This window comes from Scardinius erythrophthalmus (assembly GCF_964197995.2).
Source record: "Scardinius erythrophthalmus genome assembly, chromosome: 3".
Classification (NCBI taxonomy): Eukaryota; Metazoa; Chordata; class Actinopteri; order Cypriniformes; family Leuciscidae; genus Scardinius; species Scardinius erythrophthalmus.
In genome coordinates this window covers 29,157,979-29,302,157 of record NC_138223.1, presented here as the reverse complement: position 1 = coordinate 29,302,157, position 144,179 = coordinate 29,157,979, and the positions used below count along the sequence as shown (strand labels likewise).

Here is a 144,179-nt window from a genome sequence, read left to right as displayed (position 1 = left end):
CATTCCATTGTTATGATAAAAAGATTTATGTCCCACTCAAACACTCTGAAAATTATTTACTTAAGCCTTTGCTGGCTTGCTTAAACAATATTCAAATGTGGATGTCCACTAACTTTTTAAAGCTAAGTGAAAATAAAACTGAGATTATTATTTTTTGGCCCACCCGATGGTAGACATATATGCACCATCCTCAATTACATCACCTTTCATCTTTAGTAAACACTTGTGTTAAGAATCTGGGCACACTGCTTGACAGTGGTTTGAAATTTGACAAGCAAGTTAATTTAGATGTTCTTCCATCTTCGTCAGCTGTCCAAGATTTGTCCTCAAGCCTTTGAATTGGTGATTCATGTATTTTTATTCTCTCGTTTAGATTATTGCAACTCTTTGTATAATGGTATAAGGTCCACTACTTTGGCATGACTTCAGATTCTTCAGAATGTGCAGCGTTTATTGTCCCTAGATACATATAATAGCAAAGGGGACATCGTGCATTTGCTGTTGCAGGCCCTAAACTTTGGAACAGCTTGTCTATCCAGATTAGATCCGCACCATCCCTTCCTCTTTGCTCTGCTTAAAACCTATTTCTTTTCTCTGGCCTTTAAAGATCATTAGATGCTGATATAGTATACTCACATGCCTTTCATATATGATGTTTGTCTGCAATGTTTAAAAAAATAATAATTTTCCTATGTTTTGTTTTATGTTTTATGATTTAGTGTAAAGCACATTGACATTTTTGAGGGGCATGTGTTGAAACTGAAAAAGGGCACCTCCCTTTTTTTAATTTTATATTAAAGTCCAACTGAAATCAAAATTGACCCTATTTACTTTGTTAGCGCATATTACTAGTCTTGTGGTGAACAATTAATCCGTGCAAGTTAAAACACAGAAAAAAATTGTTTGCCATCGTAATCTTTAATCAGAGTCTGAAAAGTTACTTCCGGTCTGGAATGGCGTCCCTTCTCTGATGACGTAGGTTTTAGGACTTGGGTTGGGAAACGCTTAACCACTCCCCTCAAAACGTTAGTCTGTAAAGAGCGAGAGATGGAGAGGAGGAGCGCTAGAGTAAAACCCTGCCCTCTGTTTAATATTCCGTTTCACTGGGAAATACGTCACAGCACTGGAGAAAAGTCGTTTGCAACTTCCGGTTCACGTGGACTTTAAGATTATTCAGTAAACCAACATAAAAAGAAGAAATGGTCACATTCAATAACACAAAATAATAGTCTCAAAAGCTTTAGATTTATTCACTATTAATAAGAACCATAAGAATTATCAAGATAGTATAGATATACAGGGTTTCAGGGCTTCTAAAGCCCTAAAAAAAAAATATATATATTTTACTACATTTATATTAACAGCCTTGAATTAACCATAACTTAATAGCATTACCATAACATGATTAAATGTTAATAAATTAAGTGTATCAGCAATCATAAATCAAAGAAGAAATTTCTTAGAAATATAGGTGACGGGGATCACTCAGTCGCTTTGTGTAGGCTAACAGTGCCGGGGCGCACCGTGCTTATGAATTTCCGATGGTAAAAACAAATTATATGTTGTTGTATTAGGCTACTTATCAATATATTGTTAACATTTTTACAAAATTCTAATCAAAATGCAGTAAGGGGGTTTTTGACCAGCAAATGAGTGCAAATGTGCATTTTGTTCGTCATTAAAACGGCGCCGGCGGCATCATTACATTTTCATCAACAGGTTACAAACTAGTTTGTTGTAGCTTTATGGGCGCTCAGTTTTTCCTATTGTAAAATACATTTGGCCAAAATCTCATTTTATAAAACTTATTCAAACAACAAGATCTTTGTTTACCCTTGCAAAACTTCATTCAGCTGCTGTCTGCTGTGCGGCTGCTACGGACCTTCAGTTCATTCAATTAAGATAGAGGGGGCGGAGTTATCAGGTTTACTGACAGTTTGAGGATCGAACAAGATTTACACAAGCTCTTTTTAGGAACTTTCATTGGCTAAATATTTATATAAACAGGCAGACAGATGTAAAGGGTGACCAATAGCATGGATTTATTGAAGAAAAGAAAAAAACACCACCCCCACCACCACCTCCACAAAAAAAAAAGGGTACTTAGGAGTGTAAGGGCAAAAAGGGCATGTGCTCTGCACAGGTTGAGCCCAACCTGTGCACGTGCCTGCTTCTGTGCTTGGTTATGTTATTAAGAAAGACATTTGTAAATTTTAGTGAACAAGATACATTTATTTGATTTTATTATATATATATATATATATATATATATATATATATATATATATATATATATATATATATATATATATATATATATGCATGTCTATATCTCTATATATGTATCAGCTGTTAACATACTTTAGAATCAAGCAAGCATAATCTACAAATGAAGTAAAGGCAATATTTAAGTTTCTTCATCACTAGCCTTTATTTGAGACACAGAAAGTTGAGCTTCTCCTCACAGTCTCTGTTCTCCCATTGCTCTGTCTCAGTGTTTCGGGCTCCACAACGGTACGGCTCAGGTGGGCATGACGGCAGAGGGAGGTCGGTCTGAGTACTCCTCACATTCAACCAATACCAGTTTCCATTCAAAAAGCGCAGGCCTGTCCACACACTGTCTGTCTGGGTATTATTGGTCTCATTTTTAATCTGATTTTCTGGCCAATCAAAATGAAAAGAGGCCAGATCAGTGTAGTGAGTCCTGCAGAACTCCAGAGCTTCCTCCCATGTCTTAATCTCCTGCACCAGAATGAAATTCTCATAGCAGAAGAATGAAAAATTATGCGAACATGATGTTTTTTTCCAACGGACCTCATAAGCGAATGCACAAAATGAAGGATTTTCAAATAAGTATTCCATTGCTGAAGTATTGGTGTCCTCATACTTAAGTGACTTGCATGAGTTTTCCTGGCTGTTGATCCAACTAATAGGGTATGTTCCTCCAGCTGCCTCTTCAAGCATCTGAAGATCCTCATTTTTAGAGACTATAGACAGATTTTGATAAAACTCTTTGCAGTATGTCTGAGCAGAAGTGCAAGACATTGGAGTGGTCACATAAATGTGCACTTTAACTCCAATCCTACCTGTTGCCAGTCCATAAAGGACAAACAGGAAAAGCCCAGTGAGAGTCAACTTCATCTCTGCTGTAGTGTGCTGGTTTGGTTTAAGGATGGTTGAGCACTGAACAGTTTATCAACCTCACTGGACTGCTGACATGGAACATGCAAATCAAACAGCACAATCATCTATTTTGTTTATTTAAAAAAGTTGGGAAGGCAGCCTGAAAAAAAAAAAAAACTTTACATTTTTAAAGGAAATATGTTAAAGTCTTCATAGAAGCACGTCTATTTTATTATGGGTATATTTGTCAGGATATGTCAGCATAAATGACTTCAAGATTCACTTGCAAGTGCACAAACAGTTTATTAATGGAAAAACATGAAACCAGTAAAGCCAGAGTCGAAACGATGTTGGTGCCGATGAAGATCCTCAGTAGCGCAGGGACTACAATGGGCAAATGATGAAATGAATCCAAGGCAGAAGTCCAGTGAGAAGTATCCAAACACGGCTGGTAGAATTCACAAAACGGGCAGGAACTGAAGTGCAGGATACACGAGACACTGAAAAAAGAACAGGCTGTGAGCAAAACAACGATCAGACACGAAATGAACAAACACAGACCCAATATATAGCTAGGCTGATGAGCCATAGCTGAAGCCGATCATTAATCAGTGATCATGGCTACCCAGCAACAGGTGACAATACACACACACACACACACACACACACACACACACAACCACAACAGACAAGGAAGAATCTATAAAATCTATAAAATAAATTAATACATCTTATTTATTACAATAATTACCAAGCACAATACTTATAATTAAGCATATACAAAAGAGCAGTAAAACAAATTTCTTGTGAACTGTTGATAAATTTAATACATTTTTGTTACATGTTTAATGAACTGATTTAAATATGCACGTGACGTCACTGTCAGCTGGAGCGACTGCTGTAATGTATATTATCCTCTCATGCAATTCATGTTCATAGTGTCAATCTACATCGTCCAATACAGATTCAGTCATTCAAGGACATTGCAGCTTTGGCATTGCCCTGACTGACAAATTGTTTGTAAAACTGATGAAAATTATATCATAAAAACAGCAAACAAATGTAGTTGTTTTTCATCCATTTCATACAAAGAAATTCCACATCTTCAATCCTCAGGAAACAACCAGGAAAATTAACAAATTATTTATACTGTAAGTATGAAAGAACTAAGGGGTATTCTACTATTATGATATAACAATCTTACATTTGAGAGCAATTTAGCGAGAACATACACTGTGTACCTTTTTGTAATAATAGTGTACTGTATGCGTGATTTGGCCTGGCAGCCAATACAAGCAATATTTCACTTATGTGTGCGATCGCTTTTATCTTCACTGTCTGAAATGTCAAGTGAATTACAGAAAGCTTCAATCTCGATCCATAATTCTTCTCACTTTTCAGTTGTCCTCATGCTCTCAAGGCCCTTCATTGTAGATTCCATGACACCTGAGGCCTGAGATAGTGTTGTGTCTTTCTTTTGTAGTGCCTTGTGTGCAACATGGATCATACTAAAAACATGGTAAAACACCACAAGACACACACAGAACGTGGCCTTCTTGAGATGGTTTAAGAAACCGGATGCCTCAACAAACCTGCACTAAGGTGGAACAGAGAGCTTGGAAAGGGTGGAGGGCAGGGCTTTACAGCGGCTATGTTTTTCCATTGATACGCCCATCTCGTGTCGCTGAGTTCTGTCAGTTCAGCTTTAACTCTGAGCTCCTTTTGTTGCTTCTGGTATGCATGGTGTGTGTGTAACCGGTCTGCTGCCAACCGCTGTCACGATACTCTTTTCTCTGCGTTGTATTTAATAAGGACCAGGACACTGTTACTGCGGTTCATCACAATGACGATGTTTATTCACAGTCACACCCAACATGGGCTTTCACCAACTGTGGATCTGTGGATTACAGCAATAAAGTTGATAAACGTCGTGTGAGCATCTCATTATTGCATCACCTCTCCCCAGCATGTGCAATGCGAACTCAATGCAACAATTATGCTAACTACACATAACATTAACACAATATAGAAAATAAAACACAATAAAAGTGAAATACCTGTGGATTACAGCAATAAAGTTGATAAACGTCGTGTGAGCATCTCATTATTGCATCACCTGAATGATACAACACTAGTTTAGCTAATTAATGACTCAAAACCTAGCTAATACAGATCACAAAGCTCACACGATATATCTCCAAATTATTGATCCACACACACATATAACATACAACAGAACATACTAGACAGTCTCCGTACTGTTTACAAAGGATTAACAAATCGATTTACACACTTTACAAACTTAATTTGCTCACAAATCGAAGAGCTCTGCAAAACGCTTACCTCTCCCCAGCATGTGCAATGCGAACTAAAGAGAGAGGCGCGCGCGCACACTCAAAATGGCACCAATGCAGCAACAGAAAAACATGTCAAAATAAAAGTCTCTAATGTGAATAGCAGAAACAACATATATTGCTCAAAGAAAAACTAAAATAAATCAGTAATAAAACAAGGATTTTAGTGGAAAAGACAACAACAATACATTAAACTTAAATTGTACTTCTAACTCGTTACATTCACCCCTTCCAGATTTCACTAAAATCCGTACTGGATCCAAATCAAATAACAACTGGTACAGGTCTGCCAATGAAACATTCATTAGTTCAACTTGTCAGTTACCCACAAATAGGTCAAGAAAAACCCCAGGGTGATCAAACCTAAGTTTATCTTGGAACAATACGGTGCCTTGTACACCATAAAATGACCTGACCCTAGTGTTTCATATTTGGAATCAAAATGTGTCTTCGCATCATACAAAAATAAAACTCAACAAAATACTCTTTAAAACAAAGAAAGGAATGACCCAGTTCTCTTTTTCAGATTACTTCCTACACCTTGGAGGTAAAAGGGTTTCTGAGCCATCGACTCGATTAATCTGTTCACTTTCTTAACAACTCTACCTGCCCTTGTCCTAACACCCTGAACGTCAGTAACTGGAACTTGGGTATCAGTGTCAGTTTGAGTGTCAATCAGAACTTGTGGTTGTGTATGTGTATCTGTGTCACAGTCAATGTTAACATCAAGAGATGATGGACTGGATTCAGCTCCACTCTGAGAGAAATCTCTGCTCTTATTCTCTTCAATGTGCAACTGATCACTGGACTCCATTTCATTCGGACTGCAATGATCTGTTTCCACAGCTTCCTCATCATCAAAATCTGGAACTACAGAACTTTCAAAGTCTACGTTCACCCATCTCCTGGTTCTCTCCTCCAGATCTGTTGGTTCAAAGTCATCCGCACAAGACTCATTTCTGACGCTACGTGACTCACACTCTGAATCTTCCACAGAGGGCGGAAGGCTTTCCTCCTCATCAGGTGTTTCAACAGGTAGGAAACTAATGTCTAAAACCAGGTTCCTGTGCACAATCTTCACTTTCCCTTTCTCATCCTCTAGCTTGTAAATGTGCTTCTGCAGATTCCTATCTACTACAGTGTACACCACAGGGTCCCACTTATCCGCTAGTTTCTTCTTCCCTCTTTCTCCTTTATTCGCCACCAGCACACGATCCCCAATGTTCAGACACATCCCTCTGACTTTCTTGTTGTAACCTTTTGCCTGTTTCCTCTGCTCTTTTTCAGAATGTCGCTGCGCAATCTCAGCCGCCTCATGGAGGTATGACATCAACGACTTCAGGTAAGTACCATGATCGACAACCACAGGGTCATGTAGCACCTGTCTGAACATAACATCCACCGGCAGCCTTGGTACACGGCCAAACATAAGTTGGAATGGAGCAAACCCAGTTGTCTCATGGACCGTAGCGTTGTAAGCAAAAGTCAGCGTTTATATTTGCTCTGGCCATTTGTGCTTCTCTTTTAGAGGCAGGGTTCGGAGCATACTTCCCAAGGTCCGATTAAACCTCTCTACTCCTCCGTTTCCCATGGGGTGGTACGCGGTGGTGTGAGACTTTGCGACTCCTGATAGCTTCAGCAACTCCTTTAGAAGGGTACTCTCGAAGTTGGCTCCCTGGTCGGTGTGGATGCGACTCGGGAATCCGTACACACAGAATACACGATCCCACAGCTTCCTTGCAACTTGTTTGGCGCACTGATTCGCACAAGGGAAGGCATGAGCCAACTTCGTGAAATGGTCGGTCACAACGAGCACATCCACGGAGCGTTTCTTCCCATCCTCCGCAGACCAGAAGTCCAGGCATACCAGCTCCATGGGCATAGAGGTCTTAATACTTTCAAGAGGGGCCCTTGCAGATGGTTCGGGAGCCTTGGCTAGGATGCATCTTTGACAGCACTTGATGTATTCACACACATCGTTTCCCATTCCCGGCCAGAAGAAGCGTTGGCGGGCTAGATGAATGGTTCTTGCTTGCCCCTGATGACCCGCAAAATCATGTACACCCTTTAAAGCCTGCCCCTTGAGGCTAGAAGGTAAGACCAGCTGATACCGCTTCTGTTTACTGTGTGGATCTTGTGTGACTCTGTACAGTATTCCATCCTTGAGCTTTAATTTGTCCCACTGCCTGAAAAGAGATAGGGTTTTGGAACTCATGTTGGCCTTCTCTCGCCTCGATGGTTGACGCTTCAAGTTCACAAAGAACATCGCTCTTGAAATGACTGAATCAGCCTCTTGCATTTCGCGAATTTCATCCGCAGCAATCGTAGGAAGGGTGTCAATACCAGCTGGTATTAAATCTTGGTAAGACTGAATTAGCTGCACGGCTCTTGCTTGAGAAGTCTCTTCCCACTGATCATGTAAACTTAAACAGGCTTTGATAGTGGCACTGTCAGAAGGTAAGACAAGACGGGACTGGAGACAGATCTGTAAGTTCTGAGCTCCTTGACGAAACGCATCTCGAACTCCATCTCCATCAACCGCTTCAGCCTCCACAAGTAAATCATGATATCGTTCCTTCATTAGCCTGCTGCTCACGGTCTTGACAAAAGGGTCTCTACTCAGAGCATCCGCCACCACGTTTTTCTTCCCTGCTATATGCTTCAGTTCAAAGGTGTAAGATGCCAGTTTGGACACCCAACGTTGCTCACATGCAGCGAGTTTTGCCTTGGACATGACGTACGTGAGCGGATTGTTGTCTGTCCATACCGTGAATGTTTGACCTTTCAACCAATGGCTAAACTTCTCGCACACGCTCCATTTGAGTGTCAGAAACTCGAGCTTATGAACTTGATAGTTCCTCTGTGATTTGCTCAGAGTCTTGCTTGCAAACGCGATTGGACGAGCTCGCTCTTCACCCGCAGGCACTTGGGATAATACAGCTCCCAGTCCGTCCAGTGAGGCATCAATCGCCAGGATCAGAGGCAGAGTAAAGTCAGGGTGCGCTAAAACCACACTTTGAAGCAGACTCTCCTTGAGGCAAAATAATGCGCTATCACATTCTGAAGTCCAATCCGTGGGCTTGAGCTTCCTGTAAGTTCCCGCTTTAATGTCTCCCTTGATCCCTCTTTTCCTCCTCTGCCCAGCCGTAAGGGCAAAAAGCGGCCTTGCCAAAGTAGAACATCCAGGAATGAAATGTTGGTAATATAAGATCATCCCAAGAACTGATTTGATCCTCTGCACTGATGGAGTACATTTGTCATCTTCCATAAGATCTGCCTTAGACAGTTTCGAGATAACATCGACTTTGGCAGGATCTACTGAAACTCCATCCCTGTCTATAATGTGACCAAGGAATTTTACAGAGGTTCTCAGTAGGTGGCATTTCTTAGGGCTCAGCTTAAGATTGTACTGCCTCAGACGACTGAACACGATCTCCAGTCTTTCTAAAGCTTCCTGCTCATTCGGAGCGAACACCAACAGGTCGTCGAGATAACATAACAAGCTGCTGAAGTTCAAATCTCCGAAGATGCTTACCATCATCCGCATAAAGGAGGCTGGACTGTTGCATAGCCCTTGCGGCATCCTATTATACTCATGCAGCCCTACAGGAGTCGTGAACGCAGTGTATTTCTTGTCCTCTTCAGCCATGGGGATGTTATAAAACCCTGATGTCAGGTCCATGGTGCTGAAGAGTGTGTTTCCGCCCAGAGCAGCTAAGCAGTCAGACTGGTGTGGAAGTGGGTGTGCATCCTTTATCGTTCTTGCGTTTAACCATCTGAAGTCTGTGCATAGCCTCAGACTGCCATCCTTCTTCCACACTAGGACTAACGGAGAAGCATACTCACTAACAGACTTCCTAATTATCCCTTGTTCTTCCATCTGGGACAAAACCTGCCGCAACTTTTGGTAGTGTGCAGGCGGCACTCTACGATAAGGGAGTCTGAATGGACGCTCATCCATTAGCCGAATGCGATGAACAAAACCCTTTACTTCTCCACAGTCCAATGCATGCTTAGAAAACACGTCGTTGTATCTCTCCAGTAACTGTACTAACTTCTCCTTTGTCACATGGCTGACAGAAACAGAATGAATGTCAAGATCAACGAGACCAACATTTTCCAATCTCTGTTTGAAATCCTCTGATGATTTAGAGGAATACTGACTCTCCTCTGCAGACACTTCAGCTCGACTCAGCCCTTGGAAAAGTTCGAAATCTTCCATGGCAACACATGGGAACACGTCTGCTAATTTGCGATTCCTCTTAAGGGTGACTGGCTTATCAGAGAAGTTAGTGACTTTTACGGGGACCCAGCGATCACCCCATAATGGAGTGACAACTCGCCCAACCATAATGTCTCGTGACACAGACCTTGAGTTTGTAGGTTCTACTACAACTGTGCTCCCGGGTGACATCGGGACATTTTTTGGCAGCTTTCCCCAGACAAGATGTTCCTGCCTTGCTAAAAGAGTGACACACTGCTGTAGCTTGATTGTTCCCACCTTATCTGGTAGCTCAGAACCCTTCCACCGACACGTGTTGGCCATTACATCCAGGAACTGCTCACATCCTGCCATTGGCTCCACTCTATGATTAGAAACAAGTCTCCAAAAATCATTGCTACCTTTCATCCGATGCGCAAGGAATTTTATGACATTTGTACCAATGATCAGATCATCCCGCTGGCCGGGTACAACGAGAATAGGCACTAGGCAGCTCTCTCCATAAACTTTCAACTGGACCTCGTACATGCATTTTGGTCTTGTAACCTTGCCACCACATCCCACTAAGATGACTTCCTCCTGAAGTGGTGTGGGTGAAGGCAATACATTCTCACTTAACATCCTTTTTTCCACTTTGTCACTAAAAGTGCAGGCTATGGAGCCTGTATCAAGCATCCCCTTAATCGAAAACACATTATTAACACTGACTGGTGCGTAGAACAAATCGTCGAATGCCTCAACTACCTGGACATTTTGTGCGATCACCTTGGTCCCAGTGGGAGCCTGTGCACGTGCATTCTCATAAAACTGGTGAAGATCAACACTCTCTAGGGGTTCTTCACTTATGCTCACGCATCCCCCTTCCGAACGTGAGCCATCTAGTTTAAACCTGATGGACCCCGGAATGGTGATGGGCCGGGTCCGGACCTGTCACTTGTACAGTCCCTTTTACTGTGCCCAGGCTGGAAGCATGCAAAACACAGACGTTCTCGTCGACAATGTGTTACAGTAGAGTGATCGTGAGATTGGCATACTCTACAGAGCTTGCTTTGGGGCTGGCGAGATGGCATTTGAACATTTTGAGACAGCGCACGGTCAAGGAGATTAATCAGAGTTCTCATACAATTGTTGTCATCCTGTATAGTGTGTGCATTACTAACTTTGCTGCACTCACCCGGCTCTGTTGGAGAGCCAACATCCACTTCATCCTCATTGAACGTCTGAATGTGAGCGGTGACATGCCTTGTAGCAGGGTGACGCTTAGGCTTGGCTGACATCTGCTCTTTTAACTCCGTGTGGTACCTGTCAAGCTGTTCTTGGATTTCCTGTGCGGTCCATTTTTCTGGAGCTTTGAAACGGAAAACTGCAGCAAGAGTGGAATCTGGGCAGTACTTCACGAACATCATTGCAGCTTCTTGACATGGATCTTCCATTCGCCGCCCAAGTCTCTTTAAAGCTTCCTCCGCAAGATCCACTGCTTTGTTCAACCGCACCCAGTACTCGACAGGATCCTCTCCTACTAATGGAACAGTTCCATAGAAATCAGCCAAAGGCATACATGAATAATTAGCATCGCTAAAATGTTGTTTCAGGATGTCAATGATAACCTTCGGGTTCTCAACTGGGTTTAAAGTTGAATTACAGCGAAGAGTGACTTTGACGACATCTTTAGCTTTACCCATCAATCTGCTTAAAATCTCTTGATGTTGCTCTGCTAATGGTATTCCTCTCTTCCTCAGATATGTGTCCATCAGCTCCTCCCACTCACGCACACCAAACTTGTCTGATGCATCACCACGGTAGACTGGGGGCTCTTTTGCTTCACTTTGCATTACTAACTTCACTCCAGTCAAGTTAAGTGAAGGTATGTCTGAGAATGTCTTACTGGTACCTAACCCTGGTGTTTGTGCACTCTTATTCTCTCCTTCACCGTAACTAGCCTCTTTTTGAGATGCTAACATGGTCTGCCCCACTTGTTGAGCTATGTGTGCTATCAAACCTTGCCAATTTGGATCTGCTATGTCTGGAACAGCTAAGGGCACAGTATCATGATCAGTCACACGTGTGGAGCTTAATACACGGGGGGTTCTGTTCACCTTACTCTCTCTCACAATTGGAGTTTCACTAAAAAACTTCCCCCTCCCAAGACCTAAACCAGTCATTGTCTCATAAGCGTCAATTTCATCATCTTTTAAACTAAACGCCATGTTTACACTTGAAAATCAAATTTCAAATAAAATAAACAAATGAAAAATGTCAGAAAATGTGAGAAAAATAAATCACTTAAATGAGAGAATGCATTAAATCAATATTAGAAATCTCAAATGTCCATTTGTATTCTCACTGTTCTTTTATCAACAAAACTGAACCTCAATGCAGCGTCCCTCGGTGACCCAACTGACGTTGATCCTGAAGCAAATCTTCTGATCCGGGTCACGGCACCAATGTAACCGGTCTGCTGCCAACCGCTGTCACAATACTCTTTTCTCTGCGTTGTATTTAATAAGGACCAGGACACTGTTACTGCGGTTCATCACAATGACGATGTTTATTCACAGTCACACCCAACATGGGCTTTCACCAACTGTGGATCTGTGGATTACAGCAATAAAGTTGATAAACGTTGTGTGAGCATCTCATTATTGCATCACCTCTCCCCAGCATGTGCAATGCGAACTCAATGCAACAATTATGCTAACTACACATAACATTAACACAATATAGAAAATAAAACACAATAAAAGTGAAATACCTGTGGATTACAGCAATAAAGTTGATAAACGTCGTGTGAGCATCTCATTATTGCATCACCTGAATGATACAACACTAGTTTAGCTAATTAATGACTCAAAACCTAGCTAATACAGATCACAAAGCTCACACGATATATCTCCAAATTATTGATCCACACACACATATAACATACAACAGAACATACTAGACAGTCTCCGTACTGTTTACAAAGGATTAACAAATCGATTTACACACTTTACAAACTTAATTTGCTCACAAATCGAAGAGCTCTGCAAAACGCTTACCTCTCCCCAGCATGTGCAATGCGAACTAAAGAGAGAGGCGCGCGCGCACACTCAAAATGGCACCAATGCAGCAACAGAAAAACATGTCAAAATAAAAGTCTCTAATGTGAATAGCAGAAACAACATATATTGCTCAAAGAAAAACTAAAATAAATCAGTAATAAAACAAGGATTTTAGTGGAAAAGACAACAACAATACATTAAACTTAAATTGTACTTCTAACTCGTTACATGTGCCTGGTTGTGAGAAAAACGCATACAGACTCTCAAGGATGAGAAAAAACGTAGTTGCTGTAAGATAAATATAAATATATAAATATAAATAAAAAAATAAATATTTCCTTTATTTAGCTTTTCTGTGTACCTCCCTGTTATGAACAGCAGCTACGCTAATTATTTTCCATTTGCTTTTGTGTTTTATCTCAGGATGCCCAGAGAGTACGTCAGCTCCAGTTTTGATCCAGCCACTTATGAAGACTTCAGATGACTTCAGCTCCTGCGAGGACTTCAGATGACGCAAACTCTGCCACAAAAAAATAATCTCCAATATCACAAAACCCACGACATACAACAAAAACACAGCTCTGATCATAGCGCCCTTCATCCTTCATGCTGCATCCCAATTCGGTACTTATACTATGCCTTAAACGTATGTACTCTTTTTGTGAAGAAAAAGTACATACTTGCGGGTGTGGAGCAAAATAGGAGGCAAGCTTTGGGACATACTACTTTGTCGTAATTGCATCTTTGAACAGGCTGCTCTTTCATTAGTTACATGCATCCTGTCACTGTTTAAACTGCCCTGTCAATCATCTTATCAGATAAAATCGTACTCGGTTACCTAACGAAACCTCGGTTCTCTCTAGAAGAGGGAACAAGTTGTCACGGTTCATAAATTCATTGTTTCCTTCTTGTCTCGTGTAACTGTTGTTTTGTGTGTCCGGGTGTGTGAGAGTGGGCGTTACCACTCATTCCGGTAGATCAGCGATCCAGCTGATCTCATTCATCGCTCCAGCTGCAGCTCATTCACGCACCTTTAAAACCTCACCGCACTTTCCTCTCATTGTCAGATCGTTGTTTGATGTCTCCCGTGTGTGATCCTGTTCCCGTCGACGTTCCTGTTCGTGTTCCCGTTCCTTGTCTTGTTCACCTGGATTTCGTCTTCACTTGGGTCATCACGTCTGCATCACTTCACTTCACGGACACTTCGCTGACCATCCAGTCCCTGTGTCATCAGTTGCTCACCCACTACCGGACTTTCATTCCTCTCATCAATAAACAGAGTTTTTTACTTGCATCATTGCTTCTGTCTTTTGTGACCATGACAGAACGATCTGACCAAGCCATGGAAGCAGCAAGTAATCCATCATCACTCGAGACATTTGTCAATACCAGCATACAGCGAATGGATCATCAGGAAAAGAATCTCAACGACACAGCAAGAGCAGTTCAAGCGCTGGTGACACAGGTGTCCGAGCTCACCCAGCAACTACAACTCCTGCGAAGTCCCGCTGCGCCACCCACACCGGCTGTTCCCCCCACACCACCGGAGAATGCTTCCCAGTCAGAGCCGCGCCTTCCCGTACCTGAGTCTTATGCAGGTGAGCCTAATTTTTGCAGGGCATTTTTGACCCGCTGTTCGATGCATTTCTCACTGCAACCTAGGACCTTCTCCAGTGAATCGGCCAAGGTGGCATTTGTGCTCACGCTCTTGACTGGGAAGGCAGTACTTTGGGGAACGGCGGTGTAGGAGAATCAAGACCCATGCTGCACCTCGTTCCAGACACTCTCCGCCGAGATGAAGAGGGTCTTCGACCGTGCCAGCACCGGGAGAGAGGCGGCCCGCATTTTAGCGGAGCTCAAACAAGGAGAGAGGTCAGTCTCTGACTATTCTATTGAATTCAGGACTCTGGCGGTAGAGTGTCAATGGAACGAGGAGGCGCAGTGGGACATGTTCCTGCATGGGCTGGCTGACCGCATCCAGAAGGAGATCTACGCCCTGGACCTGCCCACGTCCCTCAATGGACTAATAGAACTGGCACTTCGAGTAGACACACGTCTATCCCGCGCCGAACGACGGAGGCTGCCCGGTCGACTGGCGGAAGGAGCCGAGTATCAATGGTCCAGCGGCGGGGATGCGGTCAGCCCCGTCTACGATCACGAGCCCATGCAGGTCGGGCGAGCTCGGCTTACTCGGGAGGAGAAGGAGAGGCGGAAATCCCAAGGGCTCTGCCTGTACTGCGGGGCATCAGGACATTTCGCTTTCGGCTGCCCAGTAAAAGGGCAGGCCCGGCAGTAATTATGAAGCTACTGTCGGGTGGGATCTCCGCCGAGAAGACCTCATCTACATCTACGCTCCTCCCAGTAAGACTAAGATGGTCAGCCCACGAGCACGACTGTCAAGCACTGGTGGATTCCGGGGCCGAAGGTAACTTTATGGACTACTCTTTTGCACACAGATTCCAAGTTCCCCTCCTACCACTCACTCGCAAGATTGAAGTTCACGCACTCAACGGCCAAGACCTACCAAACATTTCACTCACCACCAGACCTGTCACGCTCTTCACATCAGGCAACCATACTGAAACCCTGTCATTCTACATACTGGACTCCCCTCTCGCACCCATTGTCCTAGGTCATCCCTGGCTCATCAACCACAACCCCAAGATAGACTGGCAGCAGCGTATAGTGTTGGAATGGAGCACTAAGTGTCATGAGTCCTGTCTTGTCTCTGCTTGTCCGTCTGTTTCTGTCTCTGTGTTTCAGGAGGAGGCAGTGGATTTATCTAACGTGCCCGCGGAGTACCAGGACCTGAAGGAAGTGTTCAGTAAGTCTCGGGCAGCTTCTCTTCCTCGTCCCTATGACTGTGCAATAGATTTACTGCCAGGAAAATCTCCGCCTAAAGGCAAGTTATATTCGCTTTCTGTTCCAGAGGAGAAATAGAGAAATATAGATATATATATATAGGAGAAATATATTTCTGATTCTCTAGCAACGGGGTTCATCCGTCCTTCCTCTTCTCCAGCGGGGGCGGGGTTCTTTTTTGTGGGGAAGAAGGACGGATCTCTGCGACCTTGTATTGATTACCGGGGGCTGAACAGCATCACGGTAAAGAATACTTATCCTTTGCCGTTGATGTCTTCAGCCTTCGAGAGGTTACAGGGAGCGTCCGTCTTCACTAAATTGGACTTGCGCAATGCTTATCATTTGGTCCGCATCAGGAAGGGGGATGAGTGGAAGACTGCTTTTAACACCCCCAGGGGGCACTTTGAATACTTGATCATGCCTTTCGGTTTGTCCAACTCCCCAGCAGTCTTCCAAGCTCTCGTCAATGACGTGCTGCGAGATATGGTTGACCAGTTCATATATGTCTACCTGGATGACATATTGATTTTTTCATCTTCTCTCCAGGAACATGTGCAGCACTTCCGGCGAGTGCTTCAGAGGTTGCTGGAGAATGGGCTTTTTGTCAAGGCGGAGAAATGCGATTTTCATGCACAGTCTGTTTCTTTCCTAGGTTACATTGTGTCGTCTGAGGGAATACGGATGGATCCTGAGAAGGTTAAGGCTGTGGTAGAATGGCCAACTCCAGATTCCCGTAAGGCCCTACAGCAGTTTCTGGGGTTCGCCAATTTCTACCGGCGGTTTATTCGCAACTTCAGCCAACTAGCCTCGCCTCTGACTGCCTTGACCTCCCCCGGAACTACGTTCAGGTGGTCAGACGCAGCTGAGGCTGCGTTTGCCAAACTTAAGAGTCGCTTTGTTTCGGCTCCCATCCTGATTACCCCTGATCCATCACGTCAGTTCGTGGTGGAGGTTGATGCGTCAGAGGTGGGGGTAGGTGCAGTGATCTCTCAGCGTTCTCCCACAGACGATAGAATGCACCCATGCACGTTTTTGTCTCATCGTTTGTCCCCTGCCGAATGCAATTATGACATTGGTAACAGAGAATTGTTGGCGGTCAAGTTAGCGTTGGAAGAATGGCACCACTGGTTAGAAGGGTCGGGGGTACCTTTTATCGTCTGGACAGACCACAAGAATTTGGAATACATTAAGACTGCCAAAAGATTGAACTCCAGGCAGGCTCGGTGGGCACTTTTTTTTCGGACGTTTTGATTTTACACTCTCGTACCGCCCGGGTTCCAAGAACATCAAACCCGACTCTTTATCGTGCATTTTTGACCGTTCCGAACGCCTGTCTACTCCCGAGTGCATTTTACCTGAGAATCTATTTGTCTCCACACTCGTATGGGAGGTCGAATCGAAGGTCAAGAGAGCCTTAGAAGGGGTAACGCCCCCGGCCGGTTGCCCACCGAACCGCTTATTTGTACCGGAGGGATTACGGTCCGACGTTATTCAGTGGGGGCATTGTTCCAACGTGGCTTGTCATCCAGGAGTTAGTCGTACCAAATTTTTGGTCAAGCAACGATTCTGGTGGCCACTCATGGCTCATGACGTTCACAGTTTTGTTTTGGCTTGCTCTGTTTGTGCCACTGGTAAGACTTCCAATCAACCCCCAGATGGGTTACTCCAACCGCTGTCTGTCTCTTCGAGACCCTGGTCCCACATTTCACTAGATTTTGTCTCGAAGGCGGCCCATTTCATTCCCTTGCCCAAATTACCCTCAGCCAAGGAGACAGCGTTGACCGTCGTTAATCACGTCTTTCGCTTACATGGCCTCCCGACAGACGTGGTTTCCGACAGAGGACCCCAATTTGTGTCCAAATTTTGGCAAGAGTTTTGTAAATTATTGGGGGCGACTGTCAGTCTGTCCTCAGGGTTTCATCCCCAGAGCAATGGTCAAACTGAGAGAGCCAACCAAGATTTGGAGAGCAAGTTGCGATGTCTGGTTTCCAAGAATCCTTCCTCTTGAAGTCAGCAATTGTCTATGGTGGAGTACACACACAATACGTTGCCAGTGTCATCTACATCTCCGTTTGAGTGTAGTGCAGGTTACCAGCCACCAATTTTTCCTAGTCTGGAGTCCAAAGTCGCGGTCCTCTCCGCTCACGCCTTCGTCCAGAGGTGTCATCGCACTTGGACTAGAGCCCGCGAGACTCTACTCCAGGTGGGAGCGCGCACCAAGGCCAAAGCCGATCGCCACCGGTCTAGGCCTTCCGTATACGTTGCTGGTCAAAAAGTGTGGCTTTCTACCAAGAACATTCCTCTCCGCTCCGTTTCTAATAAACTTGCTCCTAAATTTATCGGCCCGTTCACTGTCACCAAGATCATTAGTCCGGTGGCAGTCCGCCTCAACCTCCCTCCAGTGTACAGGAGAATTCATCCCGTGTTTCATGTATCCAAAATTAAAACCCGTGTTTTATTCTCGAATTAATCCGCCAGCCCCGGTTCCCCCACCGCCGCGACTCGTAGACGGGGAACCTACATATTCGGTAAATCGTATTCTGGACACAAGGCGGAGGGGATGCGGAGTCCAGTACTTGGTGGACTGGGAAGGTTACGGTCCGGAGGAGAGAAGTTGGGTACCTGCCAGAGACATCCTGGATCACTCCCTTATTGATGATTACAATCGGCAGGTAAGGGAGTCTGGGGACGCCAGGAGGCGTTCCTAGGAGGGGGGGTACTGTCACGGTTCATAAATTCATTGTTTCCTTCTTGTCTCGTGTAACTGTTGTTTTGTGTGTCTGGGTGTGTGAGAGTGGGCGTTACCACTCATTCCGGTAGATCAGCGATCCAGCTGATCTCATTCATCGCTCCAGCTGCAGCTCATTCACGCACCTTTAAAACCTCACCGCACTTTCCTCTCATTGTCAGATCATTGTTTGATGTCTCCCGTTTGTGATCCTGTTCCCGTCGACGTTCCTGTTCGTGTTCCCGTTCCTGTTTCTTGTTCACCTGGATTTCGTCTTCACTTGGGTCATCACGTCTGCATCACTTCACTTCACGGACACTTCGTTGACCATCCAGTCCCTGTGTCATCAGTTGCTCACCCACTACCGGACTTTCATTCCTCTCATCAATAAACAGAGTTTTTTACTTGCATCATTGCTTCTGTCTTTTGTGACCATGACACAAGTATTGCGTAAGTTGCTTACGCTACGGGTAAAGTCATCTTTTCTCGAGATCTGAAGCCAAAAATTATCCTTAATTTTGTATTTATTGTCAACGCAGTGCGGCAGCCAGCAGACCATAGCAAGCTGTATAAGCGTGCTCATTGGCTGACCTGCGGCAACTGCAGCAGCCTATCGGTGAGCCCTGCGTGACGTCACTCCCAATGAGGGTGCTTCGCGCCCTTCACGCGTCACAGCCCGCCAGAATGGGTGTGGCTAGCGTGTATAAAGGAAGGGCTCACAGGCTGGAAATCTGGTTTTCATAGACTGAAGTGAATAAGCTCATGGCGCGACACGGCAGGTTACGCAATACTCGTTCCCTCTTCTAGAGAGAACCGAGGTTACGTTAGGTAACGGAGTACGTTCTCTTACGAGAGGTTCTCTCATATGGGTAAGTTGCTTGCGCTACGGGAACCCCTTGTCAATGCCGTGCGTGCCGAGCATCAATTGCATGAGTCCCAGGGGAGCCCGAGGAACACAACATGCAGGAACAGGCGGCCAGCAACACGGGCCAGCACATGTAATAAGCACTTCATAGGAATACAGAGCGGCTCTGCCGGTCTATGTATAACGTGTGGGGAAAGGCGGCCAGCAGCGCGGGCCAGCACAGTACATAAGCACATCATAGGGAGAATAAAGAGCGGCTCCGCCGGTCTATGTATAGAGAGTATCAACCCTTAGCGCAGCTGTGTGGAGAATAGGTGGCCAGCAACGCGGGCCAGCACAAGTGTACAGGCGCATAGCGGGAAAAATACAGAGCAGCTCCGCCGGTCTTTGTATAGAGAATCTCACCCCTTAGTGCAGCTCACCAGAAGAGCTAGCAGTACATGAGAGTAGTCTGCACATGAACAAATGGGCAGAACGTACGTATCACTCATACTGATAACAGTTTAGCCTGCAAGGCGGGAACTTGCAGGTTATAAAATCTCACGAATGGAGAGGGGGAGGCCTAGCCTGCCGCCATACAAATGTCGTGAATAGAAACCCCGCTGGACCAAGCCTAGAGTGGGCTCTAATGCCCATAGGGCACTGCAGGTGTTTGGACGCATAAGCTGCTCCGATAGCGTCCACTATCCATCTGGACAGGCTATGTTTCGAGGCAGCGAGACCTTTAGTGCGCCCACCAAACGAAACAAAGAGCTGCTCAGAAAGCCTGAAGGCGGCGGAGCGTGTTATGTAAGCTTTCAGCGCTCGACGGGGCATAGGAGGTTATCACTGTCCTCGCTATCGGGTGCTGGCTTTGGAGTCATTTGGTCCAAACTCGAGACATGTGGGGCTAACGGATAGCGCGTGTAGATCCCCCACACGTTTTACTGATGACAGAGCTATCAGAAAAACGGTTTTGAGCGAGATGTATTACAGATCCACGGATTCTAATGGTTCAAAGGGAAACGCTTTCAGGGCCTCTAGTACCAAAGAAAGATCCCACATAGGAACCGAAGGTGGCCGGGGGGGGTTCATCCTCCTGGCTCCTCTAAGGAAGCGGATGAAGAGCTCGTTCCTTCCTATCGCACGGCTGCGCGTCGTCTCCGCGAACGCTGCAATAGCCATGACTATACACTTTGAGCGTGGAAGGGGACCTGCCCTTGTCCAACAGCTCTTGTAGGAAGGAGAGCACCCACGAAACCCCACACGTGCATGGATCCAGGCTCTTAGTAGCGCACCATCTGGAGAACACTGGCCATTTAGACGCGTAGAGTCTTCTCGTAGAAGGAGCTCTAGACTGCGTGATCGTGTTCACGACCCCTTCTGGCAGATCAGCGGGTATCCGTTGATTACCCACGCATGCAGAGACCAGCTCTCTAGATGGGGATGCCAAATTGATCCACCGGCTTGAGAGAGAAGATCTCTCCTCACCGGGATCGGCCATAGGGCTATGTGCGACAGCCTCACCAGTTCTGGGAACCAGGTTTGGTTCTCCCATCGCAAGGCTATGAGGAGCACTGAGTGGCGCGTTTCCCTGATCTTCTTGATTACCTGTGGTAGCAGTGAGATCGGAGGGAAAGCATACAGCGGGCGGCTGGGCCAGGTTTGGGCCAGCACGTCCTCGCTCTTTGAGAGGAATCTCGGGCAATGAGCGGCATCTTTTGACGCCAAAAGGTCGACTTCCGCTCTGCCGAAAAAGTGCCACAGTGACTTGACTGTCTGAGGGTGCAGAGACCATTCTCCCAGGGGAATGTTGTCTCTGGACAGTCTGTCTGGGCCGACATTCATGTGGCCCGGTACGTGCGTGGCTCTCAGCGAGCGTAACAAGTGGTGAGCCCACACAAGAAGGCGTTCTGTCAGTTGCAGAGATTCCTGGATCTGACACCGCCCTGGTGGTTCACGTAGGACACAACGGACATGTTGTCCGAACGGACTAGAACATGGTGGCCCCGTATGTGTGGGAGGAAACGTTTGAGCGCGTTCTCGACCGCTATCATCTCCAAACAGTTTATATAGAGGCATTTCTCCTGGTCTGACCACAGGCGAAAAGAGCGCCCCAACCAAAGTTGGAGGCGTCCGTCGAGATAACTTTTTGGTGCGAGATGGCTCCCATTGTCACTCCCCGCTGGTACCAGTCGGCCGCTAACCAGGGTCTCAGTGCTGAAATGCAGCTCTGAGCCACTCTGATTCGTATGCCGCCGGACGCCCAGGCTCGGTGAGGCACTCGAGCGTTCAACCAGCGTTGCAGCGGGCGCATACGCAGTAGACCCAGCTGAAGTACTGCTGCAGCTGATGCTATACAGCCCAGCATCTTCTGAAATGTTTTAGAGGTGCGGCGCTGCACATCTGGAAAGACGCGGCCAGGCGTTGACCACGGCGCGCGCGCTGTGTCGACAGCCGAGCCGTCACTGCCACAGAGTCCAGTTCTAAACCCAGAAAAGAGGCTGACTGACTGGGCAGTAATGAGCTCTTGGTCCAGTAGACCGTGAGACCCAGGCTTTCCAGATGGCTGAGAAGCACTGTCCTGTGAGATAAGTTCCATCTCTGACTGCGCTAAAATCAGCCAGTCGTCCAAATAGTTCAAAATCCGCATACCCTGACTTCTCAGGGGAGTGAGAGCCGCGTCCATGCACTTCGTGAATGTACGGTGTGCTAAACACAAGCCGAACGGGAGGACGGTGTACTGATATACCTGACCGTCGAGGGTGAATCTCAAGAATGGCCTGTGACGGGGTATAATCTGGATCTGAAAGTATGCGTCTTTCAGATCGAGAGAAATAAACCAGTCCCTCGGGCGAATTTGCGCGAGGATTTGTCTGGTCGTGAGCATTTTGAACGGTCGCCTCATGAGAGCTTTGTTCAAATATCTCAGATCTAAGATAGGTCTGAGAGCTCCATCCTTCTTGGGCACGAGGAAGTAACGGCTGTAAAAGCCTGACTCGCTCAGAGCCACAGGGGGCAAACACATAAACTTTCAGTTATCGCGAGCATATAAGAGATCGTCAACATGTCTTGTGATGGCATCTGTTTGCAGGCGTGCATGTATTATAACAGGCTTGTTTACTGCAATATTAGTATTTCCAGCCGCCTGAACTTAGAGGAGACTGAGAAATGTGTGAGAATTGGAGGTTGGTCCGGCCTCGGCGGGACTAAAACACTCTTTCTTCCTCCTTTCGCCGGTGAGTGAGGCACGCGGGGTGCTGAACATTGCTCGTGACCGTCCGCTCTGACATCCCTTGAGAACGGCGCAGTTTGCGCGGCTCGGACAAAGGGAGAGAGAGCGGAAAGATGTTGTAATAGGCGAATAGCCAGAGAGCGTCATCATGTCTTGTGACAGCGTTTGTTTGTAGGCGTGCATGTATTATAACAGGCTCATTTACTGCAATATTGATATTTCCAGTCACCTGATTTTAGGAGGGGACTGAGAAATGTGTGAGTGACGCGCGCGAACGGGGCGGGGTAGCTTTCTTGTAATGTAAAGGAAGCTAGCCCGTGACCGTCCACTTCTGACATCCCTTGTGAGCGGCGCCGTTAGCGCGGCTCGAACAGAGGGCAGAGCGAGGAAGCTAGCTCAGACTGTCCGCTTCTGCCATCCCTTGTGAACGGCGCAGTTTGCGCGGCTCGAACAGAGTGAGAGAACGCGAGGAAGCTAGCTCAGACTGTCCGCTTCTAACATCCCTTGTGAGCGGCGCAGTTTGCGCGGCTCGAACAGAGGGAGAGAGAGAGTGGGGAGAGAGGTGCGAGGCATCGTAGGAAATTTCTCTTTTAGACAGAATGTGTGTCGCAGCGACGAACACACACAGCAGAAAAAGGATATGACGCCGGATAGCGTAGCAGGCACGGCAGGCTGAAGGCGGCAAAGACGTCTGGCTTCTCCAGGCGCTGTCCTAAGCTTGCTGGTCGCTGAATTCAACGGCGGCGGCGGCGGCTTCTCTCAGAGTCCAGCGTTGTGTAGAGCTTCACTGAAGTGATGAAAATCAGATTTCCAGCCTGTGAGCCCTTCCTTTATACACGCTAGCCACACCCATTCTGGCGGGCTGTGACGCGTGAAGGGCGCGAAGCGCCCTCACTGGGCGTGACGTCACGCAGGGCTCACCGATAGGCTGCTGCAGTTGCCGCAGGTCAGCCAATGAGCATGCTTATACAGCCTGCTATCTGCTGGCTGCCGCACTGCGTTGACAATAAATACAAAATTAAGGATAATTTTTGGCTTCAGAGCTCGAGAAAAGATGACTTTACCCGTAGTGTAAGCAACTTACGCAATATGAGAGAACCTCTTGTAAGAGAACCTCCACATTCAATTTATTTAAATTTCTTACTGTATTGGAGGGAAATGTAGTAGCATGTTGATCTGCCAGTCATGGGTCTTTCATCCGGAGACTCCTCGTGTGTTAAGGATGCATTTAAAGTTAAACTCTTTAAACACCGAATTTTCCGTTATTTGTGAGAAAGCGATTCCCCGTCAAACACGTAAGTTTCCATGTTTTCATTGTTATACTAGGGGGCGCTATGATGCATCTTATGAAAGAGTACTGAATCTCCTGATCAAAACACAAACAAGCGATCTCATATGTAATCATATGCATACGTAAAATAATGTGATCATCAACATTAAACAGCATATAAATCAATACTGCCAAATGTTACTGAATGAAATGTCGACCCAGGATGAGTTACAGGACTGTGCAAGCATTTGGGGTGATGACTTGATTTACTCCATCTATTTTTAGATTTAAAGATACATCTTTCTGAATCCCATCTAGACATTGTCAAATGTGACCTTTTCATCTTTTTGCTCAAAATGTTGCTTTTTTTAATGAAACTTACCTATATTTAAGTGATGATAAAAAAGAAAGCTTGAAGCTAGAATAAAATGTTTTTTTGTTTGTTTGTTTGTTTAAAAGCAGGGCTTATGTTCTTTCTTTTGATATATTGCATGTTTAGATATTCATTAAACAAAATATTCTAGGGGCCATGAAATTCTTGTGAAAATGATTAAATACGCTGTGATGATGCACATCCACCATGTTTTAAGGTCCTTGCACACTGAAGCCAAAATTTTCGTATCCGTCATTATGTGGCTCTAAACTGTCAAAACACCATTCAAACCCTTGTTACGGATACGAAAAACACAGAAAATTGAAACACAGAAAATTTTGATTTTTAAAGTTTCGGAGGCAGTGTACAAGTGTGATTGACATAACGTGAGGTCGTATTTATTTTTTTTACGTGCGAAAATTTCGGACGCGAATTTCGGACTCAGTGTGCAAGGGCCTTTACTCATGTTTTTTGTTCTAATCGAATCCGTGTCCAACGCGCAATGGGTTGTGGGCAATATTAGCCATTAGCGTGTGCACCGATCTGCACTTTGGATTCCAACCAGGAAAAAGTAGACCATCTGGGTATCTTTGGAATACTTATTTCAACATACTGCAATTTGGCGTACACTAATTCTATTTTTGGATACTATTTTGGACGGATAGTAATGTGAACTGGGACGTGGTATCAGTTGTTGACGTTGTTGAATGCCACGCTTTAACGATGTTGCTGTTGGCTGGCTTACAGAGTACACTGTAAAAACTAAAGGAGCCTCAAATATCCTGTCGGATACTCAAGGAACTTAAAAATGTAATTTAGGTGCCTCAAAGCTCTTTCTCCTATAGTAGGGTTACTGGAGGAGCATTGACAATATTTGAGGTTCTTGCTGGAACTTATGGGGTCCTTTAAGCACTTTGTATTTAGTTCAGAGGTTCTGGAGTCACCTTTTCATTACCATGAGTCCTCAAAGTGCTTTGGGGGAAAATAGAGGAACTTGAATGTGATAAAAGGGTTATTGGAAGATCTTTTAACATTTAAGTGGTTCCTGGAGGATCTCTTATGTTAAAGCCAGCTTCTGGAGGAACCCAGTGGTTCAGTGAGGCCAGAATGATATTATTATTATCCTATTATTACTTAAGTTTGATTCAGTATATATACCCAGGTGAAAAATACGTATAGGCTACTATTAAAAATGAACTTGAGTGTGTTTTTAGTAGGCCTTCAATACAAATATAACCTACTTTAATGCATTTTAATACATTTAACAGTAGCCTACGTCTTTTTCACCTGGGTAGCTTACATTTATTTAGTATAGGCCTATTTTATTGATTAATTTAAACCTTAAACAACAACACTAAATAATAATAATATTAATAAAAAAATTCATTAATTATTATTGAATAAATAATAGTAATAAAATAATATTTTTTACTTCTTCATAAATTATTATTTGAAGAAGAAGAACCAGGAGGATAAAGGTTTTATTCAGTCACGAAACTGCTGCTGTTCCTCTGCTGTCGTCGCTTCAGTGGTGCTCGCGCTGCTCGCGCGCAACAAAGCTCAAAAGTAACGGCTCTCTCCTCATCAAAGCCTGCCGCATCTTCCGCCGTTTGTTCGGCTCTCCGTTCCAAGGTTTGTAAACTCGCCAACGAAATATAAATACTCACTATTCAAACACACACATATATAAACTAAATTTATTATACATTACTACGTTTTTACAGTGTTTACCACTCGTTTATTGCTATGGTTTATTGAACAGTATCTGGTATGAAGGTTTTAGCTGCGATGCAAACTACGTTGATCTAATGAACAAATTGAAATTATTGACTTATTGTCTTAGATTGATTTAAAGTTAGTCATTCAATTCAACATATTCTGTACAACTGTGTCTTCAAATTGCTGATATAACTTACAGCCTAACTAATTTAGCTGATTCCTGCTGTCGTCATTGGCGTTTGTTATGAATAACAAAAGCAGATTAATATAGTTTGGTCTGTTTTTGTTTAGCCTAACTTTACTTACTACAGCCTACAGGTGCCCTCATTCTCTCAGATATCATTTTGAATCCATTTAGTGGTCAATAAATACTATGTTGTGAATAATCAGCTTTGTTATTTTGTTTCCCCAGAACAACCAGTACAATGTTTCAGTGGCAACATTGAATTACAGTAAGTACCTGCACCACATGCAAGTACTTTATTACTATGAACTTTCTCTGTGTGCAGTTGTATTGTTTGACTGTGTACTTGTGTTTTTTAATCAGTTATTCTCTGAAAATCTTCTTCCCTCATGCTCTCAAATCTCATTCATGTTACATTCATGTAATAACACTGGTTTGGAGCCAATAATGCTATGCATTTTTTATAGGCTATAGTACCTTAATCATATGCATTTGAATATAAGACATTTGAACCCTGAATTATAACTTTGGTCTTTTTCGACAAAAAAAGGAAAAAGCTATTAAATGGCTTCATAAGACTTACAACACAACCCATAACACATGAGTTGTGAATTCATTGATTATTTTTAGGATCTTTTCTGGGACATTTTTGGAGCTTAACCATTTTTATATAAATTGTTGCATTGAATTGAACTAGACAAGTGTACATAAGAATGGTTTCATGAATGATTTACACAATATTTTTCTGCTTGTGTTTCATGCAGTGAAAGTGAATGGTGACTGGGGTTGCATTATGCCTGAGATCTGCTTTTGGGTTCCACAGACAGAAAGTCAAACAGGTTTGGAACGTCACAAGGCTGAGGAAATTATTTGAATTTCACAACAATCACTTTAATAACCTTACTAACAGTAAATTTTGTATTTTGCAGGGATCTCGGTAAGCTGAAATACAAGTTTGAAGAAGAATAAAAATCCTCCTGTAGACCTGAAAATCACTGAAGTGCCTGGACCATCCACCAGAAAAGAGGAAAAACAAACGGAAAATGAAGCTGATGCACCTTTTCACTTTTCTCACTCGTTAAAGGGATACTCCACTTTAAAATGAAAATTCTGTCATCATATACTCACCCTCATGTTGTTTCAAACCTGTATGAATTTCTTTCTTCTGCTGAACAGAAAGGAAGATATTTAGAAGATTATCAGTAACCAGACAGTTTTTGGGTCCCATTGACTTCCATAGTATATTTTTTTCCTACTAAGGAAGTCAATGGGACCCAAAAACTGTCTGGTTACTGATAATCTTCTAAATATCTTCCTTTCTGTTCAGCAGAAGAAATAAATTCATACAGGTTTGAAACAACATGAGGGTGAGTATATGATGACAGAATTTTCATTTTAAAAGTGAACTACTCCTTTAAGTACCTCACATGTCCCTTGTGAAGATTTTATAATTGATTGCATTTTATGTTGCAGCGAGTAAAGGTGCGTCACATTTGTGAATTTCGTGAAATTACACAGGCAAAAAGGTCCATTGACCATTGTCAGCAGTGTAGCAATGTAATGTATGAAGCACCACACAAAATTGCTGAACAGTAGCGTCAGACTTAAGCGAACTGAAACACGTTTTAAAATTAAGTGTAGATGGACATTTTTAATAAGTCAATTTTAATTTTTTACATTGATTTATTACATGGAACATGTGTTTTCCATGCATTTTGTTGAGATGTCTCTTGTGTAGCCTATTGTATACACATGGTTGATTATTCATGTTACTTAGGCCTATGTATTATACAATTTTTTTGTGTGTATTCATTGATATTAATCTATTACTAGCTTTTTTCCCCAAGTGCATTGAAGTGTATGTATTAAAATGGATCTAAAATATGTAATAAACAATTCTTATTTTGTATTTGGTTCAGTTTGTTTATTATAAAAGAAGTTTATGGTAACCGTAGTAACATCATGAAATTAATTTAATACAAATAATAAAAAATAATAAAAAACTGAAATTTGGTTCCTGGAGGCACCCACAGTGGTTCCACACAGTGCTTCATATAAGAGTTCCTCAGGAAACCTGTGTGGTTCCTCAGAGAACCACCCCTTTTTAAAGGGTGCCTAGAGGATCTAAAGACGGTTCCGCCGGTGTGGCAAAGTGAAGAACCCCAAAAGGTTCCTCCAGGCACCTTTAATTTTTACAGTGTAGATGACTGCAAAGAAGAATTTGATGGGCGAAGGCCATGTGTATGCTGGTTGCGGGAGAATAACTCCCTCAAAATATAAATATAAATAAAAAAAAAATCTTGTTATGCACCTATTACACAAGAGCAACAAGTACAACAATAAAAAATAACAATGATTTACAGACACAAGCATCTGGAGCCTGAAAAAAGCTTTGCCTGCTGCTTTAACTGCTTCTTCTGATTGCATTTAGAGGGAAAATCTGCCCATAACTGCTGGTCTAGGATCAGTTTTCTCCATAATAATAGCATATTGGCTAAACAGATTTGGCAACCGATCCAGTGAGTAATTAGCATATCTATTGATTTCTTGAATTCAATGGCCAATCAGAGGTGTTTACGTTAGAATCCACTCACCACCCAAACGCTGGAGGTTTTGTTCAGTGCTGCTGGTTTCTGTTGAGTTCTGCATGCTTGTGAATCCTCTCATTATGACAAACAAAGTGTAGACATTATGCGAGATTCATTGTTCAGTCAGCTTTACTGATTATAACAGAGCTTTATGAGATCGAGATTAACTGTGACAGCTTTTTAGTGATTATAAAGGGAGCACTCTTTGCACGCTTTCTGCCATGCCAAATCACTCATGCAATAGCCTATACTTGCTTTTCTGTTAAAATTAACTGTGGTTTGTGAATGTAGATGCTTTAATAACAAAACAATATTGTGAGCGTTTATGCTGGGATGTGTAGGTTGTTGCAAGGCAGTCTAACTCTTTCATGGAAATGGAAATTTCATAGACATACTGAAAAAATCTATTTATACTCTTACCTGCAGGCCTTAATGGGCAGGAGCGGGACAAAACATGAATGTTACGGGTGGGAGCGGGAGAAGGTAACATATATTTTTGCGGGAACTTGATAGTATGGAAGTAAAATAATGACAAATGTTTTTGAAACAAAAAAGCTTGTTGAATTGCACTTGAAAAAATATGCATTGCATTAACCCTGCTTGCATTTTAATGCATTGTATTTTTAGGGCTTGAATTTTTATGGGCTGAAATTCAACATGTTGTATATTTAAGCTGTGAATATTTCAATTCAAAATATTTCACACATATTTTCATTAATAAAAATTCAATAATCCATATTCACCTTTCAGATTTCACTTCCAAAATATTCATTCTGTTTAAAAATTCAAACTATAATATTTGACAGGCAATTTTCGGTCCATTTTATTTCGCTTTACAAATTCACCTCCACAAATTCAGTGTTTAAAATTTGACAGAAAATTCAACATTTGACATCCGGGAACGGCAGGAATATCGGTAGATTGCCGATTGATAATCTACATAGCTGTTAGTGTACCTCACCAGCAGGGGGTACAAGTGGCTATTGACGAAGAAAACTATAGAGCAACGGGTAAGAGAGTCATTCATTCATAAAAAATGGATTTACAGAAATGGAGCAAGTGAATATGGAAATTTATATATAGAAAAGCTGATAAAGACACAAAAGCTGTGTTTACATTTAAGTCTTCACAGTTAGTTTGTAAGCAGCTTTCTCTACCGTGAACGTGATTATAATGTTATTCCCCGATGCTGATGTACAGATGCTGATGTACAGATCAAACGTTAAGTAGACATATATTTCTCTAAGTTGTTTATTTTTCTTGACTTTATATCTGTGCTGTGCTTATTATCCCAGATAATACATAATTTTGAAGGGATGGGGTTTCATTTTGTGAGTTCATACATTATATACCTTAGTGTTTTGATAAAGCACAAAAAATCCTAAATATTCTACAAACAAATGATTGGTAATTATAATGTCATTAAATTTAGTGGAATACCTGTATTTAGTGAACTTCTTTTTTTTTATATAACACAATCTTTTTCACTGTACTTCAGACATAGCTACTGAAGATGTTTGATAAGGTCTTGTGAGTTGAGCAGATGTTCCTTCAGCAATGTTCGAATTTACACTACAATGTGGTCACAAATTACTATCGCAATCAATGTGGTATAGGTGAAGGAATCACCAACAATATTTTGGACCCTGTTTGTATTTAGCTGTGTTGATGCCTTTGTACTCTATCTGAGAGCGTACATTTGATAAATGAAGCTTTATGAAGTTTATGATGTTGAATGTAAGGTACAAATCCACAGTAATATGAAGACATTTGAAATCAGAGATTACATTACCCCTGAAACATGGACATTTGGTACATGATCATCGGTTTGTCTCTTTGACATGCACATGCAAAACATTTTCTGTTCGCTGAGGTGGAGATATCAGTCGTTTAACCATTGTGTAACATGAGCATCACAGCAGTGACTTTACAGGTGCTTGTTTAGTCTTCGCATTCACATAAACTACAGTCTTTCCACTGATGATCCAAGGATTGCAGTAACTTTCTGGAGAAGCTTCTCAACAGTTGATGATTCTAAAATAACAATAATCCTTCAATGGGTTTGAGCTTTTTAAATTGAATATCCTGGTTAGAGGCTTTCTAATATTTCTATGTCTAAGATGTTAATGGTAATTTGTCTCAGTCTCTTCATGTCTGATCCAAATTAAATGTACTATTCTTCTAAGGAAAATCTGGTTTTCACATTTAAAAAAGTCCACTTACTAACTGATAGAATATATTATTAGAAGTTCCCATTACAAACATCACAGTAAATTACAGAGAAAATAAAATGGAACAATTTTCAAAACAAAATGTGTCATTAGATTAACAAAAATTATTGCAGCCACTTCATCTTGGTTTCATAACAATGCTGCTGTGTGCTGAGTTTTCTGCAAGAAAGACATTGTAAATTAGTTACCAACTTGCATTTTATTTGATTTGAATGCTCAGGTGTATTAAGACACTTTTATGTGCTTTTACATAATGTGCTTTGATTTTTGCACGTATTGCTTTAGAATCAAACATAATCTGAAATATTAATGTTTCTTCATCGCTTGCCTTTATTTCTTGAGACACAGAAAATTGAGCTTCTCCTCACAGTCTCTGTTCTCCCATTGCTCTGTCTTAGTGTTTCGGGCTCCACAACGGTACGGCTCAGGTGGGCATGGCGGCAGAGAGATCCCCTGAGCGTTCCTCATATTCAGCCAGTTCCAAGTTCCATGCAGAAAGCGCAGACCTGTCCACACACTGTCTGTCTGGGTATTATTGGTCTCATTCTTAATCTGATTTACTGGCCACTGAAAATTTAAATATGCCAGATCAGTGTAGTGAGTCCTGCAGAACTCCAGAGCTTCCTCCCATGTCTTATTCTCCTGCACCAGAATGAAATTCTCATAGCAGAAGAAAGGAATTTTATCCAAACATGATTTGTTTGTCCAAAGACTCTGATCAGCAAATGCACAAAATGAAGGATTTTCAAATAAGTATTCCATTGCTGAAGTATTGGTGTCCTCATACTTCAGTGACTTGCATGAGTTTTCCTGGCTGTTGATCCAACTAATAGGGTATGTTCCTCCAGCTGCCTCTTTAAGCATCTGAAGATCCTCATTGTCAGAGACTATAGACATGCCTTTATATGAGGTTTTGCAATGGTTCTGTGCAAAAGTGCAGTTCATTGCAGTGGTCACATAAATGTGCACTTTAACTCCAATCCTACCTGTTGCCAGTCCATAAAGGACAAACAGGAAAAGTCCAGTGAGAGTCAACTTCATCTCTGCTGCAGTGAGCTGGTTTGGTTTAAGGTTGGTTGAGCACTGAACAGTTTATCAACCTCACTGGACTGCTGACACAGAACATTCAAAATCTGCAGCATCATCTATTTTGTTTATTTAAAGAAGTTGGGAAGTCAGACATGTGGCATCCTGTAAAGACTTTTTTAATATTTTTAATACATTTTTTTTTTTAAATATTAGCTTTGGTACTATTTTCACATTGAAGGTTTATATTTTCAAAACACTCAACAATCCAAAACAATCCAAACTGATCAACAACCCAACTGATCACACTTGTAAAACTGCTAGCCAATCTTTCAAAACCTGATCTCATGCTTACATTAGATTACATATTTTCAGTCTGCATAACCATTGTTTAAAAACACAAAATAACTATGAAATAAGAACATTTGGATTAATCACTGAAAAACAACAGAATGATCTTTTTTTCAATGTATTTTTAACAATCAGTTCTTTCAGTAGAAAACAATGCAAGATACGTTTCAAATCACCCTTGTTGGTGAATTAAAGATGTTGCAGTGATACGAACTAGTTGTAATTTTGGAAATACATTTACTATTAATGTTTGTAATAGTATTCATTGTGTTAACTGTCACGTGTCAGTGTTTGAACTCTCAGTTTGTGTTTTGATTGATTCCTGTTTTCCTTTGTTCTTTTCCCGCCACTCCTTCGTTTCTATGGTTACTCTTGTTATCAGTTCCCTTTCGTGGTCACTATGAGTTACGTCGTGACACCGAATGGGGGTTTCGCTTAGAAAGCCTCTCACCTTCGAGAATTAGAAAACGAGCCAATGGCAATGAAATGCCGTGGGTCTGCGGAATTTGCATAGCGTAACTCCGCCCCACCACGGCAATCTTAATTTGATTGGAAAGAATAGGCTGGGAAGCTTTGTTAAACAGTGTCGGAAGATTACTGGTGTCAATCTTAATGATCTGAGCCAGGTCTACCAGATTAGGTGTATCCGGAGGGCAAATGCCATTCTGGCAGACCCTTATCACCCTCTACACACAGAGTTTCGGCTCTTGCCGTCAGGGAGAAGGTTTGCCTTCTCTAGAAAGGCAAAGTCAAACCGATACACAAGATAATTTGTACCATTAGCTGTTAAATACTTGAACCAGGTCTAAACATCGCAATTTGTAACTTTCCGGGATGATATCTATGGGTTAATTGTGTTATTTATTTTTTTCTTTTTTTGAACAACTTATTGTTCATTTTGTTGAATCTTTTACTGTATTTATGTGTTGGTTGTGCCAATGGCTGCTGTGGAACAAATTGCCCCTTGGGGATAATAAAGAAACATAACATAACATAACATAACATAACATAACATAACATAACCTCGTGGGAATATAAGGAAGTACGCCGGCAACATGCAGTTATGTTTTCGCTTCGGAGCCAAGAGCATTCTTCAGTCTACAAGCCATTCTGAGTTCATCTCTTCACTCTTCGAGACGAGCGACTCTCCAGGTGTTGGTGTGACGGTGATCTCCAGCGAGTTCACACTGCCTGCTGATCTGTGCAGTGATCTGCTAGTGAGTGTGTTTCTCCCTGGTTGCTTCGAGAGTCCCTGACCCAAAGCTCTTTGATGAGTTGCATGCTGCCACTGACCTCGCTCTCCGGGCGACAAAAGTGACTGCACGCTCCCTGGGCCAGGTGATGTCCACCAATGTTGTCCAGGAGCGACACATCTGGCTAAACCTTGCCGATATGAGGGAGGCCGAGCAAACCCGTTTCCTCGACACCCCCATATCCCAGACTGGTCTCTTCGGCAGCGCGGTCGAGGCAGAAGCCCAGAAGCAGACTGAGGCTATTAAGTACATTCTGCCCTGACGGCACGCTGCTGCCTCCAACCAGCCGTCGGCACAGAATCCTCAGCCTGCTCGCCACCGGGGGTGCCCTACCGCAGCTCCCACCCCTCCCGCACGGCCCCGGCAGCAGCCTTCACCCGGGCCGCGTCGTGGAGGAAGCCGCAGGAAGGCGCCCCAGCCCTCTCCGGCCCTGCTAAAAGCCAGGCTAAGCGGCGCCCCTGAGACGGGCTGCTCAGAGATGGCAGTCAGTTCTGTTCAGGAGATGGTAGTAGGGCCACTCCTTACCCTGGTGGAGGGCCGTGGGAGAATCTGTTATTCTCCACTCCCCGCTGCCCGCCTTGGGCACCGTGATGTGGGCACCCTGATGTGGTTAAAGAAAGAACTGACACTCCCATCTCTGAGCACACAGAGTTCTCGGATGACAGTGCGTGCCGCTCACGTGCCTCGCCACTCTCGTCCCCCTCTGTCGCCTGACCCCTGGCAGAGCAGGCCCCCGTGTAACGCTGGTCCTTCCCTGGCCTCCTCTGTCAGGACGCGGCAAATGACCGTGTCCCCACACCAGGTCGCTACGCCACCCACGTCCGGGTCGGTCATTCCGCTTCGCTGCCCCACCGAGGATATGTCTGTGGTTCCCATGCTACAGCAACACAGGGTTCGCATCCTGAATTATCTCGACGCCTGGCTGATCCTAGCTCGCCCTTGAGACCAGGTTTGCGAACACAGGGACCGAGTGCTCCGGCACCTAGCCCGTCTGGGCCTGGGGCATATGGCATCCGCTTCAGCTCTGGCTTCGCGATCGAGTCCTGAGGTGGGCATGGCAACACGGCACGCTCCTAGTACCATTTACTCCGACCTGCCGTCAGACCTTCACCCCGTGGTCGAACCTCAGCTTTCTACGGGCCGGAGTGCCTTTAGGAGTGCCCAACAGATGCCTTATGTCGAAACTTGCTCTCCCCCTCCTCCTATGGAGTCAGAAGCATAAGACAGCGCTCCTGGTTGCATTGGCCTCCATTAAGAGAGTAGGGGACCTGCAGGCATTTTCCGTTGACGAAGCATGCCTGGAATTCGGGCCGGCTTGCTCTCACGTGATCCTGAGACCCCGGCCTGGATATGTGACCAAGGTTCACACCACTCCCTTTCGAGATCAGGTGGTGAACCTGCATGCGCTGCCCTTGGAGGAGGCAGATCCAGCCTTGGCACTGCTCTGTCCAGTACGCGCCCTCCGTGCTTACATAGACAGAACGGAGTGTTTCAGGACCTCAGACCAGCTCTTTGTCTGTTATGGTGGGAAACTGAAGGCCCGAGAGGCCCTGATTTCCTCCAGCACTGTTGAAGTCAACGCCAGAGTTATGCCACCGGCAGCTTTCGCGATTGGCTTGTATTGGCCCCCTCTCATGTCATAAGTGTATTCTTAAGTCTCCTTTGTTTTTGGAAAATATATCGTCGTCTCTGTCTGCCTTCCTGCAACCACCCGTGACATTAACAAAAGGTGTGTTGAAGATACATGACCATGAGGTTTTGAGCTACCATTTTGTAAATGTTTTCACTGTTCATATGACTGAATCTATATACTGTAATTGAATTTTTTAGATGAAGGGTGTTACAGTAATTTGTCAGTTTCCACCAGGGCTTCTATTTACAGTATCACATGGCATACTGTAATGTAAAATGCTGTATTTGATTCCAACTGTTGATCCCCTGATCATTCTCATGGACAAAGTCATTAATTGTTTCCTCCCCCTTTCTCTTTTTTCTCCCTTGTTCTGCATGTTAACAAATTGCAAATGTTTTCTTTTAACAATTCATTATATTTGGTAAGAAAGAGATTATTAATTTAAGATCACAAAATTAATAAGACCACTACATTTAAATTCTACAGAATCTATGTATCGTATATGGAAATCTATAGAGTCATTGATTAACCATTTAGATCAGCTGGGTTAAATGATAGATAAATGCATTTAACTATGTGAGAAGTGATGCAAATGAAAGTTTGATAGTAATAGAATTATGAAAGGTAGTTTTTTTTTGTAAGTTTATAAAGATGAAACACATGTGTAGTGAAAAGCAAATAAAAACTAGAAAAGTGTTGTCATCTATATCTGTTTCTATTATTAATGGGTATATTAGCTACATTAAACCATCCACATATAAATTCCTCTTCTGGTTGGTCATATGCTGCCATGACAAAACATACTGATGCATAGATTAAATCACTAATGAAATGACAGTTTTTAGTAAAAAATAGCAGCTCCTTACTAGTTTATTTTTTGTAAATGTTTAAGTGTTTCTATAAATTATAAGCAATAGATACGTATATATGCATACTTTTGCTTATGGTTCATAGAAACACTTAAACAACATTTACTAAAATTCTAGTAAGGAGCTGCTATTTTTAGCTAAATCTATATATACACACATCTTTATATGCACACACATCACATGTATTAAAGCAAAATAAATACACAATTGATATTATTTAGGAGTCATTCAATTAGAACAACCTGGAGTAAATATGTTTGGAAAATGGGCCAATATTCATCTGAACAAAATGGTACGTTGGTTCTCATTACTTCACAATGTGTCTCTATAAAATATTAAAATGTTGGGATGGAATTTAATTGCTTTATACTTGAATCATTTAGTGAATATCAATTTCATTTCAATAACATTAAGTGTAAATTCAAACAAGGAACCAATCAGGAGATAACTTGGAGAAACGGAATAGTACAACAACTTTAACATAAACGTTAAACTCTCACGACAAACAATCCAGGGCAAGGCCTTGACCCGGGAGCTTGGCTCAATCACAATGTGGCCAGGGATAATGGACTCTTTCTCTTATTGGAACGGACTCTGGAATTTAACTGGAACAGACTCTGGAATTTCTCTCACTGGAACAGACTCTGGAATCTCACACACTGGAACAGGCACGGAATTTCTCTCACTGGAACGGACTCAGGACACGAGGATCAACAGGTGGCTAGCACCCACTCAACAAAGTCCAAAAAGGTCCCCTGAGGACCATCGATGGGCAGGCGTGCCTTTGTCTGCTCATTAAGGCTGGTGTGATAGAATACCTTTAATGAGCAGTCGGGAAATGGAGTCAAGCATGACAGTTGTAGAAAATTTGTCTGGTCCTCAAGGGTTCTTTTCTGTTGTTCCAGGCAGAACATGCACACCGCTGGTAAGTCCATTCTTCAGTTTTTGTTTGGATCCTGGATTCTGTCATGGTTGGGTGGCTGTAACAATGCGCAGGACAAAGGAGATACTCAAAATAGTATTTAATTGTAATTTCAAACAAGGAAACACACAGGAGATAACTTGGAGAAACTAAATAGTACAAACACTTCAACATAAATGTTAAACACTCACAACAAACAATCCAGGACAAGGAACAATGAAACTGGGGGTTTAAATAAAGAGGGCAAACAAAGGAGCTGATGAGTTAATTAACGAGGGACAGGTGAATTAGATCAACCAAGAAACACATGGGAAAACTGTGGGTCAAAGGAAAACAGGCAAAAAGAAACTGAATGCAATGAAATCAAAGACCAAACAGATCACGCCTAATACATTTTTAATGTAAATATGTTATTTATGCACACATGAAAAAAGGTAACAAAGCAGGTACATACACTGCATTTTAAACTGTATCAGTACACTTATACATACTACTATTTACTACAATAATTATAAAGCATACGATCCATAATGCAGAAAAAGAGGAATAAAACAAATATGTTACAAATTAAAATTCTGCATGGCTAAAATCCATACAGGCATGGGAAGCAGTTTAAATATTAAATTTGCTTAATGAATTGACAAATGTGACCCTGGACCACAAAACCAGTCACATAGGTAATTTTTTTTAAATTGAGATTTATACATCATATGAAAGCTGAATAATTAAGCTGTCCAGTGATGTATGGTGGATAGGATAATATTTGGCTGAGATACAACTATTTGAAAATCTGGAATCTGAGGTAGCAAAAAATTCTAAACATTGAGTCAGTAGCCTTCAAAGTTGTCCATTTCTGTTCGCGGTTGTGCTGCATTCACTCACAAAAATAAATGTATTATATATTTATGGTAGGAAATTTACAAAATATCTTTATGGAACATGATCTTAATAACTTAATGATTTTTGGCATAAAATAAAAATCTATAATTTTGACTAATACAATGTATTGTTAGCTATTGTTAGCCACAAATATACCCGTGCTACTTGTGACTGGTTTTGTGATCCAGGGTCAAAAATATATTTATATGCAAAAACACCATGAAAAATGGTTTTGTAATTTAACAAACTTTACACTAAATTCGTGATTACAAGTGTCAATGAACATCAAGTCCAATCCTGTGAATTTGAATTATTTGCATGCAGAATGAATGGGGAAATATAAAAAGACTGAGTTTTCATTGGATTATTTTCAAATATGCAAGTTCAGACTATGCAAAGATAAAACCACACTTAAAGAAAACACATTTCATTATAAAAGCAATTTCTCCTCCTCTCATGTTTATAAATGTTTTACACCAAATCACATGAAGGGGTAATATCTCTTCTGTGGCTGATATTGGTTGTTTGTAAAATATCAGTTGCTGTGAAAATGACACAACAAACAAATGTAGCTGTTGTTTGCATTGCTTTGGATCCATTTCTGCATGCAAAGAACCTCCACATGCATAATCCTCATTCAAATGAGAGAAATGCTGATTTGCCTTTGTCTATACATTTACATTTCTTATATGAACATGATGTCATCAGTTTGCACCTTAGATACACATTCAGTGCTGACTGACACTCAGACATATTACTCACTCAGACATATTGCACAATGATGAAAAAAAAGAAAAAGAAAAAAAATATTTTTAGTGTGGTCTACTATATATCACTTTTCACCATGCTATTATGCCCAGTTTTTGCCATGACTATAGAGTAGATTTTGTTCAGATTATTTTAACAAACTAAAATGTTACTCTCAGTTACTCTATATATGTTTGGCTTTCTTAAAATAAACAAAGCAGCTGCAGTATATGCTGTTGTATCAGAAATAAGTTGGATGATGTTGTTGTGGGATTTTGTAGGATTTGCATGTTCTGTGTCAGCAGCCCAGTGAGGTTGATAAACTGTTCAGTGCTCAACCATCCTTAAACCAAACCAGCTCACTGCAGCAGAGATGAAGTTGACTCTCACTGGACTTTTCCTGTTTGTCCTTTATGGACTGACTACAGGTTATAGAGTACACATTTATGTGTCCACTCCAATGGCCTGGAATTATGCTTATTCATACTATACTATATTGTACTGTGCTTATTCATAAGTACTATATCTGTCCATCATCACTAATAAGAAGGAACACCAGATGTTGGTAGAAGTAGCAGGAGGAAACATTTCTGAAGCTTGGAATCACATTACTTAAATATTATTATTTTTTTTCTATGATTAGTTATAATTACTGTGTATATGCTGAACGTCTTTTCCTCCGTTAAGACAACTTAAATTGAGGCTTGTACCTGTGAATTTGACTTGGGAAGATGTTTTTTAAATACTGTAGGTCAAAGTTCACAGACCTGCAGCGCAACAGCACAGTATAACTTAGACCTGATAAAAGATACTGTCGGTGATAACAGATAACAGATAACAGACGGTGCATGGACCAAAGACTGTGAGGAGATGTTCAAAAATAATCTGTAAGTATTAATAAGTCTTTATCAATAATATTCAGTCTGAAGTGATAACAAATATCACTTTCAGTGGTCTTTACATATGCATCAACAATTAAATGGTGATTTAAAATAAATGTAAGCCAACAAAGGATTGCAATATTTTTAAATATTTAGAAACAATTTACAAATTATTAAACTTGAATGCTTTTTTCTTCTGAGCAGAGTGCTTGATCCAACGACCACAATTACATTTAAGATAACTTGTTTAAAGGTCCCGTATTATGCCCCTTTTCACAAGATGTAAAATAAGTCTCTGATGTCCCCAGAGTGTGTATGTGAACTTTCAGCTCAAAATACCCAACAGATCATTTTTTACAGCATGTTTAAATGTCATTTTTTGGGCCTCAGAAAAACGCACTGTTTTAGTGTGTGCCCTTTAAATGCAAATGAGCTGCTGCTGGACGACACAGGGGGCGGAGCTTCATGAGCTCGCGCTCAGTCTCTCAGGACAATTTCATCTCACGAAATGATGATAATATCAGAAACTCTCTGTAACGGTGTTCATTTTGAGTCGGACAATAATGCCTACAGAGTCAGAGTGCTGTATAGAGATGGAACAGGTATAGTTTAGTAGTTTAATTACGGTTATTATAACGTATTTGTCATCTGCTTGTATGTATTCATTATTTATTAATAGCCTACAAGTCTGCTGTCTGAATGATGATCAAACATACTGATGAGTTTAATAAAGTTTATTGTACATCACACAAAAGATGAAGCGTCAGTTTTACTTCAGAAAATCACCGTAAGAGCTGAGTAAACAGTAAGTTATTAGAAGTGCGCAAGTACATAAACGAATGTCGTTAGAGTTGAGGGAGCATTCCTGTGGGCGGAGGTTAGTCAAAAAACGGTTTTAATGACGTCATTAAAGAAGGAAGTAAATGGACTGCATTTATATAGCGCTTTCACAAACCTATGGCCACCAAAGCGCTTTACATAGCCTCACATTCACCCATTCACACACCGACGGCGGTATCAGCCATGCAAGGCACCATCCAGCTCGTCGGGAGAAGCTGGGGTCAGGTGTCTTGCTCATGGACACCTCGACACTTGGTCAGGTAGAACCGGGGATTGAACCACCAACTTTTCGGTTTGTAGACAACCTACATGAACCACTGAGCCACTGCCGCCCCAAGTAGAGGGATGTAGTCCAAACGGGCCGTTCGATGTAGGCGACTTCTGTTAAATAAAATATCTCGCTTGGCATTGAACTTTGAGCTTTATAATTTTACAGATATTATTTATACTCTAACAACAACATTACACACTAACTAAAGTTTGAAACATGGGATCACGAAGAACGGGACCTTTAAAGTAGCCTGGTGTAATTCTTAATTTTGAGATATAACTTGTTCCTTGCACTTGATCATAAACATGCACATGGTAATGTTTAGATTAAGATACCGACAGTGTCATCTACAGTAAGCAAACAAGTAGGCTAAATATAAAACATATTTTCAACAGATTTATCTATTTGTAGCTAAAAGTTCCTGACTGAGAAGAGCAATGTTAATTTGTACATTACATTTTTAACATTTCAAGTTGAATAAATTAAACATTACCCCTAGTAAAAAAAAAAAAGAAAAAAAAAAAGAAAAAAAGAAACCTTAAAAATGTATTTCATATAGGCTACTAAGGATACTTCAAATCCATGAACATATTTATTGACATATCACAATTATAAGTAAACTTTATTTGGAGTATTTCATTATTGCACAAAGTTTTCTTAATTATTTAATTTCTTAATATTAAGCCTAAGATGTGTTTTCATATCATCATTATTAATAAGGATTGCATGATCTCTGTATAATATCAGTCTTTAAATGCAAGATATTTAAAGTGTACCTTAAGTATACTTGCAATAGTTCCACTTTAGCACAATCAAGTATACTTAAGTATAGCTTTAGTTGGACTCCATTACTTCTGTACAATTAAAGTGCATTTAGTGCAAAATTTGTTGTTCCAATTTAGCAGACTTTAAGTAGCCAATACCAGTTTAGTATTCCAAAAGTACAATTGCAGGGTAAGTACATAAAAATGTAATTGTATCTGTAGTATACTTGCCACAAAATAAATGCATTTCAAATACATGTTAGTATATTTATTCACTGGGACACTATATGGCTGCATCCAAAATCACATAGGCTACATCCCTATATAGTAGGCGAAAAACAGTATGTGATAAAATAAATATATCCAAATTCACAGCATTTATAAAAGAGTAGGCAAAAAGAACATAGATGACCTTCTTCCCCCGTAGATTCTGAAGTGTGCATGGTCACGTTACTATCCCATGAGGCCACGGGAGAGGATTTTTAATTTAAAAATTATCCAAAATAAAATTTTGAGCAAGTACATAACCAGCCAGTGTTCAAAACTATCTGCTTGCCTTAGCTCGATTCAAAATGGTAAGCTTGTAATAACGTTTTTAAATTCCAGTCGTACTGGTGGATTTCCGCGGGAAATTCGAGCATGTCTTTGCATCATTACGTCACATCACATAAAGAAGGTGTCTCGGCTAGTATGAGAAAACATCACCGACAGGGGTGGGTGTTGTGAGGTTTTGCGCTCGTGCACGGCTGCACGCGAAAACCTCACAACACCCACCCCTGTCGGTGATTGGTTGGAACACTATTTATTTTGGTTGAGTGGTTGGTTTTTGTGTGCAGATCTCAGAGCCTAGGCTGCCTGCAGAGACTCGTTTTTTTGACGGCATGCTTATGGGGCGGGCAGCTAGCGGATCGTTAGGAAAGATTAGATGATTGTGATCATTTATGTTTGGGCCTGAAATCGCTGATACAACCTTTAAACTTAGATTTTCTTAAAGGGAAATTTCACTTCTGGAAAGATGAATGTGTATTATGAATTGGGTCATTTATGAAGTAGAAATGTGAAATTATTTTAGAAGTTGGTGCCTTCTAGACTGAGAAAAGCCAGAAAATGTATTTTTGGCTCATGTGGATGAAAGACAACAACTCCCAGAATGCACTTCCTTCGCTGCCCTACGAGGCCACTCCCAAGCCATGCCTACCGGTTACAGCTGGAACCAGCTTCCAGAAGAGATTAGATGTGCTCCTATACAGTAGTCACATTCAAATCTAGACTCAAAACACATTATGTTTAGCTATGCATTTACTGAATGAGCACTGTGCCGCTGTTCGTCCGACTGTTTGTACTGTACTGTACTGTACTGTACTGTATTTTATTTTTCTAAACTGTTTTAATTATTCTTATTTCTTTTTATTATTTTAATTTCTTCTATGTAAAGCACTTTGAATTGCCATTGTGTATGAAATAAATAAACTTGCCTTGCCTTGCCTTATGCCCTAAAAGTTTGTACTCTTTTTGTGAAGAAAAAGTAAATACTTTTGAGTGTGTAGCAGAACAGTAGACAAGGTTTGGGACATACTATCACGTCATACAATTGCGTCTTAAACAGTTGCTCACTGTCACATCGTGTCACAGTAAACTGACCTGTCAATCATCTTGTCACAGTTAAAATCCTCCACATTTAATTTCATTTCAGTTCCTACCATATCAGAGAGAAATATAAAAGCTTGTTGATCTGCAGTCACGTGTCTTTCATGTGGAGACGCTCCTCATATTAATGCATAATTTATTAATGATGCATTTAAAAGTTATTGGATTCACCTGGCGACACGCGAAACTGCAACCAGAGTTGTGCACGCGGTTACGTGGAGTTTGCGTTGGGGTTTAGGATGAACTAGAAGCCGGTCTCTTTGAATCCATCTTCTACTTTTGCCAAAGTCGCTTGAGTTGTCTTCGCTGATGCGGATAATGGCGGCGAATACACAAACCTGCCAGACGTAGCCAGGTGAGCGTGAACGCGCATGACGTCATACCCAGTCGATTCCGTCCCGAATCCCTCTTATTTATTTTACTGTACAGGATTATAGAGGCAATCGCAGAGATCATAGAAGGGCTCATTCAGCCCATCAGGCAATTGTTTAAGCATGTATGGGTTAGAAAAACGGGTATTTTTAACATGAAACGTTGCATAATGCACCTTTAAAGGGAAAAATAAATAAATAATAAATCAACTCCACAGCTGATTCAAGTAATCAAGGGCTTAGCACGTTCCAGTTCAGCCCACCGCAGTTTCCGCCAGTGGTAGGCACTCGTGCACCGTAAGCAATGACGTACATCTGAGTGAACGAGACGGAGGGAAGTTAGCGAGTGAAGGGCATGACAATTTTGGACTGGAACGCAGCCATAGTGAGCACGGATCCACACTTCGAAAATCCACCGGAAATAGTAGACCATCTGGGGCCTTCTGGCACACTCTTTTCAACATACTATGCTTTGGGACACTCTTATTCTAATACTGTTTAGGATGGATAGTATGGAGACTGACACGCAGGGTCTGCCTTGCATTTTTTTTAGTTTTGCCAACTTATTTGGGTTTACAGTGTACTAATAGCACCTGAATAAACAGGCTGTCAAATGGAACAGTGAGGAAAGCATAACGTAAAACTTAAAACTTCTCTCATGTAAAACATTTGTCAAGTTAATAAATATGACTTATTTATTTTATTTTATTTTATTTTGATCATTTTGATTTTGATAACTGATCATTGCAGTGGAGCAGTTAATAATCATGGCAAAATAAAATTGGTCTGATGTAATGGCAAACATCATTCAAACTGCATTTCCTGACTAAATACAATCAATATTGCCATACCATTAAACAATATCAATGGAATGTGAGGTGTAATCCAATTCATGTCTAAACGTTCATCAAAGCCTTATTGTGTCTTCCGCCCCCTGGTGAGTGTTAGATCTTCTTACAGTACATGTCTGAGCTCATTTTTAGTCACTCCTCCCTTTCCTAAAAGACTGTGGAAGCAACACAGACTATATAAATAACAAAACTAAATAAATTAGGGTTGACAACAAAACTTTTGTTAAACTTATGTTATTATATTTAATGTGCATTTTTTATATAATATAGACTTCAGCGTTTCATTAATATATATGTGCAGTTTAAATGACAGTCAAATACACAATGCAAATCTCATAAATCTACTAATCCATCCGAAGGTAAAACAAAAACAAAGCATGAACAAAGAATGTGAACTTGGAAAATGCTTGTAAAACATGGAAATATGCAGGATATTCACATGAACAAACAGGCGTGCAACTAACCATAGCGACTTACCCTTAATACCAGAGGAGATAGTGACCTCTGGTGTTAACTTTGCTGTGATGGATGCCAAACAATGAGAAAAGTATGAAGGGCAGCAACTGCACAATAAAGAATTTCAGATAAAAGCGAGCAAGAGCCAGAAATTATTAGGCTTATGGGTTTAAGAACTCTCCAACCCGCCTTAATCTCAGATTAATCCATCTCTTGACAATTTAAGACTTAAATTACATACAGAGAAGATCAGAGGTTGTTGTAACACATTTTGTTTTAGTACCTGTATCTGCAATATATTTGAAATATAATATAGGCCTATTTTTTTTCATATAAAATTCTACTACTATTGAAAACATGAACATATTAAATTGAACTTAATTACATTTTTTAATAATTATTATGCCATTCCATATCACCCAGCTGCCTGTATGTCAACACGTTTAAACATATAGGAAACATTTAATAAAAAAAAAATAAAAAGCAAAAAAAAATAATAATAATATATATATATACATATATACATATATATATATATATATATATATATATATATATATATATATATATATATATATATATATATATACATATATATATATATATATATATATATATATATATATATACATATATATATACACATATATATATATATATATATTTTTTTTTTTATAAAATTCTACTACTATTGAAAACATGAACCTATTAAATTTATCTTAATTAAACTTTAAAATAATTATTATGCAATTCCATATCACCCACCGGCCTGTATTTCAACATGTTTAAACATATAGGAAACATTTCATTCAAAACAAATAAAAAGCAAATAAATAGGAAACAAATATGTAAATAGCCTACCTAAAACATATGCACACATTTTTTTTATTTTTTTTTTATTAGTGTTTTTGTGCAAAGCCACACTCAAATCTCTTCAATGGTCCTCTTCAATGCAGACCTATTAATCTTTGTATTCAGTGTTCTGTTAAGGAATACGCTATTATGGGCTATTGTGCTCAGAGTAAATAACATCCATGGTGCATCACTTTTATTTTATAAAGACACTTTTAAGTGCTTGGGTTGTCAACATGCATTAAAAGTCAGTTGAGAACAGTTCTCACATGATACTTTATCACTTGCCTTTATCTTTAAAAACAAAGAAAGTTGAGCTTCTCCTCACAGTCTCTGTTCTCCCATTGCGCATTCTGGCTGTTGTGGGCTCCACACCGGTACGGCTCACATGGACATGAGGGCAGACCGATGTTGGTCTCAACATTCTCCTTGCTCACCCAGAACCAATTTCCATCCAGGAAACGCAGGCCTGTCCACACACTCTCTGTCTGGGCATTACTCAGATTTGGTATCACCTTAGAATCCAAGTAGGCCAGATCAACGTAACGGAACCGACAGTACTCTAGAGCTTCCTCCCATGTCCTTTTCTCCTGCACCAAAATCAAGTTCTTAGAACAGAAAAAAGGATGCGTACTTGTACACAGCCAAGAAGGAAACCCACACAATGCAATCCATAAAGCTGGATTTCTTGATTCCTGATGATTCATTAATGTGCACGAGTTGTCAGTATTCTGAATCAGTGAACTGAACCAACTCTGTTTATAAGCTCCTCCAGCTGCCTTTTCTGCCATCTGGACGTCCTCCTCACCGGTAATTGTAGACAGGTCTGTATAATGTGTTTGACAATACGTTCGAGCTTCAGTGCAGCTCATTGGAGTGGTCACATGAATGTGCACTCTGACTGCACCTGTTGTTTGTCTATCAAGGACAAACAGAAAAAATATAGTGAGAAATAACTTCATCTCTGCTCTGCTCTGTTGTGTGCTGGTTTGGAGTTTAAGGATGGTTGGGTGCATTTTTTTTTTTTTTTAAATAGCTTTAAATGGGTGTTGACGTAGACATGCAAATCCTACAGACTCATCATCAAGGGGAGTTTATGCCCTGGCATCAGTGTGCAAATTATAAAAGCACTTTTACAGGGGTCAACGTTTTTGATGGATTTTTTTTGTGGTTTGATTTAGCTTACACAATCCAAGCCTTTAATTTCAGAATAACATACTGGTTATTTTTATATGTAAATAACATTCATAAAGTGTATTTGAAATAAATAAGGATCAATAAATAAATATTGATATTCTTGTGAAACATAAAAATGACATTTATTTATTATGATTTGACATGCACAACATGGACAGAAGCACACAGAGGAGCACTGTGTTGGAGGTTGGTTTTGTGTTGAAGAGCTGCTATTAGTTATGCACGTAATGTTCTCTCTCTTAAAATGTGAAGGAGTGTAAATGCCAAAATTATCATATACTGTGTGTGTCTAAAAGATTGAAGCCTGTCAGGTAAAAAACTAGATCTACTGGTGCAGTTCAGTCAATGCTATACCAACCATTATTTAGTAAATGGTTTAGTTAACTACATAGCATAAAAAACTAAGATGGTGTACACTGTAAAAAATTATTCTGTGGCTTAGTAAATATTACAGAAATTTTTAACTTTATTAACTTAATAAAATCTCTGTACATCGTTTACTTGATTGTTTGAGTTAAACATACCAAAATAATTGAGTAAAAATCCAACAGTTAATTTTATCTAAAATTTACAGATATATTTAAGTTTTTTTCAATAAAATTATTTAGTATTTGACTAACCAATTATTTCTTTATAATATACTTAATATATATGTGAAATTTCTATCAAAATATTTGAGAATATTGAATTAAACTGATCTGTTTCAAGAAACAAAAAAATTACTTAATTCAAATAATATTATTAATATATTTAACACGCTCTTAAAATTGAGTAAGTTTACTCAATTAAAACAATGCCCCCCCTCCCCCACCCTCTGACGTGACGAAAACTCGACGGTTGGAGTGAGCGTGGCTGTTTGAACTCTCCAGTCTCCAGAACAACAGCTCTCTTCTCAGCGTCGCAGATTTAGTGCATTTTCACTGTGAAATTCAGGTTGGTGTATGTTTTATTTTATCTATAAAATCATTACTGTGCTTTAAATCATATTTAATGCAAAACAACATAGCCTACAGAGGCGTAATTCGACACCTAAACGAGACGAGAGCCGCGTTTGTCTTTTTGCGTGATTGAAACGCTTTGCATAAACACATGACTGACTTTCATAATGATAATGAATATAATTATTATCATTTGGATGATAAAATGTCCTCAGAACTATCACTTTTTGTTTATTGGCAGGTTATGTCAGTCGCTCGCAGTATATTTCGGCTGTGCCTCAGACAGTGACTGTGAGTGAAATGCAAGACGGCGGTATGAAGTTCAAAGTTCACCCGCAGAGCGCGAGTCTGTCTCCGGCACGAGGACCAGCGCAGATTCGGTGGATATTGGATAACAGAGTGGTTGATTACACTTGAATTTGGCTACCTGAATGTTTAAATATTTCATTTTTACTTGTTAAATAAGTTTAAATGCAGGCAATATTGTATACATGAAAAAACAGTCTAAAATGTGCTGTATTGCTGTACTCATTGAAAATAAAGGCCAATGTAATGTATAATGGTGGTTGTCTGGAGTACTATTTTTACAAAGGTTTAGAGAAAATAAAAAAGTTAATATTACTCATTAATAAAAACAGTTAATATTACTCATAAATATTGTTTTTTTAATGTTTAAATGTTAAATTATTTCTACTCAATTTTATTTGTTAATGTACCAGATGCAGTTACTCAGATTTACTTAATTTTTTTACTTGCATTTACTCAATTCATACAGTATATTTCATTGATTTCACAGCTTTAAAATTTACTCAATTTTTTTGAGTGTAAAAATGTTTCACCAATAAAATTGAGTAAATAATAGTTAAACTTTTTACAGTGTAGTCTAAATAGTTTATGTTTGTGTATGCGCAAGGGAATCCATGTTCAAATCCTGATAAATTTGTTTATTTTAAAAAATGAAGTCAGATATACTGGAAGTTGACCCAAAAAATCTGATGTGACCTGTGCTAGACTCAAATAAGTAACCCTTGGAATGAGACAAGTAAAACACATACCACTGGCTTCACAGACAAGGGTTAAGTCTAGTCCCAGATTAAAATGCATGTTTGAGCTGTTTTAACTGAACGCAACTTGCACTGACATATCTTAAAATATATCAGGGCCATTATTTTGTCTCGAGATGCACACCAGTAATGTATTTTGCTAAGACAGCTGCTTACAGTACATGTTCTAATTATACTAAGCCCTGTCTTTGAAACCAGGCCTTAAAGCATTAGAGGATCTATTAATTGAAGGATCTTAATTAGATTGGATTAAAGAATGTAATGTAGATCATTTGTAAAGGCTTACAAACAACCATTAGGTTAAGCATGATTGGTAAGGTCAAGGTACATGCATTCAAATTTCATCTAATTTAAAATAAGATTTTGCATGAAGATGTAGAATTTCTTTGCACAGGAAAAAAATGCAAATGTTTTCAAGGGTGTATTCACATCCGTATCAAGATTGATGTTATCTCTCACTGCTGTTTCTATACTTCAATCTTCAGCTTGAAAGAAAAATAAAATCTTATCAGTATATTTTCTCATAATTTTTATTTGTTTATTTATATTTTTATCATTTGCATTAATCAAAGAGAAATCTTCTCATGATCAGTGTTCTGATTTTAAGCCGTAACCGCAGGTGCGTAAGGTTTATCGGTGGTTTTATTTTCCCTTTAAGAAGGGACAACAAGCAAGAAATTAATTTTAAGAAATTGAGGGAAACGACCATTGAGTAGACACAGATTGGTAGACAACATGGAATCAAAATCGACTCGAACATCAACGCATCAAACAAATGTAGTTGTTGTTTGCATTTGTTGTCCTTTATCGCATGCAAAGAAATGTGCATCCACAGTCCTCTTTCAAATGAGAGTAAATTAGATTTGCCTTTGTGTACGATGTCACCAGTTGAAATGAAATGATGAATCAAAAACATCAATCACACTTGAGAGGGTTACTTTCTCCAACAAACCCCATGGAATGGAATCATAAACTTTAATGAAAAGTTAAAAAATGTCAGGAGAACCCTGAACTATTAATCTTTATTAACAGCTCTTTCGGACTGATTCTGAGATATTAACTCACTCTGATCATGGCGCTCAGCAGGGTTTAAAAATGAATGAGGTCTGGGGTAGGGTGTTTAATAACATCTACAGTCGCAGCTTATTATACTACATTTAAACTTTAAAAGAGACTGACATGTAGGCTATATATTTGTGAAAGATGTTTTATTTAAGATAATGTTTTACAATTTACAGACATACACTCTGTTAATGAAAAATTCATCATTCTTGTTTTCCAATTTTAAACTTGTTGATTTCATTTAACTATGTGTAGTAGCATCTGACCATATACTTCTGTGAAGGTTTTCTAACAGCTGAAGAAGGGACAGGAAGACAGGGTAATAAAACAAACACCTGGGCACGAGAAAGAATCTTAGTCGAAGAATACAGGATGTCATATAGTAGGGTCCCAGGCCCCCTCCTGAGGAAAGCAGGAGGTCATTTAGATTGTAAATGAAGGCCTTTTGGCTTCTCAGGGACAAAGAACAGCATGACCTGCCCAGGGGGAGGGGGGGGGGGAGGGGAGGAGGGGGGGGGTAGAACCAGTCCATACTAGCTTGAGATATAAGATGTCTTTAAGGAAATTTACAGAAACTGGGAAAGGAGGAGTCAAGAATGTCAGAAACCTGTATAAAATGTCTCAGTTTTATTATGTCAGGAGGCTTTCTGTTTCACATCTGGGTGGCTGCGGTTGCGAAAAGATTCCTCAAAGAATAAAGCCTTTTCTTCTTTATTACAATTTTGCCTTTTGAGTGTTGTCTTACACCTGTGATGCTGTTTTTCCAAGTGAGATAAAAATTGCTATTACACACTCTATGTTCTGTCTTTATTGGGGGGGGGGGGGGCATTGTTAAATTAGACCTTATGTATTGCATCACAATTTGTTAATACTTCACAATAGGCTAGGTAATTTTATTTGTTTAATATTCATGCAACAATCCTTATTACTGTATTAGTTCCCCTTCGAGGGAACTCGCACTGCGTCGTCGTCGTGACGACACTTTGGGAACGCCCTCAGCGTAACGCATCTGAAGCATGAATGAAATCTGTCCAATCCTGATTGGTGCTGTGTCATGACGTAGTAGATGACGGCATAACCGGAAGATACAAAGGGACGCTGGCACAAACACACATTAGCTTTTTGCTCTTCAACTAAAGCGCTCTGTGTTTCTGTCAGTCTTATTTGGTGTTGTTTGTCCTTATATACAGTTCACAAGCATATTTATAAGCATGGCAAGCGAGCAGGTCAGAAGGTGTGTGTATCCGTGTCCGAGTTATCTTTCGGGCGCGGACACACACCCCTCATGTCACTCTGACTTCCTTAGTTTTGACTTCCTGTTGTCGATTGCGCATGCGTCGCGTCTGAACGCGTTGTTGTCTTTGGAGCTCTATCGATTTGATTTATAATTCTTGATTTTACTCTTTAAACTTACTTACAACAAACATTTTCTACTTTTCCTCACTGAGAAGCACTACTGCTCAAACCTCATAGTTACAACGCGGACTGTTGAGCAGACGTGTCTCAAGCCTGTTAGTGATTCTACGCTGGATACTCTTATAGGTTACTCCCGGGGATCACGGCTGAACGCGTCTTCTCAACACTCAGTTACAAACATTTTTCACCTATCGTGCGTCTACTCTACACCCGTACCACTTAAAAGACGGATTATATCTAAGACGCTTGTCAGAAATTAGTATTAATTGATAGCATCACTGGTAGTGTCGTTGCTAACTTACTGTCCATCTGTTAAAATGGCGAATATATCAGATGCAAGTAGTCTACCTTTTGGTGCAGGTGAGGACACATTTGAGCTGCACATTTGAGCTGCACATTTGAGCTGCACGCGGTACAGTCTGAGCTGGAAGCTGTTGAGAAACAGATCCACGACCTTTTAGTGAGACAGGCCGAGCTGAGAGACCGGCGTTTGGCTCTTGAAACATCACGCGCTGATGCTCACAAATCAGAGATTAATGTTACTAACCGGCTGACTCCGACCTCGTCTACTCCGTGCGTTACTCGGCATCGGTCCCGAGCGCCAAGGTCGCGATCAGCCATGGTCTCGTTCACTCCGGCTCCAACGCGCCACCACGAAGCCTGGATATTTCCGCAGCGGAAGACGCGAGTCAGGTCTAGACCAAGACCCTCTCCGACCCTCCCGGTTTTCGAGTTATCCACACAAAACCGCTTCTCCGCTCTTCGCGAAACAGAACGCGATGCTGTGATCATCGGTGATTCCATTGTTCGGCACGTCCATGCTACATCAGGTAAAAATAAGGTGCACAGTCACTGCTTTCCTGGTGCTCGTGTTTCTGAAATCGCTGCTCGCGTTCCCGAGATTCTGAACGATAACGAGCGCGTCGGAACTTTGGTATTGCACGCGGGAGTGAACGACATCAGGCTGCGCCAGACGGAAGTTCTGAAGAAAGACTTCAGGAATCTGATCGATACGGTACGCAGCACATCGCCTGATATAACGATCATTGTGTCAGGACCGCTTCCCACGTACCGTCTAGGACATGACAAGTTTAGTAGATTATTCGCGCTAAATGAATGGTTAACGTCATGGTGCAATGAGCAGAAACTGCTCTTTGTAAATAATTGGAATCTGTTTTGGGAGCGTCCTAGGCTATACCGTGCTGATGGCTTACACCCAAACAGATTCGGATCGGATCTTCTGTCAGATAACATCTCCAAAATGTTAAATACCTTTTGACTAGTAACCAAAAGTCCAAATCATAGTCTCTGCTGCACCAAATTAACTGATATAAATACTAGTGTAGAACATTGCATAGAAACTGTGTCTATTCCTCGTTTAGTGCGATCAAATAATAAATCTACTGCAGGATCTAGGAAAAATCTAATTGTTATTAAAACAGAAAATGTTGCTATTAGTAAACAAAAACAATTTCTAAAGCTAGGTCTTTTAAACATTAGATCACTCACACCTAAGGCAGTTATTGTAAATGAAATAGTCACAGATAATAGCATAGATGTACTTTGCCTTACTGAAACCTGGCTTAAACCAAATGATTATTTCGGTCTAAATGAGTCTACTCCATCAGGATACTCCTATAAGCACGAGCCCCGTCTGATTGGTCGTGGCGGCGGTATTGCAACTATCTATAGAGATATTCTCAATGTTACTCAGAAAACGGGTTATAAGTTTATTTCATTTGAAGTACTTGTACTAAATGTTACGCTCTTAGATGATAGAAAAACATCCCTATTATCTTTAGCCTTGGCTACCGTATATAGACCACCAGGGCCTTACGCTGATTTCCTAAAAGAATTTGCAAATTTTCTCTCAGATCTATTGGTCAATGTCGATAAAATATTAATTGTTGGAGATTTTAACATACACGTAGATAATCAAAATGATACGTTAGGGGCTGCGTTTATAGACTTATTAAACTCCTTTGGGGTTAAGCAAAACGTTACCGGACCAACTCATCGTTTTAATCATACACTCGATTTAATTATATCACATGGAACCGATCCAACCGATATAGATATCATTCCGCAAAGTGATGATGTAACTGACCATTACATGGTAACTTGCATATTACGTACCCCGGTAATATATCATGCTGCGCCGCGTTATCGATTAGGCAGAACAATCCTTCCATCCACCATAGATAATTTTTAAAATTGCTTATCGGATCTGTCTCAGCTGCTGCCTGAACCTAAACAAACAGATGAACTAGACGAACTAACCAGCACTATGAGCACCGTTCTCTCTGGAAAATGGGATATTGTTGCACCTATGAGACTAAAAAAGGTCAGAGAGAAAATTAAAGCACCATGGTACAACAATACTACTCGTGTTCTAAAGAGAGAAACCCGTAATTTAGAGCGTAAATGGAAACAAACTAATTTAGAGGTTTTTAGAATCGCTTGGAAAGACAGTACGTCACGCTATAAAAAGGCCCTAAAAGCGGCCAGGGCTGAGCATCTCCGCAAACTAATAGAAAATAACCAAAACAATCCTAGGTTCTTATTTAACACCGTGGCTAGACTAACAAATAAACAAGCGTCACCTGAACAAAATATTCCGTTACAGTTTAGTAGTAATGATTTCATGAATTTTTTCACTGAGAAAATAGAAAACATCAGATCCACAATTGTAAACGTTCAATCTTCAATCGCGCCTTATAATTCAGCCTCGATTATCACCCCGCAAGAACAATTACAGTGCTTTACAACTATAGAACAAAAAGAGTTAAATAAATTTATCATTTCCTCTAAAACAACAACATGTTTATTAGATCCCATACCAACTAAACTATTGAAAGAAGTGTTACCTATAGTGGAAGAGCCTCTCCTCAATATTATTAACTCGTCTTTATCTTTAGGTCATGTTCCAAGAACATTTAAATTGGCAGTTATAAAACCACTCATTAAGAAACCACAATTAGACCCAAATAACCTAGCAAATTATAGACCCATTTCAAATCTTCCTTTTATGTCCAAAATATTAGAAAAAGTTGTGTCTGCCCAACTGGGCTCTTTCTTGCAAGAAAATGACACCTATGAAAAGTTTCAGTCTGGGTTCAGGCCGCATCATAGCACTGAAACTGCGCTCGTTAAAATCACAAATGATTTACTCTTAGCTTCTGACCAAGGCTGTATCTCAATACTAGTTTTACTTGATCTTAGTGCTGCGTTCGATTCTATAGATCACACAATACTCTTAGATCGGCTACAAAACTATACCGGTGTTCAAGGACAAGCATTAAGCTGGTTCAGATCATACCTATCTGACCGCTACCATTTTGTCTATTTAAACGGAGAAAAATCGATCATAACTCCAGTAAACTATGGAGTGCCGCAAGGATCTGTGTTAGGCCCTCTATTATTCTCAATATATATGCTGCCACTTGGAAATATTATAAGGAAACATGGAATTAGTTTCCATTGTTATGCTGATGACACTCAACTATATATTTCATCACGGCCGGATGAAAACGCTAAATTATCCAAATTGACAGAGTGTGTTAAAGATATAAAAGATTGGATGACGCACAATTTTCTTTTATTAAATCCAGATAAGACAGAGGTAATACTTATCGGTTCAAAAAACCGCCCACAAAACCTCTCACAATACAACTTTAACATAGTAGGGTGTCCTGTTACTTTATCCTCTACAGTAAAAGACCTGGGTGTTATATTAGATTGTAACTTGTCTTTTGAAAATCATATTTCATATGTTACAAAAACAGCATTTTTTCACCTTAGAAATATTGCTAAATTACGTAACATGCTATCTGTCTCTGATGCAGAAAAGCTAGTTCATGCATTCATGACCTCGAGACTAGATTACTGTAATGCTTTATTAGCTGGTTGTCCTGCATCCTCAATAAACAAGCTACAGTTAGTCCAAAATGCCGCCGCTAGAGTTCTTACTAGATCAAGAAAGTTTGACCATATAACACCAATTTTATCATCACTACATTGGTTACCTATAAAGTTCCGTATTAATTACAAGGTATTGCTACTGACTTATAAAGCCTTAAAAGGGCTTAGCTCCAGTTTATTTAACGGATCTTCTATCGCCCTATAATCCATCGCGCTCTTTAAGATCACTAAATTCGAGGCTTCTGGTCATACCTAGGATATCCAGATCCACCAAAGGAGGGAGAGCATTTTCACATTTAGCACCGAAACTCTGGAATAGCCTTCCTGATACTGTTCGTTGCTCAGATTCGCTCTCCCAGTTTAAAACTAGATTAAAGACGCATCTCTTCAGCCAGGCATTCATATAATATTTTAATCTTACAGTTAAATCCGGTCTCTACTTCATAAACGCCAGAGGAGAACTGGCCCCCGACTGAGCCTGGGTTCTCCCAAGGTTTTTTTTTCTCCATTAGGTCACCTAATGGAGTTTTTCGGTTCCTTGCCACTGTTGCCTTTGGCTTGCTCAGTTGGGGATACTTAATTTGATTAATCGATTCAACAGTGCTATTGATCTGCATTACCAAACGTGGATGTTTTACACCAGAAACAAACACTGATGTACTATTTTATTTAATACTGTGAAGCTGCTTTGATACAATCTGTATTGTGAAAAGCGCTATATAAATAAAGTTGACTTGACTTGACACACCAGCTGTGTGTGCATTGTCTCTCCATTTGGACATGAGGACAATTGGACAAGAGGACAAGAGGACATTTGGACATTTGGACAAGAGGACAAGAGGACATTTGGACAAGAGGACAAGAGGACATTTGGACAAGAGGACATTTGGACAAGAAGACATTTGGACAAGAGGACAATTGGACATGAGGACAATTGGACATGAGGACAATTGGACAAGAGGACAAGAGGACATGAGGACAAGAGGACATGAGGACAAGAGGACAAGAGGACATGAGGACAATTTGATATGAGGACATGAGGACAATTGGACATGAGGACATGAGGACATTTGGACATGAGGACATGAGGACATTTGGACAAGAGGACAAGAGGACATTTGGACAAGAGGACATTTGGACAAGAGGACAAGAGGACATTTGGACAAGAGGACAATTGGAAAAGAGGACAAGAGGACAAGAGGACAATTGGTCAAGAGGACAATTTGACAATTTGACAAGAGGACATGAGGACAAGAGGACATGAGGACATGAGGACAATTGGACATGAGGACATGCAGCACGCTAGGGCGGCTCTCGAGGGAGCCGCTTGTAGCGAGTGTGAGAAGCTGCCGCTAAGGGTATTGCGCTCACGGCTCGCTGTGTTTGATCAGCACGGCCAGGCTCGCGAGCCTGCGGTTCTGGGCCGTGGGGCTCACTAATGGATTTATCAGCGGGACATGGGACTGCTACGGCATCTTCCCAGTCCTCTTCTGATGATTCAGACGTTCTCCCGCCCCGTGTGAAAGCCCGTGAAGCGGCTTCTTCCCGCGAGGCGGAGGACCTGGTGTTACGATTGTCTGACTCTGAGGAGTCAGATGATTTAGACATCGAGGCGGGTGATGTGGGGCTCGAGAGCACGCAAACGTCACCTCATGCACCCGCTCAAGAGGAGCTTGACACGCGCTGTGGCCAAGCTTAACATCGATTGGCCACAAGAGGAACCTCAAATCCAAGCGCAAATCTCAACCTCCACGCCGGGGTCTTCCATTTTTCCCTGACTTGCACAATGAGTTGTGCAAGTCATGGGACAAACCATACTCAGCCAGGCTCTCCAACCCCCCAGTACTTGACTTTGCTAATGTATTGGGGGCGGCTGAGTGTGGTTATGGGACAATGCCTTGGGTGGAGGAAGCTCTTGCGAGCTACCTTTCTCCCGAGGCCGCATCGTCCCTTAAGGGCCCGGTACTGCCCACTAAGCCGTGCCGCGATACATCAACGCTAGTGGGCAGGGCTTATATGGCGGCCGGGCGGGCTGGTGGTTGTCTGCACACCATGGCGGTGTTGCAGGCATACTAGGCCGACCTCCTCAAGGAGCTGGATGAGGGCCAGGGTCCCTCTCCAGAAGATATTTTGGAGCTCAGGAAGGCCACCGATTTGTCTCTCCGCATCACCAAGGAGACGGCCCGCGCCATTGGCCGCTCCATGGCTGGTTTGGTGTGTGTGGAGAGACATTTGTGGTTGAATTTGTCGGGGATGAAAGAGAGGGAAAAACATTTTCTCTTAGATTCCCCGATCTCGCCTTCTGGCCTTTTCGGCGGCGCGGTTGATACCGTCGTCGGGAGGTTTCAGGAGGTGAGAAAGCAGTCGGCGGCCTTCCAGCAATATCTTCCCCGTCGCTCCGGCTCCTCGAGAGCGATGTACGTCCCCGGGGACCAAAATCAGGGAGCAGACGTCCTGTCGAGGCAGGGGCTGAGGCCCGGGGAGTGGCGACTCCACCCAGAGGTGGTGGAAGCCATGTGCGTGAGATTTGGCCCAGTGGAAGTGGATCTTTTCGCGTCTCAAGAGACGTCCCACTGTCCACTGTGGTTCTCTCCCAGGCATCCAGCTCCGCTGGGGCTGGACGCCATGATGCAGACGTGGCCGAGGCTGCGTCTGTACGCATTTCCCCCGATCGCTCTGCTCCCGGGAGTCTTGGAGCGGGTCCGCCGGGAGGGGATCAGTCTACTTCTAGTAGCACCCCACTGGCCGACCCGGGTATGGTTCTCGGACATTGTAGCACTGCTGGACGGCCTCCCGTGGCAGGTCCCTCTGAGGAGGGATCTGCTGTCGCAGGCAGGGGGCACAATATTTCACCCCCGGCCAGAGCTGTGGAACCTCTGGGTCTGGCCCCTGAGGGGGCTCGGTACCTAGAGGCTGGCCTGTCAGCAGATGTTGTCGAGACCCTACTCAGCTCTAGGGCTCCTTCTACCAGGAGACTGTACAGCCTGAAGTGGAATGTGTTTTTTATTTGGAGAAGTCTTCTCAATGGAGGAAGTAAGACCAGTCGTTGGTGTGCTTTGGTTCACCCAAGAAAGGGCTGCCTGCATCTAAACAGACAATCAGCAATTGGATTGTCCAGGCTATAGCCACGGCTTATCAGGTGCGCAATTTGCCTTCACCTATGGCCGTGAGGGCTCATTCCACCAGGAGCATGGCCTCCTCGATGGTGCCTTGTGGATTTACCTTTTGACTTGGTGGATTATCTGTTTTTCTCTTGGAATTACTTTTGACGTTGTGGATTTATATTTTTGTCTGAAGAACTTTACTTTTTACATTATTAAAACACCGTCTCTAGTACTGCTGTGTCTGCCTCATCTCCTGGGTTCTGCTGACTGTTAGTGGCTCAGTTTGCTAAGAGACTGTTTCTCACACCGGAGATCCAAGTTCGTAACCAGGTACTGACAGAAACACAGAACCAAGATGAACCCAGAGGCAGCCAGTACCCAGGATCTTTTTGCCACGCTGTCCCACAACTAGGGGACTGTCCAACGCCACGAAGCTGCTCTGGCTCAGCAAGAGGCCTTGATGGTTAGACATTCTCAACTTCTGTCGGAGATGTTGACTTCCATAAAGCAGATATCTGATCGACTTCACCCGGCAACCGCTCCCGCCCCAGTGCCCGTGGCAGTTAACCCCCTGGCTGAACCTCGTCTTCCGCCTCCCCAACGGTTCTCAGGTGATCCGAGTGCTTGTAAGGGTTTCTTTACCCAATGTTCTCTCTCTTTTGAGCTGCAACCCTCATCTTTTCCCACCGACCGGTCCAAGATCGCATACATCATAACCCTGCTGTCGGAAAAAGCCCTGGCCTGGGCCACTGCTGTGTGGGATGCCCAAAGTCCCTGCTGTGCCAGCTAATCAGCCTTTACTGAGGAATTCAAGCGAGTGTTCCAAGGTCCTACCAGCGGCCCTGACTCAGCTAAACAACTCCTGACTCTCCGCCAAGGTCGGCGCAGTGTGATGGACTATGCCATCCAGTTCCGCACGGTGGCATCAGCGAGTGGATGGAACAACGAGGCGCTCATGGTGTGCTTTCTGAAAGGTCTCTCCAACACTATCCAAGACGAACTGGCCACTCGGGAACCACCGGACAATCTCGAGTCCCTGATCAAGTTGGCCTCGCGTATAGACCAGCGCCTGAGAGAGAGAGAACTCAACCGTAGACATCTCGCCCTAGCTCCTATTGGTCCCAGCTCCGAGTCCCCACCTCTATCCCCACTGGCTCCACCGGAACCCATGCAGATCGGACGCATCTCCCAGGCTGAAAGAGACCGCCGGATGAGGGAGCGATGCTGTCTATATTGCGGAAAACTGGGCGATTTCCGCTCTGCGTGTCCCGGGCTCCAGGGAAACGCAGTGTCCCGTGCAGGCCTGGGGGAACTGTAACGGGAAACATAACCTCCCCCCATCCGTCCAACTCCCGTCTGCTCATCCCAGTCACCCTTTCCTGGGACAACCACGAGCTACCCCTTCAAGCCTTGGTAGACTCTGGAGCCGCAGGAAACTTCTTGGATGGTATCTGGGCAAAGGAGAATGGCGTTCCCTCTGAACTTCTCTCGGACCCCATGAGGGTTAGTACGTTGGATGGAAGTCCTCTGGGATCTGGACTTGTCACTCGCGTCACTGCTTCCTTGCGACTTTCAGTTTCCCAACACCAGGAAGTGATAAACCTTCATCTGATCCCCTGTTCCGAGTTCCCTCTCGTCCTTGGCTACTCCTGGTTGCACACCCATAACCCTCACATCGACTGGTCCATGGGCAGTGTCAAGCAGTGGGGCCCTACGTGCCAAGCTACTTGCATCTTTCCGAGTTCCCCGGTTCTCCTCCCGAGTCTCTAGAGAATCCATCGACCTGTCCCGAGTTCCCGAGTGTTACCATGATCTCAAGCCGGTATTTAGCAAACAGAGGGCCACCACGCTACCACGCCATAGACCTTATGATTGCCCCATCGACCTGTTTCCGGGCACCTGCCCCCCCAGGGGTCGGATCTTTTCCCTATCTCCTCCCGAACGAGCTGCTATGGATACCTACATCAAGGACGCACTGGCAGCAGGCCTCATATGTCCATCCACCTCGCCCGCAGGAGCAGGTTTTTTCTTTGTGGCCAAAAAAGACGGTGGACTACGTCCATGCATCGACTACCGGGGACTCAATGCCATAACCGCCCGCAACCGCTACCCCCTACCCCTTATGGCCACAGCTTTTGAGCTGCTCCAGGAGGCAGCCATCTTCACTAAGCTTGACCTGCGGAACGCATACCATCTTGTGCGGATCAGACACGGTGACGAGTGGAAGACCGCTTTCAACACGCCTACTGGTCACTACGAATACATGGTGATGCCCTTCGGCCTGACCAACGCCCTGGCTGTGTTCCAAGTGCTCATAAACGATGTGCTTAGGGATATGCTTAACATCTTCGTGTTCGTTTACTTGGATGATATCCTCATCTTTTCGAGCTCCCTTCAAGAACACACTAAGCATGTAAGACAAGTACTCAAACGCCTCCTAGACAGCCATTTGTACGTTAAGCCGGAAAAATGTGAATTCCATTCCTCCCGAGTACAATTCCTGGGATTTGTAGTGGAACCCGGTCGTATCCAAATGGACTCCAGGAAGGTAAAGGCGGTAGCGGATTGGCCCACCCCTAAGTCTGTTAAGGAAGTTCAGCGTTTCCTGGGCTTCACAAACTTTTATCGCAAGTTCATCAAGAACTTCAGCTTGGTGGCAGCTCTTCTCTCAGCTTTAACCAAGGGTGGCAACGCAAGGTTTCTGTGGGGAAAAGAAGCTGAGACGGCCTTCCAAGGACTCAAGCAGCGCATCCTCTCTGCTCCCATCCTGACACTACCTACAGCTGATGAACCTTTTGTTGTGGAGGTAGACGCCTCAGAGGTTGGTGTTGGAGCTGTCCTGTCTCAGAGGGGTGAAGACAAGAAGCTCCACCATTGCGCCTTCTTCTCTCACCAGCTTACCCGGCTGAGAGAAATTACGATGTGGGGGATCGTGAACTCCTAGCGGTTAAGATGGCATTGGAGGAGTGGAGACACTGGCTCGAGGGGGCTTCTCAACCGTTTCAAGTGCTTACGGACCACAAAAATCTGGAGTATATCCAGCAGGCGAAACGGTTGAACTCCAGACAAGCTCGATGGTCTCTTTTTTTCAATCGATTTCAGTTTATCCTCACCTATCGGCCCGGGTCGAAGAATCTCAAACTGGACGCCTTGTCCCGAGTCTACGCTCCTACCATTTGAGAAGTTACTGACATGCCTGTCCTTCCTACTGCTAAGATCGTGGCCCCGATCTCGTGGCAAGTTGAGGACACTGTGAGACGAACTCAAGCTACCGAACCGGGTCCGAAAGGAGGTCCTGCCAATCGGTTGTTTGTCCCCAAGGCAGCGAGGTCCCAGGTTCTTCTGTGGGGACACTCCTCTCGTCTCACCTGTCACCCTGGCGAAGGTCGCACCTTGGAGTTTATCCAGCGAAAGTTCTGGTGGCCCACCATAAAAGAAGACGTTGGCACCTTTGTCAAGGCCTGCTCCATATGCTGCCAGGGCAAATCTTCTCACCTTCGCCCTCAAGGACTCCTTCACCCTTTATCTATTCCCCACCGTCCCTGGTCCCATATCTCTTTGGATTTTATTACTGGCCTTCCTCCGTCTCATGGTAATACTACCATCCTAGTCATCATCGACAGGTTTTCTAAGGCGGCCAGGTTCGCCCCCTTGACTAAGTTACCTTCTGCTAAGGAAACGGCTGAGCTGGTAATTAACCACGTGTTCCGAGTCTTCGGCATTCCCCAGGATATGGTTTCTGACAGAGGCCCCCAGTTCGCCTCAAGGTTTTGGAAGGCCTTCTGCCAGCTCATAGGGGCCACTGCCAGTCTATCTTCAGGGTACCACCCGGAGTCCGACGGCCAAACCGAGAGGATGAATCAAGAGCTGGAAACCGCCCTCAGATGAATGGTCTCCAACAATCCGTCCACATGGTCGTCCTTCATCGTTTGGGCCGAGTATGCGCTCAACACCTTGCGCTCCTCCTCCACTGGTATGTCCCTGCACGAGAGTCAGTTCAGCTATGCCCCCCCTTTGTTCCCTGACCAGGAGGCAGAAGTCGGAGTCCCTTTAGTCCTGAAGTTCATCAGACGCTGTCGGCTTACGTGGAGGAAGTCCCGTCTCAATCTTCTGCGTTCCTGCCGTACCAACGACAAGCCAAAAGACGTCGCCGTTCCGGCCCCACCCTGCGCCCAGGCCAGAGAGTCTGGCTCTCCACAAAAAACTTACCTCTACGGGTGGAGTCTCGCAAGCTGTCCCAGAAATACATCGGTCCCTTTAAGGTTGCCAGGAAAGTTAATCCCGTTATGTATCGCCTGCACTTACCCAGATCCCTTAAGATTAATCCTACGTTTCACATCTCCTTATTAAAACCTGTTGTTTTTTCTCCCCTTGTCCCGGCAGGCAGACCTCCCCCTCCGCCCTGTGTCATCGGAGGCCAGCCGGCTTATACCGTCCACCGGATACTGGACTCCCGCCGGGTGCAGCGGTCCTGGCAGTATCTGGTGGATTGGGAAGGCTATGGTCCCGAGGAACGCTCCTGGGTTCCTGCCAAAGACATTCTGGACCCTGACCTCATTCGACAATTCAGGGCCCTCCACCCCGAGAAAGCTAGTAGGAACGTCAGGAGCCGTTCCTAGAGGGGGGATTCTGTCAGCATTCGGCCGGGGTTTTCCGTTTTTGGCCACTAGAGGCCCCCATTGTGCTTTTTGTCTGATTCTTTTGTTTTCCCTTGTTTCCAGTAATCATTTGCACCTGTGCCTCGTTTCCCTTGTATGTATTTAAACCCTTAGTTTTCCTCAGTTCTTTGCTCCGTGTTTGTATGTTAGCACCCAGCCTTATGTGAAGCTGTGAACTTTTGTTGCTCCAGTTGGACACTCTTGTGGAACTCTGTTTTGGTACACGTTTACTTTTTGGATTCATTTTTGGATTTATTTTTTGAGACTTTTTCTGCTGTACCTACTTGCCTTGTGGATTTACCTTTTGACTTGGTGGATTATCTGTTTTTCTCTTGGAATTACTTTTGACGTTATGGATTTATATTTTTGTCTGAAGAACTTTACTTTTTACAAACACCGTCTCTAGTACTGCTGTGTCTGCCTCATCTCCTGGGTTCTGCTGACTGTTAGTGGCTCAGTTTGCTAAGAGACTGTTTCTCACACCGGAGACCCGAGTTCGTAACCAGGTCCTGACATTTTGTTCCTTTAACTTTTATAATACATTTCATAAATAATCACCCCATTCATTCATTTACTAAATGAATAAATATCTATATATTCCTATTATACAACATAAGATAAGGCATACAAGATAAGCTACAACTACTTTTATGATTAATCTTACACAATATACACAATATATCCCACCTTACCCTGCACATGACCTACACATACCAGGCTACTCTTCACATTCTATTGTCCCATAAAATGCTTGGGCCTCCGCTGGCATGTAGGCTAGCATTTTCATAAGGTCACGGTGCTTCTCCTTCTTGACGGGTAGAGGGTCCTCGTAAGCACGAGCATACGTGGTGGAGAACCAACTCTTTAGTTTTTTTACCTGTCACTTTCAACCACATCATGGATGTGATTAGGAAGCCAGGTGGACGCTTTAATGTTGCATCAGGGAGCTGCCTGAAGTCCGCACATTTCATCTCAATTACTTTAAATGGATGCTGCTGCCTGGCTCCATGGATCATCTCGGCGACATTGCTGGGGGTGTGGAGTGTGGACACCTTACGTCTCTTGTCCAGCGTGGCAAAGGAACGGTCACAGGGAAGGAAGGAGTGACCAGACACCATGAACTTCTGCTCTATCTGACTGAAGTACCCTCTAGATACGAGCAGGGCCATGAGGTTTAGGACTCGCCAGTTGTTGTTCTGCCCACAGCATCGGTCACTATAGATGATGAGCTTCCGTTCCTTTGCCTGGACGAGGGGAGCGATAGATGTTTCTGCCCACTTCAAAAGACAGCTTGCCACCTCGATGGAACCTCTGTAAGGGATGCTCTCATGCCAGAGGCACATTGTAGGAGGATCGTCAGTGCCCATCTCCTGGATACAGAGGGGATACAGAGGTTGTAGTTGGCCAGCTGCCGTTGATAGTGTCAGGTTTGGTGTGAACACTACCCCCTGCATGTCGATACAAATGACATGGCAGTCATCATTGGCTTTGGCCCACTCTGTGTCAGCCTGCAACTGGGTGTACGTTTTTTCAGCTTTCCGGTTGGTGAAGCTCACTCTCGGCTGTGATCTTCAACCTTTTTCCATCTGTTGTAGCAGCTGTTAATTTTGAGAACAGGGCGTCACATTTCGCACAAGTGTCACTTCTTGGCTGCTCAAAACTGAGGTTCTGCTGCTTGAAGAGGTCCCTATAGAGCCAGAACTTTGCAGTGGATATTGGATTGTTTTCCTTGTACAGGCGGAACATGCAGAGCAGGTTTAAATCAGCGCTCAGGTACTCCCTCTCCACATCTCCCTTGTAACGACTATGGCTCGATGGGTAAAAATGGACTTTTAATTTATATACTAATTAAAAGTGAAAACACTTTCTAAGTCCCACTGACTTGGCAGACTCTGTAACTGAATCCCTTTTACGACCCACTTCCCCCTTTCCACAGTGTGAGCTTCAAAGACATTACTGACATTCCGATCGCAACAGAAAACCCGCTCTGAATCACACACACACACCAAACCACTCTGAAACTCCTAAAATACAAGTTACACACACACGCATGAATCATTATCAAAATGTTTTTATGTAGTTTTCTTGTCTATGGGTTGTGATGGGATAAATTGAGATATTTATGCCCTTCTGCAGATGTAATGGACACGTGTGTTGATACATTTGAGATGTATCTGTTTCATTAACTGATATTAATGTCGGGTATGATATCCTACGGATCGTACTGAGCTTCTTTATACAGAAATATAAACTATATTCTGCACAAATGTTTATATTTCTAGACATAATGTGGTATTAAAGTTTTAATGCATTTTTCTGTGTACGATCAGAAGAGGCGTTCCTTCACAAACAATGAAACGCTCCCGCCTCAGAACCGAAAGATTCCATTGGGTCCCGTCATGAAACAGGGCGTTACCCCGCGCTGCTTTAAAAACCACAACACAAGCAGACGCCTCTCTCTCTCTCTGCTCTCACACGCTCTCACCCTCGTGACTCCGAACTCTGAACTCTGCACTCGGGAGAGGGGACAGGGCCTTCATCCAAACGAACCTCGGATGTAGAAATCCAGTCTCGTCCTGTAACCAAGTTTTCTCGCCCTTCCCGCACCGGGAAGAGACTTCCGTACCTCTCGGTAATGTTACGATCAGTAAGTTTTTAAGAACTTCACGCGAAACGCAAGCCTACAAATCGATGAGACACGGTCCAGCCAAGATCCGCACGTGGTCCCGAAGCCCAGCTTCACACAGACAAAGGAACAGAATCGCAAGTAACGTATCAAATGATCTCTCTCGAAGCGGCTTTCACAGTTGTCTCTTAAAAGGTTCTGTTTGTGAATTACCATACTTTCTCCCTCACTTTCTTCCTATTTTCATTCTGATCAAGTCATGTTTATGTTTGTTTGTTTAAACGTTCGTGTGTCTTGTGTAATTTTACGTACGTAGATTAGCCTATATTACTTCCTATATGCATATAATCCTTTGTGTGTCATTTTTGATTAAATAAATCTTTTATACTTTGACTGACTCTGTGTTACAATCCCACCAATGTAATTGTCAATGAAACTGCGATAAGATCTGGCTACTAGCTCTTTATTTTGATTCATAAACCCAGCAATTTGCATCCACGGCCAGGAGAGAATTTGTCTGAGGTTTGATAATATACATATTCCTTCTTAACTGGTATAATCAAAGTATTCGCTGGTCGAATGACTGATGAGAGACCAGTTATAGAATGAAATATTTTTGATAATTAGCAGGTAATGTAATAGCATATGTGAAATTTATGAATTATGACTATGAGTTATGATTTTAATATTTCCCCAAATTTGAATATTGCTCGAGCTAATATTTCATATATGACCTAATTACGATTGTTACCAATAAACCCTTACACCCTTCATCCGTGAGTAGTGGTTCGGTTGGCGTGGGAAGCTCCGGATATGCTCTCTTATCCCCTCTCTCACTGCAGGATGAATGCTATGAGGCCTAAAAAATAAACAACACAACTCATGAACAAGGGAAATATAATAAACTATGCTGGTCTGTTTTGCACAATTGCATTGTTTCTGTGACAATAAATGTATAATTCTAAACTTTCCTCTAAACTATAGGATTTTGTTTTTCACATACAGTCATTAAAGAGATACTTCAGGATTTAGCATTAAGCTTTGTATCAGTAGAAAACCAGTAGTATTTTCGAATTACCATGCTTTCCTCCCTCATATCCCCCTGAGATGAGAGATTTATGTATTTAATTTATTTAATTATTAAAGACATTTAAAGATGAATTTAGGCAAAATGAATGAAAAATCATAAACATTAACTAAAAATATGATTTAATGGATTCACTTTTGACCAATAGGGGGCGTAGTTGCAAAATTGATGTGATGTAGTCAGAGTCTGGTGAAAATGACAAACCTTAAGACCAGTGGCATTACAATAGGCAGATTTATTCAAAAGTTATTAGCATTTTTGGAAATTTTGTTATAACTTTTTTACCACAAGATGGCGCTGACCTGAGACTTTTTGAGTGCCTTAAAGGCAAGGTGCCGATGACTCATACCAAAGAGTATAGAAGTACCAAGAGGCGAAACTCAATAGAACGTTCCATTGCAACAAACGCACCCATGCACAGAGCTGCAGCTCCGCCATCTTGGACTGAACGCAACACAGCTGTCATAGAATTGAATGATACCGGTTCCAATTCAAAAGCGGTTAAGGGAACTAAATAGTAGTTTCTAGTTTTTAATATCTCTATAGGAGACATCTCAAGTCTCCGGGAAGTTCCGGGAGTCTCCCGCATATTGATAGCGGCTCCCTGATGCCCGCAAATTAGCTCAAATCTCCCGGAATCTAGAGCGAGCGAGCAAGAGCGCGCAGCTCCAAACCGTGTAGAGCACACGGCAGAAAGGGTGAGGGAGTGAGAGACCTTGCATGTGTGTGCTAGTGGAACAAAATGTGGAACACAACTTGTTCAGATTTTTTGCTTTCATTTTCTTGCAGTTATAGAGTAAAATATATTTTGTAATATATATATTTTATATAAAATATAAATAATTATATTTTTTAATTTGTGCATTTTAATAAACTCAAACTTATATAACTTTTTTTCTGTTTCACTTTCATAATTTATTTCACTTCAACAATAATCTGGCAAATGTCTTCTTTAAAACAAGATCAACCATAGGTCTATATTCCAAAGCATTCTTGAATTACAACCATTTAAGTTTGGATAGTGATTTTCATGTTTATGCGGAAAAAAAGGGGGGGGGGGGTGACAGTTAAAGGGTTAATTTAGTGATAACAATGAATTAATAAAGCGGTCATTTGCCAGGTTAGGTGTTCATATATCTCTGAAAATATGCGATTTAAAAAGCCCATTTCGAGTCTTGACTCAATTTCGACCAAATACATAATGTTAGCAAACTGTTACTACGGTTATGGGATAGCTTACATTAACGTTACAGCACCTGTTATCGTTGACGCTAGCTCACTTTAACGTTAATAAAAACATTTTTCTACTTTACCTCTCTGGATCTTTGAGGAATCTATGAAATGCTAGTTGATTGTTTGTACACTGGTAGTTGTTGCAGTTGATGGCAGAACACTGTTTTCTTTGTTTCCAATTATTTCCAGACATAATGTTAATGCTGTATACGGTAGTTGTGCTAACGGTAAAGTCGTTGGTTCAGTCCAAAATGGCGACAATGCGACAGCAGCGCCATCTAGCGATTGTTGTCAAAACTGCAACGGAGTTTTGCCTCTTGGTACTTCTATATGTCCTTCTATGTGTCCTCAGAGTGAGCCCATACATCTGTGTGTTAATTTTGGTGAAAATATCTCAATTTGCTTCAGAGTTATAGACATTTCTATGAAAAAAAACACGTAAAAAATGACTGACACCTGACTTTGATTGGATTTTACTACCCCTTACTATCAATATTTTCACATTTGGGCATTAGTTTTCAGCCAGCGACCTAAGTTTCCATTTTTCCTACGGTGGTTTTGTCTCGATCGGTCTAATGGTTTCGAAGATATTGGCAAAATTTGTTAAGCGTTAAATCACAATGCTACACAAACCGTAAGGCGAAACCTAGCATGTTTTGTATCGTTGGACTCGTCAAGGATTCAGGAACCTAATGAGATGATCCCGTGAAAATAAGGCAACCTCATCCAGAGTTATAAGCATTTGAAATGTATTTTTTTCGTGGTGATGACCCATACTGAATTTCATAACAATCCATTCAGAATACAGCATTTTAGCACATAATTCAAAATGGCCGACAGCCAAAATGGCCGATCTGGGAAAATTGGGTATCAGTCGACCCGGCATGACGCCCTGAATCTAACAAGACCACTTTTATGATTTTTGGACAAACCTTTCAAAAGTTATTTATAAGCAAAAAAAGCAATTTTTCGTATCTTCGGACCAGTACGTGGTGCTGTGCCAAAACGCAGCATGTAGCCTCAGGGCATGCTTGTGATGACATGTACCAAGTTTGGTCTGAATATAATAAAGCGTTGCGGAGATGCAGCCTTATGTCTGTTTTTGCAAGCGCTACGTAACGGTTTGACGAATAAACATGAATTCCATAAATTTTTTTTGGCATGGTCTGGAGATGATCTGGTTCAATTTTCGTGCAAATTGGACAAACCGTCTAGGACTAGTTCGAAAAAGAGAATTCAAAATGGCGGACAAATTTTCATAAACCAATATGCTAAATCAAAATGTGCTTATTGGAAACTAATCTATTTTCCAATAATAAACAGAAATCAGTAAACTAAAGAAAATGGCTAGAGATCTGCACTATATGCAGAAATTAGGCAATCTCAGGATTGTACACCGTGTACAGTTGGAACTTGTTAAATAACTTGTGTGTGCATCAGACCTAAATTGGGAAAAAAAATAAAGGATCTATGGTTCCTAAATCTGAAGAAATCAAAAACAAAGTCCATTTCTTTTTTTTCCCAACCGTACCTGCTGTAGAATCATATTGTGCCAAATACGGTCAAGGCCTAGACATTTGGGATGAACTGATGGAGGCTATAACTGCATCTGACACCAATTAGTAACATAAAGGTAAGTTGATTAATGAAAATGTGAATGAGTCGGTTACATGTACTCACTAAATGAGTGAATGGTATTTGTTTTATTTTTACAGTTGTACAATAATGAGCTGGTTTTTACTTGATCTATATTTTTATTTAAAACAGTTGTATAACTTTTTAGAGATGAACTTTTCCTAATGTGGTCTCTTAATCTTAATTGTTCAGTGAGATTCTGATGAACTTCGGGCTATTTAACTCTTACCGGTAGATGTTCTGCTATTGAATAGAACATTATCAGTTGTATAGGCCTATAGACCCTAATACTATTTTTGTAGATGATTGAATGATCTTTTAAGACATTTTAACATTTAAAAATTAGGGTCCCACTTTATATTAAGTGCCTTTAACTACTATGTACTATAACATTGAAAATAATAATTGGTTACAATGGACTTATTGTGTATACATGTTTTTACATTGTACTTATATTTAAAACAATACCTGCATGCAAATACAGCTGTAATTAACTTCTGTAATTACATTTGTAATTACACTGTTGACCCTTCCCTTACAACTTAACTCACCCTTAAAGCTATACACCAAAACCAGTCCCTAGCCATACCTGTCTCACAAATCAATAACAGCAAAAGTGTTTTACAATACAACATGAACACAATGTACTTATTTTTCAATGTAAGTACTTAGTACTTAAAGCCACTTAATAAAAAGTGGAACCCAAATTGGTTGGTTTGGCAACTACAATTTGAACAAAAGTACTTCTTATCTTTATGAACTGTGGAAAATATTAATACATAAATAGGTATTATTATTCACAATTTATTTAGTGGTCAAATAAATTAAATATTGCATGACATTTTTTTTTTTTAAAATGATTTATGATTTTTAACATGATTAAATGTTTTCTCTAGTTTTTGTGTTGTAATGTAAAAAGCAAAAAGTGCTCCAACTGTACCACGATATACCCTACTAAGGTTACGCAAGAATAAGTGAATGTTTTTTATGAGTGGACTTAAATGTGATTTAAGTTCAATCTGTGTCAGCAATGAGGAGATGCTGACATCTTCTGGAGATTTGACTGTACTGCAGCAATACAGAATTTATCTGCACCCAGCCTAGGGGAGTGGGGCTTGTTTGCAAGCCACCCTCCTACAACCCGTCGCTCGAGCCGTAGCTCAGCGAGCTAAGTGGAGCCTATTCTGGTGGCCCAGGTCCATATGATAGTTCTGCACTGCGGGGTCGGGCAGACAAAAAACAGTCTCATTGTGAGGTGAAAGACAGCCTAACCCTGCTCAAAAAAGACCCATTGTACCGGGGCGGCCTTATTGAAGGCCTGACCCAAGGTCTTTATCAATCATGCCTCTGCACCAACCTGCATTACTCTTCTCACCCCAGAATGCAGAAAGGGGGCGGGCCTTGGCCTAACCACAGCCTAAAGAGAAAGATTCTCATTTGGGGGGCTGCAAAAACGCTCAGCTTAAATGAAAACCCAAACAGAGCTAAAGGGAGTGATTTACTCAGAACAAGAAATGTCAGACGTGGGCCGGACATGAGATCTATCTGAAGCTCCAGCATCAGTCTACACTAAACAGAAATTTTTTTTTTTTGATGATCCATCACCGACGCTGTGTGAGTTTGTGCTGGATCACCTCACTCAGATTTGCGCTTCTTCTGTGACCTACTCCTCCACGGAGGCGGCGCACGAGACGCAACACTGCCTCTCTGACCCTGTCTACGGTCCTCGGACCGTGATGGGCCAGGCCCTCCCGTCTCTCTGGGTGCATGGATAAGGATCTCAGTAGCATACAGGTCCTAAATGCAGCTGAGCGCGCCTTTCCAACCACCTGAACTTGAACTTGAACTTTCCAACCACTACCTCCACGGAGGTGCTGAAAAGCTCAGAGGGAAAAAATGGAGAATCAAGGAGAAAGCCTTTCTCTTTTTCCCTGATGTCGGCCAGGTTCAACCACAAATGTCTATCCATGGCCATCATCACCGCCATCGACCGGCCGATCACGTGCTGAGCGTAGCTCAGCAACCGCCTCAGGGGACATCCCTGCCCCCTGGTCGAGATCCCCCAGCAGATCGGCCTGGTATGCCTGCAACACCGCCTTGGTGTGCAGGGCAGCACCGGCCTGACACACTGCCGTGTATGCTCTGCCATTCAAATGCGATGTTGCTTTCAACGGTCTGGATGGGGTTGAAGCTGTCGATGCCTGCCCAGACGCGAGATAGTTCGCAAACATGTTCACCAATCCCCTCAACATCGTAGGCCACCCCATTTACAGTTACAAAGATCACAGCAGTTACACCCTTCACCAAGGTCAAAGCCATGTCCTTGCTTCAGGTTGCAGTTTCTGATTGGCTAAGAAATAGATAAACATAGTAATTTTCTACACACACAGTATACAGATAGACGGAAGCATATCTCCATTGATTATGCAGCTGATACTCGGACCCTGAAGTTAGACATGTCGTGACCTTCCAGGTTGCAGATTTGGGTTGCTGGGCGCCAGCATGTCCAGAACAACAACTCAGTCAATCTCCAATAATGCCAGTGGTTCCTTAACCTGTAACCAAGAAGACTAACACACACACCGACACACAGCTTTTCCAAGGTTTTGGCCAGGCTCTAACTATAAACAGGAGAGTTTTCTTAAAACATCAAGATAATATGTTCTTTCTCTGAAGGAGAGCTACACTTTAGTCTAACTGGAAAGTAAGGCTTTAACAAAGAAATGGTCCCTTAAATTACTGGCTTCAATGACCCCTACAAGTTTTAACACGTTGAAGACCTTTCTCAAACACAAGTCCCTATTTCATTTCTGGAAGCCGGGAAAAATGAGCAAGCACTGTTACTACATTCAGATATCAAATACAGACATTAAAGAATACATGAAAAGAACATTTCAGTAATCACACTGGTAGCTTCTATAACAAAGTAAAATCTCCAGAGAAGTCATTCAACTCATTTGATATTTAGAAGGAAAAATATTGATTAATACCTTGATTATAATCACTCATTAGATATACATTGAAGCAGCAATGGATTCCAATCCACCCCCTTCAAATGGAAGGCTCACCTGAGCTGGTGGTTTATGGGCGGGGAGAAACCGATCATCAAAGCCTACCGCAAGTGATCTCTCCCCTAACGCGGTGCCATGGCAGCTGCAGCCTGCCTGCAGTGCGATCCATGACATCCACCAGCTCAAGTGGCAGAGTGGCTGAGAGGGTTCAGAATCTACCTGATTATCACCACCCTCATCAGCTATCTCCTGCTCATCCTGAAGAGCACTCGCTGCTGGACGAGGAGGAGAGTAATCCTCGACCTGCAGCTCACCCTCGTTAGCCGCCAAATCGTCTGAGAGGGTTATTCCCCTCTCAAGGTGATCGGTGAGCTCCATCTGGCAGCCGTATGATGCACATCGCCGCTCTGCCTCAGCACGAGCGGGACCTGAACCACGAGGTCCAGACGCTGAACCCTCTTCACTCGAGAAGAGGGTCAGACGAGAGCACCCTTGTATCCTTCCGGGTCGCACGTTGATGATGTCATCTGTCACCTGTCGAGCCTGAGGCGTTCCCCAATGCATCAGTCGACGCAGTGAGAGTTCCCTTTATTAAGGGAACAGAGAAGTGTTTCCTTTGAGTTTTCCATGTACAGACGACCCCATTGTCAAAATGATCCCCACTCACACGGATCCGCAAAAACGACTATTTTCTGAAATCGCTGTATTCTGCTGCCAGGCCGTTAGATTGCGATTAAAAGCACTATAGATTGAACACGTAATAGGCCTATGCATGTGCATCACTTCATCATTTTCAGAGATTCGCGTTTTTGTTGTTTACACAAAGACCGTTTTCAAAAACTTGCACTTTTGAAACTTGTTTTATTGAAAATGTTAAATTTAAAGTTGCTATTATGGTGGTTATGGTGATTAGGTTTTCCTTTACTTGGGCAGTTGACTTGTTACATTAATTATTTTTCAGCAATTAAATTAGTGATTAATTGTTGAAAGAGATTAACAAAGAAGCAGATTGATTGAAGTTGTCTACTACAGTGGTTCCCAAACCTGGACCTGGAGTTCTCCCCTGTTTAATCATCCTCTGGTTAGTTGTTGTTAGTGTAAATGTGTTTATTTTTAAACAATAAACTGCTTTTATTTGCAGTTGATTACAATAAGGCAGTTGTAGATCTGTTTCTGCTCATCTCATCTCTTCTCTTTTTTTCTCTTCTTGTTGTTCCTCTTTCTTTCAGTGATTCTGTTTGTTAACAGCAGGTGTTAACAAACAGGAGATATAGAGTGACAACTGATATTTATATGAATTTCATGTAAGTAGTCTGCTTTACTGATATAACAGTCTAATTGATTTACATCAAGCTATCAGAATTTAATCTGACTTTTTGGCTAAAATAACAAAATCTGTACCAAACTGTCTATTTTTGATCAGTATGAGCCTTTGAATAAAATTGAGATGTGATTTCCTCCACGAGTGTGAGCTCCATATTCTCACTAATCCTCTCTGCACACATTTATCAGGTTCGATAGTTTGGATGTTCATGAACTAACAATGAGTAATACATTTGTTACAGTATTTTTTTAACCTTTGTTAATGTTAGTCAATAAAAATACAGCTGTTCATTGTTTGTTCATGTTAGTTCACAGTGAATTAACTAATGTTAACGAATACAACCTTTGATTTTAATAACGTATTAGTAAATGCTGAAATTAATATTAACTAGATTAATAAATGCTGAATGTTCATTCTTAGTTCATGTCAAAGTAGTTAAAGGAGAACTCCGGTCAATTTTAACATTGAGCTCATTTTTTTGTACATTTGGAGTGCTGTCAATACAGAGAACAACAACAAAAATCGGTGTTGCCTACACCGTGTTATCCTCTTTTTAAAATTGGCACCCTGTTGACTTCAACGGGGCAAGTTTTAAACCTGCTTTTAGCCTCTTAACATCCTTGATGTGTCATTACAAGTGCACAGCCAATGTGAGTGATTCCTTCGGAGTGATCACGGGTGAATCTGACTGCAGTAGATGTGAAAGATATGTATAAAAATGATGTTATTTCAGCCAGCGCACATACCTGTATTTACTTCCTGTTTTCGGTCGAAGTCCATAGTAATCGATTGTCGAGTTCACGCATAGGTTTAGTTACCTCTGATCACGCGCTTGAACTCGACAATCAATTACTATGGACTTTGACTGAAAATAGGAAGTAAATACAGGTATGTGCGCTGGCTGAAATAACATTATTTTTATCCCTATCTTTCACATCTACTGCAGTCAGATTCACCCGTGATCACTCTGAAGGAATCACTCACAATGGCTGTGCACTTGTAATGACACCTTTAACTAATGAACCACCGTCTGTAGTTAATTTTCCACGGTTAGTTCATTAATACAAGTACATTTGTTACTTGGGTTAGGTACAGTTGAAACACTCATCTGTAATGCTGTAAATCTGTAAAGTAGCCTTTTCAACTAATTTCAAATGATACAATATCATTAAAGGGATACTTCACCTCTGGAAAGATGAATGTTTATTTAAAATGGGTTATTTATGTAGAAGAAATGTGAAATTATTTTTTAATTTGGAGCTTTTTAGACTGAGAAAAGCCAGAAAATTTATTTTTGGCTTATGTGGATGAAAGACAACAACTCCCAGAATGCTCTTGCTTCGCTGCCCTCCCAAGCCACGCCTACTTGTAAGAGAGCGCAGTAGTTAAACAACAAGTCTAGGCTACTAGACGATTTTTGCATCACCAGAGGATTTTTTCTAGACAAAAAAATACATAAATCTCTTGTCTCAGGGGGTTATGAGGGTGGAAAGCACGGTAATTTGAAAATACTACAGGTTTTCTACTCATACAAAGCTTAATGCTAAATCCTGAAGTATCCTAAGAATATCATTCTACAAAAAACAGCTCTTTATTTTATTCATGCTCTTTATTAAGTACAAACGATAATTTGCTAGAACATCTACAGTAAGAGGTAAGTAGTTCACAGGTCATCGGAAAAACACTAAACAATTAATATTAAGAGTTAAAATTAAGAATATTTAATCTCTAAAAACAACAATTATATATATATATATATATATATATATATATATAATTGTATAAATAAATTAATAAACTAAATAAAATATATAAACTTCATCTGTACAACCGTTAAAACATTTACTGTGTCAGTGAGTAACTTCACATACTCATTAATCAAATATTAAGTTAATATGTGTTGGCAGTTATGGCCTCTATCAGTGCAGGTGTGATGCGTTCTGTTATTTCATGTAGTGTACTCTGTCTACCCTATAATGTGCACAATTTCTTTAATAATTCTACAACCCCAAATCAGAAAAAGTTGGGACACAGTACAAATTGTGAATAAAAACAGAATGCAATGATGTGGAATTTTCAAATTTCAATATTTTATTCAAAATACAACTTAGATGACATATCAAATGTTTAAACTGAGAAAATTTATCATTTTAAGGGAAAAATAAGTTGATTTTAAATTTCATGGCATCAACACATCTCAAAAAAGTTGGGACAAGGCCATGTTTACCACTGTGTGGCATCCCCTCTTCTTTTTATAACAGTCTGCAAACGTCTGGGGACTGAGGAGACAAGTTGCTCAAGTTTAGGAATAGGAATGGTGTCCCATTCTTGTCTAATACAGGCTTCTAGTTGCTCAACTGTCTTAGGTCTTTGTTGCATCTTCCTCTTTATGATGCACCACATGTTTTCTATGGGTGAAAGATCTGGACTGCAGGCTGGCCATTTCAGTACCCGGATCCTTCTTCTACGCAGCCATGATATTGTAATTGATGCAATATGGTCTGGCATTGTCATGTTGGAAAATGCAAGGTCTTCCCTGAAAGAGACGACGTCTGGATGGGAGCATATGTTGTTCTAGAACTTGGATATACCTTTCAGCATTATCACGCGCTCTGTTTGCTCCCCTCTGGTAGCCTATATGATCGCATGACGCTATTTAATATTCGATCGGCTGTGTCCGATTGTTTATTTCGCGATCCCAGAGATGATTGGCATCTGCACTCGCATTATGTGCCAGTCGCATTGAGGAAAATGTGTTACTTGCCGGGATGTCTGTGCATGTGGAGGAAATGGCGAAGGAAGCGTGGGAAGCGTGCTGGAGTCCTTGAGAGATCGAAGAAGATCGGGAAGTTTCCAGTCATCGGACCAGCTTCTTCGATGGCGGAGGCCGTGGTCGTGAACCTGAGATGTTCATACATTGTGCCTGTCTTTCCGTCTTCGGCGTTGATGCCTCAGTCCTCACGGATGGTTCACGTAAGGCGACAGTCTGCAGATCGAGGAGTTAATCAACGGAATCTTCGCTCTTTACGTGACGGGAGTCCGGTAACATTCTGTGATTCCTCTCTGCAATCCTCCTCCGATACCACTCCCACTCCAGTAACAATGGCGTTGATTAACGCGAGATCTCTGGCAAATAAGACCTTTATTTTAAACGATCTTTTTCTTTCTTATGAAATTGATTTTTTATTTATTACTGAGACTTGGCTTAATGCTGGTGAAATGTCTTCTCTCTCTGAACTTTCTCCTCCTGGTTGTAGTTTTTTTAGTACCCCTAGGTCTGTTGGTCGTGGCGGGGGTCTTGCAGTTGTTTTTAAAGACAAGACTTTCACCTTCTGCGTCTTTTTGAACTTTTGAATCTCAGTTAATTACGCTGAATTCTTTTAAATCTGTGTTATGTGTTTTGATTTATAGACCCCCAAACTTTCATGGGGATTTTATTCAGGAGTTTTCAGATTTTTTTTCTGGTATTGTCCCTTCTTTTGACAATATTCTAATTTTGGGGGATTTTAATATCCATGTGTGCTGCCCTTCAAAGCCCCTGGTCAAAGAATTTTTAAATTTATTAGAGTCATTTGATTTTTTACAATGCGTTTCGGGTCCAACTCATGAACGTGGTCATACGCTTGACCTTGTATTATCTCGGGGTTTCTCTGTTGATAGCATAAAGATTGTTGATACTGTTTTTTCTGACCATAAGACTGTTATCTTAAATTCTAACTTTCCTTGTGGTGTGCCGGATAATATTGTTTCTGCCTCGGTTTCATCTCGCATACTCAATCCATGCACAGCTAGTAGTTTTTCAGCTGTTTTTAATGTCTCTCCTTTTTTTTCATTGATCGAGTCACACTCTCTCTGTATGGGTTTAGAAGAGTTGGTCGATCAGTTTAACTCTTCTTGTTTAGAGATTTTAGATGTTGTGGCTCCTGTCAAAGTCAGGGGGAAAAAAGTAAAATCGCAGCCCTGGTTAAACAGTACTACCCGTGCTCTTAGGCAGGAGTGTAGGAGAGCTGAACGCAAATGGGTTAAAGATAAATTACAAGTCTCTTATGAGATTTTGAAGAAACATTTGAACGAGTATCAAAGAGCTGTTAAATTGGCTAGATCAAATTATTTCTCTGTCATCATTTCCAGAAACTGTAATAATTCTAGAGTACTTTTCTCTACTGTAAATGCTGTTCTTCACCCTACTGTTACTCCTTCACTCACTCCTTCTGCTGACATGTGTGAAGAGCTCTTAAACTTTTTTATTGGTAAGGTTGATGGAATTAGATCTCAGATTTCATCTGTTGGCAATAATTTTATTGCTTCTGTTGACCTTCCGAACCAATTAACCAGTTTTATGCCTGTTTCTTTGCAGCAGCTTAATGATATTACTGCTCTTATGAAGCCCACCAGGTCTCCTGGTGATGTGCTCCCTTCTTCTCTGTTTAAGAAAGTACTTGATTCAATTGGCCCAAGTATTCTGTTTATTATGAATACTAGTTTGTCATCTGGTGTTGTTCCGGTTAGTTTTAAGCATGCGGTTATTCAGCCCCTTTAAAAAAAAAAAACGGCTTAGATCCCTTTGACTTGAGTAGTTATCGTCCGATTTCAAAATTGCCTTTTATTTCTAAGATATTAGAAAAAATTGTGAATGCACAGCTTAATGATTTTTTTAACGAGAAATAACATTTCCGATAGATTCCAGTCAGGTTTTAGAGCTGGCCATAGTACAGAATCTGCTCTTTTGAGGGTCTCTAATGATATCCTGCGAGGTGTTGACTCTGGAAACCGTGTTGTTTTGCTCTTGTTAGATCTTACAGCGGCATTCGATACAGTTGATCATAACATTCTCATTGATCGTCTTAGGGATCAGGTTGGTATTCAGGGCTTAGCCCTGAAATGGTTCTCTTCCTATTTGAAGAATAGGACTTTTTCAGTCAATTTGGGGAATTATTTTTCTTCCGTTGCACCTCTTGTGTGTGGGGTTGCACAGGGCTCTATACTGGGACCAATTTTATTTTCCCTTTATATGCTCCCTCTAGGTTTGATTTTTGAGAAATTTGGGATTCAGTATCATCTGTATGCGGATGATTCTCAAATTTATTTACCACTTAAACATGGACATAAATTTGCCATTCAGTCTCTTCAGGCATGTCTGGCCGAAGTTAAGTGTTGGCTTGCGAATAACTTTCTCCAATTAAATGAGGATAAGACCGAGATGATTTTATTTGGAAATAAGGGGTGTGTGGATGATGACTGCCTGGGGTTGTTTCCTGGGAAAAAAATGTCTAGCGTGAGGAACCTTGGTGTCATTTTTGACTCGGAGCTTAAATTTGACCGGCAAATCAATGCTGTCGTTAAGAATAGTTTCTTCCATCTTAGATCAATATCTAAATTGAAATCTATCCTTTCTTTTGACGATATGGAGAAGGTTGTTCATGCCTTTGTGTCATCCCGTTTGGATTATTGCAATGTGTTGTATTTGGGTGTGAGTCAGGCTTCTCTCTCCCGTTTGCAACTCGTTCAGAACTCAGCTGCTAGACTTTTAACCGGTACTAAGAAGAGAGAGCACATTACTCCAGTGTTAATTAAATTACATTGGTTACCTATACGCTACAGAATTCAATACAAAGCGTTGTTGTATGTTTTTAAGTCTCTGCATGGTATAGCGCCTGAGTATGTTACTGATTTAATCAGCCGCTGTCAATCCAGTAGATCTTTGCGCTCAAATGATCAATTGCTTCTCATGGTTCCGCGATCCCGTTTAAAATGTAAAGGTGATCAGGCATTCTCTGTTGCAGCTCCTAGGCTCTGGAATGACCTTCCTCTGTCTGTAAACCTTCACTGGGTGTTTTTCAGAGTGCGCTTAAAACTTATTTGTTTTCTTTAGCATTTGATAATGCTTTGTAAGTTGTGTGTCATTTGTTTGCATTGTTTTTATGCTTTTTATATCTTCTGTACAGCACTTTGGTTCCACTTGTGGTGTTGAAAGTGCTTTATAAATAAAGTTGAGTTGAGTTGAGTTGAGTTGAGCATTGATGGTGCCTTTCCAAATGTGTAAGCTGCCCATGCCACACGCACTCATGCAACCCCATAACCATCAGAGATGCATGAACTGAGCGCTGATAACAACTTGGGTTGTCCTTGTCCTCTTTAGTCTGGATGACATGGCGTCACAGTTTTCCAAAAAGAACTTCAAATTTTGATTCGTCTGACCACAGAACAGTTTTCTACTTTGCCACAGTCCATTTTTAATGAGCCTTGGCCCAGAGAAAACGCCTGCGCTTCTAGGTCCTGTTTAGATATGGCTTCTTTTTTGACCTATAGAGTTTTAGCCGGCAACGGCGAATGGCACGGTGGATTGTGTTCACCGACAGTGTTTTTTGGAAGTATTCCTGAGCCCATGTTGTGATTTCCATTACAGTAGCATTCCTGTATGTGATGCAGTGCCGTCTAAGGACCCGAAGATCACAGGCATCCAGTATGGTTTTCCGGCCTTGACCCTTACGCACAGAGATTGTTCCAGATTCTCTGAATCTTTGGATGATATTATGCACTGTAGATGATGATAACTTCAAACTCTTTGCAATTTTTCTCTGAGAAACTCCTTTCTGATATTGCTCCACTATTTTTCACCGCAGCATTGGGGGAATTGGTGATCCTCTGCCCATCTTGACTTCTGAGAGACACTGCCACTCTGAGGCTCTTTTTATACCCAATCATGTTGCCAATTGACCTAATAAGTTGCAAATTGGTCCTCCAGCTGTTCCTTATATTGTACATTTAACTTTTCCGGCCTCTTATTGCTACCTGTCCCAACTTTTTTGGAATGTTAAGCTCTCATGAAATCCAAAATGAGCCAATATTTGGCATGACATTTCAAAATGTCTCACTTTCAACATTTGATATGTTATCTATATTCTATTGCGAATAAAATATAAGTTTATGAGATTTGTAAATTATTCCATTCCTTTTTTACTCACAATTTGTACAGTGTCCCAACTTTTTCTGATTTGGGGTTGTAAAATCAAATACAATTATGTTGCATAAATGCAACATTGCTCTGGGATTTATTTATTTGTCGGTTTGTTTGTTTGTTTATTTTGTGTGTGTGTGTGTGTTGTGTGTGTGTGTGTGTGTGTGTGTGTGTGTGTGTGTGTGTGTGTGTGTGTGTGTGTGTGTGTGTGTGTGTGTGTGTGTGTGTGTCTGTGGGTGGGTGTGTGTGTGGGTGTAATAAAATGGCATGCAAATCATTATGCAGAAATAATGTAAAAATATCTTGTGCAAGAGTGACTTATAATAACACTGATGCACACTCTTCAAAACAAAGGAATGCTGGATCTGTATACTGTGCCAATTCCAGAAGTAACATAAGTCTGTGGTTTTGTTACTCAAAACACATATTAAACCCACTGCAGTGTTCCTTTCACAGCAAGGTGCAAATATATGTGCTTTTGCAATCCTCCCATTGAGGCAAATTAAAACAGTAAACGTTGGATGATGTTGAATAATGGTTTATCAAGTGAATGTCAGCCCTGTCATTTCCATCTTTTTTAAATCATGTTACAGTTGAATTAAACCTGTACAAACTTCAGGTGTGTTGTGACTGAAGATTTACATTCTCTTATCAGAATTCATAGCCCTTTCATACTTTCAGAATTCATAGTGTGTGTGTGTGTATATATATATATATATATATAATTTCAAATCAATTTGCAAACATCACACTCATTGTAAATCTGCAATGTAATGTAAATCTTTAGTTTCCTCATACTTTATGGACCTAATATTACATGTCTTATAATACACTGCAACCAGTTAGCTATGTTGTGCCATGAATATTCATTAAATTGCTGTGAAGGCAGCTGTTTTTAGTCAAGGGCTTAAACAGAAATGCATGTTTGGGGGCACCTATTAAACAAAACTGGATACCTTGCCAGTCCTCAGCTGGTCTAGCTGGTCTTCCAGCATAATCATTATTCCAATCGATCCAAAAGACTCTCAATCTTATGATGCACTGTACAGTGTTTAGCTAAGATTAAAGCCTGGTTGGCAAGCAATTTTCTTCATCTTAATACTAATAAGACTGAGCGTGTTGTCTTTGGACCCTATTCGTCCTCTAAGGAAATTAGGTTGGACTCTATGCCGATAAATGTTTCTGATCATGTCAAGAATTTGGGCGTTATCATGGATTCGGCTTTGGTTTTAAATAAACAGGTCACTAGTGTTGTTAAGGCTGTTTTTTATCAACTCAGAATTATTTCTAAGCTGAAACCAATTGTGACCCTGGATCACAAAAGCAGTCACAAGTTGCATGGGTATATTTGTGGCAATAGCCAACAATACATTGTATAGGTCAAAATTATCGATTTTTCTTTTATGCCAAAAATCATTAATTGAAGATCATGTTCCATCAAGATATTTTGTAAATTTCCTATTTACAAAATTCCTAGCTAATTTTCAAATAGTTGTATCTTGGCCAAATATTGTCCTATCATAACAAACCATACATCAATGGAAAGCTTATATATTCAGCTGTCAGATGATGTTTATCTCAATTTCTCAATTTAAAAAAATTGACACATATGAGTGTGACTAGTTTTGTGATCCAGGGTCAGTTCTCTCCTTTAATGACCTGGAGATGGTTATTCATGCATTTGTATCATCACGCATTGATTACTGTCATTCTTTAATTTTTCTTATCTCACAGGGTCAATTATCTCGTCTACAAATAGTGCAAAATGCTGCAGCCAGACTTTTGACTCGTACAAAGAAGAGAGAGAGAATAACACCAGTTTTGGTTTCTTTACACTTCTGGCTGGTAGTAAAATTAAGAAAGTTGAGTTTAATGTTTTGTTGATGGTTTTTAAAGTATATATATTGACAAAAATATATTGTTGACCTTTTGATACCTTATCAAAACACCAGAAATTTGAGATCTTCTAGTCAGATGATTCTACGTTCCTAAAACTAGATTAAAATCAACGGGTGATAGGGCTTTCTCTGTGGCAGCCCCACACTTATGGAACACTCTTCCAATGCTTTTAAGTCTAGAGAACTGATTGAGTGAACAGGTTTTAATTTTGTGTGCGTGACTGTATGTAATTGCTTTTGTTGTGTTGCTGGCAAGCACTTTGGTCAATGGCAGTTGTTTTAAATGTGCTATAGAAATAAAATTAGTATTGTATTATTGTATAATCAGTTGAAAAAGACCCCAAACCCCTTTAAAACAAGCCAAAAGACTAGCCTGAGCAGGCTGGGACGTTAACTACCCAGCCAAGAGGGAACGTTCTCAGAAATTTGGCTAATTTCTGGCAAAGTTCTCGCAAAGTTATGAACAAACATTCTTCCAGTAAGCTTAATAGATTGTTTGATAATAGTAGTCATCTGTCTTTAATAACATTATCTGACATTTAATAACATATTAAGTTAACATCTTTAATAACATATTGACATTTTTCTGAAACATTTTGGATGCTATTTAATGTCTTCTAAACGTTATTATTTTTTTTAATTATTATTATTATTGATAATAATACAGAGAACATTAAAAAGTAACTTTCCCAAATACAGAACATTCTCTGAATTCTTTCACACCAAGAAAAAAATGTTTAAAACATAAAAAAAACTGGGCATTTTAAATGTTCTAAAAACATGCAGACGTAACATTTTCATAACTTAACGGGAACTCTAGCAAAACATTCTTAGAACATATTTTTTTAAAAGCAGGGTAAGACCGTAAAACAGCATGAACTGGTTAAAGATGTAACTGGGGGGAAAAAAACAAGTCTTTCATGTGAGGTTTGAAGTGATGCTGCGGTTGTGTTCATTTGAAAGTGTTTTGAATGAATTCACATTTTAACTAGGTACTGGAGGATCAGTGGATATTAGCAAAGGAAACTCTGAAAGGTTTGTGCACTCCATGCAAGAACCACTAGAAATTATTCAGAGACATTCCTCTCCAAGCAATTCATCAAAGAAGAAATGGAAAACCTTTTTCTGTTTTTTCTCCTGATTATCCATGGTGGATCCTCAATAATCCCAAGAGTGCATATCCATGTGAGCGAAGAGAAAACCTGGAATGAAGCACAGTCTTATTGCAGGCAGAATTACATAGACCTTTCCACCGTCTCTAGCAATGAAGAAAACTTGCGTCTTCGAGACATGTTGGGAGGAAAACATGCTTGGATTGGGATGTACAGGAACAGTACAAACATGGACCAGTTTATATGGTCTGATGGGGACTTACAAACAAACTTCATTAATTGGAAGTCAGGTCAACCTGATAATAGAAACGGTGATCAAAACTGTGTAGAAGTTGATGGAACAGGATGGGCTGATTATGAGTGTTATAAAGTGTTGCCATTCTTTTGCTATTCAGTGACTTTGGAGAGAGATCAAAAGACATGGGAGGAAGCTATGGAGCACTGCAGAGATCACTACACTGAATTGGCCAGTCTGACCTCTAATCAGCAACTGCAACAGGCTGATAATAATCTAAGTGGAGAAACAAGTGTCTGGGTGGGTCTGCGCTTTGTCGCTGGACAATGGTACTGGTTGAACACAGAGCCTGTTGGGAACGACGTGTCACTGCCATGGTGCCCAGCTGTACCTTATGGTTGTGGAGCCCGCAATGTAGCGACTAAGATGTGGGAGAACAGAGACTGCAACGATAAGCTCAGCTTCCTATGTTCCTAGATTTGAGAATGAGTGACAGAGGTACACATACAATTTTTTTTTTATTAATGTATTAATGATAATTAATAATTATTAATTAATTATTCTTAATGATTATTTTTAATAATGTTCATTTATATTAAATTAATTAAATTATTAGTGCAATAAATGTAATATTATTCTGTTTTTGATAAATAATACAATTTAATATTATTCTGTCAATTATGTGCAAAGTAAACTTGACCCAAAATAGGATTTTACCTTCTTTCCAAATGTTTTGCACCAATGAATGTTGTTTCTTAAAGAAACAGTGTGAATTTACATGAGTTTCCTGAGTAAATACGAATATTATACTCTCTATCCTCTTTGTACAGTAGTGGCCAAAAGTTATTTCCGGCTTAGGAAAACTGACATCTTTACCCTTTATTCAAATATTATAAAGAAAATGTGTTAAAGAATTTGTAAGCGTTGTGCTTGGAGTCAGTTTTATTTGGGATAATGCAATGAAACATGCCAAATTGGGCAGACATAATTTTTGGCCAGGCTGCCAGAAAGAAATCATGAACACATGAAAAAACAATGAAATATTAATAACTGATTATGTTATATGCTTTTCCCTGTGAGCTTTTTTGTTTTTCTATGCACTTTTTTTGCCAAATAAAGTATTTTTGTTCTTCCCTCATATTTAAAATATTTGAAAAATAAAAAAATATTTTCCTCATATTTTGATGGTATAATCAATCTTGTATTATCATAAAAACTAAATTAATCTCCGGACACCACTTTTAGCCGATACTGTATTTTAGTGTAAAATGAGTTATGAATGCTTCAGATATTTTTTTTCTTTTTCTTTTACAGATTCCTAGGACTCTCCTGCATCCAGAAGATTCAGAATGTTTCTGTTGCAACACATTTTTATCTTACTGTAGAATTGATGTAATAACATTTTGTTTTTTCCAAGTCTCCATATGTCCCATAACTGTACTCTGAAAAAAATTTAAAATCTAAATAATTCAAATAAACAGTAGTGAAATACATAAATTAACACATTTTATTTTTTATTTATGTTTTAAAATTGTGGTACTTTTTCAAGAAAATACTATTTCAGTCTTTACACTTCAACATTTCATGTTTTATTCAATGTGTTATTTGCCATTTATTTGTAATTAACTGTGAAATTTACTAACAATTTCTGATTTTTTTCCCAATGCACCGTTGCCAGTTTAGAACTGCATGTGGAGAGTTCGTAGTTTCCTAATCAGTTTGACAATGTTCTGTTTTTAAAGATCTGCAATATAGCTTTAACATTTTAATATTTGATTTGAAAAATACATATACTTTACATGTTTCAAGGATAAAGATATTTGAATGATTTTACTGCTTTATTGCATTTTGTTTTAACTAAACATATACGGATAAAACCTTACTTTTAGTAAGGTCACAAACTGTCCCTCATCCTCAGTGCTATATTTGACCAACTACACAATTTTGTAAACCAAATACATTCATTTAGAATTCAGTATAAAGTAAAAATTTGTTTTCAGTACATATGTTTGGCCATACTATGTGTCATGCAAGGCAAAACGTATTTTACAAAATATCATCTCTCCTGACAACCAAATATTTAGTCCAAAATGTATTTATAGAGATATAACTGCCCGTAAAACCATTTGCGACTTGTCTGGGTACCCAGCCTCCTGGTAGTTTTATTTGCATCTTTCAAATGATTGTTGTGTTGTGTGAAACACATCAAAGCTCACAGTCCTCAGATTCTGTCATGAACGCTACCTCTGATTTTTTTTTTTTTTAATGGATGTCAATGGAGGAGAGGCTTCACTACACTGAATGAATCGACAGCCCATCGGCTAATATTAAATATGTTTGCTCTTAAACATTAGTTTTGGAATGATCTATTTTTAGAAAATGATGTTTTATAAGAGAAATCACAGACAATTGCGCAACAGGTATATGTTTCAGTTTACGGTACTTCTCATTCATTTCAATGAAATTCGCACACACAACTTTCACAACTCACACAACTCTGAATGAAATTCAGTGACGTCAAGGCTGTAATGTAATTGGTTATCAAGACACACCTGATCCAAGTTAGCCATTAAGTTTTTTCCAATGGTAGCACAATATTACAGTATATTCCTGCGATACCCGGAGGCTGCAGTTTCAGGACCACAGTTCTAGGACCAAAGTTTTTTATTAAACTAGTGTGTGAGGCTTTCGGTGTCAGCAGTCCCCTGCTCCTTTTTACAAAAAATACAGCAAAGTATATTTAACTCTACTTCTACAAGTACATGTGCTCGACTCGTGAATCGGATCTTTCCGAGTCTGATGTGTCCCACAAAATATGGCTAACTAATTGTACACATGTGCACTCAATCAAACACCCTCCCTTTCTTGAACAATAAGCCTCACCTACAGATTATCATTGAATGTTAGAGTATAAATAGATAGGAATTTTTTACTGAATTACTAAAGAATTACTGAATCTATTTAATAGGCCTATATATAAACATAATCAGCCATACATTATTTTGATGGTTCCCTTTAGACATTTTTTTTTTTGACTAAGTAAAAAGACCTACATCTACATTCACACCTACACACAGTACCAACTCATTTTAGTAGAGTACTTAATATCAGTTAACACCTTATTGTGCTGGTTCCCAAAGAGACATTCTACTGACTATAAGTAAATGTGCAAGTACATGTCAACTTATTCTATTAAACTGAACCCCTTATTATACTAACCCTATAACCCTACTCCTAAGAGTATACTAATAATCAACTAATACTCTAAAGAGTTAAATGACAGGTGCAATACTAGTCAATAGTTCTTATAAATATATATATATTTATATATATTTAAAATATGTATGTGTGTATATTAGGGCTGGGTATTGACACAAATTTCACAATTCGATTCGATTTCGATTCACAAGCTTGCAATTCGATTCGATTACGATTCGATTCGATTCAATATCGATTATTTTGGCTATCAGGTACAATACATTGCAAATTTTCTCAAGGAAAACAAATCTCTTAACTATTATTGTAACTGGGAGTCATTTGTAGCCTATAGGCTTCATTAGCCTACTATAATATTGAAGATAAAAATTAACTGATTTGTATACAAACACTTAAAATACACTTTTATTTATTTTTATAATAATAAAGTTATATGAAATTATATACCATTTTAAATGATGGCTGTCATAAAAAAACTTTCCAGACTTATTCAAACATGCATTAAATATTGAAGAACATTAAAAATTATAATGAATATATAATATGGTGCATATATGAAGAGTTCAAGTGCCATCTGAAATTTTCTTCTAGAATGATCATTTATATCAAGCTTAAATATTTAAGTTCGGTAATTTCACTTAAATGACAATTAATAGGTAATTTTCATTGCCATTTAAGTGAATTTACTGAACTTAAATATACAAGCTTGATATAAATGATCATTCTAGAAGAAAATTTCAGATGGCACTTAGAGGCTTTTGCATCTGAACTCTTCATATTTAACAAAATGCTCCTCTCTAGAGTTAACTTTTCTAGCTGACTAACGAGTTTATGGCACAGTCTATGGTTTATGGTCACTGGATATGGTTTTTCTGAGGTAAATGTTACATGACATGACATTGTTTACTAACCTCTTTGCACGGTTGAAACACTGATTGAGCGATTCCATGAGACATGATACGGACTTCGATAAGTTGTACTCTATCTTTTAACACACTTTCAGATGCTCATTCATGTTTATTTCGCGCTGTAACTGGTGTTATTAAGGCGGAAGAGAAGATCACGTGCGCTCCGCGCTGCTGCTTCTCTTGAGCTGCGCAAGAGCGATCTCACGTCACAGCGCCAAAACGCTTTATGTTTTTGAATTTCGTAAGAAAATGGACGTAATTTGAAATCTGAGACTTTGTTTCATATCAATAATAACAAAGCACAAAGATTATTGCGATTTATTGGATGGGATGCGCGCAACAATGATCCATTCATTCCTCGACTGAAAACAGGATGACTAATCGATTCTTGGGATTTAAGAATCGATATTGTTTCGTAAAAATGAGAATCGATTAAAATCGAGAAATCAATATTTTTTACCCAGCCCTAGTGTATATATAATATATGTGTGTGTGTATATATATGTGTATATTGTTGTGTTGGGTTCTTAAAGGTGAACTAAGTAACTTTTTTTACCTTAACTGAACAGCTTCGGAGTCATTGGAATGGTTATATTACTTATTTCGGGTTGAATGGTGGTCGTTTCGCACCCCCCTGGTGCCCGTGAGCGGAAAATACGCACTTGCAACTTTGAGCCGGCGGGCCGCCGGCCGCCGCGTCAGGAAGTCTCGCGTGATATCAGGTCTCGCGATGTAAACAATTGCTTTACAGCCAAAAGAAATCTGCTAAAATGCTGTCACGCTGTCCGAACCCGAATGAAGAAGACGTTTTAAAGAATGTCCCATCTGCTTTGATGTCGTTGATCTACTAGCCTCTGGTGTCTGAGAATCACCAACAAGTTTTTACAACAGTGTTGTCAAATATCTATTCCGAAGCTGTGGGGGGAGCTCTAGAGAGAAACCTGCGAGCAAAAAGCGAGAATACAGCGAAGAAATCCCGAAGCTACTGAGTGCTGCTATAAGATAATATAAAAGACGTACCTGGATAGATTCACATAAGCCGTTTCTCAATCTGCGTTCTTGTCTGTACTTGCGTTCTTGTGGACTTGTTAAACGTCATCAGTCGCTGCCCAAGTACCGTCCCAATACACAAGTTTGCATTTTGGCAAGAACGGTTAAAAATCCCGGAAGTGTTCTTGACACGGCCATTTTACCGAGGATGCATAGGTTGGTTACTTGTGTGAACTTGACGGCAGAAATATCCCAGCATTCATTTCGGCATTCGAGGAACGAGAGGTCAATACAGCAAGTCGTTTTTCTACAATTTCGTGCGCTATTTCATCACTAAATTCACTTCTGAGAACATTTGATGCGAGAAATCAACTGTGTAGATTTCAAATATTGGCATTTTTCGAAAATGCGCTCAAACGTTTTCGGAAGTGAGAATCTCCAGCGTAGGTTGCTTTATTGTTATGAATATACGTAGTGTACAGTTGTAGAGTAATCCCTTGAGCTGAGGGGTTGGCTTGGGCGATAAAGCCTGGCTGTTACCGTCAATAATTCTCGTTATGTTTGGGCACTGCAGACGGTGTCTGTGCGGGGGTATTATTGCGCAATACCAGCAAGAACACATTGTCTCAAACTGTCAGCAGCGTTCTGTGTGCTCGTCACCTTGTGAGTTCATTCTTCCAAGAACAACTAGCAAGAGCGTTCTCCCTAAGAACACAAGTCCGTTCTTTGCATTCTTGGTTTTGAGAAACACCCATAGTTTCCTTTATTATTCACTGGCAAACTACCAACCGCACAACCCTGTGATTGCCCTATACTCCCCCCTAGTGCCCTGGCAGTGTAACAATATTATAGATCACACCACATCTCCCTTTCTGAAAAGCAATAGACTGTGACCTATATAGTTATCACCAGATTGCATAAAACTCTTAAACTCACTTTTGTATCCTTGTGAAACATGGCTCAACTATAACACATTTCTTTACAGTACTTAATTAACACTCATCTTACCTGTAACCTATTAGTGAGACCGAATTACACTAAAGAATATGAACTCTTTAAGGCCTCTTTAAGCTACACATGAACACACAGTAGTCCCCCTAGACAGTTAACACAAAACAGGATTCAACTTCCTATTAAACTCTTATAACACTTAAATTACTAAACATCTCTGTTTAGCCCCCAATACATTTAGCATACTTTCTTTGCTTCTTTTTTTTCTATTTTCCTTTTTTTTCCCACAGATTCATTCTATCTGGCTTTGTGATAACCCTGCCAGATCTGGTTCTCACAGTTTGGGGAGTGTTCTTAGGCCCCTCTGAAGACACCTGTCCAGTGTCTGTCAAAGTATCCTGCAGGTCAACCCCTGCAGCATGCTCTTGTATGTTACTGCTGTTGTCTGCCGACATGGGCATGAGGTGGCGGCGATTCCTCCTTAAAGTGCCCTGTGGTCCACTGACCAGGTAAGATCTAGGTGTTTCATGTGCGGCTGTCACAGTACCTGTAGATCTTGTATCTGTGATCCACACTTGTTCTCCTGGTGACAGGTCAGAGAGATTTCTCACTCTGTGTCTGCGGTCGTAGTTGCTTGCATCCATCCATCTCTTCTCTCTTTCTTTGCACTGCACCATCCGAAGGTCTTGAATAGCTGGCTCCAACACCGCCGGGAAAGCTGGCACAGTGGTGCGCAGGCGGCGCCCCATAAGCAGCTGAGCTGGACTGAAGCCGTTGCTCAAAGGAGTGCTCCTGTAAGCCAGCAGCACACGGTAAGGGTCAGTTGCTTTCTTCAGCAGGTTTTTGATGGTTTGGACAGCACGCTCGGCCTCACCATTGCTTTGAGGGTATCTTGGGCTGCTCGTTACATGCTCAAATTCATACTCAGTAGCGAAGGCCGACATGTGAGCCCCCACAAACTGAGGCCCGTTGTCTGTGACTAGAATCTCCTGTATGCCGTGCCGGGCGAAAATCGACTTGAGGTGCATTACCACATCCACACTCCTTGTCGGGCTCAGCTGGGCAGTTTGGAAGGTATAAGAGGCTCGGTCACATTGGCACGTTCTTTAACGCACGCCGTGCATTTGAACACCAGCTCTCCTATCTGGCTGCTTAGCCCCGGCCACCACACAGATTGCTTGGCTCGTTCACGGCATTTGACTATTCCCTGGTGTCCTTCATGAATTTTCTCCAGCACTCTATTCCTCATTACTGAAGGGATAATTAGCCTAGTACCCCGCAATAACAGTTCATTGTAAGTGCTGAGAACAGCCCTTTCAGTCCAGTAGGGTCTTACTAGCACATCCAGTCTGCTGCGATCTGGCCAGCCCTCGATGCAGTACTTCATCACTTCAGCGCACACGCTGTCTGCACTCAGCTGTTTCCGCAGCTCGGACAGGTAAGCCTTGCTTGCTGGTAAGTGTTCCATTACAGAGTCCACATATATGTTTGTTTCCTCCATTAAGCCATCTCCATCAGTCACGCCATCCTTCAGCGGCGCCCGTGACAGTGTGTCTGCTGTAGTAAGGCTTTTCCCTGAGACGTGCATGATTGTGGACCTGTATCTTATGAGTCTCATCCTGAATCTTTGTATTCTAGGTGGGAGAGAATCCAGTGCTTGTCACCCCAGCAGGCTCACGAGGGGTTTGTGGTCTGTCTCCAGCTCAAAATGGAGACCGATGATGAAGTCACTGAATCTTTCGCATGCCCAAGTCAGGGCCAGTACTTCCTTCTCCACTTGAACATAGCGCTGCTCCGTGCTTGTGAGCGCCCTGGACGCATATGCCACCGGCGCCCAGGTCCCCTTGCATTTCTGCAGAAGTACACTGCCTAGCCCATATGACGAGGCATCGGCTGAGATTTTCAGTTCTTTGTTTGGATCATATAACTGCAGGACCGGAGTGGACGCTAATTCTTGCTTGAGGCTGGTGAATGCCTTCTGCTGTTCGGGCCCCCAATACCACTGGGTTTTTTTTTTGACAGCAGGTCTCTGAGAGCTTTGTCCTTTTCAGCCAAGTTGGGCACAAACTTGCCTAGTTGATTCACCATGCCCAGAAAGCTCCTGAGCTCGCTGATGTTGTGTGGCGGATCCATCTCTCGTACAGCACGTGTCTTTTCTGGATCTGGGCTTATCCCATATGCCGAGATGATATATCCGAGAAACTTCACCTTGGTTTTGCTAAACTCACACTTGGCTGTATTCAATGTGATGCCAGCCACCTGTGCCCTCTGCAGGACCGCATGCACCCGTGTGTCGTGCTCTGCCTGTGTGGAACCCCATATAAGGACATCGTCCATGTGGCAAACGACTCCTTCCAAGCCTTCTGTCACTTCCGTTATCATCCGGTTTTGAAAATGTTCTGGAGCGGAGGCAATACCAAATGGTAAGCGGTTGAAGAAGAAGCGCCCGAATGGGGTGAAAAAAGTGGTATAATGGGCACAGTCTTTTGATAATGGGATCTGCCAAAACCCCATGTTGGCGTCCAATTTTGTGAATATCTTTGCTCCAGACAGCATGCCTAGCGTCTGGTCCACAGACGGGAGGATAAACTTTTCCCTGCACACCGCGTTGTTGAGGGGAGAGAGGTCAACACAGATCCTCATTTCCTCCTTAGATTTCTTTGGTGCGACCACCATGCTAGAGCACCACTCTGTCAGCTGCTCAATTCGACTGATGACTCCTAGCTGCTCCATGCGCTGGAGTTCCTGCTTTACTTTTCCCATCAATGGCAGTGGGACACGACGAGGCACTTTCAAAGACACAGGCTTGGCATCTGGTCTGAGCTTAATTGTGTACTGCTGCTGTACTAAACCTAGCCCGCCACACAGCTTTGGATATTGTTGTTTTTACAGAGTCCAAGTCAATACTATCTACTCTGGCTACCAGTCTGAGGTTAACTGAGGCGGGTCTACTCAGCAGAGCTGTGTTCAAGTGTTTCACTACATAAATGTCCTCTGTGGTGCATTTATCACCACTTTTCAGTATTTCTCTGGCTACGCCCACTACAGAGAGAGGTACACGGCCTGGCCCAAACAGTGCTTTATTACCTGGGGTGAGGTTGTATGAGGTGCCACTGCATATCTGTCTGTACACCTGCTCCGGTATGACAGTAACGTCGGCACCTGTATCAATCTTGAACCTCACATTAGTAAGCCTTACTTGTAAGTCTACAGACCATGCATCTTCTCCTGCATCAATGGTTCCCAGGAATATGTCGCCATCTTCCAGGACAGCACTCACACTTTTGGTAGACTTGCACACTTTGCTATAATGCCCTCTCTTACCACAGTTGTGGCGGTCTGCATTCTTTGCTGGGCACTGGAACTTAGCATGCAGATTTCCACATTTAGGGCATGACTTATGCTCTGCTCCTGATTGTGCTTCATGCTTGTCTTTGTACTGTTTGGCTGGCTGTCTTTTATTTTTCCATGCTTGCTGTTTTGCTTTCCTAGTGTGTACTGCATCCACTGTAGTTTTAATAGCATGTGCAGCATCTCCTCTCAGATCTGTTTGTTGCCGTTTAATGTCCTCTGCTTGTCTGACCATATTAATGGCTTTTGCCAGATCCAGCCTGCTCTCCATCTGCATTTTCTGTGAAAGCACATTGTCTCTGATGCCTACTACGATCCTCTCCATCAACAGTTCATCACGCAGTGCCCCGTACTCACAATCTTCAGCCAGTGCATATAAAGCAGTTATAAACGAGTCTGCAGATTCGGACGGCCCCTGTGCTCGCTGGTTAAATTTAGCCCTTTGGTAAATCACGTTTTACTTCGGCACAAAAAAGTTTGTGAAGCCGTCCCTGACGGAGCTGTACACCAATTTCTGTTCGGCGGTTAAAGTCAACCCTTTTAATACGTAATCTGCCTCGTCTCCCATGCAATATATTAGCGTGTTTACCTGGTTAGCATCTGTTGACTTGTCCAGGTCGCTAGCCACTCTGAAACGCTCAAACCGTCTTACCCATTTTTCCCAGTCTTGTGGCTTTGAAAAGTTGAAGGATTCCGGCGGGTTTATTAAGAACGTTGCACATACTTTAGCAGGAGGCTGTGGAGGGTCGTTCTGTTCATGCCCGGCAGCTTGCTGTCCTCGTTGCGAGTGCGACATGCTTGCTAACCTTGCTTAACTTTAACTTCTCCACGTCTCTGTTTCCTTCCTCCTCTTCTCATATAATGTCCGCTATCCTTTCACTCACTGTAGCTCCACTTCTGACACCATGTTGTGTTGGGTTCTTAAGATAATAATAAAGACGTAGCTGGATAGATTCACATAGTTTCCTTTATTATTCACTGGCAAACTACCAACCGCACAACCCTGTGATTGCCCTATACTCCCCCCTAGTGCCCTGGCAGTGTAACAATATTATAGATCACACCACATGTATGTGTGTGTATATAAATGTGTATATGTGTATGTGTGTGTGTATATATACACACACACACACACACACAGAGAGACATGTATATGTATTTATATAAATGTATATACAGTATGTGTGTCTGTGTGTGTATGTAGGTCTATCTAGGGCGTAGAATTTAGTAGGGACGCTAGGGACGTGTCCCTACCAATATCCAGTGACACTGGTATGTCCATAGCAATAATTTCGATCAAAACTTCGATCAAAACCACAAGACACAACCAGACAACAGTGGTTATATATAAATATATAACCACTGTTGTCTGGTTGTGTCTTGTGGTTTTTATGTATTAGGCTTATTTTATTTAATCAGGAAACATCTTATTTAGATTAAAATCTCTTACAAGAGCTTTCTGAGAAAAATGCGCTATGCATGATACACAAACCGTTAATATATATCTGAGTCCCGCCTGCTTAACACACATCGCTAAACTGATTGGCTTTGTTTTTTCTATCTATCTTGTTGTGAGAGGCTCTGGTGTGAAGCGGCAATGCTCCTATAGGGACAAAATGTCACCACAAAGATGGCAATATCCGAAATACTTGTCCTTGTGGGGATTTATTTATTCATTTATTTATTTATTTATTTTTGGAAAACAGCTGAAAATGTAAAAATGCAGAAAGTTTTCTGTGATAGGCAGGGTTAGTGTTGGGGTATATAATATACCGTTTGTACAGTATAACACTACTTTTATACTGTATGATTTTATACTGTACTGTTTGTACAGTATAAAATCATTATGTATGTAAAAAGTCCCCATAAAACATAAAAACACAACATTGCTTGGTCTTGTTGAAATGAGAGGAATGTTTCATGAAGTTGAAACCCTTGTCATCCCAGTCTCATCAGCTGAGGCTGAAAGAAGTTCCAGTGATCTTAGGACACTGCAAACATGGCTCAGAACAATGGCACAAGTGACACTTGTTGACATGTCCAACAGGACAAACTGGACATTATTGATGTGAAACAAATATGCCAACAGTTAATTTCTGTAAGTTCACTTTTAAATGAAAATTCTGTCATCATTTACTCTCCCTCAAGTTGTTTCAAACCTGTATGCATTTCTTTCTTCTGCTGAACACAAAAGAAGATATTTTGAAGATATAAAAGAAGTTACTGACATTCTTCAAAATATCTTATTTTGTGTTCAGAAGAAGAAAGACATTCATACAGGTTTAAAACAACTTGAGGTTGAGTAAATGATGACAATTTTCATTTTTGGGTAAACTGTCCCTTTAATGACAGATGCAGCTCAGCTTCAGGGGATGTCCCCATCCCCACCAATTTCAAAATCAAACCTACGCCCTTGGGTCTATGTATGTAACAGAGGCAATAGTAAGCGCTGTGTTTGTAAATTTTTAGTTGTATTTGTAAATTTTTATTTGTATTTGTAAATTTTTATTTGTATTTGTAAATTTTAATTTGTATTTGTAAATAGCCTCCTTGTTTGCATGTCTGTCTTCCATGCTGAAGATCGTCATTTGAATCCTGCTCGGAGTGGGTAAAGTAGGAAACTTTTATTCATTGCAGTCTTTTCTGCTGTCATTTGCTTCTTGGTTCCATATGCTTTTCTTGATCCATTCCATTTTTTATAGGGAACAGATCATACAGAACACAATTTTGTGGTGTTTTATTTTTCTATTGTGGTGTTTTTCACATGTCTTGTAAGATTTGACTTGTGTGCTGTCTAGTTGTATGTTTGAGTTGTGTTTACTTTCCAGTTGTGTTTACTTTCCAGTTGTGTTTAATTTCCTGTTGTGTTTACTTTCCAGTTGTGTTTTTGCTCAGTGGGTAGCACTGTCACCTCACAGCAAGAAGGTCCCTGGTTCGAGTCCCGGCTGAGCCAGGAGTTTGCAGGTTCTCTTTGTGTCAATGAGGGTTTGTTCCAGTTTCCCCCAAAAAATCAAAAACATGCAGCATAGGTAAATGAACTGGCCAATCCATGCTGTTTCCCCTGTGGCCACTCCAGCAACTTCACGACCCTAGAAGGGATGAGCTTTGTAAAGAATAGATGGATGAAAAGAAGCAATGTTCCTGGGGGAATCTTTGGAGGATTTTTGTATAGAAAGTTTTATTTTTTTATGAAATAAAACAATCTTAAAACATTTTAAAAACTAGATGTTTTGACCATTCAACATTTAAAAATAAGGGTTTCATAACATTTTGAAAATTATAGAATGGGAATGTCCCTCTAACGTTCAAATAAACCAAGAAAAAAACATTCAGAAATAACGTTTTCATAGCTTAATGGTAATGTTAGCAAAACATTCTAAGAACATATTTTTGTTAGCTGGGACCATCAAAACAAAGGGTAATTAAAAAATCTTTATGCCTTCAAGCTTTTTGTATCTGCTTTATGGTATTTTATATTTATACATTTTATTGACAGATATAGTCAGATATGTAGTATTTTTTAATATAGCCTAAGTACAATGTAAAAACGTATGTACGCAATAAGTGCATTGTATCAAATTATTAATAGTAGTTAAGACACTTAAAGGGATAGTTCACTTTGAAAATAAATTTTGGTATGTTTTAGCTTACCTCAAGGGCATCCAAGATGTAGGTGTCTTTTTTTCCGCAGTAGTTTCAATTTGGATATTTTTAGGTCAAACCGTTCTTGTCTGTCAGTCATATAATGCAGGTTGAAGGTCGGGTATAGAAATATACACTAGATGTCGCTTGGCTACGGTTTCATTCCAATGAACTGCAGTAGCCAAGGCGACATCTATGTATATATCTATACCCGCCCGCGCCGTCAGATCATTTAGACGTGTGCTGTTTTCAAGAGATAACAACGATATAAATACTGTTCGTTTTCTCACACAAACCGCTCGTTTCGTGTCTTAGGCCATCAATGTGTACTTACGATGGGGAATTGTTTAATTTGGACGATGGGGAATTGTTTTAATTTGGACTCTGTGCTTGTGTTTTGATACAGTGACCATCGACCTGCATTATATGACTGACAGACAAGAACGGTTTGACCTAAAAATATCAAAATTGAAACTACTGCGGAAAAAAAGACACCTACATCTTGGATGCCCTTGAGGTAAGCTAAAACATATCAAAAAATAATTTCAAAGTGAACTATCCCTTTAATATAAAGCAGGACCAATACAGATGATAAAGACACTGTGGCTCTGAAACCTCAGATAGAGGTTCTGAGTGAACGAGGAATCAAAGATAAAGAGCAACCTCTGGTGGAGCTCAAAATACAAAACACCTGAGAGAAGCTTAACTTCCTCTACAGAAAATAAAGATAGTACTGAAGATACATATTTGCATGTCTTTTAAATAAGCTTAAATTGATGTGTCACTGAGCACTGGGAAGTGAACTTTGAAGGTATAGAAGATTTGCATGCTTCATGCAAGCACAAACTTGATAGACACATGACTCATCATCATCCTGACACAGCGTTGCGAAGACTAAGACAGCCTTTGGTCTCACGATTATCCTTTGTAAAATAGCTACAGAAAAAACAGATCTTCTTTGCCATTGCTAAAATCCAGGTAAGGAAAACAATAATCTATGGAAGTTGCTTGAGACCCAGGCCAGATTAACCAATTGGTGCAAAAAGATTAAATGGGCTCTGGGTATTTATTTGCATGTATTTAAAATTATTTTTCAGTTTTAAGTAGAATTTACATCGTACGCAGGAAATACTGTCCCTGAGAAAACATGTTTACATATTTTCCGATCTCCTTAATAGCCATACTTTATATCAAACAATTATGTGGTTTATTTTATATTGGGAGAAGAAGAAAGAAGAGTTAAGAGGTGATAGAAGTTTGGAAATATCTCATTTAATGTTTAAAAGCACTGAACAGTGAACGGAACCGCCCTGAACGGAACCATTCTCTTTTTGACATGGCAACAATAATAACAACACAGGAAAACACTGCATCTGAAACACCTTTTTAACACAAAGACAGTGTCATTCACATATCTGATTAATTATTTGGATGAATTATGATAAAGCAACCTGCATAGAGATCTTATACGAACAAGGGTCAGTCAGGAGAAGTGTAGCGAACATTTATGATATTAGTTTTTTCAGGTAAAAAATAAAAAATACCTTTTTTTACAGCTTATACTACAAACATTACACATTTTTCATTTAAAATAAAAGCACTTGTATCATCATCTCTCACAATGTGATAAAGACATTAATAAATTCTCATCTGATTTATTTAGCAATAGGCAATCCAATTGTTTCTAGAAATATTCCACTGGATTATACTTGAAATAATTTCTCTCATTTATAGAACAAACTTTTCTCTTCTTCACTTCCAGTCCCTATAAACATTCTTTACTGATAGTACTGAAAACCAACTGAATCTGTCAGTGTTTTTAAAGGTTTGAAGTACATCTGAGTGAAATCAAGAGTATAGCGTTAGTTCTGGCAGGTCACGTTAGTCAAGCTCGCATCAGCTGACAGCTGATCCACGTCTACCTATAGGAATACGACACCTATAACAGTATTATTAAATGAACCCCTTCAGTATTATCAGCAGCTATCGCGTTTCTCAGGAGCGAATTACCCTCCTCCATCCCCAGCTCCTCCTCTCACCCAGTCAGGATTTGGCAATCTGATTCCCCTTTGAATCAGACTCATTGCTCGAATTATGTTGTACATTACAATATTGACAATGATATCTGCAATACATTCTTGTTGGTTCTGTTCTGTTTACCCTAAGGGGGGCTATTGCTGCTCTCCCTGCTCTTATCCATGCTACCCTTACGAAAAAGAAGTTTATTCAAGTGTTCTATTAGTATACTTCTTTTAAACTAAAAATAAGAAAGTATACTTTCAGTCTACATTTTATATACTTCTCAGAAATATACTTTATGTACTTCTCAGAAATATACTTCAAATTGCACTTAAGTATACTTGACTTATACTGACAGAAACGTCTAAGTATATTTGGCCTATTGTTGATCGAGATATACTTAAAAGTATAATTAAGTATTCTAAGTATTCTTGGCTTGTACTTGTGTTTACTATTTTGATTGAGTAGCTTATTAAATACTTTTTAAAAACATAATATTACATAACGTCTTATAAACTAACATGTTCAGCTTTATCTAGTAACAAACTTTCGGGTGGAATAGCTTATAAAGTAAATTAAATAAGCATGGAAAATAAGTTTATTCAAGTGTTCTATTAGTATACTTTCAACTAAAAATAAGAAAGTATACTTTCAGTCTACATTTTATATACTTCTCAAAAATATACTTAATTACACTTAAGTGTACTTGAGTTATACTGAGAGAAAAGTCCAAGTATATTTGGCCTATACTTGTACTCAATCTTTTGATCGAGATATACTTAAAATTTTAATTATTCAAAGTATACTTGGCTTGTAGTTGTGTTAACTCTTTTGATCGAGTAGCCTATTAAATATACTTTTTTTTACATTGTTTTTCATATACAGTCTTATGAAACTTTGTTTGAAAATATTGATTAAAATGTTGATATAAAACATATGTTTTTAATTCTGCGTATCTGAATTTTTGTGTAGGCTAGTTCACTGGTAGTGTACATATTTACTTTAAACTTTTCCCCACCATTGACTGAATTTTCCAGCTATCCATGTTTTCACTGTTATACGGTAGGGGGCGCTATGACAGTTCTAGTACAGAATCTCTGGATCAAAACACAGGAGAAGAAGAAGGTGAAACATGTGATAGAAGATTGCTCACTCAAATGTAAAATAATGTGATCATCAAACATTAAACAGCTTGTAAATCAAAACTGCTTAATGTTTCCAAATGAAATGAAGCGTAGGCCTAACCCATGAAGAGAAAACGACTGTGAAGCTTTGGGAGTGTTGGACTCGATCTACTCCACCTGTGTTTTGATCATCGTTCTGGATCTGATCAAGGCGTAGTCTTTGACAAAAATGTGATTTTCTCAACTATTTTCTCAACATTTTAACAAAATGTTGCCTTTCTTTATGAAACTTAACGACATTCGAGTGTTGATAAAAAAGGATGCATGAAGCTAATAAAATGTTTTTAAAATTTTAAAGGTATTTTTCAAGTATGAAAAAATAACATTTGAACATAGTAGTATACTGTAGGCCTACTGCAACTGCAAAAATTGTATATAAATAGTAAACTATAAGTAAACTACTAGTTTAGTAAACATCATTAAACTAAAGTTCAGTTTAGTAAACAAAAAAAAGTTCAGTAAACTAAACATCATACTTATAGTTTACCATTTATATATTATTTTTACTCTTTTAGTGTACTCTCAGTAAACTTGTAGTATACAACTACTAAACTAGTAGTTTACTGAGAGTACACTAAAAGAAAACTTGTAGTATAAAACTACTAAACTAGTAGTTTACTGAGAGTACATTAAAAGAAAACTTGTAGTATAAAACTACTAAACTAGTAGTTTACTGAGAGTATACTTCAAAGTTGCTACAAGTGTTAAAATAGTATACTCATAAGTTCACTTGCAGTACAAATGAGAAACATAATTATGAACTAGTTGTGCACTTAAAGTTCACTACTGTTACACTTATAGTACACTTAAACATATACTTTTATATACTTCAAGTGGGCCAATTTAGTCCCAAGCAGTATTAAAGTAGTACACTTACAAGTTTACTAGTACATATTGACATTAGTATACTTACTACATAAAGTATACTTAAAAATATACTTGAACATTACTCAAGTATACTTCATAAAATGAACTTGAAGTATACTTTTTTTTCGTAAGGGTAGGCTGCATGGATGCGCAGGGAGTGCTTGCCCAGAACAGAACTATACCGGCAATCCAAACTGTATGATAATTGTCAATCATCTTTGACGATATTGGACCTGACAGAAACAGCTTCTCAAAAAAATAAAAAAAAAAATAAAAAGTAGGGCGGGACTTGATTTTGGGAATTGTTTGGATCTGGGCCTGTATGTATAAAATTTCTCAGAGATGCTAGAATAGTTTAAAACTTTGACTTAAGTGTCAAAACATTCTTAGTAAAAAGTAAGACTTGTCTAAGAGTAGGAGACGTTTATAAAGCTAAAAGCAACTTTCAGTAAAGTATAAGACTGATTCTTAAGTGCTGACTGCTGTGGCACTTAAGTGCTGCAAACTAATGGCGCTTTTCCACTGCATGATACGGCTCGGTTCGGCTCGATCTCGGCGCGGAACGGTTCGGCTCGCTTCGCTTTTCCACTGCGTGGTACGACTCGACTCGTTACGGCACGGTTCGGCTCGCTTTAGCTCGGTTGCTTTTCCACTGCAGTTAGTACCGCTTCAAAGTGGGTGGGACTGATCGTTATAGGCTATAGTTGCCGTCTCTACTGCCATGACATCATATTAAATGCAAATATTTCATTCCGTGTTTCCCCATCCACTCCTCGGCAACTGACGAGAGGAACGTCTGCACCTCGTCCACTGACCACGATTCAGCCATTTCTTTTTTTGAAGTTTATACTCTTTTTTTGAAGCAAATACTTTTAAAACAGGTTGGCTGTTGTCTACTTGCTATTTAAATCTAGCGGGTTAGTGTCTCGTGTTGTAAATGACGCTGGTAGAGATGATTCTGTCTGACCAATCAGTGATCTGCAGTGTTTTCATGTCACATTTTAGTATCGGTACAGTACGCTTGGAACCTCAACAGAGGTGGTACCATTTAAAGCGTGCCGAAACGAGCCGTACCATACCGTACCATGCAGTGGAAATGCGCCAAAGCGTGCCGTACCGAACCATGCAGTGGAAAAGCGCCTTTAGGACTACAATGACGTCAACCCAAAATGGCCGCCCTCAACTTCTGAATCAGACAATAGTGAGCCTCACAGCAGCATGTATGAATGCAATTATAAAATCATTTAATTAAGACACTAAAACATTCATTTTGATATTTACATTTATTTAAAAAAATGGATTTGCATTTGCCTATGCAAAATTATGACAAATTAGCATTGATGCTGTGGAATCCTTTTCTAATGATATATGTCTCATCATTTACAGTTGGACCGATGATGCAAACATGAGTTCCATCAATGGCTCCAACAACTCCAGGGAACCCCGAAATCCTCATAAAAGTGGCTTTCTTTTGCTGCAGGGTTTGAAGATCAGTTGGAAAGTCAATGAACTGCCATACAGTAGAGGCCAAAACTGTTGACCAGCCTATAGGAAAATTGACATCTTCACCGTTTATCCAAATTATTAAAAATGTGTTACCGATTTTCTAAGCATATTTTGTAGTTATGCTTTTAGTTAGTTGTTTTATTTGTGATAATGCAATGAAACATGCAAAATCATGCTAATAAATTATGAGCACATGCAAAAACAAGAGAGAAACAGTTACATTTTAATAACTGATTATGTTGTTGTCAATGCATTCTTTTTTCTGTGAGCTTTTTTGTTTTTCTAAAACCTAGTTTGTATTTTTTGCCAAATAATTTGGTCTGATGATAACCTTCAGTAAGTTTAATGTTTTGTTCTTCCTTCATATTGTAATATATACAGTATATTCCTAATATGTTGATGGTTTAAGCGAACTTGTTAGGCCGTTAAAAAATAGAATAAATTTTGTGCATCACTTTTGGCCACTGTATGTTTGGTGTGGTTAGTGTCACAATAGTGCTATTTAAGACCCTGCTTACTGTGAACTGATGAGCCCAAGTCGTCACCGGTGCACTGCAGCATTTTTCCATTTGCAAAAATTGTATTATTACTTTCATTTCTGCAGTCAGAGCATTGATTTGTAGAGTGGCAGAAGTTATTACATTTCTTACAAGGTCAGTTATAAGAAGAATACCTTAATGATCAAGCCTGTATTGTTTGTTTAACTCCCTGTAATCATATTATAAATATATAACATAATAAAACATATACATCAATACATTATATTTTTGTGTGTGTGTTCTTCTCCTCTCTGCTGCCATCTTGTTACTCCTAACTAGGAGGATACCTCTCTGGCACTCTTAAATCATTTAGGAGCTGAGACTTCTTGACACTTATAGGAAGCTTTATGAATCACACTTATTCGTAAGTCTAGGAATAAGAGCAAAAATGTGAAAATGAGAAGAACATTCTTAGAATTTTGACACACTTAATACAATTTTTTTACTTGATCTGGCTTTATTATAGCAACTGATATTGAAATAAATGGGATTGCTAACAAATAGCTTTACTGTTTGCATGTATTTAGACCTCCATGGAAAGAACAGTAAGCAAGTAGATCTAGTTTGTGCTGATGTTCAGTCATAATCCACAAGGAGGTGTCATTGAGTTCATTTGAACTCAATGTCTTTCTGTTCACTTTTTCTCTTCAACATTTGCATGAAGGTTTAACCAACCTGGACAAGGTTCACACAACCTGAAACCACTACAAACACACTAGATGAGGTTTGAAACTGTCAATGACGAAAGAAGGAAAACCAAGTACAAACAAGAGATACAGAGGCAGACACAAAGCCGACTCACAAACAGAAAGAAATGCTGGAAGAAACACAGGTGAAAAGCACTTATGATCCAAAGAGGAGAAGATACATGTTAAGAAGTACAAGAGAAGAGAAACAGAGATGGTTAGAGACGTCATAGAGGAACTTACATCTTAAAGCACACTTCCACTTCACTCTTGGTCTTTCCAATACACAGTCACACACGCACTCATGACAAACAATGTGCACAGCTCTCATTTTGGACATTAGTTTTTTAAACACGTTGTCAAAAACCTTCAATAATGGGCTACTGTGTCTTCCAGATCATCTGTAACCTTGCCGTTTCTCTCCTACTGCTATCGCTTAGTGTCAGCAGCACCACAAACGGTAAGTATTAAGATCTGCTCTATGATGTCCTATTAATGACTGAATCTGATGTCAGTATACATATTGTTAAATGTGATTTCTAGGGAACATTGTGGTATGTGTATGACAACAGTTGTGGTATGTGTATGGTTTTGTGAGTAAAGAACAGCTGCTATTTAACCTTTCACCTTACAATTATTTGACCTACTAGCTGTTTTTCTTTTCAGTGATACCAAACACATTTAATGTCATGCTTGGTATGTCTTGGTTCGGCTTATATGAGACAAACAACCATTGTGTCATTTAAAAGAATTTGATTAAAGAAATATATAATAATTTGATAGTCAATTGAATTCTGTTTTAAGGCCAATTCACACTGCACCGACGGGCACTGACCAACAGACTTGTTTGTTGGGTTTTGTCGGATCAGTGTATTACCCGTCAGCGTCTGTTGCAGTTGATCAGAGCTTCTTTTTTTCGATTGAACATGTTCAATCTCCTTTGTCAGGTCATGGGATGTCTGAGAAGTAGCGTTCCGTAATATGGTGATTGCTTGTCAGCGTCTTATTTGTCATAGTAGTAAAGAATCAGCAATGTTTTATCATAATTATAGTGCAATATCATGTAGTAATATTAAAATATATAACATAGTATAATATACAGTACAATATAATATGTTAATATTATATAGTAGCTGGCAAATATTTGGACTTGAATATTAGAATTTTAGTTATTTTAGATTTTTATACTTATATCTTACCTATCTTGAACAAAATCATTTGTTTTTCCAATTTCATCAAAATCCTTTGACTTAGTCTTTATACCAATATCAACAGGTAGAAGTAATGAATGAAACACAGTCTTCTTTAAAAATTTTTAGAGTTTATGCTCTGCATTAATCTTAGGGATCGGGGTCGGGTGCCTGGTTAAAGAATAGTTCATCTTATTCTAATTGATAGATGAAAAAAAAATAGATAAACTATAATTATTCAGAATTATTATGTATATAATTATATTATCGTTAATATTTATAAGCACACAAGGTTGAAAATTTGTCCTGCGAATCTGTCCCAGTAGTTTACACCAGTAAACATTTGGTAACACTTTAGAATACTGTTCCGTCACTAATGAATAACAACACATGAACAAATGAGGAATGCAACAATAACATTGTAGTAACTACTATTAACTAACAAGAAACGCTGATTAACTAATCAGTAAATAATAGCACTCAGCTGAATGTGGTAGTTCACTATTAGCTAATCAGTAACTAGCCTACTATTTTTTCATACCTCTATGAGGAATAATATCTACTATATACAGGTTCATAATTATTGTGAGTAATGCATGATGTATAATTAATTCTAGGGTGAAAATCACTGTATTTCACTAGTAGTGACTCAAGTATTACCAAGTCCTTCAAGAAAAGACTATTATTTGGAACAGTTTTCTAAAGTGAAAAAGTATGATAACTTCATAGTAATGACTGAAGTCATTGTCAAATTTGGAGGTTTTTGTAAGATTTTGGTTAGTAATAACTACATCCTTCTAATGGAATTACTAATTATTTGGAACAGTATTCTAAAGATAAGATCATGGTCACTCACTAGTGATGACTCAAGTGTTACCAAATCTGTCAGAAGTAATTACTGACCAAAACCTTACAAAAACCTTGTATGCTTGCAAAGACTTCAGTCAATATTAGAGTTATTATGCTTTTCGCTTTAAAATACTGTTCCGAATAATTAGTAATTCCTTCTGAAGGACTTGAGTCATTACTAGTGGGTTACCATTACCTCCACTTTATAATTAATTATACATTATGCATTATTCACTTTAAGTATGAACCAATATATATTAGTCCTCTGGGGGGTAAGAAAAAAAAATAGCAGTTGCCAATTAGCTAGTGAATTACCACATTCAACTGAGCACTATTGCTTGCTAACTCATTAATCAGAGTTCTTTTGTTTGTAGTTTACTCATTTGTTTCTGTGCAGTTATTCATTAATGATGGAACAGTATTCTAAAGTCTTACGAAGAACTCGTATGAAGTTTTAATTCATCTAAAACTCTGTATTGAACTCCCCGCCCATTTCCCCCTTTACTCTTGTAGGGTCTGAAGAGCTGCAATGTGTCCGAATGATCAGAGTGCCACGAAACACAGTGTTGAGAGCTCGTGTTATGACAGAGTCAAAGATAAACTGTACTTTAACTCAACAAGGATGTCACAGGAGCCCACAAGTCTCATGGTGCAAAATTTATGGAAATCACTGTAATGCTTTAAATCACTCAGATTACATAAAAACTGAGTGGAAGAATATGACAGAGGTTGAAGGGATGGCTTTCCTGATTTTCCTGAACATCTCAATGGAGGATGCAGGTTTATACAGATGTAAAGAAGGTGACAACTCTGTTGGCCATGCTATTAAAGTCACTGTTACAGGTAAGCAATGTTATTAGTAGAATGTAAACATTCAGTGGTAACACTTTATTTTGATGTTCCCATTTAAACATTCTGTTGACTATAAGTAAATTTACAACTTCATGTCAACTGTCTCTCATTAGAGTATTAGTAGACAGTCTGCTTAATATCTGCTAACTCTTTATTGTGATGGTCCTCCAACAGACATTCTAATGACTATAAGAAACTTTGCAACTACATGCCAACTTATTCGAACCCTGACCCTACCAGTCTACTAATACTCTACTAACACTCTGAGAGCTAGTAGACATTTAGGTGCAATGTTACTTATAGTCAACAGAATGGGCCCTATTTTAATGATCTGAAACGCTAGTATCAAACGCGAAACGCAAGTAACTTTTTTGGGCCGATCTTTGTTGGATAAATGACTCTTGCGCCCGACGCAAATCTAAAATGGGTTGGTCTGAAGTAGCTACATTACTCATAGGTGTGGTTTGGGTGTAACGTGAAATAAACCAATCAGAGCATCATCTCACATTCCCTTTAAGAGCAGGTGTGCTTGTTCCATGGCGGATTGCTATTATAACAGCGGATTTGCCAGGCGCGCGCCAGGAGCGGTTCACAGCCGAGGAGACTGACGTTCTATTCAGGGCCGTAAAAGACAGAGAAGTGACATCGTTTGAGGATGGGAGAAACCCACCCAAATTAGCTTCAGTTAAACAGGCGTATAATAGTTTTGGTAAATGTGTAAGCTAGATTTGTGTCTATTTTTTCACATCTTCATGGACACCACAATGATTTCTCTCATGTTAAATATATTTTTCCTTTTAATTATGTATGGTTTGCAAAAATGGCAACTGCTGTGTCTGTGTGTAGATGAGAGAAGCAAAGTGTATGCACGTTGTGTACACGCTACACTATGGCCAAGCATGCGCCCTTAAAATAGCATCTGAACGTGCCACTGAAAACACGCCACTGACTTTAGACTAGGTTTTTCCTGGTCAGTGGCGGAATTGTTTTCTGAAACTGCAAAATAGCACCAGGGAGCGTCTGTGCTGGAACACGCCTCATCTTTTTTGCTGAACCGCCCCCGGGAGTGCAAGTTCATTCCCTAATTTACCGTGTGGAGGGAAAAGTCCGCTGTGTGTCGGGTGCAAAATAGGAATGATGCGTCGGTGTACAAAGTCAATTGCGCTGGGTGCAAGATAGGGCCCAATGTGTTAAAGGACCATCAAAATATAGTGAAACCCATTTTGTTAAATATACTGTAAATATAATAAAAGTGTATTTTAAATGTTTTCAGTAAATAAGGAGGATGAGGTTTCACACAATCAAAACAACACAAGTAAGGGCATGACCATTACCACATATGATATTATGTTTGTCAATTAGTTTCTATTCTAATGGTTTTCTAAAGTCAAAGTGCATTAAAGTGCATGCCTGATAAGTACAGCAGGTATTAAATACTTAATGCCTACAATAGGTGATGTGAATACAACTCCGAATGATGATCTGCAGTGGCTTTGGCCATATGTGTACATATGCACTGGAATAGCGGGGCTGGTATTCATAGTTATGGCTGTTACATTACTTTTCATCAGATGCCAAGGTGAGTGGTTTGGGAATTTGCAATACGATCAGAAAATTTACAATAACCCGTTCCATTAGTTTTTGTGTCCATTGGCTGATTCTGATTCTGTATTTTCCATAGGGACAAATTCAAGAAGAAAAGATATGTCATATAAAAATCAGGTACCTTTTGTTTTCATTTTGGTCTGTAGAACTGTTTATTGTATCTACTGAAAATAAAGTTTTTAAATGCTCTGTTTTCACTTATACAGTACATGGAAACACAAAGAAGTGACCTGCCTCCTCCTCCTCCTCATCCCTATCACAACACCCGTCCCCCCTCAGACCAGACGACCTCTGCTTTATATCGTGTCTGTGAAACTCCGCCTGTCAGAGGAGCATCTCCAGCTGGAAGAGTTTCAGGTGGTAGACACAACACCGTTGGTACAGAAAGAGGAGAAGAAGAGAATGCTCTTGTGTATGCTTCTTTGAATCACCAGGCTTTGCCCAGAGTGCCAAAAAGAACAGCACGACAAGAACCAGAACCTTCAGAATATGCTGCAATCCGGGTCCGGTGATTCAATTAATCTTTTACTGAGACACTTTAAAAAAGAATACTGAGAAATGACCCAAGAAAAAGTATCACTCATTTGCTATTATGTATTAAGAAATGATTTTAAAAACTCTCTTTGAGGAGCAATAATCTGAGCTTGACATGTATGATGGCAACTGCAACTGCCTGCTGTTATCTCAAAGGTCTGGCATGCAGAGTTAGACGCGCTCCCGGGTCAACAAATTTTGTTGATCCTAGAACAACATTCCTGTCCGAAAATGTAATCCTAACTATATACGCTTAAATCTAGCACCTAGCATCTAGCATCAAATATAAATCTGCACTTGGTGAAATCAGGTTCTGCTGGATGTTGCACCTTGTGGCAGGAAATTTACCACACAGTAAAAGACAATGGTTTCTACACTGAACGATCCTGTTAATGTGCTATTTCATTAAATGTAAGAAGAGGTTTTGCCAAATGACTAAATGCCTGTTCACACCAAGACAATAAATATTTTAATTTGAATGCAGCTGTTAATGTGTCTGTTTAGAACGGCAGTCGCAATGTAAGTGTTTTTTGCTAGTTCCAGCACGACGCAGTTATCGTTTTAACGTCCTGCACCACGTTGTTTAAATAGCAAATTAATTTGCGCCCATTTGTGCGCCCATGAGCATGCTGGGCTGAAAACGAGGTGTGTTGGTTCTTTGCTATTTTGAGGCAAATGAAATAGACTGCGCTATTGACCAACTGAAACCTGGTCTAAAGTCAATGGTGCAGTATTTTTATTTATTTTTTTTATTTAAAGAGTGCGTTAGTAAAGTGTAAACGCCCGAAGTGCACTTACGCCGTGCGCTTTAGACCATGGACTTAGGTTGGTAAAATAGAACCCTAACATTTGCACGTCATCAATGGCCATCTGTCTGTTTTTCGAGCACCCATGGAAATGACTGAGCACTCACAGAAAAACACAAGATATTCTCATTTTAACCAATCAAATTGAGATTCAGGAACCCTCTCTGATTGGTGGAACTCACATCAGGTTATATTTAGCGTTATAACAACCTGATACAAAAGCTTGTGCTTCTGTTTTTGCACAATGATAAATTGCATTTTAAGTAGGCTAAATAATTCCAAAATCATCAGGTATATTAACGAGATAGTGACTCATGGAAAAATATGTGTTTTAGTTTGGTTGGTAATGTATTAGCAGTCCGCAGGCCTCTACTAGTGAGACATGAATAACCTTTGTGTAATTAATTCATCAAGGTCACCATCGCACAGAGAAAAAAACAGGACTCTTGAAAAACGAACACCATTAATTAATAACTAATGAGCATGTTAAAATTATTTGAATTTGGAAAGGGGAATTTGTTACATATGTGTATGTGCTTAGCCTAGTTATCATTTGATTCATGGAAACAGGTGCCTATGGCTTTAAGGCCCGTTCACACCAAGAATAATAACTGTAAAGTTAACTTTAACAATAACTATATTAGCACACACACTAATGTTCTGTTTATTATAAGTTCGACTAATTCATAGAATTTGGATTATTAAAAAAAAAAAAAATTCTGCATCAAAGTTGTCTGATTTGTCGAGTTTGTACGCAGAGTACAGAACTGAGAAGCCCACAAGAGCAAAAGCATGCAAAAACATTTCCTGTATGAGCAGGGGGGAGACTGCAACTTACCAGATATGATGGTGGGATTCTTTACCTCCCACAATGAAAAATAATACATACAGCCTACTTTTTTATTCACTAAAGGTCAAAGAGTTACATTCTGCCTTCTAATTATACTGTCCACCCACAATGAAGAAAAGTACTTCCTACTGTTAATGAATTAAAGGTCAATGAGTAACATACTCCTATCTATTTATACTGTACATACTGTGTGTGTGTGTGTGTGTGTGTGTGTGTGTGTGTGTGTGTGTGTGTGTGTGTGTGTGTGTGTGTGTGTGTGTGTGTGTGTTTGTATGAATGAGTAAATTAATCCAATAGTAAATTAAACCCATCAAGTTCAAAGCTTATTTGCAATTGTATAAATCAGTTTGCTGCTGTAACGTTGTGTTGGTGTGTCTAGACTGGTTTCACCTAAGACTGTGACTCATTCCTTTAAAGGGGACTTCCATTAAAAAAAGTTCCTTAAAGTTCCAACATTGTATTTACCTTGACATGATTCAGTTAGAGAGGTGTTTCTCTTGGAATAAGTACTAGATGTACAGTTTCAGAATGTATGAGCAAGACTCTCCTCTCATAGGGGAGTAAAAAAACGATGGAATAAATGTGAATATGTTTGTTGTACTGTTGCCTGTGAATCACTTTTCATTAAATAGACTGGTATAATCATTAAAAGTAATTCATCTGCAAACATATGAGGTTTTCTTCACTTTTCTGCACTGCCTTTTAACTGTTGTCAAAGTGATGTTTAGCAGATGTATGGAGATGAGTTCACTTAGCAGAGTAACCACAGGTGTAGTTCATCATATTAAAATATACAAACACTTTGTACTGGTTTGACAACCAAAAAAAAAAAAAACCCAATAAATCTGTTATTTTATAATTTAATAGAAATGTAACATTGCAACATGTCTGGCCTTTCCTGTGTTTTCATTGTGTTTTTAGTTCTGCCCTCTGTGACCTAGTTTTCCCTGTTGCTGATTAGTTAATTTGTCTCCACCTGTGTTCATTAATTATCTTGTTTGTCTCTGTTTATTTAAAGCCTCAGTTTTCTCCCAGTCGCTGTGAAAGTGTTTGGTTGTGTTTATTCTTTGTTGTTCTTCAAGTTTGCTATTAAATGTTACTCCAGTTAATTCTCCTTCGTTGTGTGCTTTGTTATATCAATCGAACCGTTACAAACATATGTATACACTGAGCAGCCATAACATTAAAACCACCTGCCTAATATCATGTGTTGAGGAACGGACTCCACAAGACCTCTGAATGTGTCCTGTGGTATCTGGAACCAAACACAAGAGAGGTCAATAAGTGATATAAAAATCAAATGCTTTTACTGAAAAAAAAAGTGGCAAACGTTTCGGTCACATGTGGCCTTTCTCAATGTAAGCTTGCATTGTTGCTCTGACCCAAATAGCCATCACTATTTGGATAACACTTTAAAATAAGGTTTCATAGTTAACATTAGTAAATTACTTTAAAGGAACACACCAACTTTTTGGGACTTCAGCTTATTTACTGTATCCTCCCGAGTTAGATAAGTCCATACATACCCTTTTCATCTCCATGCGTGCCATAACTCTGTCTAACGCACCCACCGCTAGCCTAGCTTAGCACAAAGACTGGAGGTAAATGGCTACAGCTAGCATACTGCTCCCAATAAGTGACAAAATAACGCCAACATTTCCTATTTACATGTTGTGATTTGTATAGTCACAGTGTGTACAAATAACAAGGCCACATGAGACACAGCCATATTCTAAACGTATACATACTGGGAACTATATTCTCAGAAGGCGAAGCACTGCTACTTGGGCGGAGTGATTTACTCCAACTCTCTGCTCAACACCACGGGGCTTCTCAGGTGCTGCGAGCAAATCACTCCGCTCAAGTAGCAGTGCTTCCCTTGTCAAAGTTACTCAAATCTTTTCGCTTTCCCATTTTTCTGGCTTCCAACACATGACATTAAGTTACTGACTGTTCACTTGCTGCCTAATATACCCCACCCGTTCGCATGTGTTATTGTAATGATATAATCAATGTTATTCACCTGTCAGTGGTTTTAATGTTGTAGCTGATCACTGTAAACACAGTGTGTGCGTATGTAGGGCCTATATAAAATAAGTAGCTCTTGTATTGTAAAATACATCCATAATACATCAATATACTACTTTCTGGGGTCACTGTATGCCTTTTCCAGTTCTGTTAACGATGGTCCATGAGAAAGCAGAAATCTTTTCTCAGTTCCCTGTAACAGGTTTTATTTCACACGACTTGGATTGTCCTGAGGATCTTTCACTAGCAAAAATGTATGTTTGCTTCTCTCTCTTCTGCTTTTCCAAATAACACTGCAACAGGTTATAGAGAATTGAGAATACAGCATGCATGACACCACCAACTAGTCTAAAGGTGATGATACACAGGGCAACTTTTTGAACAATGTTGCTGGGCAATGTTGCCATCAACGAGCAACCAGGTGAGACCCAGGGCCCACGACCGATCTAAATTATCCAGATAGAAATTTGTTGCCCATTCTCAATGGGAAAGTGCCCAAGCAACATCACTCGGCAACATTGCCCAGCAACATTACTCAAAAAGTACTTGGCTTAACTAATGACACATTGCTACTGCAGTACCATAATTTTGATTATGTGTTTGGGGTAGGGGCTACCACGAATGAACGAATCTGACTAAATTTTTTTTTTTTTTTTTTTTTGTGAACAGATTCAAAAGAATCGATTCACTGAGATGAATCAAAATTCTCACTTCTTGCACGCAACAGCAACACATAGACTATTCGCTTTACACAAAAATGGAAGCGAGCATTCAAAAGTGTGTTCTTCATTTAGTGTTGGCACACTTCTGATAAAAGCCTTTAGTCCTACTAGAATCAAACCAGTCTGATTTTTGCAGATCTAGATAACTCGATTGTAAAAGAGATAAGAGTAAAGATTTATAACAATATTTTAAAGGAAATAATTACATGTGCAACTACCTTTTGCATGACAAAATTTGCCTGAACAAAAGGCCTATGTGTAAAAAAAACATTGAATGTCACTGAAGACCAGGTGAAGTAACTGTGCGTTTTTTTATTTTTTTATTATTATTTACTTTGAGTGAGTGGGTGGATGAAAACAGTGCGTACCACTCACTCAAAATCAATTCATGTTTGTTTTTCAGGAAACAATGCAAACAAAACTCATATCATGTGACTAACAATGTCACACAGTTTGATTAAAGTGCATGCTTGCTTTATTATTCTACTTTATTCCAAACACATCAAAGAACATGGAGGTGTGAAAGTGAAGGGGATGACTCATTTTAGAATGACACAGGTGGGCTAAATGTTTAGGTGCACTTCTTCAGTTAAGAAGTTACAAACAGCACAAAGAGGAAGTTGATGTTACGTACAAAATTACACTGTATCAAAAGTGGCTAGCATCACAGAAATCACAACAATCTGTCACATTGCATTTGCACCATCTAACACACAGTTACAACAAAAGTCTCAAGAGGAATTATGGGTGCGTTTATAGCCCGGGTCTCTTCTCTGGTCCAACCACCACCAACAGCCATGCATGAAGAAAAGGAAACATCAGCAACAACAGAAAAATAAAACAACATTACATCATGGGCGGAACATTATTGACTTTTTAAAACGTTCCAGAATCCAGATAATACAAGTCTGCTTACATTTAGGTCTCTTTTAGGTCTATGATTGATTAGTTTGGCTAAGCAAAAATCTTTACTAAAATATTATTGCCATCCTTCTGTCTCAAAAGACAACGGAATCTGCATCTCTAGACATTTGTTGAGTTGAAGCGCCTACTGTAGTGCCCGATTCTTCTAAGATATTGCAACTTTTATATATTAAACATTCCATTTGCAAGATTTTTTACATATGTTTTCATAGCAAACAAATGGCTGATTCATTTATTCTGGTTAAATGTAAAGATAATTATTGATATATAATAATACAAGAGTAAAATAAATTATTCCTGTTTAAATTATTCACCCCCATGACTGAAAAATTTGCTTAACGTGGTGATTTAGACGTAAAATGAGTGACAGAATAAAATTACAAAAATAATGTTTTCCAAACACTCTTACTGCCTGGGACATTCATACACAGTATTTCATGTCTTAATATAATGGATAAAACATTAAGCTCAGTTTTAATGATGGAAGTCATTTTAGTTCACTTAATGTCAAATTAGCATTTTCGTCATGTTCCCGACTGCTATTTTCAAAAAAAAAAAAAAAAAATGGAAGTCTATGAAGAAATATTATAGGCCTTCTTCATATTTTTGAAGGAAAAGTTTCAAACAAAACATGTTTTTGTTGTTTTGAAAGCCCCCTAGAGGTTTTTCGGGAGACACGTAACATTCTATCCCCTTACCCTAAACCTACCTATCACAGAAAGGTTTTTGCATTTTTACATTTTCAAAAAACATCACATGTAGTGTGATTTATAAGTGGTTATCCTCGTGGGGACCAATGGCTATTTAGGTATTGTTTAGCATTGTTTTATCTTGCATTTGGTCTTGCTTCCTTCTATGTAACATCCACTTTCATGATCCAGTCAGTTGCTGATAAATAAAATGTCCTGTCCTACATCTTATCTTGTTGTTGGCATCACTCACAATTGGCTTTAAGTGATTTGTCACACCAAGTGAATGTACTTATTTGTAGATGCACTATATTGAAGTGATTTATGATATGGTGCCTTTAAACAATGATTTCCTGTTTCCAATAGCAACCAAAAAGACATCAGTCATGGTATAAGGTGAGTTTAGAAGGGCTTCTTGCAAAATACAGGAAGTGGTAACTCCTTAGACTTCCTGTGGTTCTGTACTTAAACAGGTCTATGTAAAACATACCTCACAATTGGCTTTGGTTGCACTAGATATTTTGCTATACTTTACACATACATATTATCATCTCATTAGTGTTTTCATACACAAATTTTACACATTAATTTTTGTATGTGCGCATATATGCTCAAATTTACAATATGGATGTTCTGGCATCATAAACAATATAAACGTATTTACATAAACAGCTACAGAAAATAAAAATCCTCACAAATCCTTTATGTTTTTGTTGTACTGTGTGTGTATATATAATTAAATATTGTTTTATTGCCTTTATCTTGTGTGTTTAAGCAATACAATCCGTGACAGAAGACCCCACCTAAAAACTTGTCTAGCAGCGAAAGTTTTGTTTTTTCCTGTGATTTTTGGACTTTTTGATGTTTTTTCTCTCACCATGGATCTCCCTGCAGTTCGCCTCCTGTGCCTTGAGCAGGGAGAACGCTCCCTCCAGGAACACTTAGAGGAGTTTCTCGAACTGGCCCATCAGACAACCTTCCCGGACAATTGCCTGTGCTCGTTCCTGAACGCCGGCCTGAACACCCTCAGCCACTCCAGCCGCCAAGTCATCACCATCCCATCACCATCAGTCACTCAGTTCCTCCAGCCTCTGAGTGCTCCGCTCTATCTGGACCTGTCGACCTGGCTCCTGTGTCTGCGCTCCTTCCTCCCTCAAATCCAGCATCGGACATTCAGCCTCGCCAGGCTCTATCGGACCATTGGCTCCACCTGTGTCGGACATTGACACGCCTTCGCTGTGGACTTGCTCCACCTCCGCCCTTGGTCACTCCAGCTCAACCTCAGCCCTCTGGACCCCCACCTCCATCTCGTGGGGTCGTCACTGCAGCTCATTCGTGGCCGCCTGGGTCTTCACTGTCACTTCATTTCCTCAGCTCTCTGCCTGCGCGTTGGGCTCCAACTCCATCACCATCACCGCCTTCGATCATCCCCATGCTGGCATATAGCATCATCCCCCCCATGGCTCTTCCCTCTAGCGACGCTGCGATGGTTCGCAGTCCTGGCTGTGGCCTGGGTCTCTTCCATCTGCTCGCCTCTGCTCAAGGCCATTCCCTGGATCACATCACCTGCACCACCCTGGACTTTCTGTTCGATCCCTCTCCCAGACTCTCGTCCTCCACCTGAGCCTCCTTCTCCATTCTCCTGCCGGCGTGAGGTCGCACCTTTCCAGGAGGGGGCGTAATGTCACTGTTTCACTCAGTTTGGACTTTGTTTTCATTAGCCAGTTTCTCCCTGTCTAGATTATTGTCATGGTCACTAATTTGATTCGTTATTCAGCTCAGGTGTGTCTGATTAATGTATACATTTGTATACATAATACATTTTTTTCTTTCTGTTATTCACTGTCGGGTCTTGTCTATGTTTGGATGTATTGTATGCTACTCTCATTGTGTGGATTTGCCTTTGGATTTTTTAAAGACTGCATTATTGCCTTCATCTTTGTGTTTGTACATTATCAATATGTTTATGTAGTTACAGTTTAATATTATATAGATATTGCTGTGTCCCTTACACCAGTGGTTCTCAACTCCAGTCCTCGGGACCCACTGCTCTGCACATTTTGTATGTCTCCCTTTTTTAACACACCTGAATCAGATCATCAGCTCGTCAGGAGAGACTCCATGAACTGATTTGAGTGTGTCAGATAAGAGAGACATACAAAATGTGCAGAGCAGCGGGTCCCGGATACTGGAGTTGAGAACCATTGCCGGCTTACACCATCCCTACCCTAAACTTTTTTTAATGCAGCTGTATAACAGAAACAGCAGGAATAGAGCTTCTACAGAGTGCAAACACCATAAATAACAATGACCATCGTACACTTGCCTACTTGTTACACATCTAGTTATGAACATAATCGGAACAGTATTTTCTATAGACAGAATGTGCTACTTGAAAGGTAATTTTAGAAACATGTCACAACATTTTTGATTGAGGTCTTGATAAGATTGATAGATTTGACAGATTTGTTTGACCTACTTGACAGAAGAATGATTTCCATTTGGATCATAATGATTTATGATACAAAAAAAGGGTTTTGTAGTCTAAATAATGTAAATGTACTAATGTAATTTTTTTAACAATCAGTCATTTTTGCTCAGTGAGTTGTAAAGTATATCATTGCACTCTGTGTGATCTATATGATGAAGAACTTAGGCCTTCATTAAACTTTAAATGTCATTAACTCAAGTTTTAATTCAAATCATAGTAATTGCAACAATCAGTCAACGCTGAATCTCAAGAATTTGTAATAATAGTATTCAAAATAGCGACTTGATGTGCTCATAACTTTTTCAAGGCAGAAAATGGTTTGAATCAACACGTCTTGAAAAGAACACTAGTACACTAAGTTTACTGACTGTGCTGGTGTTCATTCATTATCCACAAGGAGGTGTCACTGAGTTCATTTCAACTCACCATCTTTCTTTTTCTTCATCTTTTTTCTCTTCAACTTGTATTAAGGTTCAACCAACCTGGACACGGTTCACACAACCTGAAACCGTTACAAACACACTAGATGAGGTTTTAAACTTTTAATAATGAAATTACTAACTTTGTTAATGACAAAAGAAGGCAAACCAATAACAACCAAGAGACAGAGACCAGGGGCGGTTCTAGGGGTATGGGTTTTTTCGGTTCTATTCTCGGTTCTAGGTTGCAATGACCAACACAATGAACGTAATAACCGTTCATGAGCAACGATCACAGAGACAGTGTTTCAGAGATACCTGAGAAAAGATACAGGAAAAAGAAAATGTTTAATTTCAGTAATGTGCACATATAGTAAGAAATAACATGAATCTATCCAGTTGTCCAGTGTTACTTTTACAGTAGGCTATTAGATGTTTGTTTTTAAACAACTTGAAACAATCATGACAATACCCAATTGTCCTCTTCTGGCCAGGTGCGTAATTTGGGTGTGATCTTTGATGCTCAGTTGACTTTTAATTCTCATTTTAATAACATAACGAAAGTTGCTTTGTTCCATCTGAGGAACATTGCTTGTTTTAGACCCGTACTAAAAATGTACTTGAGTTTGTTTTTGGTACAATACAAATATAATATAATTGTAATTTTAATACATTTAACAGTATGTCTTTTTCACCTGGGTAGGCCTGATGCAGAGAGGCTTATCCAAGCCTTCATCATGTCAAAGCTTGATTATTGTAATTCTCTCTTTGTGGGTTTACCAGGAAATTCTATTAAGAGGTTGCAATATATACACAGAGGTGTAAAGTCAAGGTTCAGAAAGTAAATCCTCCTCAGTATTTTGTTTCATTCACCTGGATTTGCTAATTAGCACAATTTTTCAGCCAGGAGATAGAACTAATTAGTGAAATCAGCTCATGATCAAGTTCATGGGTGGAATAAACATGGCAGGACTTTTACTTTCTGAACCCTGGACTTTTACACCTCTGCAAAACTCTGCCGCACGTGTTTTGACTTATACATCTTCACGTCATCACATTACCCTCGTACTCCAGCAACTGCATTGGCTTCCAGTTCAGCCACGTATTGATTTTAAAATTCTGATTTTAACCTATAAAGCAGTACACGGGTTGGCTCCAGATTACATCTGTGACTTGGTTACTCCATCCATTCCCGATCGCTCTCTCCGCTCTGCTGGCTCTCTCTCTCTCTGTGTTCGCCTCGTTGTAAATTAAAAAACCATGGGGGGAAGGGTATTTACCTATAACACTCCTAAGTTATGGAACACATTACCTGCATCTATTAGGGATGCTGCTTCTGTGCATTGTTTTAAGAAACTTCTTAAGACACATCTTTTTAGTCAAGCTTTTAATTTATAATTTATTGCTGTGTATATTTTTGTATTTTTTTCTATGTTTGATTATTTTGTTCTGTACATGCTGTAGAGCTTTGAGTCTGAGAAAGGCACATTACAAATAAATGGATTATTATTATTATTATTATTATGACTATGCAAACTTTGCAAAGAGTCCGCTATCAGAGAACATATGTAGGTTACAATATAACGTAAAATAAATGCATTAGTTTTGCTTATATAAATTAAGCATGTATGATAATATAATATTACAGATAAATTCATTTTCTTAAATTGATTTGTGTTTGGCCCATCTGTAAGATTATACAGCAGATTTGTTTGTTTTGTTATCAATTTGTTTTGTGTTATGTGTCAAGTATACAGGTGCAGAGAAGTGCCTAGATATTAAGTGTGTTATGTCTTCACTGCTCATTATCACACAATACAAGATCACTGAAATTAACTTGAAATTACTTTATTTCACGTGTAGAGATTGCAGAGTGATACATGACCCAGTAAAAATGACTTCTAATAATCCTGAAAATAGTTTAAAGTGTTAGTTCACCCTCATGTTGCTCCAAATTTAGGGTTTCTTTCTTATGTTGAATACAAAAGATGATATTTTGAAGAATGATGTTAACCAAACTGTTTCGGTGCCCATTAACTTGAAAAAACCTGAGAAATTTCTCAGAATATATATTTTTTATGTTCAAAAGAAGAAAGTCATATTTGCAATGACATGAGGATGAGTAAATGATGACATAACTATAACTTTAAGATAAATGTTAAAGTGTACCCCCTAAAAGCAGAAGTGGCCCCTGCCCGGCCCTCCCAGTTACAGTGGTCTAGAACCGCCAATGACAGAGACAGACACAAAGCCGACTGACAAGTATAAAAAGAAATGCAGAGAAACAACAGGTGAAAAGCACTTATGATCCAAGGACGAGAAGACATAATAATCAAGAAATAAAACAAAATAGGCGATGGTGAGAGACGTACAGCTCATACTTTTGTATATTAACTATACACATTTTGTGATAAGAGATGTTCAACAATGCATGGGCTACTGTGTCTTCCAGATCATCTGCAACCTTGTTGCTTCTCTCCCACTGCTATTGCTTAGTGTCAGCGGCACCACAAACGGTAAGTATTAAGATCTGCTCTGACTGATACTGTTAAATATGATGTTTGGGAGGCATTAAATGTGTTAAATATAATGTTATGATTGCAATGCTGTTTGTTGCAGAGGGAAAAAATAACAGACAATCAGACAATGGCAAAAACAATATAATTATTATATAAAATTATCGTTTTATTTATAATGTATACATGCTGGTAAATATTTGGTTATAAGACTTGAATAACAGCATTTTTGTTTATATTTTAGATATCTCAGTATGCACACAAATAAAACATTTATATGAATAACCTATGACTTAGAATTAATAATACCCAAAATTATCAATAAGCCAAAATAAAGCCTCTTAGATATTAATGCACTTCATTACGCTAATGGACGTGGTGGGTGAGGGTCTGTGGTAAAGATCAGTTTTAAATCCACCTGTATGAAGAAAAGTTTAAGTTAAAGTTTAATCACACTAGTTTAATGTCCAATTCTGATTAATAACTAACTAACTTTGACTTTTGCCTCAATAAACTCTTAATTACTGTTTATTAATAAGGTAGATGTTAAGTTTAGGTATTGGTATTGGGTAGGATTAAGGGATGTAGAATAGGGTCATGCAGAATAAGGCATTAATATGTGCTTCATAACTACTAATAAACAGCCAATATCCTAGTAATATGCATGCTAATAACAAGTAGTGAGAATTGGACCCTAAACTAAAGTGCTACCAAAAAAAAAATCTAACAATTTACTATCGGTAGAACCATCACTGAACTTACTTAAACTGGACTATGACATTATTTTCATGTTATCACTGTAAAGCTGCTTTGAAACAATCTGTATTGTAAAAAGCGCTACATAAATAAAGGTGACTTGACTTGACTAGAGCGTGTTTCACCATTTGTAGAAACATGCAAGGTTGAAAATGTGTCCAGTAAAGGTTTCCTATTACTGCTAACACCAGTAAACATTCTTAATAGTTGAACTGTTATAAATTGTACAGAAATTGTGTAAGGATTGTGTAAAAATCCTCTTATCTTACACAGTTTTCTTTAGTGAAGGATGTCAATTCAGACAGTAACACTTGATTAACAAACCATGCTTAACAGATCGTTAAATTAACATAGCTAGAAATATGAGATAATGTGCTTATTAATGTTTACTAATGAACTTATTAAACAGTTGATTAATTAACATCATTAATGTAAATTATAATATTTACAAATGACATTAAACTTTAAATTTATACGACCATGCAATTATTGAAAATCTACAAAATGTCATAAAATTTCAGTTCATATATAGCCTATTACCTAATGCACTTTTTTACATTTACAAATGTACTGGTCCCACTTTATTTTAGTAATCATTAACTTCTATGTACTGACGTCAGAAAAGGTACTTATTGTGTTCATGTTCTAGCCTACAGCAAAACACTTTTGCTGTTATTTAGGTGTAATTCGGGAAAGTTTAAGGACAGGTTTGGTGGTATGGGTTCAAGGCTTGGTGTACAGGGGTCAATTTGATTACTGTATAAAGACACATGGTTCAAACTCGACAATGAAGACCTGATAACATGAATAGTGCGTGAAGTGCTTAAAATTACTAATTAAACTATTTTTATATGAATTAAAGTTTAAATGAGCATTTTATTTACATTAAATAATTGTCTGTTAATCGTTATGTAATATTCAATAAGTTAATTTAAACATTAACAACAAGTTATCTCATAGCTATTTAAATATATAGATTAACTAATGATCCGTTAAGCATTATAAAATGTTTGTTAATGATTTATTAATTAAAGCTTTTAATCATTGTAAACATCTGTCAAAATTATTATCCGATGAATTTAAATTGTATGACATTTGTAAGCAATTTACATTAAATAATGACTTGTTAATCATTATGTAATCTAAGTTCATTAGTAAACATTAAGCACATTATCTTACATTTCTAGCTATGTGAATATTAACTAATGATCTGTTAAGCATTATATAATGCTTGCTACTGATTTATCAATGAACATTATTAAGTGTTACCGAAGGTTCTTCCTCTGCTTGATCTTCATCTACAGAATGCATTGATTTCCTGTTTTCCTTTACTCTTGTAGGGTCTGAAGAGCTGCAATGTGTCCGAATGATCAGAGTGCCACGAAACACAGTGTTGAGAGCTCGTGTTATGACAGAGTCAAAGATAAACTGTACTTTAACTCAACAAGGATGTCACAGGAGCCCACAAGTCTCATGGTGCAAAATTTATGGAAATCAATGTAATGCTTTAAATCACTCAGATTACATAAAAACTGAGTGGAAGAATATGACAGAGCATGAAGGGATGGCTTTCCTGATTTTCCTGAACATCTCAATGGAGGATGCAGGTTTATACAGATGTAAAGAAGGTGACAACTCTGTTAGCCATGCTATTAAAGTCACTGTAACAGGTAAGTGACATTATCTTTTATTGGGTAAATGTAAACATACAGACATTTCGTTGTTTGTAAGTTTTAAACTATTATTTAATGACTTTACATTTGTATTATTTTTTAGCAGATAATATTCTGTTCCAATTTTTAGCAGATAAAAAGGATGAGTTTTCACCCACTCCAAGCAAGACAAGTATGGCCATTACAACACACGGTATTATCTCTTAAAAAAATCATCTCTCTCTCTCTCTCTCTCTCTCTCTCTCTCTCTCTCTCTCTCTCTCTCTCTCTCTCTATATATATATATATATATATATATATATATATATATATAAAAAATCTTTTTTTTTCAGTGCCTACAATTATAGGTGATATGAAGACAAATCCGAATGATGATCTGCAGTGGCTCTGGCCGTATGTGTACATCTACACTGGAATAGCGGGGCTGGTGTTCATAGTTATGGCTGTTATATTACGTTATGTTGTTAGACGCCAAGGTGAGTGGTTTGAGTGCTTTAACTAATATTTTATTATACTTTTTCTTTTGATCATATGATTAAAAAAAAAACATTTTAGGGAGAAAATCGACAGGAAAAGACATGGCAAGTAAAAATCAGGTATCAAATGTTTTCATTTTATTCGGTGGAACTCTTCATATCTGTTGAATAATACATTAATAAATGCCCTGTTTCCAATTCCACAGTGGATAAAAACTCAAAAAATGGACCTGCTTCTTCCTCCTCATCTCTGTCTGAACTCAGACCTGCTGACCTCTGTCATATATCGTGTCTAAGAAAATATACCTGCAGTATCAGAAGAAGAGAATGCCCTTTTGTATGCTTCTGAATCTTCAGGCAATGTCATGTGGTCTTTTTTGTTACCCGACCATGAATACTTTAGAAATTCAGTTCATATGTTGCACTTCCGATTGCTTTGAAGTAGTAATATGACAAACTGTGGAAGATATTACTCCACAATTGCTTCAGAAATGTTGTACTCTTGTTATTTTTTTTAATCACTGATTGCTATAAACTTTTTCTTTAATAAATTCCATATACAACCATGAAGAAAATAAGTTTAACATACACAAACATGCATCCCTGGGAGCACTATGGCCGTTATTTACTAAGAGCAAGTGGACCACAGCTACACATTGGCTCTGATGCTACAGTACAATGTTTGCTTTTAGATCATTAAAATATAAATCTACCATCTACAAAAAGTGTGTTCAGAAAGATATAAGAGTTAAGATATACAACACAATTTTTTTTTTTTAACAATGCAAACTTAAATACAGTATATTCTGACCGACAGTGACACACAGTTTGATTAACAAAGTGCATGTTTACTTTATTATTTCAAAGATTTCAGAGAACTTTATACAAAACACATGGAGGTCTAAATAGAAATGGGAAAGGGAATGGAAATATTCAGAATCATTTCAGAATGACGGGTTGTAAACTATGAGAGTACTTCCCTAGTGGGAAAATATTTGTAATACTATTAATCTCTATAATCCAAACATCAAGACAATAACTTCGCACCGAAAGCCAAAAGGGTGCTCATGTCTAAAAGAGTGTTTCCCCTGATAAAAATGTTATTTTATTACACACATCAAAACATCTGTAAATCTAACAATAACATTTTGTCTGTTTATTGACTTTATGGTTACAGGATATCAGCTTTCAGAAAGTCAGCTTAGATTTAGTTAACTTGTAAGAGTATGATTTAGTACAGCTTGGCTAAGAAAAAAATGCTTTACTAAAATATACATTCTACAATAAATAAGGCATTTAGTGTTGAAGGTGTTGTGATTAAATGTTTGTTTTTATACTGTTAGACTGAATATCAGTTATATCAGAAGACGTTGACTTGGAATCGTCTGTGATTCAGAAAGAGGCCACACAGTTGTTTGGTCAGGACGAACATCTGAACATAGCAGCATTTCTTTTTATTTCAGTCAGGCTAAAGAAAAAAAAAAGAAACAGACAAGTGTTAATGTCCTAGAATTACACAGCCAAAAGCCCTTGCTGTGTTCAACCTAACCCCCACAAATAAAGCTATAGCTAAACTCCAACAGATAATGTTTTACTCACTGCTCTCCATCACAGTTGATACAGGGTTGGGTTGAATGATCTAATTACAAAATTATTTTATTGTTCCAGTTGAGCCTTTTTCCTGTCTCCCATGAGATTACATCAATACTGAAAAACACCTTTTGAGGTGGATAACATGGAAGTTTGTCTTCTGTTACCATAATGATTTTATGAGCATGAAGAATCATTTTAAATAATTTCACTCATTTGGTTTAAGCAAATGAGTTTCCCCGGGTGCTACTTCTAAAACGAAAATTAGCTTCTTTTTTAATATTACTGGTGTAAAATATTTTCTTCTCTAATCAAAATAATATCCAAAATGAGAAAAAAAAAGACAAAAACAAAAACAACAACCATTGTGCTGAATTTCACTTTCCATCTGCTTAGTCTTTTTTAATAGGCTGTTCCTTTAACTGAGAACACTACACCACACAAACACATTTCTGGTCTTATACACCTAGTATATTAGTTTTTTATGTTATAAAGATGTTATAAAATGTGCTGATTAACTTTTCCTTTCCCTGTCTACCTCTCTTTGTACAAACTAGTCAAATCTCTACTATTACAAATTATAGTCCAACTCAAACTGATGCTACTGATTGAGCCAGAGGTTTACCGCTCAAACAAGAAGAGCAGCATTTTGAACACACCACAGAGCCACAATGTTTCCACTGTTCAGAGAAGTCAATGGATGAACAGCTCTGCAAAATACACTGCTATAGGAGGTTTTACACACAATACATTTACAATACTTAAAAAATTAAACAAAATTTAGTTTCAAAGAAACATTTATTGCCTAATGCCCCCTACTGAACAAGTCGAAGGTGGCAAGGAAAAAGCTCAAAGATGTTTACATGATGAGAGAGGAAACTTTTGGGAGGAACCAGGCTCAACTGGGGGAGCCCATTTTCCTCTGGAAACTTCAGCCAAATTATAAGACACTAATGTTTCAGGAGCAGCAACACATAGTTTTGGGCCATATGGATTGTAGCTTTTAGATCAGAGTGCTTTAAACGAGACTCAAATGCTTTAAAAGTCAACATTAAATCTAAATTAAAATCACATTACAAGTCTTATTGTGAATGATTCATCGGAGCATGTTGTTCCAAAGGGGGGGAAAGTTTTATTCATGATCTTTAATCAAAATATAATAGCCAAATAGCAACTCAGACATCCACTCTCACCCACCTTTAACACCAACTTTTCATGATTCAATCAAATCCCATTGGATAAAATGATCTCCAGTCACTTTCTTCCCCTCTCTTGTTTGTCACAAATCATTTTCAATTTCTTTGACTCTGTAGAAGCACTTTAAGTAACTAAAGAGGGAGATGATATGATGCTTTTAAACAATTATTTCCTGTTTCTGATGGCAACTCAAAAGACATCAATCATAGAATGAGATGAGGCTGAGAGGGCTTCTTGCAAAAGACAGGAAGTGGTAACTCCTAAGACTTCCTGTGGTTCTGTAGATAAACGTGGCTCTGTAAAACATACTTCCCCCTTGGCTTTGGTTTCACTAGTAATATACTTTACTCATACATGTTATCTGAAAACAAAACATATTTTAGTGCAACTTTCTGATGCAATAAGATTCAAACTATAAACCAGTCAGAGCTAAATAGATTTAGGGCCACTTAACTGGTTATAAGTGAATATGGGCAGAAATTAGTAATAAAAGGACAGCTCACTGAACAAAATCTGAACAGAATGATGTAGACTTTACGTATGTCTGGTCTTGATCGAGTTTCTGTTATCCCTAGAGCCAGTGTGAATGTAGCTGTATTGGTTCAAATATAAAACAAATATGATCTTTTTTTTCCTTTCTACCCTCTAGGGTCACCTGCAGATTCTAAGAGAGGAAAGTGGAAGAGAATGAAGCAGGAAGGAAAACTTGGGACAGATTGTGTGGAGTGAGAGGTTAGTGAGTCACTCTGGTGTCTCTCTCTCTCTCTCTCTATTTCCGACAATACATTTCTCCATTAGCTTCTGTTTTCATTATCTCCTTTGTAAAAGGTTTCCGGGGGATTTTGTTTACAATAGTCAGCCTTTAACTTTAATAGGATGGACTGACTATATATATATATATATATATATATATATATATATATATATATATATATATATATATATATATATATATATATATATATATATATAAAGCTAAAAAGTATTTACATATTATATTATGAATATATTTGTATACACATTTTACTATTTTGAACATGCATTAAATGGTCGCCCCAAAATACTTCAGTCCTTCAAAGTGGCCCTCAACAATAAATATACAGTAAATCTTGACTTTACTTCTTCCAGTCACCAGCTTTTGGTAATGTTCCTGTGATCATAATATTTCAAAGCTACATTTATTCTGAAGTTGTTGCTTAACCCCATGTCAAAAAATGTGTCAAAAGCCACAGGATATCTTCTTCCTGTGCTTATTCTTGCATGTGATCTTGTATTATCTTATGTGTTCACTTTTACATTCTAAGCACATTATATTTTCTGGGATTAAAAACATTAAAGTTGGCATGAAACACATGTTTTGAAAGTCATGTCTTTCCTTATATTGTGAGATATCCGTGTCAGATGGTAAGATGGGACTTGATCTTGTTCATCAATAATTGATTGGATTGTTGTGGTTTGCTATATGCTGTGATGTCATGTGAGTGACAGGTTGTCCCGCCCTCATGTCAGTAAACAAGTCATCAGAGAAGAGAAGATGGAGAGGAAGTTATTTTGATTAATATGATGGAACATAAATGTTTTTAAAAATAATGATGTGCACGGATAAATCATTTATAATAAAAACGGTATTATTCCATTAAAAAAAAAAAAAACGAATTGTCAATTTTGATTTCATAATGACTTTAAATTGATGTGAAACACAATATTAAAGTGGACAGACATTTTTGTTGCTGTACTGACCATATCAGCAGGTGAAGTTAGCACCTCTTCAGGCAGATGCACAGACATATGAGCAGCACAAGGGCCACACAGCTGGCTGAAATGAGAATGACATGGGTGTTCCTAGCTGTAAAAACAAAAACAAAAAAAAAAACACATTAACCAAATAAATCTAATATTCCCAACCGTCTAGAACAGGGTTCACCAAACACGTTTAGCGTCCAACGTCCTGCAGAGTTTAGCTCCAACCAACTCCAACAAACCTGCTTGAAAGTGTCTAGTATGCCTAGTGAGATTTTGATTAGCTGGTTCATTGTGTTTAACTGGGGTTGAAGCTAAACTCTGCAGGACAGCAACCCTCCAGGACTGAGTTTGGTGACCCCTGGTCTAGAAAAAAAAACAGACAAAAATGAAAAGAATGTAATATAGTATAGCCCTAAACAGTCGAGTAAGTTTCACTCACGTTTATTCAGAGACACATAGATGGCAGACCCAAGGCCCAGATGATGAACTTCACACTTCACAGGTTCATCGTCCAGTAGTTCAGTCTGCAGTTGAATGGAACTGACCACCATTGTGGTTCCGTCCCCTAGCTGGTAAAATGATGTCACGGCAGGGCCCAGGGTTTGATTATGTCCCTCCACGTTCCAAGAGATCTCTGCTGCAGGACGTGACACGGCTGAGCAGTTCGCCTCAACAATGCCCTGCGATACGGTGACGTAACTGGCCTCAGGTTTGGGTAGGACTAGGAAAATGACATGAAGCTCATTACATATTTAAGTAAGACATTAACATTATAATCTTTTAAACAGTGTTAAGAAAAAGCCCCCAAATTAATTCAAAGACATTACATAGTTGTGGTAAATGAAAACATTGAGCATTATGATGGGTTTTCAGCTGTCTTTTGAATGTTGCCAGGGATTCTGCATTCTGGGTGAGGGTGGGGAGAGCATTCCACCAGCATGGAACTGTGAATGAGAATGTTCTGGAAAGTGATTTTGTGGCTTTCTGTGATGGAACCACGAGACGTCGCTTGTTGACCGATTGTAGGCTTCTGGTAGGGATTTAGACTCGTAGAAGTGAGTGAAAGTAGGAGGGAGCTGAGCCTGTGATAGATCTGTAAGCAAGCGTCAATGCCTTGACTTAATGCGAGCAGCGAGAGGTAGCCAGTGCAGAGAGATGAACAGAGGAATTATTATTATTATCTTCAGACTTAAAATCTATAGAGATATCTTGTGAACTTTTGGTTGGGATCTATCCTTTTTAGCTGGGAACCCTTACAACAGTCCAAAGTGTGCCAAATATGTCCAGTACAAATACTGTATTGGTCTTGTTGACTTTTTTGTTGTTGTTGTTGTTGTTGTTGTTGTTGTATTGTAAGTAGTAGCTTCATTCAGAAGACAAAAGAAAGCACTTGTGTTGTTATGCTGATTACAAGCCGTCAGACGTTGGTCATGTCTGCGGCAGACTCCATCAAAGAGGGACTCTGTGACATAAGTCAGATAAAAGAGAAAGAGACAAACCATGACAAGATGAGGGGAAAGTGAGGCTCTGTCCATTTTATTTTTGTGGCTGTGAGAGCTTTTTGGTGACAACAGCCAGACTGTTTGGGGAATATCAACAGAGAGAAAGCAAACACAGTGGAGCTCTGTTCTAGAGGAACAGAGACACAGTAATCGCACTGGCCCTCATCCCAAACTATTCCCTAAACTACAGTCACAGCCCAGCATTAAACTAGTGTCAGCTCCTGATTGTGAGCTTTCTTCCAAAGTAGAATTTACTTTGCAATGAAAAGAATGTTTTCAACAGAGAAGCATCCCTTTCCGCAAACATCACCATTGTAAAACAGTTGCATGAGATAAAGAATGTGTAATGTGTTATTTATTGTGATAGTACATTGAAACAGGAAACGCAACTGAGCAAAAGTTATCTCTGTAGAAATCTAGTATTTTTGGAGTGAACAAGGAACTAATCCATCAAATTAAAGTAACAGTTGACCCAAAATTTTTTCATTCTGTCATTTACCCAAAGTGTCATACAAAGCATTACAAATGTGGTCCATATGAATTCTCACAACCTCTGCCCTGATTCTCTTTGGCGTGCTCACCAAGAGAGAGGCTGCGACCCAATTCACCAACTTATACTACGCCCTTAAAGTATGTACTCTTGTTGTGAAGAAAAAAGTTCATACTTTTGAGTGTGTAGCAAAAGATTAGACAAGCTTTGGGACATACTACTCCGTCATCTTTAACGGACCGCTCTTTCGCTTAGTTATGTGCATCTTGTCACCGTAAACTGCCGTCAATCATCTTGTTACAGTTAAAATCCTCCATTCAATAGCTATAACTTAATTTCCTACCGTTTCGGAGAGAAATGTTCACAAAAGTTCACAATGCTGCTGCAGATGAAATATAATGTGGACAACATTGAATAAATACATTTTCGTCAGGTTAGATAATTAATCACTCAAACCCCTTTATTCAAACCTCTCTACATAACCGCCGGACTCGGGCATCCTCCATGTCTATCGTTTTTTAACACTTTTTACTCGTGTTTGTATTTCTAATCGAATCCTCGTCCAACGCGCAATGGGTTGTGGGCAATATTAACCGTTAGAGTGTGCATCGATCTGCACTTCGGATTCTGACCGGAAATAGACATACTACGCTCTGGAACGTACTAATTATTTTGTCGAATACTATTTAGTAGTATTATATAGTCTATAGTATGCGAATTGGGATGCACCAGTAGTGTCCAAATTGTATCTTTTTGATTTATGAGTTATGTTCATAAAAGAGGTTGGTCACACTTTTAGGGTCCAGTTCTCACTATTTTCTAACTATTAAAGGTGCAGTATGTTATTTCTTAAAGTCGTTGCTGAACATTGTTAATATATGAAATCAATCCAAACAAACACGTCCCTCACTTCATTGCTCCACCTCCAAAGCTCACACTCCAATCCTAACTGCCCTGCTCCGAGTCGGTCTTGAACCATGACTGCTGGCATGCAAGGTGGGTGAACTAACGAGGACGCTAAACAAATCATTCTCTAGCAGTCATCAGCCTGCACAAATCTCACTAGCTGGCCTCCATTACACACGCAATGCAAGAGGGGATGTTATTTATCGTAACAAAAGCACAACAAAATAATGCTTCACGAAAATTAAAGTGAAGATGATGAACAAATGACAAGGAAGCACAAACAATTTACAAAAATACACAAGAGTAAATACAAACAAGAGTTTGTTGTAAGTTGCCAACAGCACAGCAGCTCCAAACAATGACACTCAAAAATGCATTATCCCTGTATGAAGCGGAATCAAAGCAACCTCAGAGTTTTCAGGCCTTTCCTCTTAGCACTCTCCAGTGCTGGAAAGCTTCTCTAATATTAACGCGGGTCCTTAAGCTCTTTCCTGATCATAACCCTTCATATTCCAGTGATATTTTTATGAGCTTTTCTCTTTTGTAATGTCTCTCAGCCATCACTCTTTCTACAGTCTTTCTTCAAATCACCCTCTTGCTCGTTCTCTCTCCTCCACCGTCATACGCCCCCTAATGCTGATTGGCTACACGTTTGTTGTTGTGTCTGGTTGTGTCGGGCCGACCAACTTTCAAACAGCGTTTTTCAAATATCGCTTACCCCACCTTTACATTACATTTACATTTAGTCATTTAGCAGACGCTTTTGTTCAAAGCGACTTACAAATTAGGACTAAATTAAGCGAGTCATCGTGAAGAGGCAAGAAACAACGCAAGAAGTGCTCAAAACACGAAGTTCAGGCATTGGTCAGAGTAGCATAAGCCTGATAAGCGAGGGTTTAAAGGAAAAAGGATTTTTTTTTTTTTTTTTGGTTAAGTCCTCATGGAAAATATGGGTTTTCAGCTGTCTTTTGAATGTTGCCAGGGATTCTGCATTCTGGATGAGGGTGGGGAGAGCATTCCACCAGCATGGAACTGTGAATGAGAATGTTCTGGAAAGTGATTTTGTAGCTTTCTGTGATGGAACCACGAGACGTCGCTTGTTGACCGATTGTAGGCTTCTGGTAGGGATTTAGACTCGTAGAAGTGAGTGAAAGTATGAGGGAGCTGAGCCTGTGATAGATCTGTAAGCAAGCGTCAATACCTTGAACTTAATGCGAGCAGCGAGAGGTAGCCAGTGCAGAGAGATGAACAGAGGAGTGACGTGGGCCTTTAAATATGACTTTTGCATCAGTAGACTCCTAACAGCGAGTTAAGGTAGTTGTTAAGTTTAGATATTGAGTAGGAATTGGGTAGGATTAAGGGATGTATAATATGGTCATGCAGAATAAGGTAATAATATGTGCTTTATTTGTATTAAAGGGGGGGTACAATGGTGTTTCATGTATTCAGAGTTGTTTACACTGTTAAAGAGATGGATTCTCATGCTAAACATGGGCAAAGTTTAAAAAAAATATTTTGGACGAATAACGGAGAATTTCTGTGCCGAAAATCTTACTTCCGGGTTGGTGCAAGTTTCGGCTGTTTTTTTTTTTCGATCGTAGATCTAATGACGTAGATCAGAGTGGAACTCCTTATATGAGCATTTCTCTCGGAAAAGCTCGCCCGCGCACACGCCGCCCAGAGGAGAACGAGACCGTGCACATCAACGTGCTTCAACAGGAAATCATCGGCGCCTGCGCTGCATAGGATTTGTTCAAGAATGTCTCCAAAAAAGTGTGTTTTTGGATGTGAGGGAAAGCTTACCGTGTTCAGCTTTCCAAAGAACCCAGTGTTACAGGAACAGTGGATGCAGTTTGTTTTTCCGGGGCCGCAACGGAGTGTAGGAAGTGCGGTTGTGTGTTCTGGTCATTTCAGTGACGAATGTTTTATTAACAAGGCCTCTGGATTTGCAAATCGTTTGCTATTAAAACGTGGAGCGGTCCCAGTGATAAAAGACCCCAGTCATGTAAGTACAACTGGATCAGATTTCTGTCTTTTGCTGGAAATCAAGCACTACTGCTTGACTCTATAGCTCCGCCTCCAGGAGCTCGGCTTTTCCCGGAGAGAATCGGAAAGCTGTTTTTTCTTTTAAAATTATAATAAAACTAAACACTTTTTGGAGATATTAAGGATGCACTACTACTCTATAGGTACTCAAGATTAACATGAGATTAGGTGAAACTGTGCATGTTATGTACCCTTTAATAAACAGCCAATATCCTAGTAATATGCATGCTATAAGCAACTTGTGTGGGTTATGTTCTGTTTTGTCTTTGTTTTCATTGTGTTCAGTTTATGTTTGCCAGTTTTCCCATGTGTTTCATTGATTAATCCTATTCACCTGTCCCTCGTTAATTAACTAGTCAGCCCTGTTGTTTGCCCTGTGTATTTAAACCCTCAGTTTCAGTTAGTTCTTTGTCCTGTATTGTTTAACTTCAATGTGTACACGGTTGTGTTTCAACCGAGTAATTCTCCTGTTTATTGTTTTGATTCGTAGATTAAAATTCTATTTGAGTATCTTCATCGTCATGCGCTTACATTACAGCCACCAACCATGACAGAATACAGGACCAAAGACAAGGACTCAAATATGGATTTGCCAGCAGTTCAATTGCTCTGCTTAAAACAGCAAGGAAGAACCCTCGAGGACCACACAAGGGAACTGAGTCCGTTCCAGTGAGAGAAATTTCAGAGTCCATTCAGGTGAGAGAAATTTACGAGTTCTTTACAGTGAGTAAAGTTGCCGAGCCTGCTCTTGAGAGGGAAATTCCAGCGCACAGCCAAGAGAGCATTGTACTGTCCATAATGGCTCCAGCCCCTAAGCAGTCCAGTGCCAGCTACAGCCCCTGAGTCCGCTCCAGTGTCGGCTCCAGTCACTGAGTCCGCTCCAGTGTCGGCTCCAGTCACTGAGTCCGCTCCAGTGTCGGCTCCAGTCACTGAGTCCGCTCCAGTGTCGGCTCCAGTCACTGAGTCCAGTCCAGTGTCGGCTCCAGTCACTGAGTCCACTCCAGTGTCGGCTCCAGCCCCTGAGTCCAGTCCAGTGTCGGCTCCAGTCACTGAGTCCAGTCCAGTGTCGGCTCCAGTCACTGAGTCCACTCCAGTGTCGGCTCCAGCCCCTGAGTCCAGTCCAGTGTCGGCTCCAGTCACTGAGTCCGCTCCAGTCACTGAGTCCGCTTCAGTGTCGGCTCCAGTCACTGAGTCCGCTCCAGTGTCGGCTCCAGTCACTGAGTCCGCTCCAGTGTCGGCTCCAGTCACTGAGTCCACTCCAGTGTCGGCTCCAGTCACTGAGTCCGCTTCAGTGTCGGCTGCAGTCACTGAGTCCGCTCCAGTGTCGGCTCCAGCCCCTGAGTCCAGTCCAGTGTCGGCTCCAGTCACTGAGTCCACTCCAGTGTTGGCTCCAGCCCCTGAGTCCACTCCAGTGTCGGCTCCAGCCCCTGAGTCCAGTCCAGTGTCGGCTCCAGTCACTGAGTCCGCTCCAGTCACTGAGTCCGCTCCAGTGTCGGCTCCAGTCACTGAGTCCACTCCAGTGTCGGCTCCAGCCCCTGAGTCCACTCCAGTGTCGGCTCCAGCCCTTGAGTCCAGTCCAGTGTCGGCTCCAGTCACTGAGTCCGCTCCAGTCACTGAGTCCGCTCCAGTGTCGGCTCCAGTCACTGAGTCCACTCCAGTGTCAGCTCCAGCCCCTGAGTCCGCTCCAGTGTCGGCTCCAGTCACTGAGTCCACTCCAGTGTCGGCTTCAATCACTGAGTCCGCTCCAGTGTCGGCTCCAGTCACTGAGTCCACTCCAGTGTCGGCTCCAGCCCCTGAGTCCAGTCCAGTGTCGGCTCCAGCCCCTGAGTCTGCTCCAGTGTCAACTCTGGCCCCTGAGCCCACACCAGAGTCCGCTCCAGCCCATGAGGCTGGCTCAAGAGTACGATCCAGCCCATAAGCCAGCTCAAGAGTCTGCTTCAGCCCATAAGTCTGCTCCAGCCCACTCGCCTGCCCCGGAGTACACTCCAGCCCATTGGCCCACTCCACAGAGTCCCCAGCCATAGTGGCCAAGCCAATCTCCTGGGTCAAGGCCATGGAGGCTCCCTGAACTGCCGGCACCTCCCTGGCTCACTGAACTGCCAGCGCCTCCATGGTTCCCTGAACTACCGGTACCTCCCTGGTCTCCTATACTACCAGTACCATCCTGGAGGCTACCTAGCCTACCCTCATTCCCCTGGTTACCTGCCAAGACTCCAGGACGCCCCCCTCCCTCCCCGGTTATACACTTTTTTGGTGTGAGGTCGTGCCTTCCAGGAGGGGTAAGTAATGTCAGTGTTATGTTCTGTTTTGTCTTTGTTTTCATTGTGTTCAGTTTCTGTTTGCCTTTTTTTCTTTTAACGTATTTTTCCCATGAGTTTCATTGATTCATCCTATTCACCTCTCCCTCATTAATTAACTCGTCAGCTCCTTTGTTTGTCCTGTGAATTTAAGCCCTCCTGTTTATTGTTTTGATTCTTGGATTAAACTTCTATTTGAGTATCTTCATCATCGTGCGCTTGCATTGCAGCCACCAACCGTGACTCAACTAGTTAATAGTGAGAACTGGACTCTAATCATTAGCCAAATCTTCCTTTAGGGTTTCCGTAGCACGCTCCCTGCGGCGCAGCCCTCGATGCTTCACGACATCACGACAAAAAGACTAGCATGTTTAATTTTTTAACCTTCCTCCACGACGACGGCGCGCGAGGGAGTGAGGGCGAGTGAGTGAGTGAGTGAGCGAGTGTGTGTGTGTGTGTGTGTGTGTGTGTGTGTGTGTGTGAGAGCGAGCGAGCGAGAGTGAGTGAGTGAGTGAGTGAGTGAGTGAGTGAGTGAGTGAGTGAGTGAGTGAATGAGTGTGTGTGTGTGTGTGTGTGTGTGTGTGTGTGTGTGTGTGTGTGTGTGTGTGTGTGTGTGTATAGACTATGTGAGTGAGCTTGTGTATGTGCGAGTGAATGAGTGTGTGAGACGGCTCGCGATGACTGGTCGGAAAACAACGTTGTCCACGACATGACAAGATTTTTAGGAGTCAAAATCGTGTAATCTGACACAGTGACTATCGTAAACAGACAAAAAAATCGTGTAATCTGAACCAGACATAAGAGTTACCTCAGGATTTTTTTTGTTGTTTTATTAGCTCAATCCAAATACAGTATAAATAATTTGGATGTTTAATAATCTTTGTTGCACACTGCACAGTGACTTTTCAGTTGGAAAGGGTTTGCCTTTGGAAATCGAATCGAATCGTAAATCGAGTTTTTTATAAAAAAGGGGAAAAAAATCGCCCAGCTCTACTTCTGACTTTGCAATATAGACCTTGAGAAGCATGAACTACATTTATAATACTTTTATGGCTCTTTTGCATTCTTTTTGAAGTCTTCAGTCTTTATACATCGTGATGGCATGGAAAAGAGCGACCAAGACAGTCTTCAAAATTTCTCAGGTTGGTATGTGGTATTAACACTTCTTACTTAATAACTGTTTTCTAGGCTTGTCACTGACTTCTATTGTTCGTTTTTAATTTGTCTTTTATATTTAGTATGTTTCTTTATTAGTTGATTTCAGGTTTTGCCTTTGTAGGAGCATTTAGTCACAACAATTTAGGCAAAATGTGAACCACACACACAAACACATTATCTTTCTTCCTCACTTGCACTTGGTTTCTCCACTTCTTACACATACACCCACTCAGACATACACTTAAAAACCTTTGTATAACCCGGAAGAAAGACAAAAGGGGCTGTGAAATACCCAAACAACCTTTACGGAAAAAAGCACATTGATTTTCCATTTGCACACGTCTTCACATATTGTGCATACGTGTGAAAATGTTCCAAACCCACACGTGTGATTTAGTGAAATGTGAAATGTATGTGCCTTTAATAGCTGTAGCGGCTTAATTCTGTGGCGCTGTTATTTAGAAACATCCTTGTGGATAACATATCAAAATTTATACTGATTCAGAATTTTAAAACATTTATCATAGAAGAGGTATATTCAATCTATTTTATGAATTGCATTTTTAGTGTGCTTTTTATTTGAACTAATTAATAGATCATGACAAAAAATGGCATTGACCCTTATACAGAAATACATTAATTTGTTTCAGGGGTGCTCAATCCGGTTCCTGGAGATCTAACTGCATTCAGCCCTAATGAATCACACCTGAACCTTATAATCAAGGATTTGGATTAATTAAAAATTCCGGACAGGTGTGTTTGAGCATTCCTGATTTATTCCAAACATTTTAGAGAATACACAAATACATTTCCTTTATTTTAAAGCAAATAAAGGTCACACATTATATTGGGTGTCTTTAACTAGTATGTGTTTACATAAAAATAAATAAAATTATTTATTTTATTGTGTTCATGTTGTTTTGCAAAACACTTTTGCTGATATTGAGGTGGGACAGGTTTTGTGGTATGGGTGAGTTAAGGTGTAAGGGAAGGGTCAATTATTTCAGATATTTGTTAAATATACAATGTAAAAACATGTATGACACAATGAGTGCATTTTATGAAATTATTAATTTAAATGTTGGTACACAGTAGTTAAAGACACTTAGCATAAAGTGGTACCCAAATAAATGTGTCTATAAGCTATGTTATTACTGCCATTTGCACTTACCATAAACAGACAAGCAAGCTGTTGCAGTCTTAATGCCATCTGGATACGTGTGGAACTCGCAGGTGTAACAGCCCTCATCCTCTGTCTGAGCCTGGTGTATGGAGAGCTTGGATTGCCCAAGTGAGGGATTTAGAGTTACCCGACCCTTGAAAGGGGTCTCAACGATGGGTCTGTCATTCTTGGCGTAAGAAGCAACAGTGGCGGTGTCCCCTTGCTCAGCTGTTTTTCTCCATAAAACCTGCTGGACTCGCTTACTGAGAATGTACTTGCACAAAAGGGAAACCGGCTTTCCACTCACAACTGTTTTATTGTCCATCAGTTCCACAGTTGCTGGAAGGAATAAAAAAAAAATAATAATAATAAAGTTTCATTTTTGGGTGAACTATTTCTATAAGACCACGTTGCAGTGAATACTGTCTTGTACTATGCATGACAGTAGTGTCAGGATTATGCACCTGTCTAGTTAACTTATGAGTTTTGGTTCAGTCCTCATTGTTTTCTGTTTCTCCTTGCCTTGCATGTTTCTATAGTCATTAATTGAGTTACTCAGGTCTTTTGTGTTACGTTAAAGATCTCTGTGAGTATGTAACCCCTCAGTTTTCTCAGTGATGTGTTCTGTGGTGTCTATGTAATGTGGTTGTGTTTTCCCCTGAGCTTCTCCTGTGTTCATCTGTGGATTATATTAAAGACTGTTTCCTTTTGAGCTACTCGTCTTAATGTTATTTTACTACAGCCATGTGTGACAGTTAGCATACACTCATTGCTTTCATTTTAAACCACACCCAGGCTGATAAAATGTAACAAATGTCTAACCCTATGGCAGCTTTTATCTGATCAAGACTCTTGTGGTTTTCATGATAGTTTTTTGTCAGTAAAGAAGGCCAGGCAGAAAAGTGGTTCTCACCACTTCCTGCTTGGGCATTATTTATAACAATTCTTCAAGGTCTTGCGAGCACAATGTGATAACCAATAACAGTTATTCATTATGAAACCATCTTAGTGCAGGTCTAGAAAATAGCATTTCCTCTGTTTGATGACACTTTGATGAGTGATATTTCCTTTTAAATTCATATTTTTAAATTACATACTGTATATAATATATATTGTTGATATTTAAAAAAAAAAAGTTTGAAAGAGATTACCAAACCTCACCCATAAGTGAAAGACATGTCCTTCCTCTCTGCTGCCCAGTTGGGTACACATCAAAAAGACACTGGTAGCAGCCCTCGTTGGCTGGCCCGGCTCTTCCAATGGTGATGGCACTGGCGTGAGCTTGTTGACCTGCTGTATGCTGTGAAAGCTTGACTCCATCTTTGGTGGTGTGGTCATACTTATCATCAGGCACATAGTAAAGTATAGTTTTATTTGTCACATCCAACCACAGTACTTGTTTTAAAGCCTCCCCTGTCTCCATTGTAATATTGCAGGTCAGCATGAAGGGAAGTCCAGTCATCGCCTGCAGATGAGATGGTGCAAGCACCTTACCTAGGACATATCGACAAAACTGATATCATTTAAGATGTTTAAATAATTAAGTAATAATAAGCTATCTAATAAATGCATCTACCTCTTCTTTAATGAGCAATTTTTTAACATTTTGAATTCAACTTTTTTTTTCTTATTTTAAAGGGGGTATAATGTATAAAAGTAAGGGTGATATAACTGTCCTAATATCACAATGAAGAAAAAGACCTATTAAAAGAACTACATTAGAAAAAAATATATAATATATAACATATATATATATATATATATATATATATATATATATATATATATATATATATATACACACTGTGTATATATATATATATATATATATTAATTGTCTGCCAAGTGTTGCAATCAACATGCAGAAACATGCAGAAAAAATAAAATAAAGTAAAAACATTAAAAAGTACATTTATGTTAAAAAGGACACCTGCAGACCCTCATGACTTTGTGTCAAGGTTGTAAAATGTCAAGTGGTGAAACTCTCCAAAATTGTAAAAATAATGATTAGGATGTGTACACTCACATGTAAAGAAGGTGTAAGGTAAACATGTTATTACTTTTTAATGTTTACACAACATGATATAAAGTCACTAAATTGATTTTTTCTCTTTAAAAATGGCATACAATTTTATCTAACCCATATAAAACCAGCTTTTCTAAGAACCCACGTTTTAAACTACAGCAGGCAACATTTGAAGTGGATCAAAACCTTTCATCAAAGTTATACATGAATTTTGAACAATACCCGTTCTTGTTTTAGGACAACTTTGATGAACATTTTTGATCCACTTCAAATGTTGCCTGCTGTAGATGTTAAAAGATTTTCCTGTTCTTTATCATGGACAGAGCTCATATATTCTAATGCTCAGAAAGGAGACTGGACAGGCACCTTGTAGCCGAGAGAGCAACATCAGTGTCACCCAGACTTGCAGGGATATTGCAGACATAGATCCACTCATCTTGACCTGCAGGAAGATCGTTTTAACTGTGGTCAATGAAGTAATGGGCCAAACAAATATTTAAGTAAGACAAAGAGTGTTTAACCAAACAGATTTCCAAAATACTGTCTGTATTAGCCATGTGCATTAAAGCAGACTCTACATAAACAAATTTCACAACGGCATAGTTAATTACAACAAATAATCAAGCCAGTACCGCCTTAATGAGTATTGCTATGTTCTGAAAAATGTCTTAGCAAATCTTAAAAAAATAAATGGCATACTTACAGCCACAGGTTTGTAAAGAGCAGACAATCCACACATCAGCAGTTCAGCTCCTCAACCGCCATTGCTTTATAGAGAAATTAAAGATGAAAAAAAAATAAAAAAATAAGATAACTTCTGATGTCAAACAAATAAGAAGTTCTGGTTCTGGTGACCAGATATATTATATTTGGTAAGGGAAGTCATCTAGCATAGAGCTCAAGTTTAAATCAGACTTTAAGGAAAATATTTGTCCTAAAAGTCTGGTCTGTTTTGGAATTTGAGGATTCAGTGCACTATTTATGGCACTCTCAGGGACCGCAGTGCAATTCAGCATTTTTGGATTATTTTGAAATTTGATTACTGTTTGCCAGGTTTATTTATGGCATGAAAAGGAAAATCTCTAACCATCTGCATCCTGTCAAGGTTTATTACCTGTCTGGCGCTTTAACAACAGTTTGTGTAACAAACTCACACTTTGTTGTCTAGACTAACATTAACTTGAGGAAATAGCGTCTCTTGCTTTTTACCTAAACTATATGATTAAAATCACTTGTGGCTAAACACTGCCAGTAAATAGACATAAAGAGTGGTGCTGGCAGATGATTTCTGGGCCACAGGCAAATACTTCCAGGCAGCCACACGCCCTGCTGACCTCAAATGAAAGATCGGTTGAGCCATTTTTTTATATATACTGTACAGTATATATATATATATATATATATATATATATATATATATATATATATATATATATATATATATATATATATATATATTCTTTTGTTGTTAGAAACCCATTTGAAAAAAAGGAACTAGCTTAGCTTTATTTTATTTTTGCTTTAAATTGTAAACAACTGACTTTGAATTTGAATCATGCAAATTATATTTAACATTTTATAATACCATTCATTAACCATCTTTTAACAAACATTATAGAGAAAAATTATATAGATCTGTAGTTGGATCGATCTATAGTTTATCAGGCATAATGATTTGAATGAAAGTCTGTGATTACATGATCTGTCAAATAAGATAGATATAAAAGATAGATATAAATCTATTTTTTAATTTATAATACAGTACAATGTTTCAAATATGCGACTCACCTTGCAAAGCATGGCCGCGTTCTTTCGTGTTGGCAAGTTCCTTTGCCTTGGAGTTATTCTGGCATGTGTGTGATTCGGGATACGAATGGAAGTGGAAGTGAGGAAGCTTGGCCATCCAATCGTGGGAAGCATAGCAATCAGTGTTTAGAAAGGCCCAGTGACGTTCAATGGATGGAAGCATGCAATTACTAATTACCGAGTTAACAGCGACATCTAGTGGTGTAGCCATCTGTGCAAAAACATCTTTTGGTAAACTGCCAAAAGGACGTTAAAAATAAAGTTAGCCATACGAAGGATTGAGATCTAGTTAGTTAGTACATATTTTGACAGTATTATGCTTTTTTTCTACTTGGGATCATGTTTAAAGTTGGAAATGCCAAATAATTCCAAATCGGGTTTCTGGTTTTTTTTTTATTTATTTTTTTATTATAATTATTTTCAATAAACATGACAATAATCACTTGCATATCAAAATACAGTAACAATTTATTTAAAGAATATATAACAAATGGGGGGAAAAATGGTAACACTTGACAATAAGGTTCCATTTGTCAACATTACACAACTTCTAAGGCATTTATTAATCTTAGCTAATGTTAATATCAATGTTTACTAATACATTATTAAAATCAAAAGTTGTATCTGTTGATATTATTTAATGGGCCTGAGCTGACATGAACTTAAAAAGATGAATAAATACTGCAACATGTATTGCTCATTGTTGATGTTGGTTAATGCATTAGCCAATGTTAACTAATGGCCCTTATTATTAAAGTGTTACCGAAAAAGTATCAGGATATGCAGTGATCAGAGGATTCAAAAAAGCAGAAAGTTAGTGAAAACAGAGTTTATTTGCACACTTCGGGCAAAACAACCTCGTGAAGTGACAAACGTGAACACATAACGAGTGTGGGGACTCCAGAGCTGTCCATACTGCCAACAACGAACACACAGCTGAGGAGACAGAGGAACAGCGAGAGAGTGAGAACAACGACCAGATGGTCCAGGGCACAGCAGCAAACACAGAAAATGCACAGATGAAAGAACATTATCAAGAACACAAATGAATAGAGTTGTCAAAAAAGTACAGACTTCGGAATTTCTGTGAAATTTTTAAATGTGATGCTTTGAGCCCTGTTGAATCGTAAACACCTCTGATTGGCCATTGTGTTCACTCGCTCATCGGATATGTCTGTGATTGGCTAGAATGATCAGCGCATGGGAGCGTTTGAGAGCACACGGAAGCGTTTGAAAGTATTTTAAAAAATGAGAGCGGGAGCATTTGCAAGCACAAGCAGGCGTCTATCAGCGGACCGGTCAAACGCTGCTTTCAAATGCTCCCGTCTGTGTCTGTATCTGTGAAGAGCCTCACTGATGTATATTTACAACATGTTTTTGAAGTGTTCGTTATTGTAGCCAATCACAGACATATCCGATGAGCGTGTGAGTACAATGGCCAATCAGAGGTGTTTACGATTCTGCTCAACAGCGATCAAAGCGTCACACCTTTAAAATGTTTGTACCGACTTGGTACCGAAGTCTATTTGACAACTCTACAAACGAAGCACGAATGATCTACTGACAACAAGTGGCAGGCACAGCAGAGAATACCCCTTCGTCTCACATCAAGGTGCCGCCGTTCAGTATCAGCCGGCGACCCCTCAATGAGTCTAGGAGGTGGAGGGACGGAGGTCTGGAGCTGAAGCGGGGAACGAATGACATGCTTGATCTTTGATACATTAAACCCGGGTGGATATTCTTAAACTGGGGGGTTAATTTGACTCGAACCGACACCAGACTGAGCACCTTAGTGATAGAAAACGGTACAAATAAATTTGGGTCCCAGTTTACGTGAGGGAAGTTTGAGAGGGATGTCCTGGGAGATATCCAGACCTTCTGACAACACATAAAGTGGGGGCTTAGTATGGTGACGGTCTGCTGACGCCTTGTTCCTGTCGCTAGTCCAAGTGAGGGCTTCTCTGGCTATCCTCCACATACAGAGGCGACTCTTAATAAATGCATGCGTGAATGGAACAACAACGTCAGATTCTTGGGAGGGTAATAATGGTGGCTGGTAGACTAAACAGCACTGGAAGGGAGACAAACCCATAGACGAGACCAGGAGGGAGTTATGCGTGTATTCGAACCTGGTTAATTTGGAACTCCAAGATGACGGTTCCACAGATGCCATACCCTCTGTGTGCAAGACCCTCTCAAGATCCTGGTTAGCATGTTCTGCCTGACCATTAGTCTGCGGGTGATACCCGGAGGATAGACTTGCAGTTGCCCAAAGCTGTCGACAGAACTCTGTCCAAAACTTAGACACAAATTGGGGACCCCTGTCAGAGACCACATTCATGAATGCGGAAAACATGATCTTAGACAACAGTCGCTGTCTCCCTTGCTGAAGGCAATTTGGGGAGGGGAATAAAATGGTCCGCCTTCGAGAACCTGTCCACCTGTCCTGAAGAAGTCCACAGCTATGTGTGACTAGTGTCATAATATATTACGCAGAAGCAATGATGCAAGTAACTCTTTATTGAGGGGTCAAAAGACACAAAAAATTACAGGAACTCGGGTGGGCTGGTGGCGAAGGGACTAGATGGTCAGCGTGCTGGTGAAGACAGGTGACGGTGAATCCAGTGACAGTGAACATCCAGACGAGATGAGACGAACACCACGAAGACACCGAACAGGAAACTCGAATCAGGAACAGGACTGGAGACGGCACACGATGACACACACTGAGGACACCAAACAACGATCTGACAAAGAGAGGAGAGTGCGATGAGTCTTTATAGGTTAGTGAATTGGAGCAGCTGATGCGGGGAATGAGATCAGCTGGCGCGCTGATCAGCAGGAACGAGCGGTCATGCCCACTCACACACACACACCCACACACACAGAACAACAAATACACGAGACACGAAGAAAACAGTGAATTCATGAACCGTGACAACTAGGGCTTCGAAGGGACAGGCATCGGCTGAAGTAGCCCTGGAGCCTAGTCGATTGGAGCCTTTGCACGCAGCAGAAACCAGACAGGCCAACACCAACTGAAGAGTGTCTTGCACATGGATGGCCACCAAAACCGCTACTTGATTAAACTGCAAGTACGAGTCGCTGCGGGGTGGCAATCTATTTCGGATGAATGGCCCCTCTGTAGGAC

At 40.0% G+C, this 144,179-nt stretch overlaps 3 protein-coding genes and 2 long non-coding RNA genes across 9 annotated transcripts; 4 read left to right on the top strand and 1 right to left on the bottom strand.

Moving 5' to 3' along the window:
• Window positions 1-25,590: 25,590 nt before the first annotated feature.
• Window positions 25,591-26,985, top strand: LOC308688204. The gene is made up of 3 exons (XR_014029844.1): window positions 25,591-26,223; window positions 26,720-26,794; window positions 26,885-26,985. It is a non-coding gene; the product is annotated as an uncharacterized lncRNA (long non-coding RNA).
• Window positions 26,986-47,400: 20,415 nt separating this feature from the next.
• On the top strand, window positions 47,401-48,082 carry LOC308688164. The gene is made up of 2 exons (XR_014029834.1): window positions 47,401-47,517; window positions 47,764-48,082. It is a non-coding gene; the product is annotated as an uncharacterized lncRNA (long non-coding RNA).
• Window positions 48,083-103,726: 55,644 nt separating this feature from the next.
• On the top strand, window positions 103,727-111,525 carry LOC308688406 (B- and T-lymphocyte attenuator-like). Of its 2 annotated transcripts, none has more exons than XM_081361424.1 (7): window positions 103,727-103,942; window positions 104,122-104,185; window positions 106,278-106,607; window positions 107,890-107,931; window positions 108,070-108,195; window positions 108,298-108,338; window positions 108,428-111,525. In XM_081361424.1, exons 1-7 carry the CDS (start codon window positions 103,940-103,942, stop codon window positions 108,731-108,733), a joined length of 912 nt encoding a protein of 303 aa, XP_081217550.1. In that variant the 5' UTR covers window positions 103,727-103,939; the 3' UTR covers window positions 108,734-111,525. The 2 variants fall into 2 exon arrangements, with proteins under 2 accessions (XP_081217550.1, XP_081217549.1); XM_081361423.1 differs by having other exon boundaries at window positions 103,728-103,871.
• Window positions 111,526-119,884: 8,359 nt separating this feature from the next.
• LOC308688447 (B- and T-lymphocyte attenuator-like) lies at window positions 119,885-124,683 on the top strand. Of its 3 annotated transcripts, none has more exons than XM_081361470.1 (7): window positions 119,885-120,043; window positions 120,137-120,200; window positions 122,297-122,626; window positions 122,760-122,822; window positions 122,962-123,105; window positions 123,185-123,225; window positions 123,312-124,683. In XM_081361470.1, exons 1-7 carry the CDS (start codon window positions 120,041-120,043, stop codon window positions 123,399-123,401), a joined length of 735 nt encoding a protein of 244 aa, XP_081217596.1. In that variant the 5' UTR covers window positions 119,885-120,040; the 3' UTR covers window positions 123,402-124,683. The 3 variants fall into 3 exon arrangements, with proteins under 3 accessions (XP_081217596.1, XP_081217597.1, XP_081217595.1); XM_081361471.1 differs by having other exon boundaries at window positions 119,917-120,043; window positions 122,763-122,822; XM_081361469.1 differs by having other exon boundaries at window positions 119,917-120,043; window positions 122,733-122,822.
• On the bottom strand, window positions 123,223-141,131 carry LOC308688446 (nectin-3). 2 transcript variants are annotated; one of them, XM_081361467.1, is made up of 8 exons: window positions 141,011-141,109; window positions 139,926-139,989; window positions 139,589-139,664; window positions 138,358-138,690; window positions 137,206-137,535; window positions 128,075-128,356; window positions 127,633-127,738; window positions 123,223-124,573 (listed from the first exon to the last, which is right to left on the bottom strand). In XM_081361467.1, exons 2-7 carry the CDS (start codon window positions 139,959-139,961, stop codon window positions 127,650-127,652), a joined length of 1,146 nt encoding a protein of 381 aa, XP_081217593.1. In that variant the 5' UTR covers window positions 139,962-139,989; window positions 141,011-141,109; the 3' UTR covers window positions 123,223-124,573; window positions 127,633-127,649. The 2 variants fall into 2 exon arrangements, with proteins under 2 accessions (XP_081217593.1, XP_081217594.1); XM_081361468.1 differs by having other exon boundaries at window positions 123,224-124,573; window positions 127,633-127,708; window positions 141,011-141,131.
• Window positions 141,132-144,179: the final 3,048 nt, after the last annotated feature.

Coding starts and splice junctions, on each gene's coding strand:
- LOC308688406 (XM_081361423.1), top strand. Junction 106,608..107,889: donor TATTAAAGTCACTGTTACAG/GTAAGCAATGTT, acceptor AAATGTTTTCAG/TAAATAAGGAGGATGAGGTT. Junction 108,196..108,297: donor ACTTTTCATCAGATGCCAAG/GTGAGTGGTTTG, acceptor TATTTTCCATAG/GGACAAATTCAAGAAGAAAA.
- LOC308688447 (XM_081361469.1), top strand. Junction 122,823..122,961: donor TATGGCCATTACAACACACG/GTATTATCTCTT, acceptor TTTTTTTTTCAG/TGCCTACAATTATAGGTGAT. Junction 123,106..123,184: donor TTATGTTGTTAGACGCCAAG/GTGAGTGGTTTG, acceptor AAAACATTTTAG/GGAGAAAATCGACAGGAAAA.
- LOC308688446 (XM_081361467.1), bottom strand. CDS start 139,961: ATGTGTGGATTGTCTGCTCTTTACAAACCTGTGGCT. Junction 139,665..139,925: donor CTCTTTACAAACCTGTGGCT/GTAAGTATGCCA, acceptor ATCTTCCTGCAG/GTCAAGATGAGTGGATCTAT. Junction 127,739..128,074: donor CTATGTGTCTCTGAATAAAC/GTGAGTGAAACT, acceptor TTGTTTTTACAG/CTAGGAACACCCATGTCATT.